The sequence below is a fragment of the Giraffa tippelskirchi genome, chromosome X (genome assembly GCF_054371585.1).
Source record: "Giraffa tippelskirchi isolate mGirTip1 chromosome X, T2T-mGirTip1v1.2.pri, whole genome shotgun sequence".
Classification (NCBI taxonomy): Eukaryota; Metazoa; Chordata; class Mammalia; order Artiodactyla; family Giraffidae; genus Giraffa; species Giraffa tippelskirchi.
In genome coordinates this window covers 112,371,074-112,515,252 of record NC_137289.1, presented here as the reverse complement: position 1 = coordinate 112,515,252, position 144,179 = coordinate 112,371,074, and the positions used below count along the sequence as shown (strand labels likewise).

Genomic DNA, 144,179 nt, shown 5'->3' with positions numbered 1-144,179 from the left:
CAAAAGAAGGGCCCAAAATTATTTTGGAAAGGATTTGATATTCTGTTTTAAAAGCATCAGAATAGTCCCTGTGGGAAAAGCAGAATTTAAAAGACTTACTTTAGTGATGATACACTTTAGTTTGTTTTTTTTATTTCAAAATAGAGGTAAGCACATTTTTGTGCTGAACCCTCCCAAAGGATTGATGCAACACTATTCCCAAGTTCCAACATAAGCAAATATGTGGAAGATGGCGCCGTTTACTGAGATGAGGAACTCAGAGGATGGAGCCGGAGGGGTTGAAGTTAAGTAAGCAGAGAGTTTTCCCAGGTGGCTCAGCAGTAAAGAATCCGCCTTCCGATGCAGGAGACACAGTTCCATCCCTGGGTTGGGAAGATCCCCTGGAGGAGGAAATGGGAACCCACTCCAGTACTCTTGCCTGGAAAATCCTATGGACAGAGGAGCCTGGTAGGCTGCAGTCCATGGGTTCGCTAAGGGTCGGAGACGACTGAGCGACTTCACTTTCACTTTTCACTTTCATGCGTTGGAGAAGGAAATGGCAACCCACCCCAATGTTCTTGCCTGGAGAATCCCAGGGACGGGGGAGCCTGGTGGGCTGCCGTCTGTGGGGTCGCACAGAGTCGAACACGACTGAAGTGACTTAGCAGCATGCTACTTTATCTTATAAATTTTAAACACATGATAAATAGAATATTTGTATAGAGACATGCAACATGATCATTCATGGGAAGGACGAACATCATTTTAGGAAGAGTTATTTCCTCTGGAACAGGAAGGAAGGGTGAGAGATGAACAGTGAAACTTCGTAAGTTTCAGTCATGGTTTACTTCTTTCAAAAGAACAGAGATCTCAAACAAATATGGTGAAATGTTAACATCTTTTCAATTAGAGTGGTGATGTGTGAGTGACTATTATATTATTTTCTGTACTAATTTCCTGTACTTTAATGTACAAGTGAAATGTTTCGATTCAGGAACAAAATAATTTATTTCTCTTTAACTCAACATGATTGAGGCATAATTTACTTAAAAATGGATACACGCATTTTAAGTGTATACTTTGATGGGTTTTGACAAATGTATACACCATTAATGCCATTTAACTACCACCCTAAAGGTCCGTCTAGTCAAGGCTACGGTCTTTCCAGTAGTCATGTATGGATGTGAGATTCGGACTGTGAAGAAAGCTGAGCACCGAAGAATTGATGCTTTTCAACTGTGTGGTGTTGGAGAAGATTCTTAAGAGTCCCTTGGACTGCAAGGAGATCCAACCAGTCCATCCTAAAGGAGATCAGTCCTGAATATTCACTGGAAGGACTGATGTTGAAGCTGAAACTCCAATACTTTGGCCACCTCATGCGAAGAGCTGACTCATTGGAAAAGACTCTGATGCTGGGAAGGATTGGGGGCAGGAGGAGAAGGGGACGGCAGAGGATGAGATGGCTGGATGGCATCACCGACTCAATGGACATGAGTTTGGGTAAATTCCGGGAGTTTGTGATGGACAGGGAGGCCTGGCGTGCTGCGATTCATGGGGTCGTAAAGAGTCGGACACGACTGAGTGACTGAACTGAACTGAAGCCAGATGTGTGTTTTCCTCCTCCACTTCCACCTTCTAGGAAAAAACCCACCATTCTGATTTTTCATCATGTATTGTCTTTTGTACGATTCTTCTGTGTCTGGTTTCTCTCAGGAAAGTGTCTTTGAGAAGATATCATGTTGTATGTATTGGTAATTTGTTCATTTTTATGGATATACCTTTATTTATCTGTTTACCTATTGATGGACATTTGGGTTGTTTCCAGTTTGGGTCTCTAACAAACCAAGCTGCTATGGATATGCACAGGGTTTTTTTGTGGACAAATGCTCAAACTTCTTTTGGGTAAACATCTAGTGTCCTTTGTCAATTTATGTATTGCAAATATTTTTCCTTAGCCTATGGCTTGCCTTTTTTCAAATTTTAAAGACAAGAAAAGGAAAAAATAAATAAAAAGAACTCCAGCAATGGACAAAAGTAGGAAGCTTGTGCTGAAAAATCCAAATTTTAAACATACAAAAAGATAATTTACTATTAAAAGTGCAAATAAAGCAATAATATTTATTTATTTTGCCTATTAGCCTGGCAAGGATTAAGAAGATTGGCAGGACCTAGTCAGCAGGAGAAATGAGCATATTTATTCACACTTTGTGGAAAATTGAAAAGGTGTGACCTTTTCAAAGGCAATATAAATTAAACATATATTTTTTAAAAGCATATAATTCTTACTCATCATAATCACTTCTGTAGATATGTGGTTCCTGAACTTTTTTTACAGAAAGTTTGTTTTTTTACAGAATTTACAGAAATATACAAATTTGCACCAAAAATATGTACAAGGATGTTTACTATAGCATTGTTTAAGAAAAATTAAGGACACATAAAGTATGTCAATGAGCTAATGAATAAGTAAATTATTAGGCTTCCATACCACAGAATACTATGCAACCATGGAAATCAGTATAATGAGTTTGTGTGTACTTATATGGGAAGATATCTAAGATCACATTTTTAGTGATAAAAACAAGTTGTAAAATAATATGCAGAGTATTACCCTACTATATAAAAGTAAATTAATAGATATAACTACATGGATAGGTTTGATATACACATAGGTAAATATCTGGACCAACCTTTACTATGCTATGCAGTAGTGGTTACCTCTGGGGTGAGGAATTAGAGGGGACTTCTAATTTCTAATTCATTTATATCTATATGGCTTTAATTTTTTAATAATGAACACAATTTGCTTCTTCAATCAAAATCAAAGGTTTGAAATGAAAAATAATAAATAGAAATCTGATAGAAGCTGACAATCATAACAGCTAACATTAAATGATTATTTATGATGTGGTAGGCATATTTCTCAGCACTTTACATATATCAACTTATTGAATCCTCATAAAACTCCTTGGGATATATTTTATTGAGTCCATTTTACAGATGAAGACACTGAGGTACAGAGAGATTAAGCAACTTGCTTATGATCCAACAGCTAGTAAGCAGTGGATTTGAACTCATACTTGTCTGTCTACAATACCCTAACTCTGGGGATTATGCCATTTGTCTACTGAGGAAAAAAATTAAAATATGTTAGGAAGGAAAAGGATATCTTAGAAGATCCTAGTTCATAACAGTCCTGAACAACTGGCTACCCATTGACTACTGTACAAGTTGTGAGCATAAAGTAATAATGACTGTGTCTTTTTATTGGTTTCAATGTATACCAGATACCTCACTGGGGCCTTTTACTTACATTATTCCTTTTGGCTACAAAATATCAAAATATATCTGCAAACTCCTCATATCTTATCACCTTCAATATTACTTCCCTGCTCCAAAATACCATCACCTCTCATCTAGAGTACTGCCATCATTTCTTTTTTTTAAAAAATGGACCAAGTTTTTGTTTGTAGCCCTAGAGTACAACATACATTATCGATTATCTGTTAAAGTCAAATGTCACTGTAATTATGTTTTTTAATTGACGTATAGCTGATCTACAATGTTGTATCAGTTTCAGGTTTTCAGCAAAGTGATTCAGATATATGTGTGTGTGTGTGTGTGTGTGTGTGTGTATATGTGTGTATGTGTGTGTGTGTGTGTGTGTATTCTTTTTCAGATTCTTGTCCCTTATAGTTTATTGCAAAATATTGAGTAGAGTTCCCTGTGCTATATAGTGGATCTTTGCTGGTTATTTATCTCATATATAGTAGTGTGTATATTTTTCTAATTATCCCACCCCACCCTTTTCCTCTTTGGCAACTGTAAGTTTGTTTTCTTGATCTGTGAACCTAGAGATTATCATACTAAGTGAAGTAAGCCAGACACAGAAAGACAAATATCATATAATATTGTTTATATGTGGATTAAATGATAAAATGATACCAATGAACTTGCAGACAAAACAGAAATATACCCTGCACATTACTTCTTCATCAGTGTCCTGCCTCCATCCTAACAGTTTTCACAACCCAGGAGTCAGAATGATCCTTTTAAGGGATATGCCCTCCTCTTTTCAAGACCCTCCAATGGCTTCCCTACTCATTCAAAATAAAAGGCAAAGTCCAGCCAATAGCCTACGTCGTTTGGCTCTCTACCTCACTGAGCTCATCTCCCATCCCAGACTCATAAGCAAGTAATCATTAAATCATTCTACACGTGTTAATGATCTGTAAATGATTCTATTAGCAAGTATTGAACCAGTAATCAAGCCAAGTTTTGACACTGGTTACTGGACTCCCTACATTACACTGTGCTTTGATAAAATGGTTATTTTTTTTTTGCAGGAGTATGAGACATAACTTAGATATCCAAATGAAATTTCTCCTCTGGGCAATCACTTGGTCTAGCATTGCTGAAACTGCTGGGAATGTGCTTTGACTCTTTTGGACGAGACTCTGGAGCTTGAGTTATGTTCTTGTTTACTGGCCATGGAAGTGAAAATCCTAAATCTCTATACTTGTATTAGACTCATAAAAGAGATTTATTTTGAAGAACAATTTGGAACTTAAATGGATGAAAAATATAAACGATTTTCAAGAAAAAAAATATGCTTTGGGGTGACAAAGAGTGACTATAAAGAAATGGACTTGATGATCTCCTGTGACTCGTGGACTAACTCAAGAGACGATTCCAAAAGAAGAATTATGAGGGGTATATGGCAGTAGTTGTATGACTAGGTTATTTCCTAGATGACTACTTTTAAGGCTCATGTGATGCGATGATAATGCCTTAGATTATGACACTCTTGTTTGTGCCAGACATTGGTTTAAGCACTCCACCAAGATGGATTATCCTGAGCATCCCCTCGGTGGGGGAGGGGAGGGTCACACACCTCAGCTGAGAAAATAGGCTTGCGATTGCATGGTTTTGAATTCTGACTTTATCACTTGCTGCCTGAGTCATCTGGGCAAGTTGCTTATTCTTAGCCTCTGATTCTCTATCTGTTAAATCAGGATAATAACTCCTAATGTGCTAGAAACCTGTAGTGTCTGGCTTTCAGCAAGTTTTTTCCATATGTTTTACTTTCCCTCATAATACAAAATTCCCCTTATTTGCTTTATGCTCTGTGTCTTTTAAAATTCACTACTCCATTAATGAAGTTGGAGGCAACTCTGCAGTTTGATTTGGTGTGTCTAGGTGGCGCTAGGTCAATAGCTTTGTCATCCTGCATAATTCCAAACATTGTGCTGCTGACAGCAAGAAAACTGTTGGGCGAGACATGGAGAAGAACCAAGGTGCATTTTAGTTTGCACAGAACACGATAGGAACTGGGAGGGAAGGAGGACTTAATGACTGTCCAGACACTTAAAAAATGAATGGCCCAACTGTTCAGTAATTGTATGTGAACAAAAGTTCCCTTTTACACGTGCTATTTGCCATCACCCTTTGTGATTGGAACCGGGCTCGAAGACTCTAAGAGCATTTTGAACTATTTTTATCTGTGCCTTTACATGGGTAACGTTTTCCTAACAGGGTCCCTTGGCTACATTCAGCCTCATTTATTGCCAGTGACTGAAAATTTCACCTTTGACCCCAACTCTGGGCTTTTGTTTCTTCTCTCCCCTCCTCCTAGATTGCTAAGACTGTAGGGTTTCTTTGGCACAAAGCTAACCAGAAAATAAATATGCGTGAAGGCATGTCTGTCAGGTTTCTGACAAACAGGTGAAACCTTCTCATTAGCATAATTTGAAATGGGTTTATTGACAAAGGAACAAATTTCAAAGGGCTGGAAGGGGGTTGGGGCATTTCTATCAAGGAACAGCCAACCCAAGGCAATCTCATGGGAAACCAGGAGACTCGGACTTCACTCTACTCCCCCTCCCAACTTTCCTGGGTAGGTATTTAACACTAGAGGCTATCAGCTGGTGCAGAGAATCAGTGGGAAGATTGGGGAATGAGGCTCATTAAAAAAAAGGCAGAGATCAAGGAAAGCTACCCAACAGGAGCAGCCTGACTAGGACACCACTGCTGGATGGACACCTGCTCTCACTATGCTTCTAATCTCTTCCTTCATCTTTCAGTTAAATTCTTGAGAGCAAAGTCCTGGATGGGAGCATCCAATTGGCTGAGGTTAGCTCACCTGCTAGTTCACCCTCTTTGCTAAGAGGTGGGGACAGGAAATATTGCCTTCTTTGCTCCCTCAGGGGCTTCCCAGGTGGCTCAGACGGTAAAGCGTCTGCCTGCAATGCAGGAGACCAGGGTTCAGTCCCTGGGTCGGGAAGATCCCCTGGAGAAGGAAATGGCAATCCACTCTAGTATTCTTGCCTGGGAAACTCCATGGACAGACAGTCCATGGGGTTGCAAAGAGTCGGACATGACTGAGCGACTTCACTTTCTTTCACTTTGGCTTCCTTGATGGGAACTGGACGGCTACCTTCTTTTAAGACTCACACACTTGGGAATTTCTACATATTCAGACGGGCTCAAAAACAAGGCAGTTTTCTGTCTCCTCTAAAAAAAGAGACAAATCTCCATTAACAAATGACCTCCTAAATATCCTTTGTAATCTGCAGCAGTAAGACTGTCAGACAAAAGTATTTCCAGTTCTCTGTCTTTTCTCTCTCATTTCCTTCCTTCCCCATTTCCTGTTCTTAGGAAGTTCCCTTTATCTCTCTAGATCTTTCTACAAAAAAGCAGGACTAAGATCCTCAAATCTAATCGGGGGTTCAACTGTCGGGCAGCCAAATATCAGTCCACCCAATAGAATGTCCTAATCAATGATTTCCTGTTAGAACACCTAAACCCGTTGTGCTGTTAATATCTAAACTTTATTGAGCATGTATTTCTCTCAATACAATGTTGAGGACTTTTTTTGTTGTTGCTGCTATTTATATAGAAGGGCTTTCCTGGTGGCTCAGTGATAAAGAATCTGCCTGCCAAGTAGGAGACTCAGGTTCAATCCCTGCATTGGGAAGATCTCCTGGAGAAGGAAATGACAACCCATCCCAGTATTGTTGCCTGGGAAATCCCATGGACAGAGGAGCCTGGTGGGCTACAGTCTATGGGGTCACAAAAGAGTCAGACACGACTTAGCGACTAAACAACATTTATATAGAAAGTGTTTATATTTATGTCCATAAAATGCAGTGTAGCATTTTTTTAAACGGATACAGTAATAAATGAAACAGACATAAGAGACTTTTGCTTTTTTGTGTGTATCACAAGGAACATCAATATTTCCTCTGAGAAGCCCACTCACAATTTTCTTGAGACTTCCTTGTCTCCAGTCTTGAATCGTACTCCTTCCATGCACCTAATCATCTGGCCAAATAAACTAGTGCTTATGAATCAGAATAGACCCATGCCTCAGGGCTTCTCTCCCTCCAGGTCAAATGTCAGGGAGGTATAAGGCTTGAGACCTGGGAGCATTTTCCTTCTTCATTCCTCGGATTCAATATAGCTGTTCAACCTACAGTGAATCTTTCATTATTGTATCCAGACAATCCCAAATCACATTTCTCATCCTTGATCAAGCATCCTTAGGCTCTATTCTCACACACACTTCCCAGAGTTTTTCAACATATACTGGAAACCTGGGAGTTCTTTGGCCTTCTCTGGCTTTGACTTTGTCATTGCCAGCCCCCTCCGAGGGCCATGCTGGAATCTGACAATCTTGGGGGTTGGTGGGGAAGGACGAAGTGAACTGACTTCAGCTTGCAAGGTAACTCCCTTAAGTAATAGAATGTCTTCAATCAAGAAAAGGACAGAGTTTCATCAGACAAGCTAAGGGAGATCTCTTGAGCTGACAAGGGAGATTCAATGAGACTTAAGGGTTCAGCACTCGTAGGATTCTCTAAATCCTCTCATATATTTCCATGTCAATTTTCTAGCATTCAGTCTAAACCAAATAATGCCAAAATGTGCACCTCAGAAATCTGTCAGGGTTGTGAATACCACTGATACTGTGATTCTTTAGCACCCAGGATCAGACCAAAGTCTGAGTTTATCTTTGACCATCTCAGATCAGTGGAGGCAGCTGACTTTCTCCTGCCATTAAGCCATACATTCTAAGAAGCAACCATTTCATTGGCTGTCATTGAACTCTTCATGCCCTTCATACTATTCTTAAATCATATTCTCCATCAGCATTCCAGGTGGCCATAAGCAATGGTGTAAGCATCTGTTTTGCCAATGTATTTCAAAGGGGGAGTTTCAACGTCATTTAATCATTCTAAATTTTTTATCACTTTTCCCCAAGGGTCAGTTGCCTGCAGTTCACTTTGTGGTACTGATTTCTGAATCAGTCAGAGTTCTTGGGGTTAAAAAAAAAAGACAGTGGGAAAACATCGGGAAACTCATAGAACTGACAGCCTGGAGAGGAATGCTTGATTGAGGTAGGCAAAGTAGCGAGGCAAGGTAGCAGACTGGGTTAGGACGGTACTGCTGACTCTGTTATAGTCCACGGCCACCGATGGGTCTAGTCACCATGGCAAGAGAGTGCGAGTCGCTGGACACAGCCAGAAAGGCTGGTAGATTACAGCATTGTCGACTCATCTCCCGGGCTCTTTTTCTTTAGTCCTTCAACATTCAAAGCCTCAGGTGAGAGAACCTGCTGGACCATGTGCCCATGATCTGACTTTGCAGGGGGTGGAGAGAGAGAGAGAATGTTTCAACACCAAGGCTCTACACTAACACTCACACAATGAGAACTGGAAGGGGTTTTGGATGCTGAGTACAGTAAGTCCCCTACATATGAACCTTCAAGTTGTGAACTTTCAAAGATGTGAACGTGCCTTCGCACGTCTAATCACGTAAGTTAGTGTTCATGTGTGGTATACATTGTCATGTGCAAGCATCCTGTATAAGTGGTTGTGCTTTTGTGTACTTTACTGTACAATACTATAGTATCTTTATTTCAAGCCCAGGAAGTCTGGAAGCAAGTATAAAAGCAGCGGTGATGTAGCTGGTACTGCTAAGAAGTGCCAGATGATAACAATGGAAATAAAAGAGAAAATAATTGAGAGCGGAGTGAGGAAATAAGATGGTAGACATTACTCATTTTTTGTGTTTGCTTTTTATGTATTATTTGTGTGAAAAGTATTACTAACCTATAACAGTACAGTATTGTATAGCTGATTGTGTTATTTGGGTACCTAGGCTAACATTGTTGGATTTACAAACAAATTGGATTTATGAATGCGCTCTCAGAAGGAAATTGTTCATATGTAGGGGATTTACTTGGTGAAAATTCCTCCTATTCAACCATGGGAAGAGCTTTCACTAGGAGTCCACAAGCTGTTTTCTATTTCTCATTCCCTCACTTGCTTTCTCTCTTTTTCCCTCTGTTACCAGATTTTGAGAAAATCAGTACCTCTCTGGTCCTCTGGAGGAGAGAGCTGGACTAAGATATCCATGGTCCATCTATGTCTAACACTCTTTTATTTCAGATCTCTGAAGAATCTAGTAAGAAAGGTGCTATGCTTACATTAAAAGTTTAATAAAGGCAGAATCTAACATCTTTCCTTTTATCTAACGAGTAGTTTTAGAGGATCATTTTTGACACTGTTTCTCATTGTATATGAAAGTTATACATATGTCAACAAGTCATAATATGTATAGAATTCCTCTTATAATAGTAGATATGGAAGCATTTTGACCTTACTTGCCTTTTGACATTTCATTTTTATTTCAATAGCTCCCTCAGTACCCGTCTCCCTCCCATCCCCCACCCCATGATCCTACCCGAGTTAAAATGTATATAAAAGTCAAGGTGAACCTTAGGGAAAGCAGTGATAAAGGAAGTTAATATTCCAAGAGGCCTTAGGGTCTTATCAAGGTTGAATCATCACTTCTACTTGAAATCTCTTATCTATCTAATTATTTCACCACTTTGATTAAATGAAGCTAAAATTGGTATTGATGGAAAGAGAAAGCACAATCAAAGAAGCAGATAAGCAAATAATTGAATGCAAATAACTTTTAATTATACTCACTTAATAAAGTTAAGGAATAGTGTCAGGTGCCAACATTACTTTGTCAAATCAAAGGGCAGTGTTGGGATAAAAATAGAATCACAGAAGGATTTGAAAATTGTAATCAATTTCAAAATCATTAAATACATTTATATGAATTTGGTTCCAAAACAACCCTGTATCCTGGGTTGTGAATATGTTCAGAGCTTCTAATGGAAACCCAATTCTTTGCATCATGCCACGTGTATTATTCATTTGTCAAATTCTGCTGATGTCCCTAGTCTTCCCCAAATACAAAGAAACAGGTGGGCTTCCAGGTAAGGCAATTATACTTGGCTAGTTTAAACCACTCTATATAAAATAGATAACCAACAAGAACCTACTGTAAAGCATAGAGAACTACATTCAATATCTTTCAATAACCTATAATGGAAAAGACCCTGAAAATATATATTTTATATACATATATATGAATCACTTTTCTATACACTGGAAACTAAAACATTATAAATCAACTATACTTCAATGAAAAAATTTTTTTTTAAAGCTGTCCTATCCCAGGTGGCTCAGTGGTGAAGAATCTGCTTGCCAATGCAGGAGACAGAGGAGATGCGGGTTCAATCCCTGGGTCGGGAAGATCCCCTGGAGTAGGAAATGGCAACCCACTCCAATATTCCTGCCTGGAGAATCCCATGGACAGAGGAGCCTGGCAGGCTACAGTCCATGGTGTCGCAAAGAGCTGTACACGACTGAGCGACCAAGCACACACACGCACATAGGAATCATAATAGGAAAACTAGCAAATAGCTTTTCTGTAAGTTGACTAAACAGTGTCTTCTAAACTCAATAATGCATTTACTCTGTCCTTTACCTAATCCAAGTTTACCTGGATGATTTCTTCTCTCTGTCCAGCTCCCTGCTGCTCTGAAGCAGGGTGCAAAAGAAACACCAGGTAGTGATATAAACTAACAAATACTTGCTGAAGAGATGTGGACAGCACATTCATTGCAGACAAAGAGCTTGCAGGTGACCAAAGAGTCACTAATGTCCTTAGAAACCGAAGATGATCGTGATGTGTTATTCTCATATGGATGCTGCAAAATGAATTTGCTCACATCTTCAGAGTCATTACATGTTCAATTGATTAGGGACACTGACACCAACTTTAGAAAATGATGGGGTTGTTTTCATGTCCCTCGGGGCTTGGAACAAACAGGCTATAGTTGTAAGTTTTAACTGGCAAAAAAGAGTAGGGTCCATGGTAGCAAAGAGATTTTATGATCCATTTTTATGATACCACTTTGTTATACTGGAAGGCAATAATGACTCTTGGCATTTAGAGAGTCCTTCATACCTTCAAAGCACTTAGTAATCAGTAATTCCTTTATCTCCCTTCCATCTCAAATGGGATAGGCTGGTTAGCCTGGCAGGGTTTCAGAAGGAAAATACTATCAGACGATAAAAGATTAGAAACCTGAATAGTTAGGCAGTTGAAGTACTGAGGGTGAATAAATCCCTGGTTTTTCCTTCATTTAAGGGAAAAGGGGAAAGACAGAAGACAACACATCACAGGTCCTCACTGAGAAACATTGTTTTTGTTTCCTTCTTATTTCTGATTAGCTTAGAGGATAGCAATGAAAAAAAGGAGGGCACCTCCACACTTCCATTTAGGAAAGCGAAAATCATAAGGCAGCAACTAGCGCAGGCATGGGGGCTCTCACCACATGTACTGATGCTAGTAACTAATAACAGCTAACATTTATTAAAAACTGAGCGAGGTACTGTACTATAGGACTCTATATCCATTACCACACTTCATCTAAACAACAAACCCAAGGGATGGGGCTGCTGGTACCACCAGTTAAAGAAAGGGGAAATTGAGGCTTAGAGAAAAATTTGCTCACAACAAAGAGCTCTCCAACAGAAATGGAATGACTCCCACACCCCTAGATTCACTCACCTCCTATTGCTTCCCAGGTGATTTGTTTATTCCTTAGTAATAACATGGGCTTCCCAGGTGGGGCAGTGGTCAAGAAACTGCCTGCCAATGCAGGAGACATGGGTTCAATTGCTGGGTCGGGAAGATCCCCTGGAGGAGGAAATGGCAACCTGTTCCAGTATTCTTGCCTGGAAAATCCCATAGACAGAGGAACCTGGTGGGTTACAGTCCATGGGGTCACAAAGACTGGGACAAGACTGAGAAACTGAGCACTAGTAGAAACACACTGTAACAATTGAGGATGCCCTGGGAATCCATGAACTCCAGTTCATGAATGCTGGAGGATGAGAGACTTCCCTGGTGGTCCAATAGTTAAGGCTCTTCATTTCCACCATAGGGGGCATGGGTTCAATCCCTGGTCTGGAACTAAGAACTCCCACGTGCTGCTGCTGCTGCTGCTAAGTCGCTTCACTCTTGTCCGACTCTGTGCGATCCCATAGACAGCAGCCCACCAGGCTCCCCTGTCCCTGGGATTCTCCAGGCAAGAATACTGGAGTGGGTTGCCATTTCCTTCTCCAATGCAGGAAAGTGAAAAGTGAAAGTGAAGTCGCTCAGTCGTGTCTTGACTCTTAGCGACCCCATAGACTATAGCCTACCAGGCTCCTCCATCCATGGGATATTCCAGGCAAGAGTACTGGAGTGGGGTGCCATTGCCTTCTCCGCTCCCACTTGCTAGGAGGCAAAAATGTAAAAAAAAAAAAAATGCAGGAAGAATGAAATCGGTATTGGTAAATGCCCAATCCCCACGACCTAGATGCCAAATAGTCAGAAAAATTCCAGGAAAAGGGCTTGTTTCTCTCCTGTTTTGGAGGCAAGATTCCCATAGTTAATCTTCTGGATGCTGGGTAGGTCCCATCTTTAGAAGCCACAGAATTATTATCAGTGGAGCAGCCTTAAGAGAAAAAGGCTGCGACTTCCTGTTGGCTCAAGGTGAGGACAGAGCCCTTCCTTAGCAGAGGTGGCCAAATACAACAATCATAATCAGGTCAAGTGAATTTTCCAAGTACTATCTAGAGGGAGACACCAACCGCAAAGATGATTATAGCTTTCACCAAGAACTAGAAATGGGCATGGAAGTCATTCACTAAGCTGTAATTTTTGAGAACATACAGTATATATGTCCTAAGCTCAGGAGAGAATATCCCTGTGGAAGTTATTTTTGGGACAGTCCTTCTTTTGGTTTTGTTGTTGTTTTCTTTGCTTAGTTTTGGTCACACCTCGCAGCACATGGGATCTCAGTTCCCTGACCAGGGATCGAACCCATGCCCCAGGCAGTGGAAGCACAGAGTCCTAACCACTGGATCGCCAGGGAAATCCAAGACAGTGCTTCTAAGCCAAGTCCTGGGCAGCAGTAAAGTGATCCCCATAGCCTCACAGGGGCCCCACATCACTCAAACTCTAGAAGGAATTGGATGATTGTTGAGACAGTGGTGAACTTTGAACCTCTGTGATTTCCCTGTTTGTTTAATGCCTGATAGCCTCTGGTCTGCTAATAAATCTCCTTTATGCACAGCTTGACCTCTAGGCTTCCAAGGGGAGGAATTGGAATCAGCCTATGGGGGAAGAGAAGGCTGTAGGATTCCGGGTGGGAGCTTGAGTAAACAAAAGTGCACTCCTGAAAGATAACCTCACCTTTTGCATCTCATCTGCCATTGACGTAAAGGTTGGATCAGATTTATTTACCCTTTTTCTACCTCCTGAATTTCCTGTGAATTTCCCAATCTTGTTTTCTAATGCTGAAATTTACCAGATCACAAAATAAAAAGCCCCAGGCTTGAAAACTTGAGATTTTTATCCCTATCTAAGCTCTGAAAAATCCTAGGCTCTGCTTAAAATCAACAACTGCCAGAGTAAATGATTAACAGAAGAATGGCTTCAGTGGAAATATGGTTTATAAGACAACAGAGAAGAGAGATTACACTTGAATTTGATGATCAGCATTTCACACTCTGGTTGAGAATTTTGGTCCTATTTTGGTCTTCATGTAGGACCCCGTCTACCTTCTTCATATGCCTCGGTTGAAAGGGTATGGTGGGAAAGGGAGTGGAGAGGGGATCAGAGATCATCTTCACTGATTTCACAATCTCCCTTAGGGCCTGCACGTTTGAACAAATACTTAGCAGTGAGGTAGCAAGAAAACACCCCCGAATCAATATTTTGACCAAGTCCCATTACCACTGTTAATTAAAAAGTAATTTTCAGATTATCAGGTGCTCTGTGGTTAACATATTTATGAGTGGAAAGGAATATAATTGTAGCCAGTGGATGGGTGGTTTATTTCATAATTCTGATTTATTTTCTTTTGCTAATTCCTATGCAGATCCAAACCTCATAATGTTATAGCCAAGCGTTTTGGGAAACAAACTCACTCAGAAGGACAATGCAGGTAATGGAGGGCAGTTTGTTATACCGGCGGGCCCAAGGCAGAGTCTCCTCTTAGCCAAGGACCCCAACCAGCATTTGTGAAAATCTTTTATACCCCATGTGTACGTGTCCGAACTCACCACCCCAAATTCCTTGAGACTTACATAAACAAAGGAAGGGTAAATACAATCACAATAATCTCATCATTTAGGTGTTATGTGTTCAAACAGTTAAACAATTGGCCAATAATCAATAAGCCCGAGGTTACACTCCGATAGGTACAGAAAAATTTACGGCCTGTTCAGAGACAGGGGTGATTAGTGTATGTTTTCTCTTAGGCGATGAGTAACCTGGATACGATCTTCAAGGTTCCCCTGTCCGGAGGGGGTCTTATTCTTCTATTGTCGTTTCCACAGGCACAAAGCACAGAGTTCAGAGTCCATTAGAGAGGTGGCTGAGCGTGACCAGCACGAACAGGCCTAAGATGGAGTCCAGGCCCTATGAATTTCTTCTTCGATAAGGATACATTTTTACAATAGGGCACAGGTTTATCGTTTATGATATAGTGGCTCAGACAGTAAAGCGCCTGCTGCAATGCGGGAGACCCAGGTTCGATCCCTGGATCGGGAAGATCACCTGGAGAAGGAAATGGCAACCCATTCTAGTATGCTTGCCTGGAAAATCCCATGGATGGAGGAGCCTGGTAAACTACGGTCCATGAAGTCGCAAAGAGTCGGACATGACTGAGTGACTTCACTTCACTTACAGTTTATGAAGCACTCCAGGGATGTTAATGCAAAAGGATTTTTTGGATTCTTCAGCAAATTGGATATGACCAAGGACGTAGAGAGCTCTTCATAAAAAGGAAGCTGTACATCCTTATGCCCCAACTGCCCCCCCAAACCTAAACCCCTTACCTTAGACAAGACATCTCAAAATGGATCATAGTCTAAATGTAATTTATAAGGCTATAAAATTTTCAGAAGACATAGAAAATCTTTGTGACATTGGATTAGCAAAGAGTTTGTAAATATAGTAGCAACAGTGTAATCCACACAAAGAACTTGATCAAAATTGAAAACTTCTGCTTTGCAAGAGAATGAAGAGACAAGCTACAGTCTGAGAGAAAATATTTGCAAGTCACATATCCAATAAAGGTCTTGTACCCAGAATATATAAAGAACTCTCAAAACTAAAAAAAAAAAAGAAAACAAACAACTCAGTTAAAGAATAAAGTAGGTCAAACAGGCACATGAAAAGATGCTCGTTTCACTAATTATTAGAGAAATGCAAATCCAAACTACCTCACAGTGGTCTGAGTGGCCATTATTAAAAAAAATACAAATAATAAATGCTGGAGAGGGTAAGGAGAAAAGAGAATCCTTCTACACTGTTGGTCGGAGTATAAATTGGTGTAGCCACTACAGAAAACAGTATGGCCGTTTCTCAAAAAACTAAAGATAGAGTTGTCATATGATCTAGCAATCCTACTCCTAGACATGAATAGGACAAAACTATAATTCAAAATGATACATGCATCCTGACATTCACAGCAGCACTATTTTACAATAGCCAAGACGCAGAAACAACCTAAATGTCCATCGACAGATGAATGGATAAAGAAGATGTGGTACATACATACAATGGAATACTACTCAACCATTAAAAGAATGAAATAATGCCATTTGCAGCAACATGGATGGACCTAGGGATTATCATACTAAGCAAAAGTAAGTCACAAAGAGAAATACAAATACTATATGATATCAATTATATGTGGACTCTAAAATATGACACAAATCAACATATCTTTGAAACAGAAACAGACTCACAGATATAGAGAGCAGACTTGTGGTTGCCAAGGGGGTGGGGGAGGGATGGATTGAAAGTTTGGGATTAGCAGATGTAAGTTCTTATATATAGAATGGATAAAAAACAAGATCCTATAACATAGCACAGGGAACTATATTCAACATCCTGTGATAAAGCCATAATGGAAAAGAATATGAGAATATGAAAAAGAATATGTATATGTACAATATGTATATGAATCACTTACTGAACAGCAGAAATTAATACAACATTGTAAATTAACTATACTTCAATAAAATTTTATAAATAAACAAATAAAGTAGCTGAACTTGTTAACAGATACTTCACCAAAGCTTCCTAGATAGCTCGGTTGGTGAAGAATCGACCTGCAATGAAGGAGACCCTGGTTCAATTCCTGGGTCAGGAAGATCCACTGGAGAAGGGATAGGCTATCCACTCCAGTATTCTTGGGCTTCCCTTGTGGCTCAGCTGGTAAAGAATCTGCCTGCAATGTGAGAGACTTGGGTTCAATCCCTGGGTTGGGAAGATATCCTGGAGAAGGAATGGGCTACCCACTCCAGTATTCTGGCCTGGAGAATTCCATGGACTGTATAGTCTATGGGGTCACAAACAGTCAGACGTGACCGAGCAAATTTCAGTTCATTCACCAAAGGAGATACATGGATAGCATATGGAAAGATGCTCAGCATCATTAGCCTTTAGGGAAATACAAACTAAAACCACAATTAGAAACCACTACATACCCATCTGGGTGGCAACTAGGAAACATACTGATAGTGCCAAGTGCTGAAAAGAGCACAGAGCAACTGGAACTCTCATGCTTTACTGGGGGAGCCACAAAATGGCACAGCAACTCTGGAAAATATTTTGGCAGTTTCTTCAAAAGTGGAACACGTACTTCCCATATAACCTAGCCATTCTGCTCCTAACTATTTACCCTAGAAATAAAATTTCTGTTCACACAAAACCCCATACAGAAATGTTTGTAGCAGCTCTGTGTATAAGTTCCAAAATAAGGAAACAACCCAAATGTCCCTTAATGGGGAATGGATAAACTGTGATATACCCACACAATGGAATACTAGTCAACAACCAAAGGAAGAAACTAATGATAAACACAGCAATACAGATGAATCTCAAAGGCATTTTGCTGAATGAAAGAAACCAGTCTCAAAAGATTACATAATGTATAATTCCATTCACAGTACACTCTGGAAATGGCAGAAGTATAAGGAGAGAGAAAGCTCAATATGCCAGGAATTAGGGATGAGAGGAGGGTGTGACTACAAAAGGATTTAAAGGAAGGTTTTTGAGGGGAACTTTTTTGTATCTTGATTATGGTGGTGGCTACATCAGTCTATACATATTGTTACAACTCATAGTGCCACACACACACACACAAGTTATTTACTGTGCTAATCCTAAAAGTTTAAAAATTACAAAGCCTATCAAATACATTCATTTAACCAGAAGAATAGAGAGAGAAAAAAATATTGTTTTCATTGAGATAAGGAAACTAACTTATGATGTTCAAGATCATTCAACCAATAAATGATAAGTTCTGAAGCAGAACCTGGACTTATGAAATACATGATCCTTTTCCTTTTTTCACACGAGTATTAAATTTCAAAAACCTAGCCAAATTTTGTATTAGTTAGCATGCATTTGGTTGTGTGTGTGTATGTGTGTGTGCGCGCTAAGTTGCTTCAGTCATGTCTGACTCTCTGCAACCCTATGGACTGTGCAGCCTGCCAGGCTCCCCTGTCCATGGGGATTCTCCAGGCAAGAATACTGGAGCGGGTTACCATGCCCTCCTCCAGGGGATCTTCCTGACCCATGTCCCCTATGTCTTCTGCATTGGCAGGCAGATTCTTTACCACCAGCACCACCTGGTTGTTGGTAACAAAAATGCCAGTTTGGAGTGACTTAAACAAAAAGATCATTTACTATTTTATTTATAATTTTATCATTTATTTTTATTAATTTTTTTGGCTGTGCTAGGTGCAGACTTTCTCTAGCTGCTGCAAGCAGGGGCTGAGCTTCCTTGTGGTGCTTGGGCTTCTCATTGCAATGGTTTCTTCTGACACAGAGAATGGGCCCTAGAGCACACTGGCTTCAGTAGACTTGGCTCCTGGGCTCTAGAGCACAGGCTCAGTAGTTGTGGCACACTGGCTTAGTTGTCACTCAGCTTGTGGGATGCTCCCGGACCAGGGATCGAACTTGCATCTCCTGCATTGGTGGGAGGATTCTTTACCACTAAGCCACCAAAAAAGCCCCTATTATTTTCCTGAGTTGACAAAAATTTCATTCAGGTTTTCTGTAACATCTTATGGAAAAACCCAAGTAAACTTTTTGGCCAACACAATATTCATACGGTGAAGAATCTGCCTGCAATGCGGGAGACCGGGGTTCGATCCTTGAGTCAGGAAGATTCCCTGGAGGACGGCATGGCAACTCACTCTCGTATTCTTGCCTGAGAAACCCCATGGACAGAGGAACCTGGTGGGCTACCGTGCATGGGATCGCAAAGGGTCAGACACGACTGAGCGACTAAGCACAGACGGCACAGCAATGCATAACAAGATGTCCAGTGGTAGGGAGAGTTGTGAGATTGGTTGATTTTACAACTCAATGATGTCATAAATGATCAAGATTCCTTCCTTCTTTCACTCTGCCAAACCACAGTTTCATTCAAAGGCTGCTTCTCCTCATGGTCACAAGATGCCTACTGGTCTCAGACAGAAATATGCTTCTTTATTCATATCCGGTGGAAAACAGACTACCGGCAACAGTCCAACAGAGCTTGTAACTGAGGTGTGTACTGCATGCAAATGCTGTGGTTTCTTAGGATCTTAAAGACTCTAGACAACCCGCCAGAAAAAGTATTTATGTAAATAGTAACCCTTTGAAATAAACAGAGCCTCTCACTGCAATTAACAGCCATATGTCTTATTTGTACGGAGCTCAGATTTGCAATAGATCTTTGGCAAAATAGCTATGTCAACTCTCTTAGACACTGTACCCCGTGTTTGGTTGAAGTTGAAGGTGAAAGTTGCTCAGTCATGTCAGACTCTTTGCAACCCCATGGACTGTAGCCTGCCAAGCTCCTCTGTCCACGGAATTCTCCAGGCCAGAATACTGGAGTGAGTAGCCATTCCCTTCTCCAGGGGATCTTCCTGACCCAGGGATCGAACCTAGGTCTCCTGCGTCGCAGGGGAATTCTTTACCCTCTACCATCTGAGCCACCAGGGAAGCCCATGTTTGGTTAGCATGTTAAAATTTCCCAAGCAGTGTCATAGCCCATTTTGATAAAACCTCTAGTTGAGCAGATGAGGACTCTGAGGGTCTCAGAGGAGTCAAGCGACTTGACCAAATTCACCATTAGTTAGTGACTCACCAGGAAATCACATGTGACCTTCAAATGTCCTTCCCATAATTTTTTCCTTTTTGTAACACTGATTCGCTCTTAAGTGCTTAGATTTCACTAGGGAAGCATAGTAGTGATTTCAAAGGAATATTGCAAGTTCATATATGGTACTTCAGTTCAGTTCAGTTCAGTTCAGTCGCTCAGTTGTGTCCAACTCTTTGCGAGCCCATGAACTGCAGTACGCGAGGCCTCCCTGTCCATCAGAAACTCCCGAAGTCTAGCCAAACCCATGTCCATCGAGTCGGTGATGCCATCCAGCCATCTTATCCTCTGTCGTCACCTTCTCCTCCTGTCCCCAATCCTTCCCAGCATTAGGGTCTTTTCCAATGAGTCAACTCTTCGCATGAGGTGGCCAAAGTATTGGAGTTTCAGCTTCAACAGGAGTCCTTCCAATGAACACCCAGGACTGATCTCCTTTAGGATGGACTGGTTGGATCTTCTTGCAGTCCAAGGGACTCTCAAGGGTCTTCTCCAACACCACAGTTCAAAAGCATCAATTCTTCGGCACTCAGCTTTCTTCACCGTCCAACTCTCACATCCATACATGACCACTGGAAAAAAACCATAGCCTTGACTAGACAGACATTTTTTGGCAAAGTAATGTCTTTGCTTTTAAATATGCTATCTAGGTTGGTCATAACCTTCCTTCCAAGGAGTAAGCATCTTTTAATTTCATGGCTGCAATCACCATCAGCAGTGATTTTGGAGCCCAAAAAAATAAAGTCTGAAACTGTTTCCACTGTTTCTCCATCTATATCCCATGAAATGATAGGACCAGATGCCATGATCTTAGTTTTCTGAATGTTGAGCTTTAGGCCAACTTTTTCACTCTCCTCTTTCACTTTCATCAAGATGCTCTTTAGTTCTTCTTTGCTTTCTGCCATCAGGGTGGTGTCATCTGCATATCTGAGGTTATTGATATTTCTCCCGGCAATCTTGATTCCAGCTTGTGTTTCTTCCAGCCCAGCGTTTCTCAGGATGTTCTCTGCATATAAGTTAAATAAGTAGGGTGACAATATACAGCCTTGACGTATTCCTTTTCCTATTTGGGACCAGTCTGTTGTTCCATGTCCAGTTCTAGCTGTTGCTTCCTGACTTGCATACAAGTTTCTCAAGGGACAGGTCAGATGGTCTGGTATTCCCATCTCTTTCAGAATTTTCCACAGTTTATTGTGATCCACACAGTGAGAGGCTTTGGCATAGTCAATAAAGCAAAAATAGATGTTTTTCTGGAACTCTCTTGCTTTTTCGATGATCCAGCGGATGTTGGCAATTTGATCTCTGGTTCCTTTGCCTTTTCTAAAAGCAGCATGAACATCTGGAAATTCACAGTGCACGTATTGCTGAAGCCTGGCTTGAAGAATTTTGAGCATTACTTTACTAGCGTGTGAGATGAGGGCAATTGTGCAGTAGTTTGAGCATTCTTTGCATTGCTTTTCTTTGGGATTGGAATGAAAACGGATCTTTCCCAGTCCTGTGGCCACTGCTGAGTTTTCCAGATTTGCTGGCATATTGAGTGCAGCACTTTCACAGCATCATCTTTCAGGATTTGAAATAGCTCAACTGGAATTCCATCACCTCCACTAGCTTTGTTTGTAGTAATGCTTTCTAAGGCCCACTTGACTTCACATTCAGGATGTCTGGCTCTAGGTGAGTGCTCACACCATCGTGATTATCTGGGTTGTGAAGATCTTTTTTGTACAGTTCTTCTGTGTATTCTTGCCACCTCTTCTTAATATCTTCTGCTTCTGTTAGGTCCATACCATTTCTGTCCTTTATTGAGCCCATCTTTGCATGAAATGTTCCCTTGGTATCTCTAATTTTCTTGAAGAGATCTCTAGTCTTTCCCATTCTGTTGTTTTCCTCTATTTCTTTGCACTGATCACTGAGGAAGGCTTTCTTATCGCTCCTTGCTATTCTTTGGAACTCTGCATTCAGATGGGTATATATTTCCTTTTCTCCTTTGCTTTTCACTTCTCTTCTTTTTGCAGCTATTTGTAAGGCCTCCTCAGACAGCCATTTTGCTTTTTTGCATTTCTTTTCCACGGGGATGGTCTTGATCCCTGTCTCCTGTACAATGTCACGAACCTCTGTCCATAGTTCATCAGGCACTCTGTCTATCAGATCTAGTCCCTTAAATCTATTTCTCACTTCCACTGTATAATCATTAGGGATTTGATTTAGGTCATATCTGAATGGTCTAGTGGTTTTCCCTCCTTTCTTCAATTTAGTCTGAATTTGGCAATAAGGATTTCATAATCTGAGCCACAGTCTGCTCCCAGTCTTGTTTTTGCTGACTGTATAGAGCTTCTCCATCTTTGGCTGAAAAGAATATAACCAATCTGATTTCGGTGTTGACCATCTGGTGATGTCCATGTGTAGAGTCTTCTCTTGTGTTGTTGGAAGAGGGTGTTTGCTATGACCAGTGCATTCTCTTGGCAAAACTCTATTAGCCTTTGCTCTGCTTCATTCTACACTCCCAGGCCAAATTTGCCTGTTATGCCAGGTGTTTCTTGACTTCCTACTTTTGCATTCCAGTCCCCTATAATTAAAAGGACATCTTTTTTGTGTATTAGTTCTAAAAGGTCTTGTAGGTCTTCATAGAACCGTTCAAGTTTAGCTTCTTTAGCGTTACTGGTCGGGGCATAGACTTGGATTACCATGATATTGAATGGTTTGCCTTGGAAATGAACAGAGTTCATTCTGTTGTTTTTGAGATTGCATCCATGTAATGCATTTCGGACTCTTTTGTTGACCATGATGGCTACTCCATTTCTTCTAAGGGATTCCTGTCCGCGGTAGTAGATATAATGGTCATCCGAGTAAAATTCATCCATTCCAGTCCATCTTAGTTCGCTGATTCCTAGAATGTCAACATTTACTCTTGCCATCTCCTGTTTGTCCACTTCCAATTTGCCTTGATTCATGGACCTAACATTCCAGGTTCCTATGCAATATTGCTCTTTACAACATCAGACTATGCTTCTATCACCAGTCACATCCACAGCTGGATATTGTTCTTGCTTTGGCTCCATCCCATCATTCTTTCTGGAGTTATTTCTCCACTGATCTCCAGTAGCATATTGACCATCTACCGACCTGGGGAGTTCATCTTTCAGTGTCCTATCTTTTTGCCTTTTCATACTGTTCATGGGATTCTCAAGGCAAGAATACTGAAGTGGTTTGCCATGCCCTTCTCCAGTGGACCACATTCTGTCAGACCTCTCCACCATGACCTGTCTGTCTTGGGTGGCCCCACATGGCATGGCTTAATTTCACTGAGATAGACAAGACTCTGGTCCATGTGATCAGATTGGCTAGTTTTTTGTGATTATAGTTTCAATGTGTCTGCCCTCTGATGCCCTTTTGCAACACCTACCGTCTTACTTGGGTTTCTCTTACCTTGGATGTACAGTATCTCTTCATGGCTGCTCCAGCAAAGTGCAGCCACTGCTACCTACCTTGGACAATGGGCTGCGACGGACCGTGCAGAAGCACAGCCGAGAGGAGCTACCCCACGGCCGAGGCCGGGGGCGGCGGCCGAGAGGAGCTACCCCGGGCCAGAGCATATGACACTTACAAGCTCTAAATGTCAGGAAATGATTTTTATATCCGTAATGGTGACATTTAGTTATTTGGAATTTTAGACCAAGTGTGACAGAATACACTTGAAATCCTGGAGTCTATTTAACTTCTCCATCTCTCTTCCCTTACCATCCACCCAACTGTCCTGATAGGTGGATTCTAAACCCTAAATCTCTCTTGCATCCATCTCTAGTTTTCTATTTCCACAGCCCTACTATGTTCTCAGGCCTTTGTTATTCTATTTATTTACCTTTACTTGGAGGATAATTGCTTTTCAATGTTGTGTTGGTTTCTGCTGTACAACAAGGCAAATCAGTCATAACTATACACACACACACACACACACACACACACGTGTGTGTGTGTGTGTGTGTATCCTGTCTGTCTTGAGCCTCCCTCCAACCCCCTCAATCCCATCTCTCTAGGTCATCACAGGACATCAGGGGCTGGGCTCCCTGTGTTATACAGCAGCTTCCCACTAGCTATCTATTTATACATAGTAGTGTATATATGCCAATGCTACTTTCTCAATTAGTCCCACACAATAACCTCTCTTTGTCCCCATTTTCTCCCCACTGTACTTCTTACACAGTGCTGCTGGATTAAAGCTTTCAAAACACAATGCAGACAATGGCATATGTCCCCCTGTTTGCCCCAGCTCTAAAACTTTAATAATCTTCCTCTGACTATAGATTAAATTCTTAATTCCATAATCTGGATTTCAAGGCCCTCAAAAATCTGGTTCCATTATTCCTTTCCAGTCTTGAGAGAATCCTCCTTTCTGGGTGGGAGTTGTCAGCTCACAATGACTTGCAAGAGCCAGTCTTACACCTCTCTTCCCAACTCTGTGTTCAGTGATGTCACTTTGTAGCTTGAAGCTGTCCGTGGTGGGAACATTTATACCACACAAATTGGTCAATGCCACAAGTCAGAACTTTTCTTCTTTTTTGAAGAGCTGGTTATTAAATATTTACCAGCATACCACCAGGTACAGGGTAACCAGGACCAGACCTGAGAGTGTTTGAAATGGTATAGGATACAAAGATGTTGACACTGAAAGCCCAAATCAGAGATAGGAGGGCCCCGGGGAAACGACGAAGAAGCAGAGCACTGAAAAACTGTTAAGAAGGTAGCCCTGGGCAAAGACTGGGTTCCCATAGAAGCACATATTGAGAAAAGGATTTGGGTTCAAGTGGTTTATTTGGGAGACGATCCCAGGAAGCACTGGTAGGGGATGGAGGGAAGTAAGATAGTGAACGGAAGGCAGTTAATAGAGGGTAAATCGACAGGCAGGTGACTCCTGTGGGTGATCAGGGCTTAGTCCCACTGGGGACCTATGGAAGAGCATGTAAAACATGCCTCATGGCTGCCCACACAGGACTGAGGAGTATGAGGACTTTATCCTCAGCCAGACAGCTGTGGGCCTATGCATTAAGAAGTGACAGGGGACTTCCCTGGTGGTCCAGTGGTTAAGACTCTGTGCTTCCCCTGAAGGAGGCCCGGGTTCAATCCTTGGCCTAGAATCTAAGATACCTGCATGCTGAACATTAAAACCAGAATTTAAAAAAAAAAGAGGGGGCGGGTATGCTTCCCCAACAACAAAAGTCATCACCCCCTCAGCATGATCTCTGTCCTAGGAGACTCTTACAAATGATTTCTTTTAACCTTATTTCTATGCCAGTATTATTATTGTATGCCAGTGTTATCCTAACCAGTTGCTGTTTTATGCATTTTACGTAATAAATTTCATCTGAAGTAATGCTTAATCCCAAACAATGATACTATGGATGAAAATTTCAAGTAGAAGAAGAAAACTTTTGGGGGCAGGAAGGATTTTGTACCTGAAATCACACCATTATTATTATGGTGTCATTAATAATATGTATCAATAAATGTAATCACAATAATAATCATTTATGGGAAAAAAGACAATAGAAAAATAGTGTATTCCAATTACAGACTTATTCTCTATTTCCTTCATTTTGAATGAAATATTATGTCAGGAAATTTAAAAAAGAATTGGCAGGTATGTAGGGGAAGACCGAATACCAAGGGGATGCAAAGAGGACATGGATGCTCATGGTTTTGTGTTTTTCATAGTGGGCCTGGCGGTGGCCGGGCTTCATTTAAATGGTCAAGGATACAGTGGATCCACTCCCCTAATTCTTGTTACCCCACACACCCTATTTGTTCCTTTGGGTCTATCTTTTGTCGCCCCCCTCCAGTTTTGACAATTGCCTAATTCATTCCAATTCATCAAGGATCAGTGCTTCTTCCTCCAGGAACCCCACCTAATCCCCAACCACCAGTAATGGAAGATGGATGAGGGACCCTCCAAGCTGGAGGTCCCAAAGGGCCTGAAGCAAGGGCACAAGGGATAAGCCCTACCCTCTTGGTGAGGATGCATGAGGTCAGGGGACAGAGACAGAAGCTGTGCTCTGGAGTCATTCCAAATGGTGAACTCCCTGTGGGAAGGGACTCATCGTTCCTGGTTATCACTGTATCCCTCAGAGCCCGCCCAGCACAGAGCCCTGGCCTACTGGTGGTGGTGGCAAAGGAGAGGGAGTGAATGAAGGGCTGGGTGAACCAAGGAACTAGGTCAGGAGCCAAAGCCGGCAGTTGAAGTGGAATTAGAGGAGTCATGGGGGTGGTCCATAACAGCGCCTGGACGAATTCTGAGGACTGACGGCAAACTCTGTATGCTGTCTTTCTACCTGTGACCCAAATGTTCATTGAGATAGCTTGTCTTTTGGGATTCAGTGAAATGACCTTTACGCTCATTGCACTTGTGGTACAGCACCTCTCTTCCGGTCTCTCTGGGGGTTAAGTGGAGGGTAAGCGTTTCTTAGTCCTTTCGGGGAGACTGAACTCCTACCTGCACAGAAAGATGAGGGTTTGTGAGTCACTTTGGCATCTCAGCAGTGCTGCCCACGTTCTCTGCCATGTGGCATGGCAGACTACGTGGTTTCTCCCCGAGCTTTGTTCAGATGAATTGTTTGTGTGGGTAGCATCCTTGACTGAAGAGGTGGGCTTTACATTAGCACGCACTTGAGTGTGGTTTGTCCACGTCTCTTCGTGTCTCCCTGCAAGCATCCAGTTTCCTTCCCTGTATTAGGTAGATCAAATTTGTTTGCTAAAAGCTCTCCAACAAGAGGCCAGTTTTGTCGCTTCAACAACGCTTTTAAAGTGATCTTTTCAAACGGAGCTGCCATCTCGTCTCCCACGTGGCGCATTCACTATCTGCTTTCTCACCACCACCACCTCCACCCCCTCCCCGCCCCGCCTCTGCAAACAGTCTGCCTGGAATAGTCTTTCCAGAACAGAAGATGTGGCAGAGCTTTGGAGATTTCGGTCTTTTCCTCTCTATCCCACCTCATTCTCTGTGAGTAGAAGGGAATCGTGTCAATAAATTTACCTGCTATTAATTATGACATCACATCACAACCCTCCCTACCCTTGAAGTGGCCATAGTTGGTTTTAAAATGACACTATTTTTATTTGCATTCCACAAACATCAAGCATTTACCTTTCCCTCTTACTCTGCATCCCACCCTCCCCCGCTCAGATTTCTCCCTTCTCTGTGATGAGGTTGCACTTTACCTGGACGTCTCCAAGAAGGCATCCCCTATAGGCATCTATTATGGGTATTTATTTACAGATTTATGACTTTTACCAAATTCTAAAGTCTGCAAAGACGAGATCATCTTCCTTCCCTGAAATTCCAGTCTCGCCCAGTATCCACCACAGAACAGATTTTGAAAACATCCGATCTACAACTATGGATGAATGAATGTGAACCTCTGGATGGCCCCTTAGTGGTCCAGAGAGGCTGCAAGGGGAGGAACATTTGGTACCCCATCTCCTCACTTATGCAGATGATGGGTTTCTGCAGGAATTACTAGGCAGCTCCTTACTTATTATGCAAGGCACAATGGGAGCTGCAGGCTTGAGATCTTTTTACTCCATCTCCAGCCCCCCTCCAGCTTTTTTGCCACCCCTCCCAAAAAAAATACCTTCCAGGGCACGTCTTTCTGTTTGTTTCTGTGGATAGGCTGAGGCTTAGAGGGAGGAAAGTGCTATCACTGGAAATACTCAGGGATGTCATGTCTACATCTGGGGTTTTGCATTGCCAATTCACATTTTCTGAATAAGTTATTTCTATGTACCTTTGCAGCAGCCAGCCCTGCAGTCTCTTGCATATATTATATGCTCAATGAGTACTTGTTAATTGATTTGGTACAAGTATGTGACAGCATAAATATATTATGAAAAATGAGAAGTCTGAGCACCAAAAGTGTTAAGACTCCCCCTCACCCAAAAAATACACAATAGTGGAGCTTGGCTTAAAGTTCAAATGCTCCTGGACCCTGCCCTGCAATATCTCTAGCCAGGGGAACTTGATAAGGTAGTTGAAGGGCAATATTACCTTTGCTCTCTCACTGTGATCAAAAGCACTCTTAGCTTTCAGGTGGACCCCACTGGCTACCTTGGTGCAGCATTTTCAACAGCACAGAATCACCCTTTACACGATCAAAAGAAGATGCTGTTTAATCTAAGGACCCTGTTGAACAATGCAGCTCTTAGAAATGGTCACAATTTCGTGGTTCGAAATTTTCGGTAAGTGATGGCCAGAGATTCGAGTCTGATTTAGGAGCCGTGGTGATAAATGAAGTTCTATTCTGCAGAGGAGTGCCACCTCCTAAAGCCGCTTTCCACTATATTGTTTCTGTTATAGTGCCAGGTTCTATCCTTATTGGAGACAGCTGTCTCCAATTCCAGCTGAGCTTTCTTTTCTCAATCCCCTGTAATCAAATTTCATGGGGTGCTAGGGGCTGGGGTTGGGATGGGAGGACTGTGGCAGGTATAACAGACTAAATGTTGTTGACAACTTCCATGTGTGTACATTCTAAAGGAGCAAGTGGCTGAAGGAAATGAGAGAAACTAATTTCCATGGGGCCTTCCGCTTGTATTTAGGTTTGCCTGAAAACAATATATCATTCTAGAGCATGGGGATTGATTCATTCTTTAAAAAAAACAGACCCCAAAAGAATGACTAGATAAATACTTTCAAGCTGCTGGAAAGGAGCCTTGTATGTGATGATGATAATGATATTTTTAAAAGAAAATCTAAATTTGAAATTGATTTCTGAATTTTTTGTTAGCATGTGAAAGGAGGCTGTCTCCAATGAATTCATTACAAAGCTTCATCCTGGGACTTCCCTGGAGGTCCAGTGGCTAAGACTCTGCGCTTGAAATGCAGGGGGTCCAGGTTCAATCCCTGGCCAGGGAACTAAGATCCTGCATACCTCAACTAAGACATGGTGCAGCCAAATAAATAAAAATAAATGTTTAAGGAAAAAAAGCTACATCATGCTCAGAATTAGTCAATTGGCCATGCACACAGTCAAAGGCAGTGTGGAGCCTGTCCCCCGGGAAAGGAGACAGGGGTGATGGGTTAATCAGAGAAGGAATGGTATCAAATTTGGACATTGTTCCCAGAAGACTTTTGGAGTAGTTGCCTGTTAACAATCAGAATTTTCCCAGTGCCTCTTGACAACCTAAACCAACCTCAAAATGACCTCAATGACTTCCTAAAGTTAGAAGCTTCTAGTCTGAAATTTTCTCCCACTGTTAGGAAATGGCCCTGGGCCTCCCTTCTCTGGGCCACCTGACAGCTCTGGACTCTCTGGACTCTATGTTTAGCACCACTCAGAAGCCAGAACGACATAGTAAATGATACTGTAAATTACACCCATAGAATTAGATGCAGTTGGGACCTCAGAGCTATGGAATAATGCCTTCTCTTATTTTAGAGATAAGGCAAATGAGGTCCAGAGAGATAATGAGGTATACTAGTTAGTGTCAGAGCTAGACAATAGAAGCCAGAGGAAAGCTCAGGTTTAGAGTCTAAAGAACTGGGTTCAAGGCCTGTCACAACCACTCATTGGCTATATGACCTTGAGCAAGCTACTAAACTTTTCTTTGATGTTGCTTCACTTACAAAATGAGAGAAAGTGTAATACATGTTCTGCCTACATCACAGGGTGGTTCAATTATTTATTTAATACATAGTTATTGAGTGCCTACTTTGTGCCATGCCCTAAGGAAGGTGTTGGAGATACAGTGATAAATAAGATAAAAAGTTATTTCATTCCAGACACACGAATTCACAGTCTAGCAGTAATCTGTAAGATAATTTGTATGGAAACTGTAAAGTGACAGGCAAGTGTTCATTATTTTATCATTCCATCCCACTGAGTTACATCTATTAAGAGTGTGATGAAATTTTATTCCATACTTTTTTTTAACAAAGACTCATCACTGAACTAGAAATATCAACTGAATGAATAACCAAAGCTTGGAGAGTAAATTTATACTTTTCTTTGAAAATCACAGTGATGATTGTTTTTTTTTTACCACTGAAAGTGAAAGTGTTAGTCACTCAGTCGTGTTTGACTCTTTGTGACCTCATGGACTGTAGCCCGCCAGGCTCCTCTGTCCATGGAATTCTCCAGGCAAGATACTGGAGTGGGTTGCCATGCCCTTCTCCAGGAGATCTTCCTGACCCAGGGATAGAACCCGTGTCTGTTATGTCTCTTGCATTGGCAGTTGGCTTCTTTACCATCTGAGCCACCAAGGAAGCCCCCCTTTTAACATTATTACAGGTTAAATTTTTGCTAGTAAAGCCTCTTCCAAGTATTTAGGCAGGAAATTTCCTGGTGGTTCAGTGGTTAAGACTCCACACTTCCATTGCAGGGGGCACAGGTTTGATCCCTGGTTCGGGAACTAAGATCCCACATGCCACACAGCGCAGCCAAAACCAAAAGTAAGAAACAAATATTTAGACACTTTTGGGTATTTATTAACATTCTATTGTCTATATCCAGTAGCCAGACTATGACTCTGAAAATCCTGGCTAGCTGTCTCTCACAGTGAGTGGGGGCTGAGGCAAAAGTAGGACTGCTGCTGCTGCTGCATCGCTTCAGTCATGTCTGACTCTGTGCAACCCCATAGATGGCAGCCCACCAGGCTCTGCCATCCCTGGGATTCTCCAGGCAAGAACACTGGAGTGGGTTTCCATTTCCTTCTCCAATGTATGAAAGTGAAAAATGAAAGTGAAGTTGCTCAGTGATGTCCAACTCTTAGCGACACCATGGACTGTAGCCTACCAGACTCCTCCATCCATGGGATTTTCCAGGCAAGAGTACTGGAGTGGGTTGCCATTGCCTTCTCCAAAAAGTAAGACTAAATCAGCTCAAATCCATACTGGCTATTTGAAAATACGAAAGCCTTGAATCACCCATGTTATTAGAAACTATAGAGAATGAGTCTCTGTTGAAAAATGACTTAACATGGAAATGCTGTAATTTTCCTGTGGTGTGAGTATTTTTCTTTCTTACTCTTTTAATGAGCCACATTACCAGTTAGATGAATTCAGACTTGCTGATCTCTGGTAATACCTAGTGGAGCTTCCCAGGTGGCACTAATGGTGAAGAACCCGCTTGCCAATGCAGAAGACATAAGAGACACAGGTTCGATCCCTGGGTCAGGAAGATCCCCTGGAGGTGGGCATGGCAACCCATTCCAGTGTTCTTGCCTGGAGAATTCCATGGACAGAGGAACCTGATGGTCTACAGTCCATAGGGTCGCAAAGAGTTGGACAGAACTGAAACGACTTAGCAAGCACTCAATAATACCTACAGTCTTTGATGACCCATTAACAACAGAGAATATCTTCCTGTCATCTCCACCTATATGGTATTTTTACTTTGATTTTCAGCCTTCTTCAGAGATTCGGGTTCTTTTTCAACCCCTCCACCCACCCCCTACCCATCTCTCTTGGAATGGTGGAGGGTCCCTGCTATGAAATATACCACATGAGTTTAGCACTAGAGAGTAGTAGGAAATGCGTGGTTAGGGTTTGGCAATGCTACAAAGTAGGGGCTTCACAGTTTTGAAGTGAGCAGCCATATGGCCATGGACATGATAAAATAACCACTTGAGTGAGGCTGAATCCATCTACAGTTCCCAGATCAGTCATTTTTAGTCAATTTTCTTTTCTTTATTTCCTTTTTTTTTTACAAAATTAATAGGATCAGACACCAAGACTGCCGAAAACACCCAAATCCATAGGCTTTTCATCTCACAAACAAGGCTCGAGAGCCTGGCTGTGTTTGGATAATAGCCAGTATTCTATGATTTGTTGCCTATTATGGGAAACAGAGCTTTTAAAGAAACCACTAAAAAAATATCTTTCTTTATCAGAGAAGACCCATTTGTAAGTGCAGTTCAATTTCATCTCACAAATAGAAATTTCTTCAGAGAATATTGAGCTAAGCCACCCAATTCTGTGGAGGTTATGGATTGGAGCCAGAGGTGACTGGTTTTCAGGTATTTCATTCCAGACCTCTCTAAGGGCTTACAGAACTCATTAAGTTCCCTTCATCCCACACACATGCCCATCTGCACACACGTGGACACACAGACTCAGACACAGCCATTACAGGCCATCCATGCTCTCATGTCGTGGAGAGAAAACAGTCCTCTTTGATTATTCACATTTTCCTTCATAACTGAAAATAAATGCCTTTTAAAAACATATGTCTTGACTTCAGAAAACTCTGCAAGGCAAGAGACCAAGAAAGGATGGGGTCGTGATGTTTCCCTTGGCCAAGAGTAGAATTGGGGTTTTATTTCTAGTTTGTTATTTTTAGTAATTTGGTGATTTAACCAAGATAAAAGAAGGAGAGGTGGCCACAGATTTTCAACAGTTTCTGGTTTCCAGCCCTTTAGTAGTAAGTCTACATGAAGCTAATCCTTATCCCAGTCTTCAATTTTCAGATGAGGGCTAATTTTGAAGTTTTAGAATACTGACAATCTAAGTTAGCTTTGATATCCTTTATTCACCCAGTTATCAGTAGTAATTTATACTGCATACAAGCATGTGGCAACAGTGAGAAAGGCTGCAAGTATATTTTATTAATAAATTATCATTATGTTTAATAATAGAGAAATTTGGAAACAATTTGTGCTTTGATTTTCCAGATCAATTAGATCATATTCAAGGGTTTTGTGAAAAAAGAATCACTCTCCCTGGCATGCATTGCAATATGCAATGCATATTTTTTTTCTGAGATGGAAACAATGGGATGAAATGAAAGTTCAGCCACTGAGAATTCAGATGGCTCCAGTGTGGCCTGTGGGAAATCTTGTATATATGAACTTCATGAGTGTTGTGGAAGACAAAGACATGAAGGATCACTGATTTGCAGTTCATTTTCTTACTTTTTCAAATGAGGATTTAAAGCCAAAAATGGAAAATGATCATCCCAAGGTCATAGTCAAACTAGGACTCGAATTTGAGTATTTAAAACCACTGCTCTTTTCATTCCATTGCTTGATGACTTTGATCCTTCCAAACTCATCAAACTGGACAATCTACCCTTATTCAATATCCCCCCTCTTTTTTTAAAGTTAAGCCAAAATATCTCAGTAAAGAAGGAAAAAAAACAAGAAATTTTGCCTTTGTATCAGTCTGTAATGTTAAAGAAACCAAAAAATCTCTGCCATATCATCCATTGGCCCTCTGTTATGCCTCCAGAAGCTAAAGTCTTTATCTCAAATTCTCCATGGGGATCAAAATATCATTTAACACTGAGTTTTTTCCTACTCTGGCAAAGTCTGTTTCTGACTGACCACATTTTACTCAAATTCAGCACTTTCTCTTCCAACAAAATACAGTTATACAAGGGAACACATCCAGGTCTTCCCCCATACTCCAAACAATTTACTAGAGTTGGAAAATCCTCTCTAGCAATGAAAGGTTTCATTCTGCCAATAGAAAATTCTCTTCCATTTTTTAGCTAGGAAGATATTTGGGTAAAGCTAACACAAGGGTCTACTATTACCTTGGCCTAACTTCTTAGCATTCAGTGATCTAGGGTTGAAAAACCTCTGTAATTATTTTTGAAGGGATAAAAGTAATGTAATGAATGAGTCTTGCCTGTTTTCAAAAGCTCTGGCTTTAACCCGATTGCCATGACAGTTTTGAGGGAAAAATCTATACATGCTTCTCATTGTTTTCTCCAATACTATATCCTCCCTGTTATGTGTTGGCTGAAGAATGATAATGTGGTTTAGGTCTGGTTTACCGAGGAGACACACTCGAGTACAAAGAGACCAAGCATTTTATGGGAACACTGAAATAGTGACTCTGGCCTTGGTTTGGGTACTCATGAACCAGACTGGGCTGCTTCCAACTGAAGCACAGGGTCTCTATGAGAACTTAAAAGCCATTTAGGTCAGCAGTTTTATCTGGCTAACTAGAATGTGGGTTTATCACCAGAAAGCAAGAAATGCTTAACACGAACAAGAAAAAAAAGGAGGGTGCCTGTAATGGAGGCATTTTAACATGGTACAGGTGTGGAGGTTTTCAATTTTCCTCTAATTTTTAAGTAGCTTAGGAAAGAGGCATGGCAACTCCATTTTGGAGCCAAGGGGAGGTCTATGAAGAGACAGTAAACAGGATAGGAATTTAAACTGGAACCATTGTGTTTGCTTTCCTTCCAGTGATAAACTGTCCTGGTTAGCTCTTGATATCTATGAAAAACAGTTCTTTTTCCCAAGCCAACATTTCCTGCCCCACCTCCTGGATAGAACTGAGAAAATATGGTGGCTGCTCTAATGGTTTTTCAATGGTGTAAGCATTATGACCCCCTTAAGCAGGTGAGATATAACTTTTTTTTTTAATAAATTTATTTATTTTAGTTGGGGGCTAATTACTTTACAATATTATAATAGTTTTTGCCATACATTGACATGAATCAGCCATGGGTTTACATGTGTTCCCCTTCCTGGACCCCCCACCCACCTCCCTCCCCATCCCATCCCTCTGGGTCATCCCACTGCCCCGGCCCTGAGCCAGCAATCCCACTGCTGGGCATACACATCGAGGAAACCAGAATTGAAAGAGACGCGTGTACCCCGATGTTCATCGCAGCACTGTTTACAACAGCCAGGACATGGAAGCAACCTAGATGTCCATCAGCAGACGAATGGATAATGAAGCTGTGGTACATATACACAATGGAATATTACTCAGCCATTAAAAAAATACATTTGAATCGGTTCTACTGAGATGGATGAAACTGGAGCCCATTATACAGAGTGAAGTAAGCCAGAAAGAAAAACACCAATACAGTATACTAATGCATATATATGGAATTTGAAAGATGGTAACGATAACCCTATATGCGAGACAGAATAAGAGACACAGATGCATAGAACAATCTTATGGACTCTGAGGGAGAAGGTGAGGGTGGGACGTTCTGGGAGAATAGCATTGAAACATGTATATTATCATATGTGAAACAGAACACCATTCCATGTTCAATGCATGAGATATAACTTTTAAGAAATTTTCCAGTTAATCCCTCAAACCCTGTCAGGCTGGTATGACAGATGGACAGGATCTACTACTGCTCCAATCTTTTTGTCCCCAAGAACCCTGGGAACTTATTCTGTCCAAAAGGGGTTCATGGAGAGAGGTAACCAAAATACTGGTATAGTTCATTATTAATATATTTTGGATTTGACCCTCATGGTGCTATGGACAAAAACTCATCCACCAGGTACTCTGACCAGTTTTCTAGTTTTTGCACTTGTCTCAGGCTACTATCTGTAGGATTCAAGGTTATAATGTGCTTTTTTTGGTTTCATGTGTGTATGTTCAACTATTCTTCCCAGTAGTGCAAATACTGTAGAACCTTAGGGAATTTCAACTTTAGCAACATACCAGGCCACAATTAATTCTCCTCCATGACTCTTAGGCCTTGTGTTTAGCCTGGACCACAGCCCACACTTGCTCTTGCCTTAACATTAATTCTTTCTGGGGTGGGGCACTTTTGGTATCCTTTTTGGTCATCAGACTTCAGTCATGGCCTTAAAAATCCATCATGGCGAATCTCTCTAAATTCATGCCCAGAAATCTGCTGAATTTCTTATACAAATTGATTTACTTCTACCTCATTCAATCATTCATTTACTTAAGAAATATTTATTGAATGCCTACTATATTCCAGGCATTGCAAGCAGCACTGGGATATATTAATGAATAAAACAGGCAGGACCTCTGACATCGTGGATCATGTAATTTAACGGGAAGATTAAAAGTCAGCAGTGAACAGGGATTTCCCTGGTGGCCCAATGGTTGAGAATCCGCCTTCCAATGCAGCGAACTTGGGTTCAGTCCCTGGTTGGGGAACTAAGATTCCATATGCTGCAGGGCAACTAAGCCCAGGCACCACAACTACTGAGCCCGAATGCCACAGCTAGAGAGAAGCCTGCATGCCACAACAGATCCCATGTGCTGTGACTAAAACTTTATGCAGGCAAAAATAAATAAATAAATAAATATTTTTAAAAAAGTCCTTAAAAAAAAAAGTAAGCAGTGGACAGACACAAATATATTGGGTTGGCCAGAAAGTTCCTTCTGGTTTTCTAACCTAAACAAACTTTCTGGCCAACCCGCTGTATTAAAAGTTGTGATAGGTGTTTTGAGGAAAATGAAGGCAAAGCAGAGATTACTTGCTACAATCAGGCAAGGAATCTCATAGGAGGTGGTATTTAAGCCCCCAGCCTAAGGATGAGAAAGAGAGCTTGATAGCTGTGGGGAGAGTGTTGTGGACAGAAGGAGTAGCATGTGAAAGGAAGCCTATGATGGGAATGTATCTGGAGTACAAACAGTCGTTCCTTTGTATGGTCCCCACACTCAGGAATTTTAATTACCACAGTTTAGTAAATAACACCAGTCGCCCAAGTACACAGTTCAAATTTCAGTTGCCATGGGACATTAATTGGGTTTAGTTGCCTAAAGTAAAAATTTCATTGCTGGCCTTTCAGTTCACAAATCACTGTGTACATAACAGATGCACTTCATGATTGGTGACCAATCACATCACTTCTTTCAAAGTCTGTTGCTGATTGCTCACTGTGCAGCTGTTACCCAGTTCACCTACAGACATTAAAGAGTATAGTTGTTCTGTCTTCTCTTCTTCCAGTGATAAGCCCATGTGACATTTTAATAAAAAATGGATAATTAAAAGACAGAGTTTTCTGAAAGAGGTGAAAATGCAGCAGACAAAGAAAAAATGATAACATTGACAAGTTAAATGTGAATGCAAATGTATTTATAGAAGAAATAGCTGACTGTGGGGTTGTTGACCCTGCTACTATTTGAGAGGTTCTAGCTATTTAGCTAGAGAAACTTAGTGAAGACAAACTTATTGACATAAACGATTCCAGTGGTGTGACCAAAAGTATGAAGATATTACAGAGGAAGTGATACCAGTAAAACATTTCACACCACTAAAGGAATTGTCAGGATTTCCCTGGTGGTTAGGTGGTTAAGACTGTGCTCCCAATGCAGGGGGTCCAGGTTCAATTCTTGGTCAAGGAACTAGATCCCATGTGCTGCAACTAGAAGATTCCACATGCCATAACTAAGACACAGAACAGCCAAATAATAAATATTTAAAGAATTAAAGGAATTCTCAGAGGGATTTCACAATATTAAGAGTTCAGAGGATAAAATGTTGGAAGTTGATTCAAACTTAGAAGTACAACAATTGACCAAAGCACAACAAACGTGATAAGAAGACAGCATACACTGTTCAAACTATCTGATAATTTTTATAAAGAAATAAAACACTGTAATTCTTGATGTTTCTGATGTTTTAAATGACAATGTACTAAATATATATCAGGTTTACTCTTTTTTTTCATCTCCTTAAGCCTTTATAACTGACTAGAAAAGAGTATGTAATGTTTTGCCAAAAAAACTTAAGTCACAGAACAATTGTGATTTCCCCCATTGATTATTAAGGTTGTTTTACACGGCTTCAGATTTAATAGTTATTGACAGTCCCTCACTGCTGTGCAAAGCCAGAACTGTTTTTTTTAATAGCTTATCTGCTAAGATTTATTGGTTTATTGGAGGTGTGATTCCACATTAACAAGAAGGAGGGCAACATTATCAGCTGCCGCCCTGTGGAGACTAGAGGTACAAAGAGGTATTCTTCTGATCTCTTGTGGTCTTAGGAAAAGAATTTGAAATAAGGCTTCTGTCACTATATAAATTTGAAAATCAAAGGTCTGGACAAGAAGGGAATATTCGAGCAGGATGTTGATGTCTTCTATTTTTTAAACTCAAATCTGTCAATGGAGAAGTAAAAAGAGCCTCTCACAACACAATCCCAAAAGCAGAATATCAGCTCTAACTCTAACCCTACCTCCAATTTAGAAATTTCTTGAAGTTTGTAAGGACAAATTTGAGAAAGCTTCAGAGACCTTTTACCTTTTCCAATCTATTTTCTGTTTGGGCAATAAAGACCTGGAAGTTGAAGCTCTTTTGAAGCAGCTAAAGGTGTTCCTGGCCCTCCTCCTTCACCATTATTTTGCTATTTCCTTTCATGGAAAGGAGGGAGAAAAATTAGTTCAGTTCAGTCACTCAGTCGTGTCCGACTCTTTGCGATCCCATGAACCGCAGCACGCCAGGCCTCCCAATCCATCACCAACTCCCAGAATCCACCCAGACCCATATCCATTGAGTCGGTGATGCCATCCAACTATCTCATCCTCCGTCGTCCCCTTCTCCTCCTGCCCTCAATCTTTCCCAGCATCAGGGTCTTTTCAAATCAGTCAGCTCTTCGAATCAGGTGGCCAAAGTACTGGAGTTTCAGTTTCAACATCAGTCCTTCCAATGAACACCCAGGACTGATCTCCTTTAGGATGGACTAGTTGGATCTCCTTGCAGTCCAAGGGACTCTCAAGAGTCTTCTCCAACGCCACAGTTCAAATGCATCAATTCTTCAGCACTCAGCTTTCTTTATAGTCCAGCTCTCACATCCATACAAGACTAATGGAGAAACCATAGCCTTGACTAGATGGACCTTTGTTGACAAAGTAATGTCTCTGCTTTTTAATATGCTATCTAGATTGGTCATAACTTTCCCTCCAAGGAGTAAGCGTCTTTTAATTTCATGGCTGCAATCACCATCTGCAGTGATTTTGGAGTGCAGAAAAATAAAGTCACCCTCTATTTCCACTGTTTCCCCATCTATTTGCCATGAAGTGATGGGACCAGATGCCATGATCTTAGTTTTCTGAATGTTGAGCTTTAAGCCAAGTTTTTCACTCTCCTCTTTCACTTTCATCAAGAGGCCCTTTAGTTCCTCTTCACTTTCTGCCATAAGGGTGGTGTCATCTGCATATCTGAGGTTATTGATATTTCTCCTGGCAATCTTGATTCCAGCTTGTGCTTCCTCCAGCCCAGCGTTTCTCATGATGTACTCTGCATATAAGTTAAATAAGCAGGGTGACAATATACAGCCTTGACACACTCCTTTTCCTATTTGGAACCAGTCTATTGTTCCATGTCCAGTTCTAACTGTTGCTTCCTGACCTGCATACAGGTTTCTCAAGAGGCAGGTCAGGTGGTCTGGTATTCCCATCTCCTTCAGAATTTTCCACAGTTTATTGTGATCCACACATTCAAAGGCTTTGGCATAGTCAGTAAAGCAGAAATAGATGTTTCTCTGAAACACTCTTGCTATTTCAATGATCCAGCAGATGTTGGCAATTTGATCTCTGGTTCCTCTGCCTTTTGTAAAACCAGCATGAACATCTGGAAGTTCACGGTGCACGTATTGCTGAAGCCTGGCTTGGAGAATTTTGAGCATTACTTTACTAGTGTGTGAGTTGAGTTTAATTGTGTGGTAGTTTGAGCATTCTTTGGCATTGCCTTTCTTTGGGACTGGAATGAAAATTGACCTTTTCCAGTCCTGTGGCCACTGCTGAGTTTTCCAAATTTGCTGACATATTGAGTGCAACACTTTTACAGCATCATCTTTTAGGATTTGAAATAGCTCAATCAGTGCTCTGCAAAATTTCCATTTCCTTTTCATTTCCAATTATTTTTCTCTGAGATTCAACCACACCACCACAATTCTAAAATCTGTGATATGCATTCAATGAAGCATATAGTCCTGTGAGTATTTAGAGCCGAATAAATGCCACTTTCACTTTTCACTTTCATGCATTAGAGAAGGAAACGGCAACCCACTCCAGTGTGCTTGCCTGGAGAATCTCATGGACGGTGGAGCCTGGTGGGCTGCCGTGATGGGGTCGTACAGAGTCGGACATGACTGAAGCGACTTAGCAGCAGCAGCAAATGCCACAAGGGCTTCTCAGGTGGCTCAGACAGTAAAGAATCCACCTGCAATGTTGGAGACCTGTATTCAGTCCCTGGGTTGGGAAGATCCCCTGGAGGAGGGCATGGCAACCCATTCTAGTATTCTTGCCTGGAGAATCCCCCTCGACAAAGGAGCCTGGTGGGCTACACTCTATGGAGTCACAAAGAGTTGGACATGACTGAGCAACTAAGCACACAAATATAACAAAACCCTATAGGGGCTGAAAGTGAGAGAGGATACTGAATCCCTTAAGTGTTGGAGTTTGGCAACTCAGCTTTTGTGGGCTCCAATATAGCCAGGATTCAGAGCTTGAACTCTAGGGAATTAAGAAAGGCCTGAAAATTAGCTCATGGTTTGTTTTTCCTGGTTTGGATGGATGCAAATTCAACAACTATAGTGATATTTCCCAAATGTCTTGAATCTAGGGAGTGCGGCTTTCCAGGAAAGTTTTTTTCTTCCCCTTTTAAGATAATATCAGGTGACATCTTAACTCATGGAATATTAATGTGTTATTGTAAGACATAGAGTCAAGAAAGTTTATCTTCTGTGATTTTATGTTGTTTGGACCTTATTCCAGAAGAAATAATATTATCAAAGCTGCCCTAAATGTTGTTGACTTAAAAAAAATGCACAACATGAGAGTTGCGAGTTAAGTTTTATTGGGGGCAAAATAAGGTGGGAACTGCAGCGTGGGAGAGAACACCTCAGATAGCTCTAAGATACTGCCCAAAGAGACAGTGGGGAAGGCCTGTATGTATGACATTTTGGTGAAGGGGAAGTACATGCAATCAAGCACATATTTTTCCAGAAGGTTTCTACTAGTCTTGGGAAGCTTTTGCTAGTCATGAAGAACAGTCATCACTGTGGAGGATTTTAGTGCTTTTCTAAATATGGGGAGATACAGGAATTGGGCTCATAAAATTAGCTCCTGAATATATCTAACTATCTAAAGATCTGTCCTGCCAGCTTTTCCTCTGAGCACAGAGTGCCTCATTCCTGCTCTCCACCCTGAACTCCTTTCATGGAGTGTTGAAGGTCAGCAGCTACAGTAGCTCATGATTTAGTCCTTGTAGAGGTAGATGGTAAGTGCCCATGGCAAGTGCCTATTTGTAGTTGACAGTGTGAATTGGGAAAGATTAAGCTGCCATGCCTCCATCCCAAGCCAGACATGTTAAACCTGTTTAGAGATCCCTAGAAGGATCCAACTGACAGAGAAAAATGCATGAATATCAGACAAAGGATTTACTTCTCAACAATATCAGTACTTGTATATTCCAAGCACTAATTAGTACTAGATAGTATCACTAGTTAATATTATCAGAGCCAAACATAAAACCAACATACACACATAAAATTAAATTTCCTGAGTAATTGCCATGTCTCTAAAGTTATCAAATTGTTTTCTGCTACTACCCAGATCTTGGACACAATTTTGTAAGCTTTTTACTAGGGTTCCAGTAAAAGGAAGAAAATGAATATCTATTCTAGGAACTTCTTTAGCTATTTTTTTGGTATACTTACAAATTTATTTTTAAAATATCTGAATCTTATTCTACACTTCAGAATTTTTACTTCTTTCTCTTTATGTTTTGTTATGTGCATAATCTATTAGGATAGTAATACATATAAGTAAGTAAACATACACTGTAGATCCATCTTCAAAAGTTTTTAATGTTTTGCATCTGTAATAAAAAAATGGAGACAATTGATTTAAAGAAATTTCCATCTGAAGAGTGTTTGAATCATATATTTTTAAAAGTTGAAGACAACAGTAGGTCTTAGGAATGTTGAGCAAAATTTTAATGCACATATAAGCTGAAAAATTTAATCTTTATTAGAGTTGAATATATCATAAGATCTTGTATTGAATCTACCAATTAATCATTAGCCAGCTAACCCACAAACCCTCCATTTTTATGGAAGCCCCTTTCCTTACAAATTAGAATCTCTGAAGAGCTTTTCTTTTCTTTTAAATCAGTTTATCTATTTTTTAACTTTACAATATTATACTTGTTTTGCCATACATTGACATGAATCCACCATGGGTGTACATGTTTTCCCCTTAGAGAAACCCCCTCCCACCTCCCTCCCCATCCCATCCCTCCGGGTCATCCCAGTGAACCAGCCCTGAGCACCCTATATCATGCATTGAACCTGGACTGGTGATTCGTTTCACATATGATAATTTACATGCTTCAATGCCATTCTCCCATATCATCCTGCCCTCGTCCTCTCCCAGAGAGTCCATAATACTGTTCTATTTGTCTGTGTCTCTTTTGATGTCTCACATACAGGGTTATCTTTACTGATTAACTAAATACCATATATATGAGTTAGTATACTGTATTGGTGTTTTTCTTTCTGGCTTACTTAACGCTGTATAATAGGCTCCAGTTTCATCTACCTCATTAGAACTGATTCAAATGTATTCTTTTTAATGGCTGCGTAATATTCCTTTGTATATATGTACCACAGCTTCCTTATCCATTCGTCTGCTGATGGGCATCTAGGATGCTTCCATGTCCTGGCTATTATAAACAGTGCTGCGATGAACATTGGGGTCACGTGTCTCTTTCAATTCTGGTTTCCTCAGTGTGTATGCCCAGCAGTGGGATTACTGGGTCATATGGCAGTTCTATTTCCAGTTTTTTGAGGAATCTCCACACTGTTCTCCATAGTGGCTGTACTAGTTTGCATTCCCACCAACAGTGTAAGAGAGTTCCCTTTTCTCCACACCCTCTCCAGCATTTATTGCTTGTAGACTTTTCGATAGCAGCCATTCTGACTGGCGTGAAATGGTACCTCATTGCGGTTTTGATTTGCATTTCTCTGATAATGAGTGATGTTGAGCATCTTTTCATGTGTTTGTTTGCCATCTGTATGTTGTCTTTGGAGAAGTGTCTGTTTAGTTCTTTGGCCCACTTTTTGAATGGGTCGTTTATTTTTCTGGAATTGAACTGCAGGAGATGCTTGTGTATTTTTGAGATTAATTGTTTGTCCGTTGCTTCTTTTGCTATTATTTTCTCCCATTCTGAAGGCTGTCTTTTCACCTTGCTTATAGTTCCCTCTGTTGTGCAAAAGCTTTTAATTTTAATTAGGTCCCATTTGTTTATTTTTGCTTTTATTTCCAATAGTCTGGGAGGTGGGTCATAGAGGATCCTGCTGTGGTTTATGTCGGAGAGTGTTTTTCCTATGTTTTCCTCTAGGAGTTTTATAGTTTCTGGTCTTACGTTTAGATCTTTAATCCATTTTGAGTTTATTTTTGTGTATGGTGTTAGAAAGTGTTCTAGTTTCATTCTTTTACAAGTGGTTGACCAGTTTTCCCAGCACCACTTGTTAAAGAGATTCAGCACCACTTGTTAAAGAGATTGTCTTTTCTCCATTGTATATTTTTGCCTCTTTGTCACAGATAAGGTGCCCATAGGCGCACGGATTTATCTCTGGGTTTTCTATTTTGATCCATTGATCTATATTTCTGTCCTTGTGCCAGTACCATACTGTCTTGATGACTGTGGCTTTGTAGTAGAGCCTGAAGTCAGGCAGGTTGATTCCTCCAGTTCCATTCTTCTTTCCCAAGATTGCTTTGGCTATTCGAGGTTTTTTGTATTTCCATACAAATTGTGAAATTATTTGTTCTAGTTCTCTGAAGAATACCATTGGTAGCTTGATAGGGATTGCATTGAATCTGTAGATTGCTTTGGGTAGTATACTCATTTTCACTATATTGATTCTTCTGATCCATGAACATGGTATATTTCTCCATCTATTTGTGTCCTCTTTGATTTCTTTCACCAGTGTTTTTATAGTTTTCTATATATAGGTCTTTTGTTCCTTTAGGTAGATATATTCCTAAGCATTTTATTCTTTTCGTTGTGATGCTGAATGGAATTGTTTCCTTAATTTCTCTTTCTGTTTTCCCGCTGTTAGTGTATAGGACGGAGAAGGCAATGGCACCCCACCAGTACTCTTGCCTGGAAAATCCCATGGATGGAGGAGCCTGGTAGGCTGCAGTCCATGGGGTTGCTAAGAGTTGGACACGACTGAGCGACTTCACTCCCACTTTTCACTTTCACGCATTGGAGAAGGAAATGGCAACCCACTCCAGTGTTCTTGCCTGGAGAATCCCAGGGATGGCGGAGCCTGGCGGGCTTACGTCTATGGGGTCACACAAATTCAGACACGACTGAGGTGACTTAGCAGTAGCAGCAGCAGTGTATAGGAATGCAAGGGATTTCTGTGTGTTAATTTTATATCCTGCAACTTTACTATATTCATTGATTAGCTCTAGTAAATTTCTGGTGGAGTCTTTAGGGTTTTCTATGTAGAGGATCATGTCATCTGCAAACAGTGAGAGTTTTACTACTTCTTTTCCAATCTGGATTCCTTTTATTTCTTTTTCTGCTCTGATTGCTGTGGCCAAAACTTCCAAAACTATGTTGAATAGTAGTGGTGACAGTGGGCACCCTTGTCTTGTTCCTGACTTTAGGGGAAATGCTTTCAGTTTTTCACCATTTAGGATAATGTTTGCTGTGGGTTTGTCATATATAGCTTTTATTATGTTGAGGTATGTTCCTTCTATTCCTGCTTTTTGGAGGGTTTTTATCATAAATGGATGTTGAATTTTGTCAAAGGCTTTCTCTGCATCTATTGAGATAATCATATGGTTTTTATTTTTCAATTTGCTTATGTGGTGTATTACATTGATTGATTTGCAGATATTGAAGAATCCTTGCATTCCTGGTATAAAGCCCACTTGGTCATGATGTATGATATTTTTAATATGTTGTTGGATTCTGTTTGCTAGAATTTTATTAAGGATTTTTGCATCTATATTCATCAGTGATATTGGCCTGTAGTTTTCTTTTTTTGTAGCATCTTTATCAGGTTTTGGTATTAGGGTGATGGTGGCCTCATAGAATGAGTTTGGAAGTTTACCTTCCTCTGCAATTTTCTGGAAGAGTTCAAGTAGGATAGGTGTTAGCTCTTCTCTAAATTTTTGGTAGAATTCAGCTGTGAAGCCGTCTGGTCCTGGGCTTTGGTTTGCTAGACGATTTCTGATTACAGTTTCAATTTCTGTGCTTGCGATCAGTCTGTTGAGATTTTCTATTTCTTCCTGGTTCAGTTTTGGGAAGTCGTACTTTTCTAAAAATGTATCCATTTCTTCCAAGTTGTCCATTTTATTTGCATATAGTTGCTGATAAGAGTCTCTTATGGTCCTTTGTATTTCTGTGTTCTCTGCTGTGATCTCTCCATTTTCATTTCTAATTTTGTTGATTTGATTCTTCTCCCTTTGTTTCTTGATGAGCCTGGCTAATGGCTTGTCAATTTTATTTATCTTCTCAAAGAACCAGCTTTTGGCTTTGTTGATTTTTGCTATGGTCTCTTTTGTTTCTTTTGCATTTATTTCTGCCCTAGTTTTTAAGATTTCTTTCCTTATACTAACCCTGGGGTTCTTCATTTCTTCCTTTTCTAGTTGCTTTATGTTATTATTAGGTTATTTATTTGACTTTTTTCTTGTTTCTTCAGGTGAGCCTGTATTGCTATGAATCTTCCCGTTAGCACTGCTTTTACTGTGTCCCATAGGCTTTGGATTGTTGTGTTTTCATTTTCATGCATATTTCTATGCATATTTTGATTTCTTTTTTGATTTCTTCTGTGATTTGTTGGTTATTCAGCAGTGTGTTGTTCAGCCTCCATATGTTGGAGTTTTTAATAGTTTTTCTCCTGTAATTGACATCTAATCTTACTGCATTGTGGTCAGAAAGATGCTTGGAATGATTTCAATTATTTTGAATTTATCAAGACTAGATTTATGTCCGGGGATGTGATCTATTCTGGAGAAGGTTCCGTGTGCGCTTGAGAAAAAGGTGAAATTCATTGTTTTGAGGTGAAATGACCTATAGATATCAATTAGGTCTAACTGGTCTGTTGTATCATTTAAAGTTTGTGTTTCATTGTTAATCTTCTGTTTAGTTGATCTGTCCATAGGTGTGAGTGGGGTATTAACGTCTGCCACTATTATTGTGTTATTGTTAACTTCCCCCTTTCATGCTTGTTAGCATTTGCCTTACATATTGCGGTGCTCCTATGTTGAGTGCATATATATTTATAATTGTTATATCTTCTTCTTGGATTGATCCTTTGATCATTATGTAGTGTCCATCTTTGTCTCTTTTCACCGTCTTTGTTTTAAAGTCTATTTTATCTGATATGAGTATTGCTACTCCTGCTTTCTTTTGGTCTCTATTTGCATGAAATATCTTTTTCCAGCCCTTCACTTTCAGTCTGTATGTGTCCCTTGTTTCGAGGTGGGTCTCTTGTAGACAACATACATAGGGGTCTTGTTTTTGTATCCATTCAGCCAGTCTTTGTCTTTTGGTTGGGGCATTCAACCCATTTACATTTAAGGTTATTATTGATAAGTATGATCCCGTTGCCATTTACTTTATTGTTTTGGGTTCGAGATTATACACCCTTTCTGTGTTTCCTGTCTAGAGAAGATCCTTTAGCATTTGTTGGAGAGCTGGTTTGGTGGTGCTGAATTCTCTGAGCTGTTGCTTGTCTGTAAAGCTTTTGATTTCTCCTTCGTATTTGAATGAGATTCTTGCAGGATACAGTAATCTGGGCTGTAGATTATTTTCTTTCATCACTTTAAGTATGTCCTGCCATTCCCTTCTGGCCTGAAGAGTTTCTATTGAAAGATCAGCTGTTATCCTTATGGGAATCCCCTTGTGTGTTATTTGGTGTTTTGCCCTTGCTGCTTTTAATATTTGTTCTTTGTGTTTGATCTTTGTTAATTTGATTATTATGTGTCTTGGGGTGTTTCGTCTTGGGTTTATCCTGTTTGGGACTCTCTGGGTTTCTTGGACTTGAGTGATTATTTCCTTTCCCACTTAGGGAAGTTTCCAACTATTATTTCCTCGAGTTTTTTCATGTGGTCTTTCTTTTTATCTTCTTCTTCTGGGACTCCTATGATTCATATGTTGGTGCATTTAACATTGTCCCAGAGGTCTCTGAGGTTGTCCTCATTTCTTTGAATTCTTTTTTCTTTTTTCCTCTCTGTTTCATTTATTTCTATCATTCTATCTTCTACCTCACTTATCCCATTTTCTGCCTCCATTATTCTACTGTTGGTTCCCTCCAGAGTGTTTTTGATCTCATTTATTGCATTATTCATTATATATTGACCTTTTTTACTTCTTTTAAGTCCTTTTTAAACCTTTTTTGCATCTTCTCGATCCTTGTCTCTGGGTTATTTATCTGTAACTCCAATTTGGTTTCCAGATTTTGGATCATTTTCACTATTATTATTCGGAATTCTTTATCAGGTAGATTCCCTATCTCTTCCTCTTTTGTTTGATTTGGAGGGCATTTATCCTGTTCCTTTACCTGCTGGGTATTTCTCTGCCTTTTCATCTTGTTTATATTGCTGCGTTTGGGGTGGCCTTTCTGTTTTCTGGCAGTTTGTGCTTCCTCTTTATTGTGGAGTTTCCTCGTTGTGGGTGGGGTTAGACGGGTGGCTTGTCAAGGTTTCCTGGTTGGGGAACCTTGTGTCAGTGTTCTGGTGGGTGGAGCTTGATTTCTTCTCTCTGGAGTGCAATGAAGTGTCCAGTAATGAGTTTTGAGATGTCAATAGGTTTGGTGTGACTTTGGGCAGCCTGTATATTGAAGCTCAGGGCTATGTTCTTGTGTTGCTGGAGAATTTGCATGGTATATCTTACTCTGGAACTTGTTGGCCCTTGGGTGGTGCTTGGTTTTGGTGTGGGTATGGAGGCATTTGATGAGCTCCTATCGTTTAATGCTTCCTGGATTTAGGAGTTCTCTGGTGTTCTCAAGATTTGGACTTAAGTCTCCTGTCTCTGGTTTTCAGTCTTATTTTTACAGTAGCCTCAAGCCTTCTCCATCTATACAGCACCGATGATAGAACATCTAGGTTAATGATGAAAAGTTTCTCCACAGTGAGGGATACCCAGACAGGTTCATAGAGTTACATGGAAAAGAGAAGAGGGAGGAGGGAGATAGAGGTGGCTAGGAGGAGAAGAGGGGAATCAAAAGGGGAGAGAGCAAGCTAGCCAGTAATCACTTCCCTATTTGGTTTCCACCGTCTGGATCTCTCAGAGATGTTCACGGAGTTATACAGGGAAGAGAAGAGGGAGGAAGGAGATAGAGGTGGCCAGGAGGAGAAAAGTGGGATTCAAAAGGGGAGAGACAGATCCAGCCAGTAATCAGTTCTCTAAGTGTTCTGCAAAGCCCGGAACAAAGAGATTCACAGAGTTGAGTTGAGAAGAAAAGGGGGAGTGGGGAGATGGAGGCGACATGGTGGAGAAAAAGGAGAGTTAAAAGGGGGCAAGAGCAATCAAGCCAGTGATCTCGCTCCCAAGTTAAAACGGATGCTAAAGATTGGGTTCTTGAAGATACAAAGTTCATAACAAATACTAAAAAGCAAAGATTAAAAATCTAGAGTAGAATTTAGGTTCTCGAAAATACCATATTAAAAAAAGAGGGAAAAAAAGAGAAAAAAAAAGTAAAATCCCACCAGATTCACAAAAATTATAACATATATATATATATATATATATATGAAGTTTGCTTTAAAAATAAGGTCTTAAAAATAAAAACATACAACTAAAAATAGGGTCTTTTCTTTTTTGCAAGGTAATAGTAGGTTATAAAAATGAAAATTGAAGGAGTAATAGGGGACTTAAAAATTAAAATAAGATAAGAAAATAAAACAAAATTTAAAAATTTTTTAAAGAAATAATAAAAAAAGTTTTAAAAATTTAAAAAATGATAATAGTAAAAATATATCTAGGACTTTCTCTGGAGCTGTTACGGACAGTGTGGGGTCAGTTCATTTTCAGATAGTTCCTTGGTCCAGCTTGTACTTCTCAAGGTCTCTAGGCCCCTTCCTATGTAGTCAGTGCTAACTACAGGGTTTTAATCTGTTGCATCTGTCACTTCCAAAGTGGTTCCCTCTGTTTCTTTTAGCTTCTTCTGTTTGCTTGTCTCTTCAGTGTCTAATTTCCACCCTGACACAAGGGGGGCGGTGGTGGTCACTTTTTTTTAGTCTCACTTGTTCAGTCGTGCTATGGGGAGGGAGGAACACTGCAAACAAATCTCACTGGTGTGTGCTTACAATGTTTCAGCCACACTGGGTTTGCCCTGCTCACGGTGTGTGTGTTTTCCCAGTCTACATGGCTCAGGCTCTAGGTTGCACTGCTGGGAACTGTCTGAAGCAGCCCCTGGGGTTGCCTGTGCTTCCCAGGTCTAAGCCGGTCAGGTTTTGGTTCCCGGGTACTTCACAAAGGCGCAGACTTGGTTGAGCCTGGGTTTTGTGCCCTTCCCAGGTCCGAGCAGCTCCGGTGACCAGGTTTTTGGCTAGCGTGGTCGGGGTCTGCAGCTTTTTCCCTTCCGCCGTCCCAGCCGCTCGGTTTTCTGGGTGTACAACGGGCACAGCTTCCCAGGTGTGCCGTGCTCTCCCCTGGGGAGTTGATCTCTGACTGCGACCCTCTCGGTGGGTGTCGACCCTCCAGAGTCCCAAGAAGACCTGGTTAGCAGCAAGGTCTGTTTGCAGTTTGGTATAGGATGCCTCTCTGGGGCCGCGATTCCACCCTTCCGGTTCTGGCTGCCTCACCTGCCTGTCTCCTGTGGGGGATGGGCCGGTCCACAGCAGGCTTGCTCTGCTCAGTCCTTTGTTCTGTGAGTCAGCCTGGCAGTGTCTTAGGTTAAGGCTTTTCAAGGGAAAGCTATCCCAGGGTCTAGGTTCCTGTCTCAATCTAGTTCCCTCAGATTGCCCTCAGGGCATTCAGGCTCAGTCCTTGCCCAAAGCAATGCAGCCCGCGCCCCGCCCAGCCCCTGCTTGCTAGTTGGGGATGTGCTGCGCGCCCTCTGGAAGTTGCTGTTAGGTACTTAAACCACGGGTTTTAATTATTTATTTATTTTTCCTCCCAGTTATTTTGCCCTCTGCGATTCCAAGGCTCACCACAGACCCGCTGGAGAGAGTGTTTCCTGATGTTTGGAAACTTCTCTTTTTAAGACTCCCTTCCCGGGACGGATCTCCGTCCCTACCTCTTTTGTCTCTCTTTTTATCTTTTATATTTTGTCCTACCTCCTTTCGAAGACTATGGGCTGCCTTTCTGTGTGCCTGATGTCCTCTGCCAGCATTCAGAAGTTGTTTTTTGGAATTTGCTCGGTGTCTAAATGTTCTTTCAGTGAATTTGTGGGAGAGAAAGTCGTCTCCCTGTCCTATTCCTCCACCATCTTAGGACCACCTCCTCTGAAGAGCTCTATCTCATAAAAGGTCTACTGAAAAAAATCCATTCACCTTCTGAACATTAAACAAACTCTGCTAGAAAGTTGGATACTTAGTAAAATATATATTTGTCTGAGTTATTTGACATCATGCAGTGAAAACAACAAATTGAGAGAATTTGTTATTTTCTTACTTATTATCTTGTTATCAATGCAAAAAGACATAAATTCCACCAGATAATTTACTCTTCATCTGAAGTAGCACAAGCTTTTTTTTTTCTTAGGCTGGAGTTCAAGCATGATTATTTTCTGACTGTCATTTTACTCCAAGTAAAATGAATGCTTAATATACGTGGTAAATCACAATTTGACCTTGGTTATTCATAATTTCTAATGGTATACAATACTAATTATTATTAAATAGGGAGAACACTGAGAATAAATGCTATCCATTTTATATACTGATTATCCCAAATAACAATTACTGTCATCATAATGTAATAGAATGTTAAAATGGGACTTGATCTCAGTTTCTGCCCATGCCCAATAGGTTCTGACTCTTTCCTCGATCTGAAGTGGGATGCTAGACCACTAAAACAGGGCTTGCAAAGGAGGTACACAAGAATTAGTTTTGCAACCCACTGGTGATTGCCTCCAGCTTTTAAAATGGGTTGTAGAAACAAGGAGGTGAGTTGCAGATTGGAAGAAGATTTTTGCTACGTACCATTGTATAAAAAAACTAACATTGTGGCATCTGATCCCATCACTACATGGCAAATAGAAAGGGAAAAAGTAGAACCTGTGACAGATTTTATTTTCTTAGGCTCCAAAATCATTGTGGACGGCGACTGCAGCTGTGAAATTAAAAGATTCTTGCTCCTTGGAAGGAAAGCTATGATAAACCTAGATAGCATATTAAAAAGCAGAGACATCACTTTGCCGACAAGGGTCCATACCGTCAAAGCCATGGTTTTTCCAGTAGTCATGTATGGATGTGAGAATTGGACCGTAAAGAAGGCTGAGAGCCGAACAATTGATGCTTTCAAACTGTGGTGCTGGAGAAGACTTTTGAGAGTCCCTTGGATAGCCAGGAGATCAAACCAGTTAATCCTAAAGGAAATCAGTCCTGGGTGTTCACTGGAAGGACTGATGTTAAAGCTGAAGCTACAATACTTTGGCTACCTGATTGGAACAGTCGACTCACTGGAAAAGACCCTGATGCTGGGAACAATAGAAGGCAGAAGGAGAACAGGGCAGCAGAGAATGAGATGGTTAGATAACATCACCAACTCAATGGACATGAATCTGAGCAAACTCCGGGAGATGGTGAAGAACAAAGGAGCCTGGAGTGCTGCAGTCCATGGAGTTGTAAAGAGTCAGACACAACTTAGCAACTGAACAACAACCATTGCATATGATGTGCGTCACATGGATGAGAATTATTCCCTCACCTCAAGATTAGGGCAAGTGGCTATGATGGCACTAATATCTTCAATAGGAGAGTTTGAGACACAGTACAGTCATGGCAGGCCTATAAGTGGAAAATATAGAGAGGGACTGGCTGGCTAGCTGTTTTGATGGCAGAACAAGAGTCTATGCTGGGATGGACTCAACTCTAGTCAGAGCAAAGAACATGCAGGGCTTCCCATGAACCAATATGGATGAAGGAAGAGACCTATCATGGTGCTGTGTCACGTTATGACCAAAAGACTTCCTGAAGCACCCAGGTTGGGGAGATCTCAGCAAAAAGAGTTTGGATATGTTTTCCTTGAATGGCAAAGACAATATTAATGTCCGCCAACAAGAACTGCTATGAGAAATTGCCAGTGACGAGAGACTTCTTCCATGGACCCTCAAAAGCACCCCAGAAAAGAATCAGCCTCAAACACCTATACCAATGCTAGATTGCTAGAACAGAACCAGACTTTGCCTGACCCTTAACTCCTCACCTTCCCTTGACTTTACTTGGAGGAACTGAAGGCAAGGAAACAGAGGAAACAGTTCATGGTTCCCCTTCCCCTGTGGAGGAAGCCAGCTTAAATTAGGCATGAGCTGGAAGGAAAAGGGTGTTAACCTGAAGCAAATTTCTTAAAGTCAAAAAAATTATCATTATTATTATACATTCTTTAACCGAGACTCTTTGAGGGAGTAAAGTAAGCAGAGAACTTTTTTCTTTTCCTGCAAGTTACTAGAAAAGCCACAGGGTCCACTGTAGCTGACCAGGGACAACAAAGAACAATTCTTCAAGGATAGATTTGAAAGTCAGTAGAGGAAAAAGAATGAAATTGTTTTCTCTTGTATGTACATACAAATTCTATTTGTACCATCTAATGATTTCAATTACAGGGCTTCCCTGGTGGCTCAGTGGTAAAGAATCCACCTGCCAATGCAGGAGACATGGGTTCCATCCCTGGGTTGGGATGGTCCCCTGGAGAAGGAAATTGGAACCCACTCCAGTATTTTTGCCTGGGAAATCTCATGGACAGAGGAGCCTGGCGGGCTACAGTCCATGGGGTTGCAAAGAGTCAGACTCAACTTAGCGACTAAACAACAATGATTTCAATAGTACTAGCTAAAATTTATCAAATAGTTATTATATGCCAGACACTATCTGATTTCCGTGTATCAAATAATTTCATCCTCACAACAACTCTATAAGCTTATGATACTCATTTTCTAGGTGAGAAATTTAGGTGCAGAGAGTTTGGGTAACTTGACTAACTATAAAGGAACAAAGCCACTTATGATTATTTTCAGCAGAGAATTCAACCTCTTTCTTCAAGTTTTTATTTTCTCTCAACATTTAAAAAACTGGATATCTAAAATGTCAATCACAGCCATATCAATTTGAAAGCATTAGTACCTTGCAGAGACACATGAGTTTACACATGATTTGCTATATTTTGTTTCAAAAATTAAACAATGAATTACTATAGGACATGGGTTTTGTTTTCTTAAATATACATTTTTCTTTTTCGTAGATGCGGGCAACCACTGCAGGATAAAGTACAGCTGAAGGGCCGTGACCTCCTCACTCTAAAGAACTTTACAGGAGAAGAAATTAAGTATATGCTATGGCTATCAGCAGATCTGAAATTCAGGATAAAACAGAAAGGAGAGGTATGTGGTATTTCCATATTACTTTCCACTGTTACCAATCAGTCTTTTTTTTTTTTTTTTTCTTTTGGCTGCATGGCATGGCATGGCATGAGGGATCTTAGTTTCCTGACCAGGGATCAAACCCGTGCCCCCTGCAATGGAAGCATGGATTCTTAACCACTGGACAACCAGGGAAGTTCCAATCAGCCTTTTGAAAGACAGCCTTTACAAAGAAAGAGGAAAAAGAAAATACATTGAAATTCCTAAACAGTAGCTAAGTAATGAAATCACACAGGCAAGGTAATTGATTATCACTGAGTGCACAGGCATACAAAAAGCATAAAAATCAGTTATTCAATGACAAGTCATTGCATTTCTTTCATGTGAAATGTTGAAAGTCATTATTAACTGAATCAGAACCTAAGGAATCATTTCTCTGGAATGATTTTATTTTTACCCTTACCTTCTTTTCTGTTTTCTAGCAGATTTAAAATAAGGTTGATACATTTTTTTCCTAGCAACGAATTTCAGTGGTGGATAAAGATCAGATATTTCATCATTAGGATAATTTCAAAAAATTCAGGATGATGTGACAGTGTTAAAAATTTAGATTAGCAAAGAACCAATTAAAAGGTAACCAAGTAGGAGAAGAAATGGGATATGGTGCTTAGCTGGAAGCATTATTCTGCATTTTGAGCAATTTATGTTTGAGACACAATTAATGCAGCAGCTTCATTTAGACTGCTTAACTGTGAAAGTGTTTTCATATTCCAAGCTTGTTCAAAAGCATTTGAAAGAGCTGGTTTCAGGTTGAGAAAGTTGTACACAACCTTGATTCTCTTATCTAGCTCACAAACTCTCCAAGTTCCTAAGAATGAACCAAAAACAGGTGTGACTCCAAATGCTATTGGTTCCTATAGAAGACCTTGAAATAAGGAGAAAAGCCCCCCACCTCGAGACCCCAGGCTTTTGTTCTACACACCTTGTGGTGATGAAGGTTAGTTGGCAGGAATCTATTTGTTCCAGAATTCATCCTATCAGAAAGTCCATCTATAGCAGAGGAAGGAGAAAAAGCCCCACCCCACACCCAAACTCAGATTGTTTCCACGTAACTTCTAGAAACAAAGACTTTGCAGTCTCCCAAGGATGCACGATGAAAGTGTATTTGAAACTCTAGGGTGTCATCTTTAGGAGTCTGAATGCTCCATGTTGTGACAGAGAAGTATGTTCCTAGCTGAGAAGACACTTCCCGAACAAGCATCTTCAAAGTCATTGAACATTGGTAGAAGTTTCTTTTACTGAGTCTAAGCTTGCTCTGCTTGCCTCATGATAGGCCAATAAATCTGAGAGACAAGGGTTGAGGAAAGGAACACAACTTTATTTGGAAAGCTGGCTGACCAAGAAGACTGCAGACTAATATTTCAAAATAACCATCTTATCAGAGTCTGGATGCCAGGCTCTTTTATAGAACAGAGATGGGGGAGGTGAGGAAGTAAAGTAAAAAGGACATTAATCTTGCAAATATGTCCTGGAGTGGCCAGACTTAGGGATAGGATACGTTAATTTCATCCTTCCTGTAGCCATCCACAGGTGGACAGGGTCCTGAACAAAGGCATTTTGGTTTAACATTCAGGAAGATGAGCAGGTTTCACCAAGGCAGGCCATTATATATGGACAGTATCTTTTTAGTGAACAAAAGCAACTGGAAGCAAACGTTAAAGTAAAAGAAACAGATCCAACATGGAGCCAGTTCTTCCCTGTAACATTTCCACAGATTTAAGTAAGAAGATGGTTCCAGTATGAAATATTAATACATTTTGGAACAAGTGTTCAGGTTGAACCCAGAGCAACTAATATTACTTTCTCATTACATGTCAATAAGCTGTGGGATTCCTCTTTCCTTCCCCTATTTGTATACAACAGGAAAGAAACTCTTTAAATTCACTTTGTAAATAACATATGAATGCTTATTTAGGAGCAGTGTTAATTATTCTATAGTTTCTGATAATGTAAAGAATAAATTTTAAAACATAATCCTTGCTATTAGATATAAAATGTATATTTCATTTTAATTAATTTAATTGTATTATTATCCTTGACTTTCAGTATTTGCCTTTACTACAAGGGAAGTCCTTAGGCATGATTTTTGAAAAAAGAAGTACTCGAACAAGATTGTCCACAGAAACAGGTGAGTTCACAAGGCAAACTTGGACTTGTGTTGAAGAGGGGGCCAACGGGTGAGGACCTGGGAGGAGGAGCCCAGTGGTGGGATTTATCTGTCTCTTTGGCAACAACAAAGGGAAAACAATGTCACCAAGAGTAGCAACGGAAGCCTCTGAATGTTCTTTCTGATTCTCACAGCAGCTGCAAGCAGGAAGATGAGCCTCATCTGTAGGAATTCCATGAGGACTTGAGTAGACGTCTTAAATAATTCTTCTTGTTCAGTACAGAATATTAGTGGTCATAAATTCTCAGGCCTTCAATTCAACGTGAGCAAGAAATGTGCATTTTTCTAATGTGTAAAGAGCTTTTCCTTGTTTATATCAGTTCTGCTGGATGATGGAAACAATCTCTGCAATCCAAATCCTGTCATTTCATTGTTTACTTTGTCAGTTTAGGGTCTCTTCACACTTTCCCCACAGTCATGGTTAAGTCCTAGAGAGAATCTCAATGTCAAGGCATCTAGGGCTATAGGGATCTGGTCTTTGATCATCAGGACATCATCATCAAATGTCTATGTTGGAATCTGCTGGGACTTCTGTATCCCTACTGGACCTTGACTGGATCCCGTTCACTGCGGAGTTTGCTTTACTCTGATCACAAGATCTGAGATAGCTCTTGGTTTGGCTCACTTGTTGACCCAAGTTTGTGTGCCTGACTTCCAATGAGGCCAAACAAACTGAAATGTTGGAGTTTGGAGCAGAGAAAGGTTCGCTGCAAAGCCATGCAAGGAGACAAGGTGGCTCAAGCCTTAAAAAGACTTGAGATTCCTGAAGATTTTCGATAAATCATTTGTAAAAGCCAGGTGAAGGGGTGAGGGTGGGGGTTGCAGGTACCTTATCAGTTTGTGCACAATCGGCTGATGGTGAGTTAGAAGGGTCGTGTCACAGGGGTTAACATTATCAGTCCTTAGAGTCCAGGAGGCCTGGGGCTAGGTGATCAGAGTCATCAAGTAGTTAACATCTTCCATTTGGCGGGGATTTTTCACATTAGATAAACAACTCTGGGAATTTATTACACCAAATACTATTATCTAGGTGTCTCAGAGAGGAGCTGAAACAGAGGATATGGGGGCAGGCCTGTCCCTGAGAAGATCCCATAGGGTCTTGCTTGGTTATACCCTCAAGTTCTTGGCAGCTCTCCACACCACGGTGGGCACAGAGATACTGCAAGACTCTCTCTATTGTTCCTTCCTCTTTCTGGGTGCCAGGGAGTTCTAGAATATTTGCTCCTTCCTTGAAATTTGTCTTAAAAGAGACAGATGTTCTCAGCTCTGGTGGCCCCCAAACTCATCTGAAATTTCCACCATGCTTCCCACCCTTCAGTATTTGGCCTGGGGGACAGACAGCAGAGTACAGTGTCAAAGGTCAACCAATGTCTGTTTCTGTTGCTTCTTTGCTCTTGCTCTTCATCTTCTTCCCCTTCAGTTCCCAGGTGATAAAGCAGGAGGAAAAACTGGCTTTAACTACCCATGCATTCTTTCAAGTCTGTTGTTTGTACTTGAAATCCTAGCTGTTGACACTCAAAATATCTTTTTTCTCAAACTATGATTGCTGTAATGAGTTTCAAAAAACGTATTTTGAAATTTATCACCTCTTTTTCCTCTTTGCATTTCTACTCCATCAGACCTCCCTTGAATCAATAACATGACTGCCCAAAAGGGCAAATGGATAGGATCGAGGAAAATGTACCACAGACAAAAACATATTGGTTGATTCTTTGTGTATCTTATCCTGCTTACAAGCATCAGAGCTTTCTAGGGCTCAGAAGCAAACAACTACTTCATGCAGTTCTTGCATTGTAAGGACCAGTAATGAGGTACCTCAAATACATAACAAAATAGAGTTCAGAAGGATCAAGTGACTTGCTAAGTTCATGCAATTAATACAAATAGCACCAGGGTTCAGATCTCAAGTTTACTATTCTTATTAATGCACTCCCCTTGCCCCTTGAGAGAAGGAAGGAGGAAGAAACATATAAGGTGTCACCTAATCTTTAAAGTCCTAAGAAGAAAACCGACGAGAACATTTTGTTCTTTAAAGCTGGGTTCTTTAAAAGATCACATTGACATCTGATGTCCAGCAATGGAAAAACGAATATTGCATAAACCAGTCAGTAGTTCTGAAATTCTGCTCCTTTTCAACACTGGTTATCATTTTCAAAAATCATTAGTACTTAAGAGAGGTATTCTTTTCTGAAGCCATCAAAGAACTGATTAAATACATACGATTTTCTCAATGTTAAGTTTTTCTCAAATTATTTTTTTCTTAGTTGTTGATGTTGTCTGCCATGTTTCTCTGTTCAAATGTTATTTTTAATTTCACATATTCCTGAATAAGTGATCAGTTTTACTATGCACATGTCATGTGGTAGTTAAGCTACTAATAAAACCAAGAGTAAAGATTTAATAAGCTTTTGGGCACAGACCCTATACTAAGTGCTCTACATTAATTACATGGCTCATCTCATTTAATCCTCAGGACAACTCCATGAGGGTGAGACCACTGAGGAAAATAGGCTGAAATAGGTTCAGCAAAAGGCCCACAGACATATAGCTAATAACTGGCAGACCCAGGATTAGAAGCTATTATTAAACATATTTTTAAACGTCTAATTTAATTTGAGCACGTGTTAGTCATGTTTTATTCCAGTAAAACTGTTTCTACAGGTGGTATTAAGCATTTTGTTAAATGATGATTTTCTATAAAGAAGTGCTCTTTATAGAAATCTGCACAAAATTACAAACAACAAATACATGAGAAAAGGAACATATGACCATAAAAGTTATGGTTCAGAGTATTCATCATGATCCTCAATAAATACCCATGGGTTTCATTGAGATGGCATCCTGCCAAACTCAACAGTAGGAGAATCAGTCAGAGTAAGCAGCTAATTTCAATGCATATAGAAATGGTAAACCTCAACCCAAAACATGGCAGTACATTTCTATTGTGTACATGTGCATCTTAATAGTTGTCTGTTGGCACAATTTTTCATCAAAACCTATTACCCTGGTGTTTAGAATGAAAAAACGATGTAATTAAAACTGTCTATTTCTACCCCAGATTTGTGTCACCCTCTGGGATGGGGTGATCCTCACTGGACAGTCCTTGAGGATTCCATCCCAAACCTGAGTTGCAGCGATACAGCAGTATTAGCTTGTTAGTTGGTCAGTCGTATCCGACTCTTTGCGACATCATGGACTGTAGCCCGCCAGGCTCCTCTGTCCATGGGATTTCTCAGACAAGAATACTGGAGTGGGTTGCCATGCCCTCCTCCAGGGGATCTTCCTGACCCAGGGATTGAACCTGGGTCTCCTGCATTGTGGGCAGATTGTTTACTGTCTGAGCCACTGCGGTTTCCCTAGTATTATCTTGGGAGACAAAATAAAATTCTCCACCCAAATCAAGCCATATTTATTACTCATGTAATATTTTATTAAAATGTAAGACACATACAGAAAAGTGCACAAATCATTAATTACACAGTTCAATGAATTGTTACACATCCTTGCAACTAATACCCAGATAGAGAAATGATGTGAATAGCACCCGGAAGTCCTCCCTTGTATCTCCTTCCATTTGCTACTCTCTGCCCCACCCCCCAAGGAGAATCATTATCCTGGCTTCTAACCTCACAGATTAGTTTTGCTGTTTTCAAACTTTATAGAAATGGAGTCATTCAGTACCTGCTCTTTTGTGTCTGGCTTCTTTTGCTCAGCATTATGTTTGGGAGCTGTATCAATGTCGCTGCATGTAGCTGTAGCTCATTCATTCCTCTCACTTTTTGTGTATGCCTGCCTGGCAAACCAGACAATTCTCCTGTATGACTACTGATGATTATACTCCTTCATTGTAAATTAATTGAGCAGATAGACGGATACATTTATTAATCTCGGTAAGCGCAGTATTGGATGGAAAAATGCACAGGGCATCCTAAGAGATGGTTCATTTCATTATTTAACACTGGTATTTGACTTTCAAGGTAAAATAGAAGCTAGTGCTTTCCAAGCTCTTTCTAATTTGTCATTTTGCAAAGGTGGCAGTATAGAAACCATAATACTATGCCATGGGTATGAAAGTAAAGCACAGAGAGGGTAACAGTTGCCTTATCTCTACCAGCAAGAACTCTTGGAGCCCTCACATTTCCTACATGAATTTTATTTATACCCCTTCTTCCAAAGCTTGCAGGGATCCCTGAAGAAAAGAAAGAGCAAAATAAGATGTACTTTTATTTTCTCAGACAGAAATTTAGATATTAACAGATGAAATCCTTTGTTCAAAATATCTGATATGTATGCACAAATGAAAGAGATAAAAACAAACTCCCTCTGGATGAAGAGTGAAGAGAGAATAGAGATCTGTCCCTCTGCCCTCCTCTCCTCAGCAATGGCAGCTCCTGGTGGCTTCTCAGAATATCTGACATCTTCCATAAGCGTGCTGCATACAAAGTCATGCTCAGTTGTGTCCCACTCTTTGTGACCCCATGTACTGTAACCTGCCAGGCTCCTCTGTCTGTGGGATTTCCCAGGCAGGAATACTGGACTGAGTTGCCATTTCCTCCTCCAGGGGATCTTCCTGACCTAGGGATTGAACCTGCGTCTCCTGTGTCTCCTGCGTTGTCAGGCATGTTGTTTACCACTAGCACCACTGAAGCACTTAATGCCATCCAGGTCAGATAAACTGGCAAATGCTTGACCTGTGCTTTTGGACTAGGGTCTGAGGCTTCTTTCTGATGGGTGACCAAAATATGCAGAGATAATTCCTTTTTGGAGGCAATGGCTTTCCGTTTTATCTTCTTCAAGAACTGCTGAAGGCTTTGTCAACTGAAAAAAAATCCACAAACTGAAAGTTGAGAATTATGTTTTATTCAGTGGACTTGCTGAGGACTGAAGCCCGGGAGGCAGTCTCTCAGTTAGCTCTGAGGGACTGCTCAGAAGAGGTCAGGGAGGAGCCAGGATACATAGGAATTCTGAACTTAAAACCAGGTAGTTGGAACATCAAAAGATTACCATTAATGAAAGAAACCAGACATCTCAAGTTAATGAATTTAGTGCTTTTCTATGTATTGGAAGATACAAGAGTCTGGGCTCATGGAAATCATTCCTTTGATATGCATCTTAGCTATCCAGTGCCAGTATCCTGTTTTTAGGCTTTCCAGGTAGCTCATTGGGTAAAGAATCCACCTGCAATGCAGGAGACACAAGAGGCACAGGTTTGATCCCGGGGTTGGGAAGATCCCCTGGAGGAGGGCATGGCAACCCACTCCAGTATTCTTGCCTGGAGAATCCCATGGACCGAGAAGCCTGGCAGGCTACAGTCCATGGGGTCACAAAGAGTCGGATGGGACTGAGGTGACTGAGCACTCATCCTGTTCTTCCCCATCCCGAGTCCCCTCAGCGTGCACTGTTGGGGTGGCTGCAGTGGCTGAGGGCTTGGGAGTCGGCAGCCCTTTGGTCTTCATCCCAAGTTTCCTCAGGGCTCACACTTGGGGCAGTGGTAGTGGCTGATGGCTTGACAGCCACAGCATCCTTTGTTTGCTGATATGGCAGGCTACATTTTTCCATCAGAGCTTCCACTGCTATTTTTTAACACTTTCCATAACCTGTCTTCCTACCCCTATCTCCTAAGTCCAGAGTTGATGTGAATCTTCCTTATAGCACAAAGAAAAAAATGAAAATACAACAAACTAAACCTGGATTGTTACAGCAAAATGACTTCTAGTCCAAGTAAGAGTATGACTTCAAGTAGACCTGCCAAGAAGTTTTAAACTGTTTGAAACCTTCCTCCACAGCCCCCAACCCTCAGTGGCATTTCCCTATGCCAGGCACACAGTAGGGGCATAATAAATACTTTCTTGATGAGTAGGCAGTATTCATATTTGTTTAGGTGATTTCCCTTGTTTAGAAACAGATTAAGTGCTCAAGAGTGATTAATAATTATAATCATCACAAAATCTTATTAGCTCACTTAACAGGTAATAGAAAAATCCATTAACAAAATTAGGAGATGTTTGCAAGTAAGAAGAATGGGTCTTCTCCCCAGAGTCATAATCCTTCCTACGTTTTTTCAACAAGTTTGTGTTGAATACTCACTATGTGAAAGAAAAAAGTGAAAATGTTAGCTGCTCAGTAGTGTCCGACTCTTTGCCACCCGCCAGGCTCCTCTGTCCATGGGATTCTCCTGGAGAGAACACTGGAGTGGGTTGCCATTTCCTTTTCCAGGGGATCTTCTCAAACTAGGGATCGAACCCAGGTCTCTCTCATTGCAGGTTCTTTATCTGAGCCACTAGGGAAGCCACTTACTATGTACCCGTATTTATTCTAGGTTCTTGAGACTGATATTGTTAATGCAAGTTTGTGTGCCCAATGCACAATGAGACCAAACAAACTGAAAGGTCAGAGTTTGGAACAGGGAAAGGTTTATTGCAGAACCATGCAAGGAGAAGGGTGGATGATGCCCTAAAAGCCCCGAGATCCCAGAATGGTTTCAGCAAAGCATTTTTAAAAGCCAGGTGCGGAAGTGGGGGTCACAAGGTCTGTGATCAGCTTGTGCAGGGTTCTCTGACTGGCTGATGGTGAGGGAGCAGGGAGATGTCACAAGCTTTATCAATCTTTAGGCTCCAGGAGCCCTGGTGCTTTGTACTCAAGGTCTTCAAGTACTTAACATCTTCCCTTTGTTGGAGAGAGGGTGGCTTTTTACATCTGCAAAACAACTCAGGAAATGTGCATCAAATACTATTACCTAGGTACTTCAGAGAGGAGCTAAAGCAGGGGATACAGGGGAAGGCTTGTCCCTGAAGGCCCCATAAGGGTTCTGCTTGGTTTTAACATATCAGTGAATAAAAGATAGGAAAATTCCTGCCTTAATGGAGCTGAGATTCTAGTTGGTACACAGACAATAAACAATAGACATAATAAATTGTAAGTGAATGATGTATCATGGTGGATGGTGATCAGTGCAGTCAACAAAGACAAGACTGCCTGCAAGTGAGGGAAAGATATGTATCCTATTACTTGGACTTTGCCTTTTACTCTGAGTAAACGGGAATCTTTGGAGGGTTTTGAACAGAGGAGGAACATGGTCTAACTTGCATTTTATTTATTTATTAAATTAAAAAGAAAATTTATTTTCTTGGCCGTGCCACACAGCATGTGAGGCCTTAGTTCAGCATATGAGCTCTTACTTCCCCAAACAGGGATCAGACCCACGCTTCTCACGTTGGAAGTGAGAAGTCTTAACCACTGGACCACAAGGGGTGCTCCTAACTTGCATTTTAAATGGATCTCTCTGCTCTGTTGAGAATAAACCAGGGAACTAGGGGTGGGGAATTCCATGGACTATACAGTCCATGGGGTCGCAAACAGTCAGACATGACTGACAGACTTTCACTTTCACTTTTCAGGGGTGGAGATAAGATAGAAGCAGTGAAAACTGTCAAGAGGTAGGCATAGACAGTACATAGAGGCTGGGGCCATGGTGATGGCAGATTTGGGCCAGATAAGAGGGCTAGATTCGGGAAATGTTTTGAAGGGAGAGTCAACAAGATTCCTGATGTATCAGGTAAAAGAGAGGTGTGAAGGATGACTTCAAGGTTTCCATCTGAGCAACTGTCAGAAGGATGGAGTAGGATAGAGCCAATCAGGCAGGATGGAGACGAAGATCAGGAGTTAAGTTTTAGAACTGTTGAGTTTGGGATGTCTATTAGACACACAGCAAAGATGAGGAAGAGGCTGCTGGGTATCAGTTTGGAGTATGGGAGTGAGATGTGACAGAGATATCTAGAAGTCAGTCAGTCAGTTCAGTCACTCAAGTCATGTCCAACACTTTGTGACCCCATGGACTGCAGCATGACAGGCTTCCCTGTCTATCGCCAACTCCTGGAGATTGCTCAAACTCATGTCCATTGAGTCAATGATGCCATCCAGCCATCTCATCCTCTGTTGTCCCCTTTTTCTCCTGCCTTCAATCTTTCCCAGCATCTGGGTCTTTCCCAATGAGTCAATTCTTCACATCAGATGGCCAAAGTATTGGTGCTTCAGCTTCAGCATCAGTCCTTCCAAAGAATATTCAGGACTGATTTCCTTTAGGTTTGACTGGTTTGATCTCCTTGCAGTCCAAGGGACTAGCAAGAGTCTTCTCCAACACCACACTTCGAAAGCATCAATTCTTCAGTGCTCAGCTTTCTTTATGGTCCACCTCTCACATCTATACACGACTGCTGGAAAAACCTTAGCTTTGACTAGATGAACCTTTGTCGGTAAAGTAATGTCTCTGCTTTTTAATATGCTGTCTAGGTTGGTCATAGCTTTTCTTCCAAGGAGCATGCATCTTTTAATTTCATGGCTGCAGTCACCATCTGCAGTGAATTTGGAGCCCCCCAAAATAAAGTCTGTCACTGTTTCCATTGTTTCCCCATCTATTTGCCATGAAGTGATGGGACCAGATGCCATGATCTTCGTTTTTTGAATGTTGAGGTTTTTTTTTTTTTTTTTTGATTGGCTGGATTTATTTTTTTATTAATTTATTTATTTATCTGTTTTTTACTTTCCAATATTGTATTAGTTTTGCCATACATTGACATGAATCTGCCATGGGTGTACATGTGAACGTTGAGCTTTAAGCCAACTTTTTCACTCTCCTCTTCCACTTTCATAAAGAGGCTCTTTGGTTCCCCTTCGCTTTCTGCCATAAGGGTGGTATCATCTGCATATCTGAGATTATTGATATTTCTCCCAGAAATCTTGATTCCAGCTTGTGCTTCATCCAGCCCGGCATTTTGCATGATGTACTCTGCATATAATTTAAATAAGCAAGGTGACAATATACAGCCTTGACGTACTCCTTTCCCAATTTGGAACCAGTCCATTGTTCCATGTCTGGTTCTAACTGTTTCTTTTTGATCTGCATACAGATTTCTCAGGAGGCAGGTAGGGTGGTCTGATATTCCCATCTCTTGAAGAATTTTCCAGTTTGTTGTGATCCACACAATCAAAGGCTTTGGCGTAGTCAATAAAGCAGAAGTAGATGTTTTTCTGGAACTGTCTTGCTTTTTCTATGATCCAACAGATGTTGGCAATTTGATCTCTGGTTCCTCTGCCTTTTCTAAATCCAGCTTGAACATCTGGAATTTTTCACTTCATGTACTGTTGAAGCCTAGCTTGGAGAATTTTGAGCATTACTTTGCTAGTGAGTGAGATGAGTTCAATTGTGTAGTAGTTTGAACATTCTTTCTAAAATTAAAAAAAAAAAATTCACTGTGGCATGCAAAAAAGAAAAAGAAAAAAAACATGTGTTAAGCCTTCACTGGGTTGTTTCATGAGACTTTGGGTTGAGTTTCCGTTCATAGGTCTAAAACTCCTTATCACCCAATTCACCATGCAATTAATGATTTCTCTCTTTCTCACAGGAAACAGGTAGGATTAGAAAATTGTGACTGTTGCATATTTCCCAAAAGACAAATTAAGTAAAAAAGTAATGTTTCCAAGGAGGGAAAAAGTAATGTTTGAAACTCCCTCAGACAAGTCTCTATCTTGTAATTATACCTTTACATTGCATATCTAAGAAAGCCTGCCTATTGAACCTGTCTCAAATGAGAGAGTAAAGTTCTGATTGGATGTTATCATTTCCCATAATTTTGCCCCAGGGTGTGTGATAAAAGGGCTCTCCTTGTTCCCACAGAGTTTAGCTATGGCTTGGGGCAGACCCCTGTCATCCTCCCAGACCAATGGGATGTGCTGTGAGGTTGGGTAAGGAGCCAGCTTTATCTGCTTAGATGTCTGCAGTAATCTCACATTCCATGGAGGGTTGAAAAGTGGTGAGGGTAATATGTAAGTGGTGCTTAGCTCTGTCTTGGTTGGAAGATAAATAAAACAGTTGAATGACCTTTGATCTCACTAACTGTTGAAATTTTATTTATTTTTGGCTGGGCTGGGTCTTCATTGCTCCATAAAGGCTCTTCTCTAGTGGCAGAAAGTGGGGGATACTCTCCAGCTGTGATGTGCAGGCTTCTCAGGGTGGTAGCTTCTCTTGTTGCAGAGCATGGGCTCTAGGTACATGTGCTTCAGTAGTTGTGGCTCATGGGCTCTAAAATGCAGGCTCAGTAGTTCGGGCACATGGGCTTAGTTGCCTCACAACATGTGGGACCTTCCCAGACTAAGGATTGAAATCATGTCCCCTGCATTGGCAGATGGATTCTGAACAACTAGACCACCAGAGAAGTTTGATCTTGCTGATTTTTAGAGAACTGAAACTGCCATTTCAATGCTCACTTTATTTCAATTTTTTAAAAAGGTATAATTTATATATAGGAAAATGCACAGATCTTAAGTGTGTGCCGGAGAAGGCAATGGCAACCCACTCCAGTCCTCTTGCCTGGAAAATCCCATGGATGGAGGAGCCTGGTAGGCTGCAGTCCATGGGGTCGCTAGGAGTCGGATATGACTGAGTGACTTCACTTTCATGCATTGGAGAAGGAAATGGCAACCTACTCCAGTGTTCTTGCCTGGAGAATCCCAGGGATGGGGGAGCCTGGTGGGTGGCCGTCTCTGGGGTCGCACAGACTCAGACACGACTGAAGCGACTTAGCAGCAGCAGCAGCAGTAAGTGTGTGCAATTCAGTAAGTACTGAAGAATACATATACCCATGTATTGGTATGTAACCTTACAATCTCTGTCAAGGTATAAAGTACTTCTGTTACCCCAGGAAGTTCACCAATGCTCCTTCCCAGCCTATCACCCTCTCCAGAAGCAACAAGTGTTTTAATTTCAGCCACTCTGTGTTTGTTTTGCCCATTCTAGAACTTCATATGAATGGAATTATACATTATGTACTCTTTTGTGTCTAGCTTCTTTCATTCAGCATATTGTTTGTGAGATTCATCCATGTTGTGTGTATAGTTCATTTCTTTTAATTACTGAGCAGTATTCCATTGCCATCCATGACATCCCATACTATAGTTGATGTTCCCATTTTCCTGGACATTATCATATATTTTAAGAATAAAAATGAGGTATTGCCTCCAGAAAGGAACAATGGCCCATAATCACACAATTCTGAAAAGATGGTGGAGAGATGGTCACACATCTGAAGGAGAGTTAAGTGCTAGTACAGAAAATCTCATATACTTCTCTCAGTTCCTCATTTTGCTTTCCCTGGGAATTTCCTATTAGAGAGGCTGGTGAGATTGAAAGATTTTGACTTTTCAATTGAGATGGTGCTGATTCCTCATGATTTTGTTTGCTACTTTAAATCTTTTTTTTTTTTTCAAAAAGCCTTTTTCTCTCTCTTTTACTGCAGGCTTTGCACTTCTGGGAGGACACCCTTGTTTTCTTACCACGGACGATATTCATCTGGGTGTGAATGAAAGTCTCACGGATACAGCCCGGTTTGTAAATCTTTTCTTGGAAGCTTATTTCAGAATTTATAGATACATCTTAAAAAGAAAATATGCTTCTCTTTAAATAGTGGTTTTCCCTCTCAGCATCCTTTGGACTGTTCTCTCTTTTCGCTCTTTAGCTTTTTACCTGATGTCCTGAATTAATTTCTGTCATCTTCTGGCCACTTTCCATGGGTTATTTTTTTTTTTTCTTAGCAATTTGAAGAGGCCTCTGATTATAGAATTTCAAACTCCAGGAAATTCAGTCATCAAGCATGACTCATGTTTTTCAGTTGAAGAAATGGAAGGCCAAGGAAATTGACATGTTCAATGACCCATAACCTGCTAGCATCAGCACAGGAAGTAATATTAACAGCTAACATTTATTGAACATTTATTATGTATAAGGCATTGTTCTGACTCATTTAATCCTTATAAAAACCCAAACAGATTGGCATAAAGAAGTGAAACAACTTTATTAGAGACATACTAGCTACTATAACACAAAAATCTCAAAATGTCAGTAGCTTATCATAGCGCAAATGTTCCTGATCGATAAGATGGAAGGAGCAATTATTTATGTGGCCATTTAGGGACTTGGGATGAAAATGGCTCTGCTGTCTTCAACATGTGGCCTCCAAGGTTATCCTGGGTGTCAACATCCATCCAGGAGCTAGGGAAGAGTGCCTGGGGACAGGATGCTCACTTCAAAGCCACCTTAGCAGGAAAGCAGCACAATCACTTCCACTCACATTCTATCAGCAAGTACTAAGTAGCTCAGCCCTACCTGGATGAAAGTAGAGGTGAAAAAAGGCTCTGAATCACTATACTATAATTAGAGACTGAAACATAGGCCCCCTGACTCCCCATGCAGTGCTCTCACCATTGTATCATGCCTGATAGAGAAATACAGAGCAAATGCCTTTGTTTAAATATCTCTCCCTTGATATCAAAGACTAATGATTATTTTCTGAAAATGATATGTCATAAAGCAACTCCCTGCAGACACTGCCTGCTTTTTATGGCCGCTACCCTAGTACGTACTAAAGAATCTACCTCATTTGAATTGCTGAAGAGATTTGAAATAACTCATCTTTAAAACTTTTAGTTATGTTATTTCAGATGGGACAGTGTTAGTATTAAGCCGTGTTGTGTTCATCTTCTGGATGCAAGGAACAAGAAGAATAAATAAACATAAAAGAGTTTTTCTTCCAAATATGCTGTCACTGGTTGGAATTCTATTTGCCTAATAATTCTGTTTCCACCAGAGTGAAATATGCTTTATTCCAGAACAAATATTACAAGCTGGTTAGGGGATGAAGCCAGGGACACAACCAGGAAAGAAGTTTCAGTAGGGATCCTCTATATAGGACAAAGTGAATGATAGTGAGTGTCAAGTGTGAACTAGTGGTTGGAAGAAGGTACAGTTGGAGAAACAGATGAGCATTCAATAGAGAGTGAAGGAGTGCAGAAGTGCAGATTGGCAGCCAGAAAGAGGTCAGGGCCCAGAAATCATGGGAGTGGACGGGACCTCCAAAGCAAGAGACAAATAGCCAAGCATGGGTTGAAAGCTGAGGACGAATGTAAACATGTTCTTTTCTGTGCTTGCTCTCCACACAACAATTGCCACTGGAAGTCCTTTGTTACAGGAGATCCTGGGAAAAACAATCTGCTCACAAGTTCCGCTAGTGGTAAAGAACCCATCTGCAAGTGCAGGAGACATAAGAGACGTGGGTTTGATCCCTGAGTTGGGAAGACCCCCTGAAGGAGGGCATGGCAACCCACTCCAGTATTCTTGCCTGGAGAATCCCCATGGACAGAGGAGCCTGGTGGGCTACAGTTCATGGGGTTGTAAAGAGACACGACTGAGCAACTAAGCATGCATGTCTCATTGTGGGAGAATTGCAGAAGGCTAAACCTCAAGGACAGGTGCACTCAGGGAGGGACAGGAGTAAACTGTTAAGAGACAAGGAAAATTAGGGTAGTGCAATATCATAAGAGGCTGGCATGGGTGATGGAGATGTCAGAAATGGGGGGGGTAGAATAGATACTGTGGAAATCTGACTTTCTTTTGTGCACCCCATCACTGCTTCATCTGCCCAAATACCTGACAAACAAGATATGGCTGAGATTCAGAAATTCAATAAATCTAAATTGAAGAAGACAAGAGAAATCCACCACCTTGCACAGAAGTAATTGAACAGGAGAAGCAAGGAAGAGAATCTTAATGGCATTGACCCTGCCAGTATGCACAGTACGACCCATCGCAATTGTCTCCTTACTTTTTGTAGCAGTTAAACTCTGTAAGATGCAAACAGATTGGATGATGTTTAAGTGATAGTGCTGGCCCTTTGGAATTGAGGCAAGCGTACACCTGACATTGATTGATGGTGTTGCTTCACTAATCTGCTTGGCTGGCTGCTTTGGGGGTCTGGTGGAACAAAAAAATAGTGACTGCCCACTGGTGAAGAAAACCTGATGGGGAAAATATTGAACATGGCAACAGAAATAAAAATAAAGCAAATTGTGCCAGTGTCCTGAAAACTGTTAAGTGCGATTTCCAAAATGTCACTTATCTAATCAAATGATTTAATTATTCATTTATTCAAAAATATTTACCAAATGCCTGATTTTTCTTCCAGGTGTTGTTTTAGCACTGAGAATAAAATGCTGATCAAATCAAACAAAATACTTTTTCAAGTGGAAATTATATTCTAGAGGGAGAAGGCTTTCACTGAACAAAAAATAAAGCATGAATACAATAGAGGGTTGAAATAAGTGCTATGATGAAGTCAAAGCAGGGGGATCTGTGGGTAGAGTGGGGGCTCCTTTAGATTGGGTGGTCAGGGAAGGCCTCTCTGAGGAGGTGACTGTTAAGGGGAGTGCTCACTGAAAAGATAGAGCGAGGTATTCAAGGCTATAGGGAAAGCATATCAGACAGGAAGAGCTGCTGGTACAAAAGCTTAAGGCAAGAACAAGTTTGATGCACTGGAGAACAGAAGGACCGCCAGTAACACTTTTATATCAGCAAATAAACATATTTTAAACTTGCAAATTTAAAAAACAATGTACCCTTACAAGCTGGTCCTGTCTCAGCCACCAAAAGAAGGAAAAATGAGATTAAGAATTAAAAGACCTAAATACACATTTAAAATAAAATGTATTGCTCTTTTCTTGCATGCATGCTAGGTTGCTTCAGTCGTATCCAACTCTTTGCGACCCTCTGGACTGTAGCTCGCCAGGCTCCTCTGTCCATGGGATGCTCCAGGCAAGAATTCTGGAGTGGCTTGCCATGCCCTCCTCCAGGGGATCTTCTCAACCCAGGTCAAACCTGCATCTCCTGTGGCTCCTGCATTGCAGGCCGATTCTTTATTGCTGAGCCACAGGGGAAGCTCCATTGCTCTTTTCTTACTTGATTACAATAATTAAACCTGTTCACTTGTCAAAATATAGTGGGTGAGGGCGACAGGGCACTTCCCTTGTGGTCTAGTGGTTAAGACTCCAGAGGCATGGGTTCGATCCCTGATTAGGGTACTAAGATCCCTGCATGCCATGTGGTACAGCCAATATATATACAGCTGACTCATTGGAAAAGTCCCTGATGCCTGTATGGCATCACTGATGCAATGGACAAGAACTTTCGGCAAACTTTGGGAGATGGTGAGGGACAGAGAGGCCTGGCGTGCTGCAGTCCGTGGGGTCGCAAAGAGTTGGACATGACTGGGCGACTGAACAACAACAACATAGCCAATATATACAGCATATATTATGTGTGTGTGTGTATATATATATATATATATATATATATACACACACACATATACATATACATACATACATACATATATATCATGGGTGAATTCTCTTTAGCTAAGTCTCAGTTGAGTATTGTATAATCTGAGGGCACCACTGTGGAGTGAAAGGGGGTACTCAGATGGAGCTGTTGACTGATATTGTGGAGGAGCTAGTATGTCAGGGTCCCAAGACCAACCCCAGGTTCAATGATTCATTAGGAGGATTCACATGACTCAGGATATGGTCATGGCTAAGATTCACTACAAAAAAAGGATAGAAAGCAAAGGGAAAAGCCAGATGGGCAAAGGCCAGGGGAGACCAGGCACAAGGTTGCAAGGGTCTTCTCCTGGTGGGGTCACACAGTTCATGCTTAATCCCCCCAGCAATCAGCTGTGGCCACATGTGTGAAATGCTATTTTCCATGGGAGCCCATTAGACACAGAGTGCATAAGACTGTTATTGGGTCACATAGGCACGGTCTGCCTAGCATGAAGCCAACTTCTAGACTCCCGAAAGGATTCTGTTCAGCATAATCCATAGTATTTTTACAAACAGTTTAGGGAGCGAGCCATCCTTATTGTTTCCAGGAATGGTGGAAACCCTCCCACCAAAGTTCAAGTTCCCAGAGGCCAGCCAAGGACCAACCTAGGAAGCAGGCCTTTTAAAGATAGCCATCTCAGGACTGCTGTGTTAACTCTTCCCCGCCCCCCCACAAATGGGCTATCATCTCTCTTCTGAATTTTGCTAAACTAGTAAGGACGTGTATCCTACACCCATGGAAAGACAGCACAAAGATTCAGTGTGGATCCTCAGTTCAGTGTGGATCCCTGTAGGGTCAGTCTCCCATTGGTGAAAACTGACCATTGCTCACTTCCCTCTTTAGAAAAGTCTCTCTTAGCGACTCTTTTCCACCCTTAACATATCAGAAGCCACAAAAGATATACATATGTATTCCATTATATTTGCTTCAAATTTGAAGTTATTTTCAGATTTTGTTAATTCTCAGGTGCTCTACCAGGGTCACGGGTTGGATGTCCTATTTTTCCCTTCACTCTGGGCTTGTCTTTTTAGATATGACACCTTAGCATGACTCAGATCACTTATTCTTTGGAAGTTTAAAAATGGATGAAACTTAGCAACAGCAGTGGGACATTATTACTCCAGTTTCAACCCTTTCTGTTTCTTCCATAATGACAGATGTTCACGCCTAATGCTCTGAGTCCACTATTGAAAGGTTCGTAATACAATAGCTTCAGTCATTTTCACTTTAACACAGTACTTAGTAAAACAGCTTCAGGAAACATGTGTATGAAAGGCACCATATAAAACCAAATAATGTAACATTGTTCTACTATAATTAAGTCCCCTATAGAGGTAATTTACTTATGGTAGTGATTGCTGAAGTGTTTTCTGCCAGTGTAAAACCAGTAGGAAGGAAATTCAGCATAAACCACTGTATTAGTTTCCTAGGGCTGCCATACAAATTACCACAAAATTGGTGGCTTAGAAACAACACAGATCTATTCTCTCACAGTCCTGGAGGCTAGAAGCCCCAAATCCACATGTCAGCAAGGCCATGTTATCCCTGAAGGCTCTAGGGAAGAATCTTTCCTCGCCTCTTCCTAGCTTCTGGAGGCTCTCAGCAAGCATTGGCACTCCTCAGCTTGTAGCTTGTCACTCCAGTCTATGATTCCACCTTGATCTTCTCTGTGTATCTCTGTGTTTCTTCTCCTCTTCTAAGAAAAACATTTGTCACTGGATTTAGGGTCCAGCCTACTCCAGCATGACTTCATCTTAACTAATAACATTTGCAAAGATCCTACTTCCAAACTCCGCCCCATTCTCTGTTTCCTGGTAGATATGAATCCAGGGGACACCATTCAACCCACTGGGCTTGGGGGTGGCTCAGTGGTAAAGAATTCACCTGCCAATGCAGGAGGCACAGGTTTGATCCCTGGGTTGGGAAGATCCTCTGGAGAAGGAAATGGCGACCCACTCCAGTATTCTTGCCTGGGAAAAATCCCATGGACAGAGGAGCCTGGCAGACTACAGTCCATGGAGTTGCAAAGAGTCAGACATGACTTAGCAACTGAACAACAACAACATTCAACCTACTACACAACCACATATCCACATGGCCCTGCAGCAACATGGAAGAGTTTCAAATCATTGTCATTCTAGTAATTCAAATAATGGAAGTTACAAAGGAATTTGTGGATGAGACACAGTCCTTAAGAGTAGGAATGTGAAAAAAAGAGTAGGAGTAAGCTATTGTCATATTGAAAAGAATGTTTTGAAAAGCCGGAGTACTGTTCCTAAGATATTTATAGTAATGATTTTAGGACCAAAAAAGGTAATTTTATTTAGGTTTCTTGGTAAAATGTTTTAAAATGTTGGCACATAATGGGAAATATGTACCTAATTGCATACTAATAAATGTGTATCTAAATAGGAAATATCATGTCTCCATGAATCTTTACAGAGGCCACCAAGCAGCATGGCAGTTTTATGTCTTTGGGCAAATAGTAACAAAAGCCAGTTGTTCACAACATGAAATATGACATAGTTCAGAGGCAGTTTGCCATAGTGTAAGAGTAAGGGTTCTGAAGCAGGGTTGGACTTTAGGTCACAGCTCATACCACATTGGCCCTGTGGTTTGGACCAGTTGCTTCTTAGACAGGTTTCTCAGTTGTAAAATGGATGTACAAATATGTATCCCAATGAGTTATATGAGGGTAAATCACATAGTGCTTTTAAAGGACAGGCACATGGGAGAAATTCATGTATTTTTCATTGAATCAAGTTACAGTCTAATTCAATCTTAGGACAAGCTCTGACTCAATTCTGGCCATCTTCGTGGTCTCCTAGTCAGTTTACACTGACCCAACACTGAAATTCCTATAGCACATTTTGAGGAGGTCATTATGAATGCCATTATGCCCTAACCATTTATCTCCGAGGTCTTCAAAACTAGGAACTAACATATACATCAAAATAGTCTGGCCATCATAGAAGCCTACCTGAATAAATTACATATGGCAATCCCTGGGCTTCCATCTTTGAGGGGAGCCAATCTAGGTGTGCTGAAGGTATTATTTTGTTTCCTTATCATTATTATATTGATATAACTAAAATTATAACCTGGGTAGAAAATATCAGAGCACTGGAATATTCTCCATCCCAGAGGGAGACTCAGTCAGAAAGTTTATTCCTTGGCCAATTTACACTGGGGATAAAGTCTATGCCTCCTCTAGGGCCTTAGCCTGTTACATAAAAAATAAAAACAGGAAATGCCCATTTTTAAATGATTATAGGGTTCTCAACGGTGTCATTATACACAGCCCAAAATTCCTCCCACTGTTGGCCAATCAGTTATTCAACTGGTTGGAGAGAGACATCATTGATAACATACTGGAAATTAGGGGTGAGAAACGGATTATTTCCTGCCTAAACAAGGAAGTCACAGTCATCAGCGACTGCAACCCTCCAATGTGAGTTGGTGAGCCCTAAGGGCACTCAGGAAGGAGAATACCTGTGGTCTAGCAGCCATCAGAATGGCGCCACTACCTAGGTGAGCCCTGAGGAAGGAAGCTCAGGATGTGAGAACAGGATACTGGCCCCAGATAGCTGAGATGAGTATGAACGGAATGATTTCAGTGAGCCCAGAGTCTTGCATCTTTCCACACAAAGAAAAGTTAGGTTAACTTTTGAATTAAGTTAACTGAATTCCTTGTTAGGTTACCTGGTTTTCTTTAATTAACAACAATCTTCAGATGTTCAAACTACCTGCCCTCTGTTAATAAAACATCTATATAACCTGGCTCCTCACCTCCTTGGAGCAGTTCTCTCCAGGTTACTTGAGATTCTGTCTCCCAGCCTCGAAGTCCCAAAAATTCCCACCAAATAAAACATAACTCTCAACTTTCAGGTTGTTAATATTTTTTAAGTCAACACTAGGGCACACAGTAATTCAAGGCAGGATAGGGACATAGGGAAGAATGCATGGCACGACCCTATGAGAATACAACCGCTGTCTGCCTTCAGCTTTTGCAATGCATCCACCATGTTCTGATAGTTTAGGAACTACTCAACTCTTTCTAAGCATATCAGGATTGTTGAGTGATTGCCCATCTCATCCATATACATGTTTGCTCTTAAGATCTGGCCCAGCACACTATTTGGGTTTGGGGTTTTGTTTGTTTGTTTTTAGTATCTGTTTACCCATGCACATGGACTCTGCATCAGGTCTTCCTCCCGCCATAGGAGACTTTGTTTACAGTATTTATTGTTTTGTTTTTTGCTTTATTTTGACTTTCTGGGTGTTTTAGTTAATTCCTAAACAAGTTTTGATTTCATACCAAAGGGAAAAATATTAAAGAATAATAGAAACTTGAGATTTCAAAGATCTTTATGAGCTATTTTATATCAACCATCCTTTTCATGACTCCTCCACATCATTCCTTCAAAATCATTCTTGAGCCTGCATGAAAATACCCAGTATCAGGGCATTCTTTATATACAGAGCTATCTTGTTCCATTTTTATACGGTCTGACTTTTCTGACCAGAATTCATAGAAACTGACTGAGAGTTCTCTTCTACATTGAATTAAAATAGATCTTACTATGATTCTTCTCAATGTTCCTCTTCATAAACTCATACATTTTAATATATTAATACTTGAAGGTTTCAATTCATTGCAGTTAATGCTCTTATTGGTGCTTAAATTGTACCCTATTTGGCCAATGTGATCTGTCTTCAAGTTGGCTACTGGGTCATTTTGACATAACGCTGTTAGTCTTTGATAACTCCCTTGCACATTTCTTCACTAAGGCCAGGAAATAGCCATTACTCTAGGAAGTCCTATTTCATTTTCAATTACTTTCAAAATCATGTTTGGGAGAAATTTCCTTCTTTGAATGGTATGTTTTTTTCTGGTTATTACAGTCATACTCCTTTTGGTAAAAAAAAAAAAAAATACTAAAAGAGATTTTTAAAATAGTTAAAACCACCAATACTGCCATCATCCAAAAATAATCAATGTTAACATTTTATCTCCTCAACTATCTTCCCATTTAAAATCCTATGTCATGCTCCTCCTTTTTCTAAACAACAGGAAAAGAGATAATGGTGGAAAATAGTTGCCATTTTAAAACATTTAGGCAAAATCAAGTTGAATAAATATTTTAGCTTGTTGACTATCCATTTTAAATCCTCATATAGCTAATTAAACATCCAGAGCAAATTGATCAGTGTGAGAAACTTTAAATTTGGGTACTTTGGATTTTGCCAAAGCTGTTTTGCTACCATTGTTGACAGATTCCTAAGACTGCAAAGCTGCAGGAATCCACTGGAAGGCAAACAAAACTGTATGTTCAATGGAAATGAGGAGGGACCAAAACGAAAAGTCATTACAGAGCCAGAGAGTATTTTTAACTCTGTTAATCTTTCATTTGTAACACATAACAGCTCTTACTATATTTAAAGTTGGGATGATAAATTTCTGGAGGGCTATATAGAAAGCCCAGTGAATCCATGGTAAAGAATTCTCCTGCCAAGCAGGAGACCCAGGTTTGATCCCTGAGTCAGGAATGTCCCCTGGAGGAGGAAATTGTAAACCACTCCAGTATTTTTGCCTGGAGAATCCCATGGCCCGAGGAACCTGGCAGGCTACAGTCCATGGGGTCACAAAAGAGTCAAATGTGACTTAGCAACTAAACAACAACATAGCCCAGATTACTGTTAGTGGGCCTGTAAGTCCAGCCCAAATTACAGGTTTGTCATTGTTTCCAGTGAAAAGTTTTTTTTTTTTTATTTTAAGATTTTTAGTAGACTGGAAGAAAAAAAAGAATGGTGATTTCTCTATGATTTATAGTGCCTTTAAACATAAAGCAGAAAGCAACATTATTGACAAAATAATATTGACTATTTAAAGATCTTTAATATCTTTGTTTTCCCACGTGATTCCAATGTGAAAACAGCTTAGGAGTTGCTCCTTCCCCCATATCACTGAATCCATTTCACCTGCAGCTTCTGTGGCTGAAGGATTGAAGTGACATTTTCTATTAAGCTTTGTCATGCTCCGCCTTGCTCATAGATTCTTTAATGTCCAAGAGGCTTTTATTGTCTATAGAAATATTCCCTATTCTTTGTACTTTGTTTACAGTTTAATATCTCAACCTTATGAATTTAGCGTTTCTATAAACATAAAAATGAACATAAAAAGAGTAAACATTAGAAAAAAGAGCAAATATTTTTGTTTGTTTTGTTTAGTCACTCAGTCATGCCTAACTCTTTGCAACCCCATGGACTATAGCCTACCAGGCTCCTCTGTTCATGAGATTCTCCAGGCAAGAATACTGGAGTGGGTTGTCATTTCCTCCTCCAGGGGATCTTCCTGACTCAGAGGTCAAACCAGTGTCTTCACGTCTCCTGAATTGCAGGCAGATTCTTTACTGCTGAGCCACTGGGGAAGTCCAATATAATATTCTTATGAATTTAGCATTTCAATAAACATAAAAGAGCAAACATTAGAAAAAAGAGTAAATATTTATGGACTTAAAAAATATTCACAACCTAAAAGTTGAAAGTTATGTTTTATTGTGTGGGAACTTTTGTGACTTCAAGCCCAAGAGGCAGCATCTCAAGTAATCCCAAGAGAACTGTTCGGAGGAGACAGGTTATATAGAAGTTTTGCAACAAAGGGTAGATAGTCTGAATGTAGAAAACCAGATATCCCAAGTTAAGGAATTTAGTGGTTTTCCATGTATGGGAAGATGTACGGGTCTGGCTCACTGAAATCATTCCTTGGATATGCACCTCAGCTGTCTGGGGCCAGTACCTTGTGTTTTCACATTCTGAGTTTTCTCAGGGCTCACCAGCTCACTATCCGTGGTGGCTTTAATCACTGATGACTGTGACATCCTTTGTTTACTGATATGGCAGGGAATATTCTGTTTCTCATATTCCTCAATAGTTCTCAAAATGTGGTCCCCAAACCAGCAGCATAAGCAGTACATGGCAGCTTGTCAGAAATGCAAATTTTGGGGGGCCCCTAAAGCAAAAACCAGACCTACTGAATCAGAAACACAATTGGCTGTATTCTAATAAGCCCTCCTGGTGATTCTGATGTTGTGTTTAAGTTTCAGAGCAATTGCTTTAAATGGTCACATACTAACTTATACAGACACTAAATCAAATACATTTTAAATGAACAAAACAAGTCTCATCAACCATTTAAACACTGATTGCAACTTAATCAAATGCTTTAAAACATTCAACTTAATCACAAGCCTAGCATTTCAAATTTTCTTGAATGCTCTAAATATTTTAAAAAGGAAAATATACACATAAAACACCACATTGATTAGAGAGCTGATTAATTTTTTAACAATAAAACCAAGCACAATGCTATTAATATCATAGATTTAAAAGTTTTGCAACAAAGGGTAGATAGTTTGTTTACATTCTTGCCCCTACTTTTATTCTCATCCTTACATGATCCTGGAATTCAAATGCGTGTGTGTAATTCTAGCAGACTGGAAAGAAGAAAAATCATCTCAAGAGGTTAGGAATGCAGGTAAAGTGGATTAGTGACCACTTAATTTTGGTTGGGTTCGGGAACTGCTTGCCAAGTTCAAGATGAATTAAATTCAAGCTGCCATCCACTAGCTTGAATATATTTTTATCACCTAGTTTTCACTTTTAACAATGGAATCTAATACTGGTTTCCTATGGCTGCTTTAACAAATTACCATGTATTTAGTGACTTAACACAAATTTATTATCTTACACTTCTGCAAGTCAGAGGTCTAAAAGGAACCCCCAGGGCTGTGATCCTTCAGGAGGCTCCAGGGGAGAATCCAATTTCTTGGTCTTTCCGGCCTCCAGTGGCTGCCTACATCCTTTGGCACATGGTTCCCTTCTTCCATATCAAAGCCAGCAACATAGCTAGCATCTTCTCTTACTTCTGACCTCCTGCTTTGCTTTCTCTCTCTCTCTCCTATTTTTTTTCCCTCACTGTGCAGCTCACAGCGTCTTAGTTCCTCAGCCAGGGATTAAACCCGTGCTCCTTGTAGTAGAAGAACAAAACCCCAACCTCTGGACCACCAGGGATGTCTCCCTCCTGCTGCTCTCTTATAAGGAACCTCTCTCTTAGATTAGACCCAGCCCAGGATAATCTCGGAGAAGGCAATGGCACCCCACTCCAGTACTCTTGCCTGGAAAATCCCATGGACGGAGGAGCCTGGTAGGCTGCAGTCCATGGGGTCGCTAAGAGTCGGACACGACTGAGTGACTTCACTTTCACTTTTCACTTTCATGCATTGGAGAAGGAAATGGCAACCCACTTCAGTGTTCTTGCCTGGAGAATCCCAGGGACGGGGGAGCCTGGTGGGCTGCCGTCTGTGGGGTCGCACAGAGTCGGACACGACTGAAGTGACTTAGCAGCAGCAGCAGTAGCAGCAGGATAATCTCCCCATCTCAAGATCCTTAATTGAATCACACGTGGAAAATTTCCTATGTCAAGTAAGGTAACACTCACAGGTTCTGGATATTAGGACAAGGACATCCTTGGGGGTAGGGGGGCTTATCCTGTCTACCATAGGATCCTTGCTTCTGTTTTTCATATGAATTCTCATTTATTAAATAAGTTAAAAGATGGGGTATAATTCAATTTTTATTTGTTTTCAGTCTCTGGCAGGACATGACTCATTGTAATATTTTTATGATATATTAACCTGGCCTGGTTTCAATATTTTAAAATATATGCCTTTCTGATTGGCATTGTTTTATAATTAGTTGGGTCACCAAAAGTTTTTACTCCCAGAGTGACAGGAAAGTGAGTTTGAAAATTTAGATTTCTTCTTCAGGACAGTAAACTAAATATTTATTTTGGAATAAATGGTTGTATCATCTTTCTAATTGGAAATTGTGTATGACAACAGGTGCTAGTTAGCTGCAGAATTCTTCTTCTACATCACTTCATATAAGACCACAAATGCTGATGGGGCTTTTCCATTCATGTTATAGCTTCTACTATTTCTGGGACAATTTGACTTCTAAGTTGTCTTAATTATTTGCGGTTTACACACACTAAAATGGCAGATATCTATATGAACAGAAATATACTTAACAAAAACTCACAAAATATCTATCTGTATCTATACAGTTACATATAAGCATTTTCCTACTTACTTGAGTAAATACATTTAAATGTAATGGTAATAGTCATCCTTCTTTGACATTACAATTATATTTTTGTACATTTTCTTTATATTCACTCTTTCCTTATGAGTTTCGTGGCCTTTTTATAAGCACAGCTTGTTTTACTTAATGATTTTTGCTATAAATGCTCACAACTTGACAAACGGTTAAGCTGGTCCTTTTTCCTTTTAGCACTGCCCCTGCTATTTTAAAAATATCTTTGGCTTCCTAGCAACAACAGGGTGTTATAGACTATACTGATTTTATCCTGCTGAAGGACATGGAATTAACTAGCCTCTAGTTTGTGGTTCCTTTTTTAGGTATAGCACAATATTAAGACCAAAATTTGGGCACTAGGGATGCTTACAAACGTTGAGGGGAGAAAAGATTATAGCTACTGCCACTGCCATAGCACTGCTCTTGGTAGTGACTGAACTGAAAGGAAAATACAGTAGACCCTTGAACAACACAGGAGTTAATCCACATATAAATTACAGTTCACCCTCTGTATCTGTGGTTCCTCAACATCCATGGATTCAACCAACCATGGACTATATTCTAGTATTTACTGTTGAAAAGATGCACTTACAAATGGACCTCTGCAGTTCAAACCCATGTTGTTCAAGGGTCAGCTGTACTTTTATGTGTATGAGATCTTGTTCTTTCCAGCATAATATATTGTGTTGTTATCCCTTACTTTCCTTAGTCTGAGAGTTCAGCCACTACCAAGACTTTCCTCCTCTACACTGATCCACTGTTCCACCTCCTCACTATCTCTTTTTTCTAGGACAATGGTTCTCAGCCTTGTCTGTAGATTGGACTAACTTGGAGAGCTTCACAAATATGGATGTGAATCCCCCATCACAGCTTTTGGTTTAAACTTCCAAAGGACTGAATATGGCATCAGCATTTGTACAGCTTCATAGGTGATACTAGTGTGCAGCCAAAGTCAAGAACCTCTGTGTTGGGCAACCTCAAAAGCAGACCAGTCACTATTCTATGAGACTATACCATAAAGGTCCCAAGGATACGAAGTCCATGTTATAAACAGGGCAAGTAAATACCTGCTTGCCTGTTGGCTTCTTTGCTTCCAGAACTCTTGGGATTGTTCAAGGCAGGGAACAATAACTGCCCTTTTTCAATATTCTTGAAAATTTCAAGTGTATAGTGCATTGACTTCTCCAATTGCTCTCCCAGTGTCTTCCTTTGTCAGCCTCACCTTTCTTCAATCTTTCCTAACCTTGCTGTAATTACTTCAAAGCTTTCAAAAGCCTTGATTTTCTCAACTATGAGATTAAGATAACATTTACAAAACAGGGCATTGTAGAGTTCATGAACCAAGCTCCCTAAAACTATCTGAGAGGCTACAACAGAAGTCAGATCAGTTTTTCTGACTGGGAGATTCCAGAAGGTCAACTGCAATCTGCTAATCCAGATTTTTTAAAAAATCCGATCTCTACACACTGAGGGAAGTGATGCATATTTAAAGATGTCCTTTGGGGTCAAACACCCCTCTACTGCTCTCTCATAGGATTTTAGGTATCAGAAAATTAACCAATTCTTCTGAAAAAGGAAATTTATAATTGTTTATAATTATAGACTTTATTGGGATATCTACCACCATCTAAATAACTTTCCCAATGGAGAGTTAAAAAACTGTATTCTGTAGTATGAAATGTCAGTATATCTGTACTGTGAAGGAAATTTGTACTGTGATCTTGAAAAAAGAGGAGAAGATCTAAAATTCTTTTAATATAATAGCCTATGTCTTAGGACTGTGGTTCAAAAATTTCGGAAGGTTATCTGAGGTACTTGGGGAACTTGGTAAAAGCACAAAGACCCAGTCTACTCTATTTCAGGAGCTTAGACCTCTGTGGTTTATTATTCACTTAGTTATAATATACACTCAAGTTTGGGAACCATTGCCTTAGGGCATGAGATTGATCAAGCTAGGTGGTTACTCTAAAGATGGAGGCCTTAATGGAAGAGAGTAAATGATTCATTTTGCAGGATTTGAGATGCTTTTTTCTTTCAACTGAACTAGAAAGCATTCTTTGCCAATGAGATTGTGGACAAAGTCCTCTGCCATTGTGGGCTGCCATCTCTTGATCTCTTGATTTCTGCAGAGTGGGGTGAGGCTGGTTAGGTTTCAAAGAAAAGAATGGATGGTACTTTTGAAAATCTGGAAGCTATGGGTATGAGAAATTATGAAAATATGAAAAAAATATGAGTCCAAGGACTTACAGTGGTTAGGACTCTGCACTTCCACTGCAGGGATCATGGGTTCCATCTCTGGTCGGGGAACTAGGATTCCACGTGCCACACATCTCAGCTGAAAAAATAAATCCAAGTCTAGAAAATACTGTTGCAGGAATATGATTTTCAATCTTTGATTGTCTAATCCCTGGGAGAAAGGAATTTTTTTTAGTGGTGCTTGAATTTTATAAGCACCAACAGTTTTCTATGGACTGAGTAAATAATGTCTCAGACATATCAGTTCAGTTCAGTCACTCAGTCATGTCCGACTCTTTGCGACCCCATGGACTGCAGCACACCAGGCCTCCCTGTCCATCACCAACTCCCGGAGCTTACACAAACTCATGCCCATTGAGTTAGTGATGCCATCCAGCTATCTCATCCTCTGTCATCCCCTTCTCCTCCCACCTTCAATCTTTCCCAGCACCAGGGTCTTTTCCAATGAGTCAGTTCTTTGCATCAGGTGGCCAAAGTATTGGAGTTTCAGCTTCAGCATCAGTCCTTCCAGTTAATATTCAGGACTGATTTCCTTTAGGATGGACTGGTTGGATCTCCTTGCAGTCCAAGGACTCTCAAGAGTCTTCTCCAACACCACAGTTCAAAAGCATTAATTCTTTGGTGCTCAGCTTTCTTTATAAGCCAACTGTCACATCCATACTTGACTACTAGAAAAACCAGATCTTTGACTAGATGGACCTTTGTTGGCAAAGTAATGTCTCTGCTTTTTAATTTGCTGTCTAGTTTGGTCATAGCTTTTCTTCCAAGGATCAAGCGTCTTTTAATTTCATGGCTGCAGTCACCATTTGCAGTGATTTTGGACCCCAAGAAAATGAAGTCTGTCACTGTTTCCATTGTTTCCCCATCTATTTGTCATGAAGTGATGGGCCCGGATGCCATAATCTTAGTTTTTTGAATGTTGAATTTTAGGCCAGCTTTTTCACTCTCCTTTTTCACTTTTATCAAGAGGCTCTTTAGTTCTTTGCTTTGTGCCACAAGGGTGGTGTCATCTGTGTATCTGAGGTTATTGATATTTCTCCTAGCAATCTTGATTCCAGCTTGTGCTTCAGCCAGCCCTGCATTTTGTATGATTTACTCTGCATATAAGTTAAATAAACAGGGTGACAATATACAGCCTTGACATACTCCTTTCTCGATTTGGAACGAGTCTGTTGCTCAGACATATAAAAAGGACTAATTTTCCAAATATACGATGATTTAAATACAAATCCATGAAATACTTACTAAATATATACTAGCTTTTGTTTTTATACATTTTCTTTTGACATGGTAATATCATCAACTACTTTTTGATCTTTCACCATGAACAAGGCATCATACTATGCATCTTATATAGGTTATCTCATATAATCCTGACAACAACACAATGAGACAGATACTGTTATTATGGCTTTACAGATGAAGAAACTAAGTTATAGAGAAATTAAATAACATGTCCAATGTCACACAGCTAGTAAGTTAGAGAGTCAAAATTACAAAGACTAACTTATAATAATAACTTATTATAAGACTAACTTATAATAACAACTTATTATAAGACTAACTTATAATAACTAACTTATAAGGATGCCTTATAATAATGACTCTATATTTAATAAAACTACTATCATGAGAGATTTTCCCTTTTTTGCCATTATAAAGAGTTCCTTAAAACTTAAATGACTAGAAGCCTCTGCTGTGGGGTTTCCCTTTAATAAGAAATAAGACATAGTGATGAGAAAGCAAGATTTTAAACAAAAAGCCATCCCTATTATTTTTGCAAGGCTAAAACTTTAGCTGAGGGACCACCATCACTCTGACACATGGAGAGAACCTAAACTCTGGATCCCAGATTCTCATTCCAGGTTTTTATCATCTGCACATTTGAGGCAATGTTTTATAATGGTAAGAACATGGACTTTTGAAATTAAACTGACTTTAGTTTGAAGATGAGTTCTTCCAATGTAATTAGCTGTGTGAGCTGGGGCAAGTTACTAAACTTCTTTGTGTTTCAGGTCCCTCAGCTATAAAATTAGGATAGTTATATCCATCTTCGCTGTCCAACAGAGACATCCCATGTCAGGCAGAATGGCCCAGCTCTGGGGACCCCACTGTGCTTGGCCCTTGGTGGGAACAGGCTGGAGAGGGTGTGGCCTTGACAGAAATACTGTGGCAGATCCCGAATGTGCAGCAGCTGGAGGCTGTCAGCTAATGGTACTCCTTCCAGAAGGTTCTGTCTTGAAAAACAATCTGTGTGTGCACCTCCATGGTTGCCACACTGCTACTTTCCATTTTATAGTGAAACTGCATACTTGAGGGGTGATGTCTCCCCTCTCAAATGCCATGATCCAGTTTATTAATTTTTCTGTATATATCTTGTCTTTGGTCTTGTCCCTTTCAAGTTTACCAACTGCCATATATCAATTATAGTTCATCATTACAATTGATGGGCCCACAATTGGCTTCTTAGCACCACAAAAAATACTAAAATCAGGGGTCACTGACTAAGACATCAGGGGAACAACATCTGGCTTCTGTAATGACTACATATTTATCATTAGCTTTTAAACCTGTCATGTTGATAGGTAGTTGTAACAGTAAAAATTCTCATGTATTAGCATTTCTTATGACTCTTTAAGATCCTAAATTAAGAAGGAATTAATAAGCCTAATCAACTTGGATGATCTTTTCTTGGTTTGCCACAGTGTGCTGTCTAGCATGACAGATGCCGTGCTGGCGCGAGTGTACAAACAATCAGATCTGGACATCCTGGCTAAAGAAGCATCCATTCCAATTGTCAATGGGCTGTCGGATTTGTACCACCCTATCCAGATCCTGGCTGATTACCTCACGCTCCAGGTTGGCTTACTTCTTTGCCTCACACAAGAGCAAAATCAATAAATAATTCCTAAGTAGCTCTAAATGGAAGCATTTAAATTGTGGTATTGGCGTTTTGTTTTCAAATAACATCTTGGCAGAGATGCATAGCATATGTGTACAACCTGATATCCAAAGAAGATAGGGCATTATTGAAAACAGATTAGAAGACACTTCGGTTCTCAAACCTTGGCTTTTTGGGTGCCATATTTATTTAACACAGTGGATGAACAGGGAGCGCTGGAGCACGGAAAATGGAAAAATCTTTATGTCATGCATAATACATCAGGTTCTGTGATTTGGGAGTGAAGACTGATGGAGAGTGCTTTGAATATTCAAAATGGCCAATTACTAAATCACTTTTCGAGAAGAAGGCCATTTGCTATTATTTTAATAAACTGCTTAAGACTGGAGTTAAGAGCATGCAGAATTCATAGAATGGAGGTGCAGATTTAGCCATGTCCCTTCAAATTATGAACCTGAATAACTTTGAAAGATTCATACTGTTGGGCTTGCCACAGCCAATCTACATAGTCTTGCCACTGAGAATCCTAACAACTATGGTTTCTGCATCTATGAACTATTCTGGGAGACAGGGCAAACTGGACAGGTCCACCTTGCTCCTCATTTGAATATGCTACACACATGTAACAACCCACTCCAGTATTCTTGCCTGGAGAACCCCGTGGACAGAGGAGCCTGGTGGGCTGCTGTCCATGGGGTCGCACAGAGTCGGACACGACTGAAGTGACTTAGCATGCATGCATGTATTGGAGAAGGAAATGGCAACCCAGTCCAGTATTCTTGCCTGGAGAATCCCAGGGACAGGGGAGCCTGGTGGGCTGTGGTCTATGGGGTCGCACAGAGTCGGACATGACTGAAGCGACTTAGCAGCAGCAGCAGCATACATGTAAATGTGAGTTTAAACTCAAAATTAAACTCTTTGGTGATGAAGATAAGATGAATGCAAAGAGGATATACTATGTTAGAGACCAAGCAGCTGCTTGTAGGTGTGGGTTTACATATATGCCAGATAATTTAATGCTTCTCACTGGGGTTTCATCATTACTAGTTTATATATTCATGAGGGACAGTGAAATGTTCTATTCATCATATTGTCCCCTGCAGGACCTGGTGCAATGCCTTCATAACAGATATGCTCAAAGTAGGAGTTGAATGAATAAATAGCAGCTTGTTAAGAGCAAGGAATTTAAATCAGATGGACCTGGATTTACATCCTAGCTTAGCCACTTAACTAATTTGTGATCTCCAAATTAGTTAGCCTTTCTCTTTTAAAAATCTTAAAATCTTTACATCTCTTTACATTTGTAAATATACAAATGTATACAATATATGAAACTTAGAGACACTTCAAGAAAAGTAAAACAAACACCCATGTGCCCATTATGCAGTTTTGGCAAATCTTACTTTAGAACTTTTTGTTTTTAAGTAAAATATTACAGGGACTTCCCCGGTGGTCTGGTGGTTAAGACTCTGGGGTTTCACTGCAGGGGGTGCAGGTTCAATCCCTGGTCAGGGAACTAAGATCCTGCAATCCCGTGCAGCGTGGCCAAAAAATATTACAGGTAGATTTGAAGTCCCCTGTGTAACTATCTTTGATGGCATTTCCTCCAACTCCTCAAAGACATTTTATCCTGGTGTTTGTATTTATGATTTCCAAGCATGTGTTCATACTTTAACTGTCCATGTCAATATCCATAAGAAATCAAGTATATTAATGGTTTTTCAGCTATATAAACAGGAACATTCTCAATACCCATGCTATATTGTTCTAGGTGCATTGTATTTCCCCTTTCTTATTCCAACAAGTATAAGCTTCATAAAGGCAGAGATTTGTTTCTCCTTTGTTCATTGTTATATCTCCAGGGCCAAGGACAGTGTCTGGACATGGATGGTTCTCAATTTGTTGAGTGAAAGAACAAATGCAACAAAGATTCAGATTTGTGATGTATGAAAATATGAGTCTTCACATGTTCATATGATGTCTTGGCTTAAAGATATTGGGATATTTTTTGGTGATTAGGACTTCTTTTTGGTGATTGTACCTTCATGTTATCAAATTGCTCTGTATAATGCAAAAAAAAAAAAAAAAACGTAGTTTCTTCATTCCAACAAAGCATTTAAAGTCGAGATGTGGACTGTTTCTTTTATAGTAACTCTAATAATTGTTTCACAGAAGTGGACTTCCTCCTGGGTGTAATTTCCTCCGTCCCTTGCCTTTCAGGAACACTACGATTCTCTGAAAGGCCTTACCCTCAGCTGGATTGGGGATGGGAATAACATCCTGCACTCCATCATGATGAGTGCAGCAAAATTCGGGATGCATCTTCAGGTGGCTACCCCAAAGGTAGGGAAACTTTCTGCCTTGAAACTAACCCCTCTTTGAAATCATTCCCAGATACAATTACCTAGTGAAAACCAAACCTCTCTTCCATTCAAGGAGAGCACAGATGAGGCCACAAAATTTAGGTTATGTTGCTATCCCTACTATTATAGCTATCCGGCCTCTTGAGTGTCCAATTTCCCATCTCTACAAAAAGAGATAATCTTGGCTGATGCCTTTCATCTTGTGAGTTTCTGTGTTAAAAGCATGTCTGAATTATCCCTTTGAATGCCCTGAAACCAGCCATTATGATGACTGGCTTTCTTGTGTATTGCTACCACAAAGGCTGAAGAAAATAATGAAATCCAGACAGCCTAGAAATCTCAAGGCATGGGGAAGATGCTGTCATTGTTCGAATATTACAGTTTGGTGAAAAAAAAAGTTCAATCTAATGTGAAGGACACAGTGATGGCGTCTGCATCAGCTTAGCGTTTCAAAACTCAAACCCAAGGGTCCTTCAGGCTTTTAAATCTGAATCCTGGCTGTGAAGCTGACCTACCCTACTTCCTATTCTGCTGTTAATCTGTCACAGGATGTATGGGAATGTGCCTTCTTTCATAGGTCCAAAGTAACCCTTTTGATATACAAGAAACTAGTAATAATTGTTATCTGTGAGAAGTGAAGCTGGGTGGTTCAAGGTTAGAGGTAGGAGGGAGACTTTATTTCTGCAATATATCCTTTTATATGGTTTAAATTTCTTAACATGTAAATGTTCTACGTACATAATTACCTAAGTCCATAAATAAATACACTAAAATAAAAAAGTGCAGATCCTCCTAGGAGAAGCCCTATGTTACAATACTCCTGGCTTCGAGGATAGGATTAATAGATGCAAACTAGTATATATAGGATGGCTACACAATAAGGTCCTACTGTACAGCACAGGGAAATATATTCGCTACCCTGTGATAAACCGGAATGGAAAAGAATATGTATATTATATGTTTACATATATGTATGTATGTTCTTTTTATATATAATGGAGTATCCTTGCTGTGCAGCAGAAATTAACATATTGTAAATCAACTAATCTTCAAAAAATTTTAAAAAAAGATACTCCTAGCCTCAAACAGAATGAGTAGGCCTTTTAGAGGGTAAAAACTAATCCTACAAGTGACTCATACACAAACCAGTTCTGAGCGATCCCCATAGAACCTTTTACGTAACTCATGTCTACTAAATTCTTTTCTTAGTTACATTTCTTATTAGTTATGATTTCTGATCAGGAGTCTTTTGGAAGGAAAACGCCCCTAAATAGAAGCCATTGGAGAAACGAAGGACAGAATTGACCTTTGCATTAAGGGACGATGATTTATAATATTATGCACCTGTGTGTTTCTGGCTGAGCATGTGTTTGCTGTTATCTCAGTGGCCACTGCCATAGTTCACTCTGATAACCTAAGACATTCAGAGGTGAGTGTGTGAGGCCTAAAACTCCCTCTCTGCTTCTGCTTCTTGAGTTTAAGATTGACTAAGGGATTTCTAGGGACATGGGACTATCAGTGCTAAAACCAGGAAGGCCACCGGCAAACTAGAGTGATCTGGTCACCCAAATGCCATGTCAGGCACAGTGCTTCAGGCTGATCCAACAGGCGAGCTCTGGAGTAGAGGTTATGCCCCAGTGTTGTCCCAACCTGAGACAGGGAGGATGGGCTTTTATCCTTGGAACCAGTCATTGGAAAAGGGCAGCATGGAGAGCTGGGTGGTGAATCCTCTCCCACTTTTTTTCTTTGTTTTTTTTTTTTTTTACCAGTTTCAGATTTTATCTTTGAATTCTTTTTTTTTTATAATTGGAAGATAATTGCTTTACAATATGGGCTGGATTCTGCCATACAACAATGTGAATCAGCCACAAGTACACATATGTTTCCCTCCCTCCTGAACCTTACCCCCCACCCCATCCCACCCCTAGGTTGTCACAGAGCACCAGGATGAGCTCCCTGTGCCCATACAGCAGCTTTCCACTTTGGCAGGAAGAGCAGCTGGGGAGTCAGAGGGCCATTTCCTAAAGAAGAGCTGAGTGTTCGGTATTAAAAGCACACTGATGGGGACTTCCCTGGTGGTCCAGTGGTTAAGAATCTGCCTGCCAATACAGGGGACACAGGTTCAATCCCTGGTCGGGGAAGATCCACATGCCACTGAGCAACTAAGCCCACGAGCTGCAACTACTGAAGCCCATGCTCTAGAAGCCCGCACACCGCAACTAGAGAGTAGCCCCCACTCATGGCAACTAGAGAAAGCCCTGGTGCCGCAATGAAGACCCAGCACAGCTAAAACTAAAAATAAATAAATAAATAAGTATATTTAAAAAGCACACTGAAAAGGGGAGAGGGGGCAAAAGATGTAGATCGGGGTCTTCTGAGGGCCTCTGGTTAGAGCACCAGCATTGTCTGCTGCATCCTGCCAAAACCAAATGCAACAAACAAGGCAAAAGAAAATACTTTCCCCTTGTATTCTTGCTAAACCAGTTCGAGTCAATGTACCCTGCTGCCTTAGTCTCCCGGGACTGCCATAACAAATTCCCACAAACTGGGTGGCTTAAAACAACAGAAATGTATTCTCTCACAGCTCTGGAGGCTAGAATTCCAAAATCCAAGTGTTGGCAAGACCACACCACCCCCCGCCCCACCACCACACATACACATACACACAGTGCCTCTAAGGGAGGATCCTTCCTTGTCTCTTTCCCACTTCCGGTGACTTCAGGCATTCCTTGCCTTGTGGCTGCATCACTCCAGCCTCTGCCTCCATCTTTCCTTTATGCCCATTTTCTCTGTACACATGTTCCTCTTCTTATGAGGATAACTTAGACAACCTTAATCCAGTACCAGTTCAGTTTAGTTGCTCAGTCATGTCCGACTCTTTGCAACCCCATGGACTGCAGCACACCAGGCTTCCCTGTCCATCACCAACTCCCAGAGCTTACACAAACTCATGTCCATCAAGTCGGTGATGCCATCCAATCATCTCATCCTTGGTCGTCCCCTTCTCCTCCCGCCTTCAATCTTTCCCAGCATCAGGGTCTTTTCCACTGAGTCAGTCCTTCGCATCAGGTGGCCAAAGTGTTGGAGTTTCAGCTTCAGAATCAGTCCTTCCAATGAATATTCAGAACTGATTTTCTTTAGGATGGACTGATTGGATCTCTTTGCAGTTCAAGGGACTCTCAAGAGGTCTTCTCTAACACCACAGTTAAAAAGCATCAATTCTTTGGTGCTCAGCTTTCTTTTTGGTCCAACTCTCACATCCATACATGATTACTGGAAAAACCATAGCTTTGACTAGATGGACCTTTGTTGGTAAAGTGATGTCTCTGCTTTTTAATATGCTGTCTAGGTTGGTCATAGCTTTTCTTCCAAGGAATAAGTGTCTTTTAATTTCATGGCTGCCGTCACCATCTGCAGTGATTTTGGAGCCCAGTATGACCTCCTTTTAACTAGGTACATCTGCAAAGACCCTACTTCTAAAAAAAGGTCACATTCTAGGACTTTCTTGGTGGTCCAGTGGTTAAGAATCCACCTAGCAGTATAAGGTATGTGGGTCCGATCCCTGGTCAGGGAACTAAGATCCCACATGCCTCAGAGCAAATAAGCCTCTACTAGTGAGCCCACATGCTCTGGAGCTCGCACACCACAACTATAGAGATTGTGGCCTGCAATAAAAGATCTCACATACTGAAACTAAGATCCTGAGCATGCAACTAAGACCTGACACAGCCGAATAAATAAATATATTTTTAAAAGGTCACATTCTGAGGTTCCGGTGGGGAATAAATGTTTGGAAGACATTCTTCTACCTAATACATTTGCCATGGAAGAAATGCCAGGTAGGCAGCCTAGGGTGCCACCCTATTATGTATAGTAAACTTTGGGGACTCAGAGAGCTAACTCTTATAAGAGATAATTCTCTCTCATTCAGCAAAAACTGAGATAAAAGGTCAGATCTGACATGTGAATAAGGTAGTTCTTCATTTTATGGGAAAACTTAGCACACTCTTGCTGCAAATCTAGTCTGAGGAAGGGCTCTATATTAATGCAAACAATTTTACAGATAAAATATATATTCACAATGATTGTTCCCTGCTATAAGGTGTTTTTGGAAAGGTTTTATTCTGTTGGAGAAATACATGATTTAAACATTCTATTGCCTGTCCAAGATGTTTTATTAACATCAAAGGGAAAAAATTCCAATGTTACAGAGTAATTTCAGTATTGTTCTTATGCAGAAACTCATTTAAATGATAACAAGTACTAAAACCTGGTTAAATCTGGGTGGGAGTAAGAGTTTTTAAAAGTCTTCTGGAAAGTCTGAAGTGTAGAAGGTGCTCTATCAATTTATAAGTAGACCCATTTCCTTTAAAGATAAAGCTAGCAGGTTTATTATAAATTTAAGAAGCATTGAAAAATTTCCAAGGCCATAATTAATCTATTGTCCCATCCTTTAACCACGAATAACTTACATGTTTGAGAAAACATAATTTTGTCCTGGATTATAAAGTTGTTCCATAAACTATTGATGGTAATGATTTTAACATTGTTCTAAGTGAGTATTTAGACTGAACTGGGTCTGTTAATCACCTTCATCTGGTTTTAAGATTTATGTCAAAGCCAAAGAGTGATTTAGTACTGAAAGCTTAGCTGTGAGTAAAGAATTCCTCTTTGTATTCTCAGTCATGGCCCAATGCATGCAATGTTGGGTGATTTTGTAATTTCCAAACCACTCTGTTGGTTCTCTAAGTACTTATTGATTCCTTCTCTAAGAATGATTATACTTGGGAGTATAAAACATGCTTTCCAGAGGGAAGGCTGAATTTTCAGGGCAGGAGGTACCTGGGGTAAGAGCCAAGCCTCTTCATTTATGTTTACCAGTATGAATGGTCACAACATGAGTTACTAAATTAGCAAGCCTTTATTAATTACCTTCCCCAAATATCGATAAACAAAGCTCTGGAATTTATGGCTATTGAGGGTGATAAAGCTGTGAAAAGATATGCAGGAATCATCACCATCTGATAGCTTCTATCCTCAAGAATTTTTTTTATTGAGAGAAGGAACTATGATAGATAAACATGTGTAAATAAACACAATTTCCAATGAATAAACCTGAACATCCCTGTTGTGGGCTGAGTTTCCTGAGAAGCAGACTCTGAGACAGAGTTCAGCCTGCAGGTTGTTGATGATGGCGTGCCCTTGAGAAGGGAGGGGAAGGAAACAGGAGAAGTCAAACTGTGATGCAGACCCGAGAGCAGCCTCGGCTGACCTGAGAGAGAATTCTGGATCTGAGATGGCCATTTAGGGTTGTCGCAGGTTGGGAGGAGGGAGTCAGGTTTTCATGTCCCCTGTTAATCAGTCCCTGAATGCAGGTGGCCTTGGAAGGGTATGCGACCTTGGGTGCGTCAGCTCTCTGCAGCTGCGCCAGTGCCCAACTAGGGCTGACAGCTGAAAGCCACCTTCTGGCGCATGCGCAGCAGCTGGAGCACAAGTCCATTATTCATGAAGGGGATCTGGGAGGCATACCACACCCATTGCTGTGCCCTACAGAGAGTTTAGAAAAATAAGACATAAATCAATTCTAAGAATTTAGGAAAATGAGAAGGATGGGGAAGCTGAGAATAATGATGGTGTTTTGACTGACGAGCCTTCCACTTGGAGGGTCTGGAGGTGGGGCTGGCCCAGGGTTTTGACAAAGGAGGAGCTGACATGTCCCAATAAAGATGCCCAGGAGGGGACAGAGGGGGACGTGTTCAAGGGTGAAAGGCTGTGACGGCAGCAAAAGGCAAGACGTGTACAAGTATGACAATGAGATTGGCTTTCCTGCAGCAAGATGTTGAGAAAAATTACAAGAGACAGAAGCAAGAGATGTCGGCAGGGAGCCTTGATACCTTAATCAGCTTCGACTTATGGAACAAGTGGTAAACATTGAAGTCTTCAGAGATGATTCTTGCTGATGAATATAGCACAGATTGGAGGTTGAGGATGGAGGCAGAGGGGCTACCTGTGGGGTCTAGAAGAGTTGGGGGGACTTCAGCAGTTCCCACAGCATCCTCTCACCTAAAGTTGAGACCACAGTGAGCAAGCAAGGAACCTAGGATGCAAAATTCATGCTTGCACGACTGTCAGTGAGTGCCTCACACAAGTCCTGGCCCTGCCCTCACCAAACAAACCCAAAGACATATATTTCAGTAAAAACAGTATATTTGCTATGCAAAGGTCTCAAAGCCAGCTCCCTGCCTGCAGAACACTGGCTGGTGAGACTAAGATGTATGTGTGGGCTCTTAGTATTTAGCTGAGACACTGAGGGAAGGTTTCTCTGAGGAGGAAACATTTGAGCTGAGAGCACTGAGACCTGAAAGCATTATCCACATGGAGTGGGTGGGAAAAAGCATTTCAGACCAAAGGAAAACAAAAGCATTAAAAAAAAATAAACAACAACAACAAAAAAAACAGCTTGTAGAAAGACTCTGAGACAAAAATGCAGTAAGTTGTAGACTTATGTATATAAGCCTCTTAAACTATTAGGGGAACAAGAAAAGGTGCTACCAAGAGCTGGAAAGCACCACACCCCATTTATCTTTAGGACTAAAGAGGTCAAAAATAATCAAAGCAAAATGGGGCAACTGATTACCTTTTTAAATTCCCAAAAGCACTTGTAAGCTTTGAAATTCTAGATGTCAACATCATATTCTGTTGAACATGGGGAGTAGGCATGTTCAGTAGGTTGGGCTACGACTTAAAGCAGAAACAGGAAAGAGAGCAGGAATATTGTTGAAAGTGATGCATATATAAGAAGGCATATATAATTTTAAAAAAAAACACCAAATAACAGTTAATTCTTTCCCCTGCAGGGTTATGAGCCAGATCCCAGTATAACCAAGTTGGCAGAGCAGTATGCCAAGGAGGTACGCTCCTTATATGTAAAGGTGTCATTGTCTTTCCCTGTCTCGTGAAGTTCTTTAACCAGCTTGCTTGTGTATGCCAGAACGGTACCAAGCTGTCGCTGACAAATGATCCATTGGAAGCAGCTTGTGGAGGCAATGTATTAATTACAGACACTTGGATAAGCATGGGACAAGAAGAGGAGAAGAAAAAGCGGCTCCAGGCTTTCCAAGGTTACCAGGTTACAATGAAGGTACAAATTGATGCCTCTCTGAAAGTTCATTAATCCCATTCATAAAGGCCAGAATCAGCTAATCACTCATTCACTTTTGGGAGAGCAGACCGTCCTTTCCTTCCCTATCAAGGACATGCTGACTGTATTCCCCAGTGATTTCTCTCCTCCTGAAGATGAGCTCTGCCCTTTGGAAAGACATTTTTGTCCAGGATGAAGGAATTGAAACCCAGGCAGAAGAGAGGAACAAGCCTCTCCCTCTTGCAACAGCAGAGGCATCAGAATGCTTGACGATCTGTTTAGGTATACTAGGTGATTTCTGTTGCGAGCAGTTTCTTTTGATTTCTGCTCTAAGAAAAGCCCCATAGTTCTGTACTTCAGCCTAGCCCTTGCCTCTATTTTCCAAGGACTCTTAAGTCCAGTTTAGTTTTGCTAACTGCCTCCAGGGCACTCCCAGGGGAATTCCATCTATTCTGATGCCTTTCATTAAGCTCTGAAGCATGGCTTGTCAACCTTGAGCATGACTGAGAATTGACTAGAGTTGTTAATACACAGCTGGCAGGACCCAACTTCTCCAGGGATTCTAATCAGTAGGTCAGGGGTTGCTGCTGCTGCTGCTGCTAAGTCGCTTCAGTCGTGTCCGACTCTGTGCGACCCCATAGACGGCAGCCCACCAGGCTCTCCCGTCCCTGGGATTCTCTAGGCAAGAACACTGGAGTGGGTTGCCATTTTCTTCTCCAATGCATGAAAGTGGAAAGTAAAAGTGAAAGTGAAGTCGCTCAGTCGTCTCCGACTCCTAGTGACCCCATGGACTGCAGCCTACCAGGCTACTCCATCCATGGGATTTTCCAGGCAAGAGTACTGCAGTGGGGTGCCATTGCCTTCTCTGAGGTCAGGGGTGGGACCCAAGAATTTGCATTTCTGCCAAGTTCCCAGGTGGTGCAATGCTGCTGCCCCAGGGTCAAGCTTTGAGAACCACTGTTCTGCAGGAATATCCTAAAAGTCAGGTGTACATTGGGATTCTGTCTGCAGAACAACTCCTTTGTTTGGTGGATAAAGGGATTAAGCAATTGCAATAGATGTTTTATTGATAAAATATTTAGAATATAAATACAAACCCCTTATTTATACATGACAATAGAATGAAATTAGAAAAATAAAGTGAAAATGTATTTGCCCTAGCCCCTTAACAGTGGCTATTCCCAGAGGTAGCCAATGTTTAACAATTTGATGTGTTTCTTTGCAGACCTTTTCTGTGTATTTACATATTCCTATACACACCCACACCCTTACACCTCTAATGATTTATCATAAATGGTAGATTAGACATATTATTCTGACTTACTTTTTCCACTTAACAAATCTTAGATTTTCGTCCATTCATTTAGATATTTTTTCCTTCTTTTTAATGACTGCATAGAATTTCAAAGTATGAGTGGGCCTTATTTTATCTGTTTCTTGTCAAAAAATTAGGCTATTTCCAATTATCCCAATTACAAACAATGCTGCAATGAAGATCCTTATATATAAATTTCTTTGTGCAGGTATTATAGAGAATAGAATTCTTCTAGGGAGAAGAATTTCTGGGTGAAGTAGTATATACTTTTTAAAATATGAGAAATGCTGCTAAACTGCCCATCCAAAAATAATTGACAATTTATAACTTCCTTCCACACTCTCCATTTTTTATTTGCTATTTACATCTGTAATTTTTAAAAATCTGTATCTTTTGCATTTCTCTGATTACTAATGAAGTTAAACAGCTTTGAATGTTTATTGGCCATTTCCATATGTTTTTCTATAAACTGTTATCATATTCTTTCATATTATATCATATCATATTCTTTGCCCATTTTCTATTGTGTTTTTTTTAACAAAACAAAAAAAGTTTAGCACAAAGGCAGTAATTTTGAGAGAAGAATTTATGAGGGAATGTAGTTTTGAATCTGTAAGTGAACAACGAAAATGGATGGGAAAATGTAATTTTTAGGAATTAACTGTTAGAGAAAATTAAAATTGTTAGAACATTTACATGAAGAATGAATCACCTAGTGCATAGTGCCCATAATCCTGTTTAATGCAATCCTATCTCAGAGCTCTTTTTCAACATTGTTTTAACCAATAATTAAATTTGCTTCAAGTGCTAAAAACCATAGTTTGGAGACAGGCTAAAAAAATATAATACAATTACGTAGAGGCAACCTTTAATATACTGGGTTGGCCAAAAATTTCATTTTGGTTTTTCTGTACCATCTTATGGAAAACCCCAAATGAACTTTTTGGTGAACCCAATATGTTGGGATATAATTGGTGATTTTTGCTCTCATCTGCATCTTACCCTAGTAGAATTCTTTACTGAAATGTCCACTATCTCACTAGACAGAGTACTAGAAACTGAATTAGTGGTTTTATTTAGAGTGGTGATCTTCCAAATTAAAAAAAAATGACTAGAAAGTTTCATAAGCTGAAAGTATCATATACATTTCTGCTGAGTGCCTTGAGCTGAAATCCTCAGTCTGTCCCTTTATCTCTCCCTTTGCATGGACCTTTGAGCTTCCCTGGTGGCTCAGACTGTAAAAAGTCTGCCTGCAGTGCAGGAGACCTGGGTTCAATCCCTGGATCAGAAAGATCCCCTGGAGAAGGAAATGGCAATCCACTCCAGTATCCTTGCCTGGGAAATCCCATGGACAGAGGAGCCTGGCAGGCTACAGTCCATGGAGTCACAAAGAATTGGACACAACTGAGTGACTTCACTTGACTCCAGGTCAGAGACGCTGACTCTGAAGAAGACAAATGTGATAGCTACATATAAGAGTCAAAACACAGTCTTATCTCCATCTCTTCTCTAGACTGCTAAAGTTGCTGCCCCTGACTGGACATTTTTACACTGCTTACCCAGAAAGCCAGAAGAAGTGGACGATGAAGTGTTTTATTCTCCACGATCTCTTGTATTCCCAGAGGCCGAAAACAGAAAGTGGACAATCATGGTAAGCAAGAAATGGGGATTGGAGGATGGGGAGTTCTCTTTGTGGCCCCAACTTGGTCATTCACGCCTTTTGGTAAACAATAAGCAGCTGGTATTACCCACATATATTACTTGCTCATATGGTATCTATTTTTTTTTTCAGAAAGTTCACGATAGATCATTAGTGCTTAAAGCATGTATAGTGTATTTTTAATGGAGTAAGACTGACCCCCATGTAAATATATCTATTTTAGTAAGAATTCTTTCTGTTGTTGATCAGCCTGAACACTAGCCACCATTGCCTGTCAATCATGATAGGTTGTATAATTCTTATACAATAATTTTATAATCCCCTTGTTAATGTTTACAGAAGCCCCTAATTCAGTGCCTGACACAAAATGGGCATTCAAAGAAATCTTAGTGCCTGGCACAAATGGGCATTCAAAGAAATCTTATTTCCTTCCTCCTCTCTTTCTTCCCTTCTATCATTGCCTAGGTAGTTGTTTGGTTCTCTACTGGCTTTAGACAGTAAAGAAACATTTGTTCTTAGGTATAGAACATTACCAAAATTGCAGCAAGACTAATCTTAAAAATTATTAGTCCCTTTAACAAAATGCCACTAGTTTCATCTTCACCACCACTATTCTTGGAAACATTAACCTCATATCTCTGCTTTACAATATCTCAAATACCATATTTTTCTCTGAAAAATGGAACACTCCAGTGCATAATTCAGTACCACATTTTTAGTTTTTGGTGATTTAACTGATCTCCATTACTATATCAGCTAGGGTCTTACTGGAAAACACAATAACAAAAAGTCTACTTCAGGTAGAGAAATGAAAAGAAATTTGTTAAAAGACATTAGGCACTTCCCAGAACGATTCATTCTTGTATATCACATATTCAGAAACACAGGCAGGAAAACTGCCCAACAACACTGTGCTTCTTTTGTAACCAAAACACCACTGACACAGCCTCCCATAGCCTGGTACCTAATGTCCTGGAAACAAAATGCCAGATAATCCCTTATAGCTTCCATGGAGGAGAAAATGGCAACTGGCTCCAGTATTCTTGCCTAGGAAATCCCATAGACAGAGGAGCCTGGCGGGGAGCCTGGCGGGCCTCGGTACAGGGGATCACAAAGATTCAGACACGACTGAGCACGCACATACACAAAACATTTAGTATGTTATCTAATACACTGTAAATATTGTTATTATAATTATCATCACCACTATCATCTTCATTGTTGATCTAATGCAGTGACCAGCAGAGATTTGAGCTCCAGTATGGCTTCCCTGCTGGCTCAAGTGGTAAAGAATCTGCCTGCAATAAGGGAGACCTGGGTTCAATCCCTGGGTTGGGAAGATCCCCTGGAGAAGGGAATGGTTACCCACTCTAGTATTCTTGCCTGGATAATTCCATGGCCAGAGGAGCCTGTCAGGCTATAGTCCATGGGGTTGCAAAGAGTTGGACACAACTGAATGACTTTCACACACACACATGACTCCCTTTGCAATGAAAAGTGGTATATCAGGCCCAAGTTTGTCATATCTAATAAGAGGAATGACTTTTTTTTTTTTTTTACTGTACCTTTTAGCTTGCAGCCTCAGGACACTAACTTTGGCCAAAATGGCAATTATCATGTCATTTAGACCAGTGCCTCTAAAGCTTTTGGTCCATTTGAATCCATTTGATCCATTTGACTCACCTAGGGACTTGTTAAGTACAAATTTGGATTTGGTCTGAGATGTGGCCCAAGATTCAGCGTTTTTAATAAGCAACCAAGTAATGAAGATGCTGCTGTCCTGCAGGCCACATTTTGAATAGCAAAGATCCAGATGGCCAGAAAATAAAATGTGAGCTCTCCAACCATATACCTCAGGAAGAAACATAGCAACGAATTTTCCTCAAGCTCTACTCTTTATCAGAAGATGACTGCAATGACAAAGATAGATCATACATTGACATGAATCCACCATGGGTGTACATGTTTTCCCCTTCCAGAACCCTCCTCCCACCTCCCTCCCCATCCCATCCCTCTGGGTCATCCCGGTGCACCAGCCCCAAGCGCCCCGTATCATGCATCGAACCTGGACTGGTGATTCATTTCACATATGATAATTTACATGCTTCAATGCCAATGTATGGCAAAAAAATACAATATTGTAAAGTTAAAAAATAGATAAATAAACTAATTAAAAAAAAACAACAAAGATAGATCAACCCAAATCTGTTAAAACAGATTCTTTTGTAGAAATTCAGGGGCCGGATGGGGAACTAAATTTTCTAAAATATAATTATGAAGATACTCTGTACTTCTGAATTTTTAAAGAGCTTATTATGCACTTGTGTGTATATATATATTATACACACACACACACACACATATATATATACACACATATTCACAGTGAAATCTTATGCCCACCCATTTTCCACTATCTAAGTCCTACCACCCTCTCTCCATCTCCCACCTTCCTGAGGTATCCACTTCCCTTAATGGGTAAATATATTAAAAAAAAAACAAAAACAAAAACGAGATGCACAGCCATACTAAAATGAAAGTAAAGAACCTAAAATAGAAAGAATGCTTGACTGGGAGTGAGAAGACTTGAATTCTGTAACTGTCGTTGATATTAGTCAGCCATATCATTTTGGATAAGCGTGACCTCTCTGGGTCTCAGTTTCCTTCCACATAAACTAAGTAGGTTGAGCTATCTAGATGGCAAATGACTTTTAATCTTAGGTCCTCAATGTCATCAGCAGGCTACATGGAGTCCTATGTTCAGAAGCTTCTAAGCCTGCCTGTGGCCTCAGAAGGAAAGAGGGACATAACTGACTAGTGATACCCGACATGGATTCTGGAAGGGGGTTGATGACACACATGCTGTCCTCTTTATGTCTCCAAACCAGATGACGTGGACGTCCCACTGAGTTAAGTTCATTTCAGCAACCATATACTGAGCATCTACTGTGTGCCAGGTTCTCTGCCAGGCACTGCAGATTAAAAAAAAAAAAAAAAAGAATAGTGTTCAGTCTCTGCACAGTCTGTACAATTCATAGAAGCATGGCATTTTCAAGTGGGATGAGACCTTACAGATTATCTAGTCTAAATTCCTATTTTATAGGCAAAGAAATTATTCTTAGATGGCTTATTTAGAATGACATTTACACTCAGCACTGCTCTGCTAGATTCTTCTGGAATGTTCTAAAGATACAATACCTATTTTCCTCTAGAATCTCCCTATCCAACACAGTAGCCACTAGGGGCATGTGGCTATTTAAATTTAGACTTCAGCTAACTAACTGGAGAAGGAAATGGCACCCCCACGCCAGTATTCTTGTCTGGAGACTTCCATGGACAGAGGAGCCTGGCGGGCTACAGTCCATGGGGTTGCAAAGAGTCAAACACAACTGAGCAACCGAACAACAAAAATGAACTAAAAGATAATAAAATATAAGATTCAATTCCTCAGACATACTAACCACATTTTAAGTGTTCAATAGTCACATAGGGCTGGTGGCTACACTACCTGTATTTGACAGCATAGACAGGGAATATTTCCATCATGACAGAAAGTCCTACTGGGCAGCACTAATGTCTGAAGGGTGATTTCCACACATACAGTTTCATTTACAGTCAGGATAGAAGAAGGAAGGAGAGACACAATCCAGCCTCAAGTTCTGAGGTGCCCATAATGACTAATGTAATAACCAAATAGGTGAAGGGCTTGTTCTAAAAGCATATAACGTTTTTCAAGCAAACGTGTACTCATTCAGCACTCACTCACACTAGCTTTTTAAGGCCTTCATACTGGGAGATTTCCAGCAGTGCTTTTCAGAACACTCTGGTAATCACATCATTCTCTCCATAGTGCACAGATCTTTGGATCTCTTTGTTTAAAGAAAAAAAAGAAAATAAAACAATACATACACACACACACACACACACGTATACACACATTTTCTCCTCACCATAAAGCTTGCTTTTATATTTTTCAATAATTACTAAGGCTATAGGACTCATGAAATGTGAGGTGGGTTTCTTCCTCTGCCTACACATTTACTGTAGAGCTCAAGAAACCTAAAGGGAGTGAGTGAAGCCGCTCAGTCATGTCCGACTCTTTGCGACCCCATGGACTGTAGCCCACCAGGCTCCTCTGTCCATGGGATTCTCCAGGCAAGAATACTGGAGTGGGTTGCCATTTCCTTCTCCAGGGGATCTTCCCAACCCAGGGATCGAACCCAGGTCTCCCGTATTGCGGGCAGATGCTTTAACCTCTGAGCCACCAGGGAAGCTACACAAAGAAACCTAAAGGGACCCTGCAAAAAATCTGCCACTTCAAAGTACTACTATCAGGATGACCTTTAGATATACAACACCATTGTGAATGTAGTTCACAGTATTTTACCATCTCTTCTCTCCAAGTGAGGGGTGCCAGATAAAATACAGGATACCCAGCTACATTGGAGTTTCAAATGTGGTGTGGTGTTTAGACAACTTATTAAGACAATAAATAATTGTTTAGTATAGACATGTCCTAAGGGCTTTCACCATAGCTCAGTCAGTAAAGAATCTGCCTGCAATGCAGGAGACCTAGGTTCGATACCTGGGTCGGGAAGGTCCCCTGGAGAAGGAAATGGCAACCCACTCCAGTATTCTTGCCTGGAGAACCCCATGGACAGAGGAGCCTGGCAGGCTACAGTCCATGGGGTCGCAAGAGTCGGACACAACTTAGCGACTAAACACCACCACCAATAGACATGTCCTATGTAATATTTGGAACATACTTATAGTTTAAGAAAAATTGTTGTTGACCTGAAATGCCTACTTATGTATGTATGTATATATGTATGTCTGTATCTAACTAAATCTGGCAGCAGCTCTACTCATAATTAACTTTCTAAGATTTAATATTTGAAAATAAATTTGACATATGCTATGACCATTAAAAACAAAACCAAACCTAAGAGGTAACCCCAGGAACCCATAAAAAAGCTTAAAATATTTTACTGGAAGATGTTCTTATCCTAGTGTTTGACCTTTCTGTCTTCTTCTTGTCATTCAGATCTCAACTTAAATGTCACTCTTTAACAAGATTTCCCCTGTCCACCCTCTCTAAGTGGTTCCCCAACCTCCTTTATCCTGTTTTTTTTTTTTTTTGTAATTTTCCAATGACATTTATCACTCCTTGATATTTTCTTTTTTATTTGTTACCGGTCCTCTCCCTATAATGATATGTGCTCAATACATTTTTGTAGCCTGAAGGCAATACAGAATACTGTTTGGTTCTCGAACATGGGATTTGGAAATCAAGTTAAAATTCTGGCTCTCTGTGTGGTCTTGGGAAAGTATCATAACTCCTCTAAGTCTAGTTTATTCATATGAAAATGGTGGTCAAGGAATAGGACAGGCAGGTACAGATCCACGCCTCACTGCCACCCCTCAGGAAATACCTGTGCTTCAGTCTCCTCATCTGTATTTCGTATCTCTTCCTACCTCACACAATAGAAAAGGATATTGCATAGTCTGGTCAAAAAGCAACAGCACTCAGACATGAAAAGGAATGAATCTGAGTCATTTGTAGTGATGTGGATAAACCCAGAGCCTGTTATACAAAGTGAAGTGAGTTAGAAAGAGAAAAACAAGTATCATATATTAATGCATCTATATGGAATCTAGAAACATGGTACTGATGAACCTATTTGCATGACAGGAATAGAGATGCAGACGTAGAGAATGGACTTGTGGACACAGGGAAAAGGGGGTGGATGAACTGAGAAAGTAGTACTGACATATATACACTCAGTTCAGTCACTCAGTTGTGTCCGACTCTTTGCAACCCCATGAATCGCAGCATGCCAGGCCTCCCTGTCCATCACCAACTCCCGGAGTTTACCCAAACCCATGTCCATCGAGTCGGTGATGCCATCCAACCATCTCATCCTCTGCCATCCCCTTCTCCTCCTGCCCCCAATCCTTCCCAGCATTAGGGTCTTTTCCAATGAGTCAACTCTTCGCGTGAGGTGGTCAAAGTATTGGAGTTTCAGCTTCAACATCAGTCCTTCCAATGAACACCCAGGACTGATCTCCTTTAGGATGGACTGGTTGGATCTTCTTGCAGTCCAAGGGACTCTCAAGAGTCTTCTCCAACACTACAATTCAAAAGCATCAATTCTTCAGCGCTCAGCTTTCTTTATAGTCCAACTCTCACATCCGTACATGATCACTGGAAAAACTATAGCCTTGACTAGATGGACCTTTGTTGGCAAAGTACTGTCTCTACTTTTAAATATGATATCTAGGTTGGTCACAACCTTCCTTCCAAGGAGTAAGCGTCTTTTAATTTCATGGCTGCAATCACCATCAGCAGTGATTTCTGAGCCCCCAAAAATAAAGTCTGCCACTGTTTCCACTGTTTCCCCATCGTGTGTAAAATTCATGGCTAGTGGGAAGCTGCTCTACAGCACAGGGAGCTCAGCTTAGTGCTTTGTGATGACCTAGAAGGGTGGGATTGGCGAGTGGTGTGGGAGGGAGGCTCAAGAGGGAGGGGATATATGCATACTTAGAGCTGATTCGCTTTGTTGTACAGCAGAAACCAATACAACATTGTAAAGCAATTATATTTCAATAAAAATAAAACAAAAGGAAGAATGCAAAAAAAAAAAAAAGAAGAAGAAGCAAGAGCAAGTACCTGAAAGGCAGTAAAACTACCTCATAAGAGTGGAGTCAGAGAAACTTGGGTCCAAACCCAGTTCTGCATTGTTTCCAGGCTTGAGTTTCTCATCTATAAGTGATAATAGCAGAGATTCCTTTAGAAGGTTGTTGTGTTACACAAGGTAATTTACAAACACTTCTCTCTACCTTACTGCAGTACCTGGCGCAGTGATAATATCAGCAATGGTGATGACGACAAATGTTGATAGTAAGACACTTAGTCTGGTACATAGTAAGCACTCAGTCAGCATTTGTCATCATCACTGTTTCTGATATTATTACTATCGTTGTTATTTTGGAAGTTGGGAAGAGTAAAAGTGAAAATTCCTGTTTGCCGCTGATGGCCTGATGGGAAGCTGTACTCTAGCTTATAAATATTCTTTCAGGAGAACACAGATTCAGAAAGACATTATTCATTAACCTAAATAATCTACATCTGATTTATTCTAAACTTTTCTAGGTTACAAGTATCCAAACCACAGTGTAAACACAAGGATGGGAGGAATTCTATTTCTCTACAACCAGCCAATAGTAGGCTTCACTTATGACTAGAAAAGCCAATCATGGCTACCACCTTGGTACCTCCCTTTGGCTCTCACCCCCACTGGTCCTGGAATGAGGCCTAAAAAAGCATGGTGTTTGTGTATATATTTGGGTCAGCATGATCCCTCATGAGCTCCCTTAATAAAAATAAGTATTAGTTTGGAAGCGACCCCTTATCATTTCCTTAGGAAAACACATGTCTGCCATAAGCCTTCAAAGCTGTAACGCGGATCCTCTTCCATAGGTCCCTAAGCAGGATCTTGGTAATGTTTACCCATTTCTTTCTTTCTCTTTCTCTGTGTGTCATTCCAGGCTGTCATGGTGTCCCTGCTGACAGATTATTTGCCTCAGCTCCAGAAGCCAAAGTTTTGATGCACTGATGCTTCTCAAGAGAGAAACCATGTTCTTTGGGAACAGAATAAGTCAGTTTATGAGGGAAGGAGAAGAGAACAAATCACAGAAATAAATAAATTCTAACACATGGTATAGGTGAATGGTATGATATTGCTTTACCACTGTGAAACCTTCCTGAAGCTCCTAATTTCAGTGCTGATGCACTGTAACATGTGGCTTAACTTGGTTTAAACTTTCTAATTCACAATTTCTGAGTTACATTTGGGTTAGATATTAATAATCATATACATTTGCTTCAACTAAACATAAAATACTGCGTTCATAACACATAATGCCTATGCCATTAAAAGTAATCTATGCTTATTTTCCTACTAAATTATCACCCATGCTAATTTATAAGTAAACATTTACCAGGAAGTCAGCTGCTGGCAGACCTGTGGGCTGTGCTCATATCCCCTAGGACCAACAAGGAAGCCAAATGATCCATCGTGCTGATGTAACACAATTTGCAGGCAAATGGGGTAGACAGACATTCACTTATGGAGGCAAAATGATGAAATTCTTAGAAAAACAGCTATAATTGTGTCCAAACTCGGGAGTTTTTTCTAGTCATTTGTGGAAGGAGGGCCCTTCGAGAGCACACATCTCTCTTCTGTAATGAATACTTAATGCTACAAGCCTAAAGAAGCCTCTGTGAACAAGTGGTAAAGCCACGGATACCTAAGTAGAAATATAATGGCCATTAATGACATTTTCATAGGTTCAAATTCTCCAGCAGGACCAATTTAATTTTTTTCATGTTTGTACTTGTCATGCAGCTCATCATACCATGCACTGGATATTTCCATAAATCTACCACTTGCCACATTTTAGTCTATATTTTCCTCTAATTTTTCTTCAAGCTAAGAACAATTTGCACCACTGATTATATAATTAAAGCTAGATGTCTCTTGTGGGTGAACGAAACGTGTAGTATTGAATTATTATGATATAATTTTAAATCTTTAGTTCAAATGTTAAGTAAGTGAAACCTTTCAAAAGTAATGTATTTTATAGAGGACAAGAAGAGTAATTAACTTGACATTCCATTTCTACTACTGGAAGAATGTTTCCAGCCTAGTTGACTGATATTCTTCAGCAGATAGCTATGACTTAAATGAGTGAGTACGAGATGATTTACAGATTAGATCTGCAATGAAGATGCAATAAAACATATTTATTAGGGAGAAGGGGGAAAGCTCATAATATTACAGGGAAAAAAATTCAATTTTTCTAGTAAATAACAAAGGTGACTTTCACGATGATGGCGATTTATTGGGAGCACTTAAGAAAGAAAGAGTGGAGTTTTGTAAACTGTCTTCTTTCAGCAGAGAGTATAAGGACAATTTAATCAAGAGGTGCTATGTGGGTTGTAGGGGCTTTCCCTCAAACTGCCTCCATGCAAAGGATATGATCCTGAGTAATCTTCCACTTTCTAAATGGTCCCCTATGGCAGGGGTCCCTCAACCTTGGAGATCTAATGCTTGGTGATCTGAGGTGGAGCTGATGTGATAATAATAGAAATAAAGTGCATAATAAACGTAATGCACTTGAAGCATCCTGCAACCACCCCCCACCCCCAGTCTGTGGAAAAACTGTCTTCCACAAAACCCATCCCTGGTGCCCAAAAGGTTGGGGACTGATGCTCTACGATAATGAACTCTCATGTCTTTATTGGCTATTCTTGGAACCAAAGAGAAGGTACAATCTTCTTCCTTCAAAGGGAAAGAACTTGTGTCATTCCCTTGTGAAAATATAGTCACTACCTCAAAATGTCCCCAAGCTTTCTTTTTTTTTTTTTATGAATACACCATTTAACACTGTTCTCAACCCAAATCTGTAAGCCTATAGGAATTTATTTGCTTTCTTAACTTTTCCTCTTAAGAAGACATTATTTATATTGTCAGGAATAAAGAAAACCAGGGAAGGAAGACTTAGTATTATTTTTTTTTCCAAAGCTATTTTATCTCCTGTTTCATTTTACCCTTTCCTCCTTCATTCCCTTTCCTGTGTAACTACTGCAATGACAGAGATTAACAAAAACTCCAGCAATGACCTTTGGGTCACTGGTGCAGCAGATCCTATCAACTTGATTAATATAACTAGTTAAAGAGCGCCTTTCTTCCAGACTTTCTCCACTGTAACACTGGAAGTAAAAATATCATATGATTATACTGCAATGGGGGCTTCCTGGGTGGTACTAGTGGTAAAGAACCCCCAGGCCAATGCAGGAGATTTAAGAGATGCTGGTTCAATCCCTGAGTCAGGAAGATCCCCTGGAGGAGCCACGGCAACCCACTCCTGTATTCTTGCAGTAATAAGTTTCTAGGAACTTTGGAAAAATAATTCTACATCAGATATTTTGAATGAATATTATACTAACAATTTGACTATCATAATGTCCCCAAGCAGAAAGATCCGCCTGGATTAACATGGTAATGCCACTTTAGACCTCCTATGTAAACCCATGGCTGATTCATGTCAATGTATGGCAAAAACCACTACAATATTGTAAAGTAATTAGCCCCCAACTAAGATAAATAAATTTATTAAAAAAAAATAAGTGACTCTAGAACTTCAGTTAAAATGGTGAGAGCCTCTTGATCAATGCTAAAGACCTAAGGCAAACCTTGTCACATAATAAAAAGGTATAAAGAATACATACAGACAGGGTGTCCAGACACAGTCTTTTTTGGGGGCCTTTTTGTCTTGGACATTATCATCAATAAAGATGAGCTGCAGCATGTCTTGAGACATGGCATCACTCAGCAATTTTGTAGGCTTGATGACAAACATGAAAGGTCATATCAAAGAATGGAAAACCAGTCTGGTTACAATGATTGGACACCTACAACCAGGAGCACCATATACTGACATCCAAGATGTACTCTGCGCCAAGGTCTCAGGTAAAGGTGTGTCTAAAGAATCTGCCTGAAATGCAAGAGACCTGGGTTTGATCCCTGGGTTGGGAAGATCCCCTGGAAGAGGGAATGGCAACCCACTCCAGTATTCTTGCCTGGAAAATCCCATGAAGAGAGGAGCCTGGCAGGCTACAGTTCATGGGGTCGCAGAGTCAGACACGACTGAGCAACTAACACTTTTACTTTTTCAAAGGTGTGAGTAAGGGCTAAAACCTGGTCTACACTTCAGATACCAAGGCTTGTGCCTCCTTTGAGCCTTACAGCCAGGAGGAAGGAATGGCTTTTTTAAAGTTGTCTACCCACAGGGGACACTTTTCAGTGTTTTATAAGCCTGAATAGGTGCTTTAAGTCACAAAATAGGCATGCAAAAGTCACACAAAAGTATCTGGCAGGGTTAACCCTACTTTCAATTATTTACATCATGAATTTTTTTTCAGTATCACCTCGTACTTGTTAAAGTGAGACACATAGGGACACTTCGGTGATGCTTTTGGTGTTTTGCCTCAGTTTCTGCCACAGTTTCAAGATTCCAGAATGGAAATGATAGCATCTGTCCATTTTTGCGTGGCAAATACATGACACATCATGGAGGCAGGAATCTGCAATCAACTCTGAAGTTCTTTAATTTTTTAAAAAAGTTCATCCCTAATAATTGTCCAGAAAATTTAGTATCAATTATTGAGAAAAGAATCTTGGTAAGAGCAAATGGAAGTGCATTCCTTTATATGAACTAAATCTTTTCACAGGCTGAAGAATGCCTGACTTGTATCAATGATACTAGACTTAGTTTCTAACTGATGTTCTTCTGGAGCTCATTCCCAGAGGCAAGGCGAGCACAACAGCTGCCTTCTGGAACAAAATCATTAGGTAAATAAATTTTTAAACTGGAATGAGGCTTAGAAATAATCCAGATCATCCCTTCATTTTACAAAAGAAGGAAACAGGAAACAGCAACAAAATGTTCCTAGGAGAGAAAGATATTCTACAGGGAGGGATTATGCATGTGTTCAACACCCCTCCACAAACTATCTGGGATCCTTCAAAGGCTGAATGGGGAATAGGGAATTGGCTGTTCTGGGACTGTGACTCTGTGAGGCCAGCAGATGAGAGGAGAGCTCACACCTAAGCCGAGATCGATACAGACATTCAGGGATTTGTGAGCCAAGATCCAAAAAGCATTCATGGGGTTGATTCATGGAGTCAAGCTGTTGGTGTCCCATCCAGATGTCTATTACCTGGGCTCACCCATCCGCCAGCTGCCATCAGGGCTAGATACTGATGGCTCACAGCTGCTCATTTTTCTGAAACACTATCCTCAACCAACCAGGAACCACTTAGCCCAGGAGGTTAGACTCTTGCCGTCATCCCACTACTAGCAGTTCACAGCCAATGAGTAACTGACAGAGAGGCTCTCTTCCCTCCAGGCAAGACGAACCCAGTGGTGAAATTCATGTCCCAGAGCTTCCCATGGGATTAGGCTGAAGCCAGTATCTGTTGGAGACCACATCCTTGGTCATTGTTATTTTGCTGTTTCGTTGCTCAGTCATATCAAACTCTTTTTCTCAACCCCATGGACTGTAACCTGCCAGGCTCCTCTGTCCATGGGATTTCCCAGGCAAGAATACTGGAGTGGGTTGCCATTTGCTTCTCCAGAGGATCTTCCCGACCTAGGGATGGAACTCACGTCTCCTGCTTTGGCAGGAGGTTTCTTTACCACTAAGCCACCCGGGAAGCCCAAGTTGTTGCTTAACCTACTTCCCTTGTTTCTCTTCTCCTAAGAGTGCTCCTTCAATAAATCATTTGCACAAGAGTCCCCATCTCAGGCTCTGCTCCTCAGGAATCTGATCTAAGAAGATCCATGAATAAGATTTTTCAGAGGTCTGCACTGTTCTGCTGATCCTTCAGGCATCAAGGGAGGAGTAGGAAGATAAGTGGCCATTAGGCAAATGGTGAAGAGCTCAAACTTCAGCAAGCAAAAATGTTTCTGGTTACCAGGATCAGTCTTCCTTAAGAAGGAAGCAGACCATTACAAACAACAAATATTTTCCTGTCACATGTTCAAATTCATAATGAGGGATTTATTAGCTGCATGGAATAGACTATTTTTCTTTCCCCAGAGAGAAGTACCTCTGAGTTAACTGACACAATATTGCAGGCTTATTTATGTGATAGTTTAACACCTTTAGAACTTGGTGCCTCTGGCACCTCATCTGTCCTTGGTCCTGCCTTCCTCACTTCCCCCCAAAGCTACGTATTCAGCAGGTCTGGACCAGGGCCTGAGAATCTGCAGTTTTAACATGTCCCCAGGGATTTCAATGCTGCCAGTCCAGGGACCACACTTTGAGAACCATTGGTATGAGGTACTGCTAAAGAATTATTGGAGGTGTCTTTATATTCACATCCATAAAGCACCACCATAAAGCATTTGACATAACCCAGATCCTCTAACTATTAATCTGTCTTTGGAGCCACTGAGGCCTGGATTTTATCCCTTCTCTGCTGCATAACAGCCATCTAATCCCACTTTCCTTATCTGTAAAATGAGAATTATAATGCCCATCTCATAGTGTTGCTAAAATATTTAAATGAAGTAACACATATAAGAGTATTTGGCTTAAAGCCAGTGCTAGATAAATACCAGCCTCCTTTTATTTGATTGATTGTTTCTAATATGTTTAGTTTTTCTTTTACCTTTATAACGAAATTATATCCCACCATCAGAAACATTGAGTTGAACAGCTGGTGTCCAAAAAAGGGCAAAGAATGAGTTTGTCCTCTGAAGTTGGCAGAACCCAGCAGTTGATGCTTCAGTAGAGTTATATCTTTCTAGAAGCTGGTTTGTGAATACATATGCTACCCAGGTGAGTGGCCTGGCTCTTTGCCAAACTGAATCGTGGAAGCCAATTAAGTCCCCAAATCTAATCAAACTGACAACTCTTTTGCTTAGGGAAGCATGACAGGAATGTACATTTATGTGAAATAAATCCGAGGCATTTGGCTTGGGGTCTAGCTGATAAAAGGGGAAAGGGATTAAGGAGCACTCATCAGGGTTTATTTATCTTTGTTTGAGGCTAGAAGTGCTCAGAGGAAGAAATTTTCAAACTGTTCCTAAGGCAGCAGTTCTTAAATGTTTTGTTCTCAGGACCTCTTTATGCTCTCATAAATTAGAAAGATCTCAAAGATATTCCTTTATGTGGTATATATCACATTAGAAAGTAAAGCTGAGAAATTTCAGAAATATTTATATATTTATTAATTTACAGTTAACAATACTAGACCTATAATAGTTTATGAAAATAACCATGTTTTCTGAAACAAAGTTCATGAATAGAGTGGATGACTGATTTGTTTTTCACATATCTTTGTGCCTGCCTTAATAGAAGACATCTGTATTCTCATATCTGTTTCTGCTTTCCATCCGTGGTATTATGTTGGTTTGAAGTAAAGGGAGATGATCCAACCTCACAGATATAAGCAGTTAAAACAGGAAGTAGCTTTTCAAATAATCATCAATATTCTTGGATGTTACACTGAAATTCTGCAAGTGATAGCTCCTTAGAGATAAGTTGCAATGTGGGATCTGGCCACATGAGTGAACTTTTCTACACTGTTAGGTGAAACTTTACTTTGAATAAATCTTTTGCACATGTGTGATTCCACATCAGTCATTTGGAAAATATTAGGTCACTGATTCATGCAGATCTTCCAAATAATGTTGTATTACATTATGGAAAAAAAAAATTGCATTTGTTCACACAACCACTGCTTTGTTCTGAATGTTTGTGTGCCCCTAAAATTCATATGTTAAAATCCTAGCCCCTAAAGATTATGGTATTAGTATGTGGGGCCTTTGGGAAATATTTAGGTCATGAGGATGGGGCCCTCATGAATGAGATAAATGCCCTTGTAAAAGGGACTACCCAGAGTTCCCTAGCTTCTCCTGCCAGGCGAGGACACAGTTAGAAGGCACTATGAACCAGGTATAGGGTCCTCAACAGAGCATAATCATACTGGGTACATTGATCTTGGACTTCCCAACGTCCAGAACCATGGGAAGTAAATGTCTACAGCAGCCTGAACAGGCTAAAACAATGACCTATCTCATTAGAAAAGTATTTAAGTATTGCAAAGGGGATAAAAATTTTATACAATTCTGATTTTCTCTTGAAGGCTCAAGTTTTATCTTTGGCAACAAATACCATCAGTTACTTTGCTTGACAGGTTCACCTCATTCATTTTCAAGATGTCTGCCAAATGACCATAGTTTGTGAGTTTTTTTTTTTTTTAATTAGAACTTGTGTACCATACAAAAGGCAGATAGTTTGACGCACAACTCAAAGAACTGCACATGTTATTTTCTTCAAGACAATCATCACATTTTGTTATGCAACAGAAAGGCTTAGTACTTACTTCTCATGTCATAACACAGCATATTAAAAAGAGACATGTATTAAAAATTTAATATTAATAATTTTTACTGCTTCATCAAGGGCCTTAATAAGTGAACCTTTCAAAAAAAATTCTTGGATGTGATAACAAAGAATAAAATGACTTTTGGTCCTGTTGTCTTCATTTGTGCTAAGGTGTCAGCAGTCTTGCCTACCCTTCCTTTTGTACCATCTGCTGATGCTGCTGGTCCAGGGACCACCCACTGTGAAGCAAGGTCATGTACTGCCTTCAGAGAACCATGGGAGGCCAAGTGGAAAGAGCTCTAGAACATCCAATTCTGATTAAACCAGAACAGCTGACTCAATTCTAATTTGATCTAATTTAATATTTATCAGCATTCCTCAAAGGGCTTCCCTGATAGCTCAGTTGGTAAAGAATCTGCCTGCAATGCAGGAAGCCCCAGTTTGATTCCTGGTTCAGGAAGATCCACTGGAGGAGGGATAGGCTACCCATTCCAGTATTTTGGGGCTTCCCTTGTGGCTCAGCTGGTAAAGAATTTGCCTGCAGTGCGGGAGACCTGGGTTCGACCCCTGGGTTGGGAAGATCCCCCGGAGAAGGGAAAGGCTACCCTACCCACTCCAGTATTCTGGCCTGGAGAATTCCATGGACTGTATAGTCCATGGGGTCACAAAGAGTTGGACGCGCCTTTCACTTTCACTTTAGCATTCCCCAAAAGGATTCTTGTGAAAAATAAAGTTCGTGACTCACTTCTATAAAGTGAGTCTTGGGTTCATTATGAATAAAAATTCATTTTTTTCATCCTATTGAGAGTGTTAATAGCCTTGGTAGGAAGCTCCCCAAGCAGCAGGAGGAAATAAAACTCCAAGTTTCAAACATTTTTTTCTTTTCTCATCTAATCCTGTGTTGTCATGGCAACACCTGGTTCCACCAGAACTTAACTTGATCTCAAACCCTGAGCTAACCAATGTATTTTTCTCATGGAAATGTCTTCCTTAAGCTATGTTAATGAACTATGTATTTGCTTGCTTGGAAATCTGCCTTTCTTCAAGATTCATGTCAATTGTTTTATGGCCAGGATGACTCACCTTGTGCCAATGCTTTCTCAAAATGCATGTTGTGGGTGAGGGACCTGGTGCCACTCCCTCAGTTTTGAGGCCCTTCCTTTCTCTAATTAGCAGCTTGCTAATAGGTTTTTAAGGAAAGGAAAGGGAAGTCGCTCAGTCGTGTCCGACTCTTTGCAACCCCGTGGGACTGTAGCCTACCAGGCTCCTCCGTCCATGGGATTCTCCAGGCAAGAATACTGGAGTGGTTTGCCATTTCCTTCTCCAGGGGATCTTCCCGACCCAGGGATCGAACCCAGGTCTCCCGCATTGGAGGCAGATGCTTTAACCTCTGAGCCACCAGGGAAGTCTAATAGGTTTTTAACTCTTTGCTAAAAACTAGCAAGGGGGCACTCTTTCTGTCCCCTTCTGATGTCTATGTCAGAAGCTTTCTCTATCTTTTTTATACTTTAATAAAACTTTATTACACAAAAAGCTCTGAGCGATGAAGCCTCATCACTGGCCCTGGATCAAACTCCTCTCCTACGGAGGCCACAAATCCTGGCATCTTTCAAGGCTCATAGCAAGCTTGTTGTTCAAGCTTGTAACTTGTCACTATGCATACTGAGCCTATTGTTTAGAGTCCCAGCTTTGTGCCCAGCACTTGTTATATGTTGGGAATATAGCAATTGACAAGAAAGACATGATCCCTGCCCTCATGGTGTTTATAGTCTAGTAGGGCAGACAGACAACCACATGGAAATAGATACTGTGATAGGAGCTGGGAGAGAAACAACAGAATGCTCTAATACAGAATAAAGGAAAAAGCACACATTTGAATCAGTAATTCTCAAACTTCAGTGAGTATCAGAATCACTTGGAGAGCTAATAAAGATTATAGAGACCTTGGCTTTTTGAAATACGGAGGGCCTTGGTTTATTGAAATAGGGATGGCCTGGGCTTCTGTAGTTTTACCAAATTTTGAGTAGTGCTGCTTTAAATACAGTACTCAGAGAAAGCCTCTCAGAGAAGGTGACCTTAAAATGGAATCCTTAGTGCTGAGAATAATGGCAGGGCCCAGGCTTTTAACTGAATTTGGATCCAATCTGCCTGAGGTGATGCCAGATCTACAGCTATAGGTTGAGCCATAGGGCTGGTAAGTTCATTTACTGCTTAAGTGAGCCCCTTCCATTTATTATTACAAAATTATTTTATCACCAAAGTAAATAACTACAAGTTCCTATAACAAACATGTTTTATAAGCAGAAGTGACTACACTAGACATTTTGTATTTACAAGTCATATCATAGAACATCTCATCTCATTAACAAGGAACATAGCACACACATATCTTTATATTTAAAAACTTATGTTCTTACTGGCTATTTTTCCAACAGTGCCTTTTTACATGGTCACCAGAATTTAAATGTCCTCTGAGTTCCCTCAATTATCTTCCTGAGAGTTGTACCAACCATTGTGACATTTTGAATTAATTCTCAAAGTACTTATGCTAATAAGATTAGCTCCCCTCAAGACTTTTCATTAAATATAATTGTAAAAATTACATTTCTTTAACTAAGGTCAGTAAAAGAAATTAAGGTATTTAATTTCTGATCCTCACATAATTAAGTGAAGCAGTTCAGCTAGAAGGAATAGTGTACAGGTTGGTCCTGAGGTGAAAAGGGGCTTGACTTCTTGAAGGAACTGGAAGAAAGTGAGTAGAGCTAGAGTTTAGTGAGCAAGGGAGAGAGGAGCAAGCCCAGAAAATTCAACAGGGATTAGTTTACATAGGCCTTTGAGGTCAAAGCAAGAATTTTGGTTTTTATTCTAAGTGCAATGGGAAGCCATTGATAGGATGTATCCATTAGGAGTGTTTTATGAAGACAGCTATGAGTTGATTGTATTGTAAAATAGTGTCATTGTACATGAATATGGGCTTCCCAAGTGGCTCAGCGGTAAAGAATCTGCCCGCCAATGCAAGAGACACAGGAGATGTGGGTTTGATCCCTGGGTTGGGAAGATCCCCTGGAGAAGGAAATGGCAATCCACACCAGTATTCTTGCCTGGGGAATCTCATAGACAGAGGAGCCTGGTGGGTTACAGTTCATAGGGTCACTAAAAAGAGTCAGACACGACTGAGCAACTAAATAACAACAACAACAACATTAATGTATGCTATCTAGTTTATCCATCAATCTCCTAAAAATTTGTTGGTATGAGTTAGCCCTCAAAGTCAACACAACTGCTGACAAACCTGGAAAATGGCATTTGCACAGCTTTAAAGCTGAGAACCAAATAGCTGACTAAATTTGAGCCATTTAAGAATCTACAAATCTACAATTTTTTTAATAAGAGGAAAACCCTGGAAGACAAATGTTGACAAAACTAGCTCCCAAATCCTAAGCTCCATTGTATTGGCTTATGCTTCAGTCCATCTTTTCATTGCTCTTTTGTTAATTCTTACCCTCCTCTGTTTCTCTGTATTCACCTTCATTGTAGTCTTCCATTGTATTGTATCCCTTCAATCTCCCTCTATTCTTCCTGGAGCAACTGCAACTTGGGATCACATCTTAAGTACACTATACCCTAAGGGATAAGAATACGGGCTATTCAAATGCCCCTCTCCTCTTATTAGTTGGATGAACTTGGCTATATCCTATAATACATCTAAGCCTCAGATTCTTAATCTGGAAACAGAGGATAATAATAGTGCCTATTTATAGAAACAAATGTGCAAGTCCAGGAAAAACAATGCATGGACTGCTGTATAGAAAATGCTCAAAATGTTACCAACATGTATTTCATTCCCTAATTAAATTTTCCACTTCTATTGTCATCTCACATTTTGAGTTCTTTCAGTTTAAGGAACATAAAATTTATTTTCAAATCTACCATGCCACTTTCATCCTGTTGTTACTCTGTAAGTAATTTGCTGTCTCCTTAATACAACTGAGACATGTCGCAGGAGTTCAGAGTAGGGAGAAAATACCTGATAAGGTCAGTGGATGGATATGACTTCATCATTGAAGACCTGGCAACATTCGCTTAGACAAAGGAGAAGGAGAAGGGAATTCAGGTTGGCAGGTCTGTGAGCAAATCTGTGAGAGGGAATTCTTATATGATGATCAGTCAGTTCAGTTCAGTTCAGTCGCTCAGTCGTGTCTGACTCTTTGTGATCCCATGAATCGCAGCACGCCAGGCCTCCCTGTCCATCACCAACTCCCAGAGACCACCCAAACCCATGTCCATAGAGTCACTGATGTCATCCAACCATCTAAATCTCTGTCGTCCCCTTCTCCTCCTGCCGCCAATCCTTCCCAGCATTAGGGTTTTTTCCAATGAGTCAACTCTTCGCTTGAGGTGGCCAAAGTATTGGAGTTTAAGCTTCAACATCAGTCCTTCCAATGAACACCTAGGACTGATCTCCTTTAGGATGGACTGGTTGGATCTTCTTGCGGTCCAAGGGACTCTAAAGAGTCTTCTCCAACACCACAGTTCAAAAGCATCAATTCTTCAGTGCTCAGCTTTCTTCACCGTCCAACTCTCACATCCATACATGACCACTGGAAAAACCATAGCCTTGACTAGATGGACCTTTGTTGGCAAAGAAATGTCTCTGCTTTTAAATATGCTACCTAGGTTGGTCATAACCTTCCTTCCAAGGAGTAAGTGTCTTTTAATTTCATGGCTGCAATCACCATCAGCAGTGATTTCTGAGCCCAAAGAATAAAGTCTGATATTGTTTCCACTGTTTCCCCATCTATTTGCCATGAAGTGATGGGACCAGATGCCATGATCTTAGTTTTCTGAAGATTGAGCTTTAAGCCAACTTTTTCACTCTCCTCTTTCACTTTCATCAAGAGGCTCTTTAGTTCTTCTTCACTTTCTGCCATAAGGGTGGTGTCATCTGCATATCTGAGGTTATTGATATTTCTCCCGGCAATCGTGATTCCAGCTTGTGCTTCCTCCAGCCCAGCGTTTCTCATGATGTACTCTGCATATAAGTTAAATAAGCAGGGTGACAACATACATCCTTGACGTACTCCTTTTCCTATTTGGAACCAGTCTGTTGTTCCATGTCCAGTTCTAACTGTTGCTTCCTGACCTGCATACAGGTTTCTCAAGAGACAGGTCAGATGGTCTGGTATTCCCATCTCTTTCAGAATTTTCCACAGTTTATTGTGATCCCCACAGTCAAAGGCTTTGGCATAGTCAATAAGGCAGAAATAGATGTTTTTCTGGAACTCTCTTGCTTTTCCGATGATCCAGCGGATGTTGGCAATTTGATCTCTGGTTCCTCTGCCTTTTCTAAAACCAGCTTGAACATCTGGAAGTTCACATTTCACGTATTGCTGAAGCCTGGCTTGGAGAATTTTGAGCATTACTTTACTAGCTTGTGAGATGAGGGCAATTGTGCAGTAGTTTGAGCATTCTTTGGCATTGCCTTTTTTTGGGATTGGAATGAAAACTGACCTTTTCCAGTCCTGTGGCCACTGCTGAATTTCCAGATTTGCTGGCATATCGAGTGCAACACTTTCACAGCATCATCTTTCAGGATTTGAAATAGCTCAACTGGAATTCCATCACCTCCACTAGCTTTGTTTGTAGTGATGCTTTCTAAGGCCCACTTGACTTCACATTCCAGGATGTCTGGCTCTAGGTGAGTGATCACACGATCGTGATTATCTGGGTTGTGAAGATCTTTTTTGTACAGTTCTTCTGTGTATTCTTGCCACCTCTTCTTAATATCTTCTGCTTCTGTTAGGTCCGTTCCATTTCTGTCCTTTATCGAGTCCATCTTTGCATGAAATGTTCCCTTAGTATCTCTAATTTTCTTTTAGAGATCTCTAGTCTTTCCCTAGTCTTTTACTCTATTTCTTTGCATTGATGGCTGAGGAAGGCTTTCTTATCTCTCCTTGCTATTCTTTGGAACTCTGCATTCAGATGGGAATATCTTCCCTTTTCTCCTTTGCTTTTTGCTTATCGTCTTTTCGCAGCTATTTGTAAAGCCTCCTCAGACAGCCATTTTGCTTTCTTGCATTTCTTTTCCATGGGGATGGTCCTGGTCCCTGTTTCCTGTACAATGTCACGAACTTCTGTCCACAGTTTATCAGGCACTCTGTCTATCAGATCTAGTCCCTTAAATCTATTTCTCACTTCCACTGTATAATCATAAGGGATTTGATTTAGGTCATACCTGAATGGTCTAGTGGTTTTCCCTCCTTTCTTCAATTTAGTCTGAATTTGGCAATAAGGAGTTCATGATCTGAGCCACAGTCTGCTCCCAGTCTTGTTTTCTCTGACTGTATAGAGCTTCTCCATCTTTGGCTGCAAAGAATAAAATCAATCTGATTTCGGTGTTGACCATCTGGTGATGCCCATGTATAGAGTCTTCTCTTGTGTTGTTGGAAGAGGGTGTTTGCTATGACCAGTGTGTTCTCGTGGCAAAACTCTATTAGCCTTTGCCCTGCTTCATTCTGTACTCCAAGGCCAAATTTGCCTGTTATGCCAGGTGTTTCCCTATTTCCTACTTTTGCATTCCAGTCCCCTATAATGAAAAGGATATCTTTTTTGTGTATCAGTTCTACAAGGTCTTGTAGGTCTTCATAGAACCGTTCAAGTTCAGCTTCTTCAGTGTTACTGGTCAGGGCATAGACTTGGATTACAGTGATATTGAATGGTTTGCCTTGGAAACGAACAGAGATCATTCTGTCATTTTTGAGATTGCATTCAAGTACTGCATTTCGGACTCTTTTGTTGATCATGATGGCTACTCCATTTCTTCTAAGGGATTCCTGTCCACAATAGTAGATATAATGGTCATCTGAGTAAAATTCACCCATTCCAGTCCATCTTAGTTCGCTGATTCCTAGAATGTCAACGTTCACTCTTGCCATCTCCTGTTTGACCACTTCCAATTTGCTTTGATTCATGGACCTAACATTCCAGGTTCCTATGCAATATTGCTCTTTACAACATCCGACTTTGCTTCTATCACCAGTCACATCCACAGCTGGGTATTGTTTTTGCTTTGGCTCCATCCCATCATTCTTTCTACAGTCATTTCTCCACTGATCTCCAGTAGCATATTGGGCACCTACCGACCTGGGGAGTTCATCTTTCAGCGTCCTTACTTTTTGCCTTTTCATACTGTTCATGGGGTTCTCAAGGTAAGAATACTGAAGTGGTTTGCCATGCCCTTCTCCAGTGGAGCACATTCTGTCAAACCTCTCCACCATGACCCATCCGTCTTGCATGGCCCCACATGGCATGATGATCAGTAAGTTGTTTATATTGTTTGAAATGGAAGATTTGGGTATAGAAGTGTTTGGAAAAGTTTGTTGGTACAAGACTGAGGACTGCCTTCATCAAAAGGCTACTAAGGTGGGTGGTCCTAAGATGGCAGAGGAATAGGACGGGGAGACGACTTTCTATCCCACAAGTTCACCGAAAGAACATTTAGATGCCGAGCAAATTCCACAAAACAACTTCTGAATGCTGGCAGAGGACATCACACACACAGAAAGGCAGCTCATAGTCTTCAAAAGGAGGTAGGACAAAATATAAAAGATAAAAAGAGAGACAAAAGAGGTAGGGACGGAGATCTGTCCCGGGAAGGGAGTCTTAAAAAAGAGAGAAGTTCCCAAACACCAGGAAACACTCTCTCTGGTGGGTCTGTGGCAAGCCTTGGAATCGCAGAGGGCAAAATAACCAGGAGGAAAAATAAATAAATAATTAAACCTGCGATTTACGTACCTAACAGCAATTCCCAGTGGGCGGGCAGCCCAGACACGCACATCCCCAACTAGCAAGCAGGGGCTGGGCAGGGAGAGGCAGGCTGCATTGCTTTGGGTAAGGACTGGGCCTGAATGCCCTGAGGGCAATCTGAGGGAACTAGATTGAGACAGAAACCTAGACCCTGGGATAGCTTTCCCGTGAAAAGCCTTAACCTAGACACTGCCAGGCCCACTCACAGAACAAAAGACTGAGCAGAGCAAGCCTGCTGCGGACCGGCCCATCCCCCACAGGAGATAGGCAGGCGAGGGCAGCCAGAGCTGGAAGGGTGGAATCCTGGCCCCAGAGAGGCATCCTATACCAAACTGCAAACAGACCTTGCTGCTAACCAGGTCTTCTTGGGACTCTGGAGGGTCGACACCCACTGAGAGGGTCGCAGCCAGAGATCAACTCCCCAGGGGAGAGCACGGCACACCTGGGAAGCTGGGTCCATTGTACACCCAGAAAACTGAGTGGCTGGGACGGCGGAAGGGAAAAAGCTGCAGACCCTGACCACGCTAGCCAAAAACCTGGTCACCGGAGCTGCTCGGACCTGGGAAGGGCACAAAACCCAGGCTCAACCAAGTCTGCACCTTTGTGAAGTAGCCGGGAACCAGAACCTGACCGGCTTAGACCTGGGAAGTACAGGCAACCCCAGGGGCCGCTTCACACAGTTCCCGGCAGTGCAACCTAGAGCCTGAGCCGTGTAGACTGGGAAAACACACACGCCATGAGCAGGGCAAACCCAATGTGGCTGAAATATTGTGAGCACACGCCAGTGAGATTTGTTTGCAATGTTCCTCCCTCCCCATAGCACGACTGAACAAGTGAGACTAAAAAAAGTGACCACCACCGCCCCCCTTGTGTCAGGGTGGAAATTAGACACTGAAGAGACAAGCAACCAGAAGAAGCTAAAAGAAACAGAGGGAACCACTTTGGAAGTGACAGATGCAACAGATTAAAACAGTAGTTAGCACCGACTACATAGGAAGGGGCCTAGAGACCTTGAGAAGTATAAGCTGGACCAAGGAACTATCTGAAAATGAACTGACCCCACACTGTCCATAACAGCTCCAGAGAAAGTTCTAGATATATTTTTACTATTATCATTTTTTAAATTTTTAAAACTTTTTTTATAATTTTTTAAATTTTTAAAATTTTTCTTATTTTAATTTTTAAGTCCCCTATTACTCCTTCAATTTTCATTTTTATAACCTACTATTACCTTGCAAAAAAAAGATCCTATTTTTTTTAAGACCTTATTTTTAAAGTAAACTTTATATATATATATATATATATATATATATATATATATATATATATATATATATATTATAATTTTTGTGACTCTGGCGGGTTTTTTCTCTTTTTTTCCCACTTTTTTAAAATATGGTATTTTTGAGAACCTAATCTATACTCTAGATTTTTAATCTTTGCTTTTTAATATTTGTTATCAACTTTGTATCTTCAAGAACCCAATCTTCAGCACCCATTTTTACTTGGGAGCGAGATCACTGGCTTGATTGCTCTTGCCCCCTTTTAACTCTCCCTTTTCTTCACCAGGTCGCCTCCATCTCCCCACTCCCCCTTTTCTTCTCAACCCAACTCTGTGAATCTCTTTGTGTGTTCCAGGCTGTGGAGAACACTTAGAGAACTGAATACTGGCTGGATCTGTTTCTCCCTTTTGACAGCCCCTTTTCTCCTCCTGGACACCTCTGTCTCCTTCCTCCCTCTTCTCTTTTCTGTGTAACTCCGTGAACATCTCTGAGAGATCCAGATGGTGGAAAGCACATAGGGAAGTGATTACCGGCTAGCGTGCTCTCTCCCCTTTTGATTACCCTCTTCTCCTCCTGGCCACCTCTATCTCCCTCCTCCCTCTTGTCTTTTCCATGTAACTCTATGAACCTCTCTGGGTATACCTCACTGTGGAGAAACTTTTCATCATTAACCTAGATGTTCTATCATCGGTGCTGTATAGATGGAGAAGTCTTGAGGCTACTGTAAGAATAAGACTGAAAACCAGAGACAGGAGACTTAAGTCCAAATCTTGAGAACACCAGAGAACTCCTGAATCTAGGAAGCATTAAACGATAGGACCTCATCAAATGCCTCCATACCCACACTGAAACCAAGCACCACCCAAGGGCCAACAAGTTCCAGAGTAAGATGTACCATGCAAATTCTCCAGCAACACAGGAACATAGCTCTAAACTTCAATACACAGGCTGCCCAAAGTCACACCAAACCCATTGATATCTCAAAACTCACTACTGGAGCCTTCATTGCACTCTAGAGAGAAGAAATCAAGCTCCACCCACCAGAACACCGACACAGGCTCCCCCAACCAGGAAACCTTGACAAGCCACCCGTCTAACCCCATCCACATCGAGAAACCTCCACAATAAAGAGGAACGACAAACTGCTAGAAAACAGAAAGGCCACCCCAAACACAGCAATATAAACAAGATGGAAAGGCAGAGAAATACCCAGCAGGTAAAGGAACAGGATAAATGCCCTCCAAATCAAACAAAAGAGGAAGAGATAGGGAATCTACCTGATAAAGAATTCCAAATAATGATAGTGAAAATGATCCAAAATCTGGAAATCAAATTGAAGTTACAGATAAATAACCTGGAGACAAGGATCGAGAAGATGCAAGAAAGGTTTAAAAAGGACTTAGAAGAAATAAAAAAGAGTCAATACATAATGAATAATGCAATAAATGAGATCAAAAACACTCTGGAGGGAACCAGCAGTAGAATAATGGAGGCAGAAGATAGGATAAGTGAGGTAGAAGATAGAATGATAGAAATAAATGAAACAGAGAGGAAAAAAGAAAAAAGAATTCAAAGAAATGAGGACAACCTCAGAGACCTCTGGGACAATGTTAAATGCACCAACATATGAATCATAGGAGTCCCAGAAGAAGAAGACAAAAAGAAAGACCACGTGAAAAAACTCGAGGAAATTATAGTTGAAAATTTCCCTAAAGTGGGAAAGGAAATAATCACCCAAGTCCAAGAAACCCAGAGAGTCCCAAACAGGATAAACCCAAGACGAAACACCCCAGGACACATAATAATCAAATTAACAAAGATCAAACACAAAGAACAAATATTAAAAGCAGCAAGGGCAAAACACCAAATAACACACAAGGGGATTCCCATAAGGATAACAGCTGATCTTTCAATAGAAACTCTTCAGGCCAGAAGGGAATGGCAGGACATACTTAAAGTGATGAAAGAAAATAATCTACAGCCCAGATTACTGTATCCTGCAAGAATCTCATTCAAATACGAAGGAGAAATCAAAAGCTTTACAGACAGGCATCAGCTCAGAGAATTCAGCACCACCAAACCAGCTCTCCAACAAATGCTAAAGGATCTTCTCTAGACAGGAAACACAGAAAGGGTGTATAATCTCGAACCCAAAACAATAAAGTAAATGGCAACGGGATCATACTTATCAATAATAACCTTAAATGTAAATGGGTTGAATGCCCCAACCAAAAGACAAAGACTGGCTGAATGGATACAAAAACAAGACCCCTATATATGTTGTCTACAAGAGACCCACCTCGAAACAAGGGACACATGCAGACTGAAAGTGAAGGGCTGGAAAAAGATATTTCATGCAAATAGAGACCAAAAGAAAGCAGGAGTAGCAATACTCATATCAGGTAAAATAGACTTTAAAACAAAGGCGGTGAAAAGAGACAAAGATGGACACTACATAATGATCAAAGGATCAATCCAAGAAGAAGATATAACAATTATAAATATATATGCACCCAACATAGGAGCACTGCAATATGTAAGGCAAATGCTAACAAGCATGAAAGGGGAAATTAACAATAACACAATAATAGTGGGAGACTTTAATACCCCACTCACACCTATGGACAGATCAACTAAACAGAAAATTAACAAGGAAATACAAACTTTAAATGATGCAATAGACCAGGTAGATTTAATTGATATTTACAGGACACTTCACCCCAAAAGAATGAATTTCACCTTTTTCTCGAGCACACACAGAACCTTCTCCAGAATAGATCACATCCTGGGCCATAAATCTAGTCTTGGTAAATTCAAAATAATTGAAATCATTCCAAGCATGTTTTCTGACCACAATGCAGTAAGATTAGATACCAATTACAGGAGAAAAAACTATTAAAAACTCCAACATATGGAGGCTGAACAACACACTGCTGAATAACCAACAAATCACAGTGGAAATCAAAAGAGAAATCAAAATATGCATAGAAACAAAAGAAAATGAAAGCACAACAACCCAAAACCTATGGGACACCGTAAAAGCAGTGCTAAGGGGAAGATTCAGAGCAATACAGGCTTACCACAAGAAACAAGAAAAAAGCCAAATAAATAACCTAACTCTACACCTAAAGCAACTAGAAAAGGAAGAAATGAAGAACCCCAGGGTTATTAGAAGGAAAGAAATCTTAAAAATTAGGGCAGAAATAAATGCAAAAGAAACAAAAGAGACCAGAGCAAAAATCAACAAAGCCAAAAGCTGGTTCTTTGAGAAGACAGCTAAAATTGACAAGCCATTATCCAGACTCATCAAGAAACAAAGGGAGAAGAATCAAATCAACAAAATTAGAAATGAAAACGGAGAGATCACAACAGACTACACAGAAATACAAAGGATCATAAGAGACTCTTATCAGCAACTATATGCAAATAAAATGGACAACATGGAAGAAATGGATACATTCTTAGAAAAGTACGACTTCCCAACCTGAACCAGGAAGAAATAGAAAATCTCAACAGACACATCACATGCACGGAAATTGAAACTGTAATCAGAAATCTTCCAGCAAGCAAAAGCCCAGGACCACATGGCTTCACAGCTGAGTTCTACCAAAAATTTAGAGAAGAGCTAATATCTATCCTACTCGAACTCTTCCAGAAAATTGCAGAGGAAGGTAAACTTTCAAACTCATTCCATGAGGCCACCATCACCCTAACACCAAAACCTGACAAAGATACCACAAAAAAAGAAAACTACAGGCCAATATCACTGATGAATATAGATGCAAAAATCCTTAACAAAATCCTGGCAAACAGAATCCAACAACATATTAAAAATATCATGCATCATACATCATGACCAAGTGGGCTTTATCCCAGGGATGCAAGGGTTCTTCAATATCCACAAATCAATCAATGTAATACACCACATAAACAAATTGAAAAATAAAAACCATATGATTATCTCAATAGATGCAGAGAAAGCCTTTGACAAAATTCAACATCCATTTATGATAAAAACCCTCCAAAAAGCAGGAATAGAAGGAACATACCTCAACATAATAAAAGCTATATATGACAAACCCACAGCAAACATTATCCTCAATGGTGAAAAAATGAAAGCATTTCCCCTAAAGTCAGGAACAAGACAAGAGTGCCCACTCTCACCACTACTATTCAACACAGTTTTGGAAGTTTTGGCCACAGCATTCAGAGCAGAAAAAGAAATAAAAGGAATCCAGATTGCAAAAGTAGAAGTAAAATTCTCACTGTTTGCAGATGACATGATCCTCTGCATAGAAAACCCTAAAGACTCCACCAGAAAATTACTAGAGCTAATCAGCGAATATAGTAAAGTTGCAGGATATAAAATTAACACACAGAAATCCCTTGCATTCCTATACACTAACAACGAGAAAACAGAAAGGGAAATTAAGGAAACAATTCCGTTCACCATCGCAACAAAAAGAATAAAATACTTAGGAATATATCTACCTAAAGAAACAAAAGACCTACATATAGAAAACTATAAAACACTCAGGAAAGAAATCAAAGAGGACACAAATATATGGAGAAATATACCGTGTTCATGGATTGGAAGAATCAATATAGAGAAAATGAGTATACTACTCAAAGCAATCTACAGATTCAATGCAATCCCTATCAAGCTACCAATGCTATTCTTCAGAGAACTAGAACAAATAATTTCACAATTTCTATGGAAATACAAAAAACCTTGAATAGCCAAAGCAATCTTGAGAAAGAAGAATGGAACTGGAGGAATCAACCTGTCTGACTTCAGGCTCTACTACAAAGCCACAGTCATCAAGACCGTATCGTCCTGGCACAAGGACAGAAATATAGATCAATGGAACAAAATAGAAAGCCCAGAGATAAATTCACGCACCTATGGACACCTCATCTTTGACAAAGGAGGCAAGAATATACAATGGAGAAAAGACAATCTCTTTAACAAGTGGTGCTGGGAAAACTGGTCAACCACTTGTAAAAGAGTGAAACTAGGACACATTCTAACACCATACGCAAAAATAAACTCAAAATGGATTAAAGATCTAAACGTAAGACCAGAAACTATAAAACTCCTAGAGGAAAACACAGGTAAAACACTCTCCAACATAAACCACAGCAGGATCCTCTATGACCCACCTCCCAGAATATTGGAAATGAAAGCAAAAATAAACAAATGGGACCTAATTAAAATTAAAAGCTTTTGCACAACAAAGGAAACTATAAGCAAGGTGAAAAGACAGCCTTCAGAATGGGAGAAAATAATAGCAAACGAAGCAACGGACAAACAATTAATCTCAAAAATATACAAGCAACTCCTGCAGCTCAATTCCAGAAAAGTAAATGACCCAAACAAAAAGTGGGCCAAATAAATAAACAGACACTTCTCCAAAGACAATATACAGATGGCAAACAAACACATGAAAAGATGCTCAACATCACTCATTATCAGAGAAATGCAAATCAAAACCACAATGAGGTACCATTTCACGCCAGTCAGAATGGCTGCTATCCAAAAGACTACCGGCAATAAATGCTGGAGAGGGTGTGGATAAAAGGGAACCCTCTTACACTGTTGGTGGGAATGCAAACTAGTACAGCCACTATGGAGAACAGTGTGGAGATTCCTCAAAAAACTGGAAATAGAACTGCCATATGACACAGCAATCCTACTGCTGGGCATACACACTGAGGAAACCAGAATTGAAAGAGACACGTGTACCCCAATGTTCATTGCAGCACTGTTTATAATAGTCAGGACATGGAAGCAACCTAGATGCCCATCAGCAGACGAATGGATAAGGAAGCTGTGGTACATATACACAATGGAATATTACTCAGCCATTAAAAAGAATACATTCGAATCAGTTCTAATGAGGTGGATCAAACTGGAGCCTATTATACAGAGTGAAGTAAGCCAGAAAGAAAAACACCAATACAGTATACTAACACATATATATGGTATTTAGTTAATCTGTAAAGATAACCCTGTATGTGAGATATCAAAAGAGACATGGATAAATAGAACAGATTATAGACTCTATGGGAGAGGGCGAGGGTGGGATGATATGGGAGAATGGCATTGAAGCATGTAAATTATCATATGTGAAACGAATCGCCAGTCCAGGTTTGAGGCATGATACAGGGTGCTTGGGGCTGGTGCACCGGGATGACCCAGAAGGATGGGATGGGGAGGGAGGTGGGAGTGGGGTTCTGGAAGAGGAAAACATGTACACCCATGGTGGATTCATGTCAATGTATGGCAAAACAAATACAATATTGTAAAGTTAAAAAATAGATAAATAAACTAATTTAAAAAATTTTTTAAAAGCTACTAAGTGTGGAATTTTTCCTGCAGGCTTTGGGAAGCCAATGAATAGTGTGTCAGGAGAGAGGGACATAATGAAAGCATGTTTCATCAAGATTGGTATGGTGCTACTGTGTAGATTTATTTGGGAAACCAGTCTTGTGGCTATTTTGTTCCCTGAATAAGAGTAGCAGTTGTGGAAAAGGAAGCCTTGATCCAAGAGAATACGGACAGGGCTTGACAACTTGAATCTAAAAGTTGAAGAAAGAGAATAAACACTTTGAAATGATAAGGAAACATACAAAAGCAGGTCATTTTGCCTCTTTGTCTTAATAGTTCTATCTTTAAAGCAATGTTAATAAAATATAACATAAATATAATATAAAATATAATCTCTTAGCTTCACAGGGATGAGAAGAACTTAAGCAAGATACTTGGTGTGAAGCGTAAATTTGATAATAGTTGCCGGAACCCCACGCCATTTACCTAGCACAAAGAAAGCAATTAATAAACGTTTGTTCACTTTTAATTATTTTGAATCAAAATAATTTAGGAATAGAGCCCTACAGACATATCAAAGCCATTTTAGAGGGTAAAAATAATTAAGAGAAAGGATTAAAGGAGATGATGGATCTCTATTTCTTGTCTTCAAATCTTGTTTTACAGATTAATAGATCAAACAGACATATTTCCTGCTCCAGGATCTGGGAGTAGAATAGAACGAAGTATGGAAAATACTTAGTTATAACTATTCATGGCTTCCTTGTCCTTCCTCTTTCATCAGTAAAAGCTCAGTAACAGCAGAACCTTATCAACATGAACATTTCTCTTTCTCTGACTCAAGAAAGTCCAAGTCGTTTGATGATTAAATTATTAATCCTTTAAACGCCACTGAGAAGAAGTTATGCACATTTAAGCAAGAATAGACAGGTGTTCTAAGTAATAAAATGCATGACCCATTCCTTCCTCTGGAGCCAACAACTTCTCTGGTCCCTGAAGTGGCCATTTCCCTCCTTGTACCACTTCAGCTTGGGGCACAGACTCAACTTTCAGTTTTCAGGAATCACTTCCAGTGGCTTTTCCAAAGGCGTCTGAAATTATAGAACTGTTTCTTTCAGTACTTATATAGGTCTGCTTACAAAGAACCAAGAATGCCATAATAAAGTCAACAAAAAATATGTATATATATATATCAACTTTGTGTATCCAGTGAGGTGAAACCATCCCAAGCTCTTGAAGAGGTTCTGAGAGCACTGACATGCCTTTGTCTGACTGATAATGGCTCAGTTAATCTTACTTAAAAGTGGAACGTCTCTACCAGAATGGCCCAAGTTTAAAGGAATTACACTATCTACCATCTGTTAGGCCAGGATAGGATCTCTGCTCTGCTAAGTCGCTTCAGTCGTGTCCGACTCTGTGCGACCCCATAGACGGCAGCCCACCATGCTCCGCCATCCCTGGGACTCTCCAGGCAAGAATACTGGAGTGGGGTGCCATTGCCTTCTCCACAGGATAGGATAGGAAACAGCTAAAACTCTGACACCTTACTGATGGGAGTGAAAAATGGTAGTACAACCACACTATAGAGCTATTGGGTAATATTTAGCAAAGCCGAACACACATATTTCACTGACTCAGCCATTTCACTCCTGGATGTGCACTCAAGAGAAATGAGGACTCATGTCCATCAAAAAACATCTTCAAGAATCCAAGCACACACCACTATAAATAAAATAGATAACCAACAAGGGCATACTGTATGTCACAGGGAATTATATTCAATATGTTATAATAACCTATGATGGAAAAGAATCTGATAAAGAATATATATATATATATATGTATATATAAACTGAATCACTTTGCTGTACATGTAAAACTAACACAACATTATAAATGAACTATACTTCAATTTTAAAAATTTTATAAGAAAACCAAATAAACAAACAAAACAAAGCGAAAGAATCCATAGCAGTTTTTTTCATAATAGCTCCAAATTGGCAACAATGCTAATATCCATCAATAGTAGAATGGGCTAGTAAATGATAATTGTGCAGTGGAATACTACACAACAATGAAAATAAAGTACAGTCACCCACAAAAGCATGGATGGATCTCAGATATAATATACAATGAAAAAAACCAGAAACAAAGGAGTTCATGAAGTTTAAGGACAGGCAAAATTAATCTATGTTTGCAGAAGTCAGAATAGTGGTTACTTTTATGTGTGTGGGGGATGCTGACTGGGAAGGAGCATGAAGGAGCATTCTGGAAGCCCTAGAAAATGTTCTGTATCTTGACCTGATTGGTGGTTACATACATGGGTGTGTAAAAATTCATTGAACTGTTCTTTTAAAATCCATTCAGTGTGAATTATGTAAATTTCACCTCAATCAAAGTGATAAATAATAAATTATTGGTAAACATTAAAAAAGGAAGGGGAACTCAACACACAGGGATCAAATGAGTTGCACAGGATCATTCTTTGCCAGGATTTGTAAATGTATTCCATGACACTCTTTCAACTGCACTGCTTAACAAGAATGAGTACCATATTGAAAACATTTTATTTGATTAAAGAAACTGGGCATCTTGTTTATTAGAACAAAGGTCTGGAACTGGTAGATTCACCAAACTTCTGCTCTGCTAAACTATGAGACAGGAGAGGGTTTCAAGATCGAAAAGCCTCCATGGCTTCCCAATCCTACTGTTAAAACTCTCCCCCAAATGGGACTATTTTGGCTTGGATCCTTATATCCAGTCAAGATATTCAGATTATCAGATTGTAGAGTACTGTACATATTAAGAGGCTATAGGCATTCGTTTTTAATGAAGAGGCTACAATACATCATTAAGGAATCTGTGTCTTTTGAAGATATGCTGCTTATTTTTCAGATAAAAACCCACAGCAGTCTATTCTCATTAAATGACATCAGCAGTCAATTCTGAAAACAGGTGTTCTTAACCACCCATGCAATCCAATGAATGGACCTGAGATGGTCCACGAACCCCATGAAATTTCACACATTTTTACATGTGCGTATTAGTATTCTTTTCTGTGAAGGGAAACAAAGCTTTTGTGGCAGCCATGAAAATAAAACTCTCAGATCCCCTAGTGCAAGGACCATAAGTGACTGATGGTCCCAGCTGCTTCAGTGAAATGTACCCTTGTACAGATGCCAAGGTCACGCTTCCCACAGCCTGGTCGAAGCCAATGATGCAAGACTTTTCTCTTGTTTTGTTATATTCATTACTTTTATTTTTTAGATTCCACATATAAGTGATAACAAAGTATTTGTCTTTCTCTGACTTACTTCACTGAGCATAATATTCTCTAGGTCCATCCATGTTGGAATCAAGACTTTTCTGATAAAAGCTCTGGCTTGGGACATTCTGATAGCCTTGCAGAACTCCTTCAGAACTGCATTGCAGTCTAAGATGCTTCCACCCAACCTTCTGACTTTCTTCCTCCCTTCTCTCTCTCCTTCACACAGAGTTGAATCTGCTTTGAAGTCTCCATCCAGCATCCCTTGGTTCCTTCCTCATTTTCGGTCTTGGGCACTGTCCCTAAGAAATCTCTTGCATGCCTAGTTCTGTTGTGGCATCTACTTCCTGTAGGACCTGGACTATATAAGTGGTACTGGAGTGGTCTCAGAATATAGGCACTAAGATGTGGAGTTGGAACTTGGTCATTCATTTGCCTGCAGGTGAAGATGACACTGTTCTGGTTGGTAGGTGAGACATGCAGAGTCTCAGGATCAAAGTCATAGTAACTTACTTGCCAAAGGTTTCACTGGTGGTGATCCCAGTGGAGGAGTCCAGGGTTCAGGGGTGTGCTGGAATACCCGCTCTAAAGTGAAAAACAGTGCTGAATCTTACATCCCCTACCACAGAGAAGAAGCACAGCATCTGGTCAGCATCTTGGGGTCCTGGAGGCAGGACATTCTACTCCTAGGAATATTACTCTGGTAGAGCAGGCTTCCAGCTCTAAGGAGAGGCCAGAGGGGGAAAGTGTTCTGCAGGAGGTTCAGGTTATGATGCAAGCAACATGGCCATGTGGGCCATACAATCCAGCAGACCTTAGGGTGTTCCAAGTGTCAGTGGTGGAAAATGATACAGTGTGGAATTTATGGCAGGCTCCAGTGGGAGAAAAACAAAGTAAGGCCTTGGAGTCTGGAGCAAGGGTATGCCATTCACAGCAGAAAAATAACATGCCTTTTGAGAAAGAGGTCCTGGTATGTTAGTGGGCCCTGGTAGGGACACAACGTTTGACTAAGGGCACCAACATGCAGCTGGAACCACACATTATGAGTTGGGTTCTTTCTGAACTGTTAAGTCATAAAGTAAGACAGGCCTTGCATCAGTCTATAACAACGTGGAAATGTTACATCCCAGATAGGGTTTGAGCAAGACCACAGGACTCAAGTCAATTGAATGAGCAGGTAGCCTAGATCTGCATGTCATCTACAAGAGTTATACCAGTCCCCCAGCAAGGATTGAACCTTGTAGACCCAGGGGGAGAGTTCTCATACACACAGCTGAAGGAGGAGCCTAAAGCTCTTGCTCAGTATGTGAAGGAAAGCTAAAAATGAATGGTGGCCACATTACATCACTTTCGAGAATGGCCCTAAATGAAAATGGGAGGGATGATTTTCCAATGGGTGGAGCCAAAGTGGTACATCTGGCCATCCAGTTTGTGTAGAAAGAACAGCAGTCTGAGGTAAGAATATTTCCACTTATGGAAGTGGCCAATGGTCTGGAAGGGAAGACTAGAAGATCAGATCCAAGGAGTTCTGGAGGTATGTGGATAGATATATGGGAGTGGTCATAAAATGTGAAGGTCTTTGTATCACACATAAATGTCCACAAGAAATTATCCACCACAGACAAGGCACCTGACAACTAAGTAGACAAAATGACTCAGACGGTTGACATCAGCTAGCCTTTTATCACCACTCACCCCAGAATTGGCATGATGGGCATATTCATGTAGCGGCCATGATTGCCAAGATGGCCACAATAACAGTGACTCCCACTGACTAAAGATGATCTAGCTTATTGGTACCTCCAAACGTCCAACATATTGGTGTTAGAGGCCTAAACCGAGCTCCCATATCTGGCACTATCTCTTGGCCATTTGGTATCAGGTAAACAGCATTGAGTCCCTTCCATCATTTGTCCTCATAGGTATAGATCCTTATTCTAGACTTGGGTTTATCTTTCCCGCCTGTAGAGCCTTAGCAAGTACCACTATCCAGGGGATTATGGAAGGCTTGATCTACAAACACAGAATCCCATGCAACATGGCATCTGACCAGGGAACCCATTTTACAGCAAAGGAGGGGGTAGGAATGGGAGCATGACCATGGGATCCACTAGTTGTATCACACGTGACACTATCTAGAGGCCTCACAGAACACTCCAAGGAATACCTAAATTGCTAGTTTGGGGGCAACACTCTGAAAGAAGGGAGTGCCCTTCAGGATACAGTGTCTGTATTAAAAATCAGAGACCTCTATCTGGCTCTACATCCAAAGAATACATGGATCCAGAGATCAAGGGGTAGAAGCAGAAGTGGCCCCACTTACCACTGGAGGTCTCCATGCTTCCAGTCCCATCAACTCTGGACATGACAGGGCTGGTGGTCATGGTCCTCAAAGAGGGCACACTCTTGCCAGAGGATGCAGGAAAGGGTCCATTTGAACCACAAGCCATGACTACTACCAGGACATTATGGATTCCTTGTGCCCAGGGACCAGAAGGCAAGAAGAGGTATCAATTGTGACAAGAGCAATTGGTGCTGATCAGCAGGAGGTAGCAGGGCTGCTTTGACATAATGGTGGCATGGGGAATGTGTGTGCTACCCAGGTGACGTCCTTGCGTACCTCTTGGTACTCTTTTACCTAATTATGACTGTGTATGGGCAAGTATATCCACCCCAGCCTCATAAGGGTATGATTCCCAAGGGCTCAGACCTCTCAGGAATGAAGGTTTGTATCTGGAAATATATGTCAACACTGGGAATAAGTTTAGGCCCAAGAGTGATTTCTCTTCCCTCTGGCTAGGCAGGTCACCTTTCCAACAGAATCAGCCTTATTATATAAACTACGGGGACTTAGTGGAATGTTGCAAAAGCACTTAGGGTGGAGAAATACTTTGCCTTAAATTAACTTATTAAAGTAATACATTAAAGAGAATAAAATCCTTCTGAATCATCCAAGTCACAATGCTGTCATTCACTGCAAGAACTTGAAGTGTATCATCAACAAACACAAAGGCTTTCTCCATCCTGAAAAACGCAGGGATTAGGAAAGATGATTGCGAGCCATTTCCGAAGAAAATTAAATACATACATTTCAGGTTTTTGACAGTTAGGGTTTTTTTTTGTTTATAAAATGTTCATTCCCCAGCCACCATGGAGCTTTCTCTATGACATTAATCGTGTTCTTCTGTTGGATCTGCTGCTGCTATCTGCCTAATAGATCTGTTACCCATGGGGGAGTGTTTCAGAGGCTGGCGACATCCTCCTCTCTTATTGGTGACAAGACTGATTCAGAGTACTCCTTCCTGACCCATTTATTCATGGGTATGTTACCAAGAATAATCTTAAGCTTTCTACTTCACAGCATAATAAAAAACAAATAAACTCAAGCCAAATTCATACTCTATCCTCTTTCTGTCCCACTCTTGTCCTGGTAATATTTCCTCCCAGGTCTTTGCTCCTCCAAACCGCAAAATAAAAATCTTATTTTCTAAAATTTTAATGTCTGAAATCCTACCACATGTCAGTCCAACTTAAAGTAACTGAAGGTGGAAGAGCAAGAGGGACAGGAGATAGGTATGCCTATGGCTGATTCCTGTTGATGTTTGGCAGAAACCAACACAATTCTGTAAAGCAATTATCCTTCGATTAAAAAATACATAAATTTATAAAGATAAAAAAAAGTAACTGAAGGTATGACTCTCTTAGGGTGATGTACAAGGGGAGGAGCAACTGGAGGTGGGGCCCAGCATATAGGTGGCAGTGAGGCCTTTTGAAAAGCACAGGAAGTCCAAATGATCCTTTCTCAAGAGTGAGGTCTCTGGGGGGCACCCAGGTGTTCACATGAGATATTGTAACTGAGCAGGACCCTATGGGGCCTTCCCAGAAAAGACCCCCTCCATGTCCTCCACCTCCTTTTGTCTGTAGAAAAACTTTAGCCAGAGAATAAATTTAATCAGAGAACTGGAAAAATGCAGAAAGAATGGAAAACAGTCAAGCAAGACAAAAGAATAATAGTTTAGCCATTAAACAAAGTCAAAGACCTTTAGTTTCTCCTTCAGGACTATAAATAATATTCTGAGGCAAGTCCTTTGTGCTGTTTCACAGAGACTGAAACCCCCGCCAGGTGGAAGAAGTTATCTGTATGCTACCCACAGCATATAGACTCCAGACTGGTTGGAATCAGAAGGTTGATGATGTTGACTCCCTGTTACCTCACAACCAATTAGTCAGAAGGATGTTCATGAGCTGATCACGTACTGCATAACCCCCCTCCCTCACCCTGTCTTTAAAAATCCTTCTATGAGAGCCTTCAGGGAGTTTGGGTCTTTTAAGCACTTAGTGGCCCTGTACTCCTTGCTTGGTACCCTGCAATACACACTGCACTTAACTTCATCAAAATCCATTGTCAGTAGATTCGCTTTACTGTGCACAGGCAAGTAGACCCAAGTTTGATTCGGTAACAATATTAAGATGAAGAAGCTGCTGGAACATCTGTAGGTTATTGATATATTCCCCTCTTTCTTATATCTGTAGCTGATCCAGTTGCCAAAAACATCTGAGCATTTTTTAAGCACAAAAAAATTACTGCACGTCCATGGCAAATCTGCAGTTTAATGAATCTGGAGACCCAATTCACCAAGTGACCTTACTGAAATTCATCCATTTGCAAAACTAAAATAATATGACTTATCTGTTCCTCATTCCATAGGTTCTGATGCAGGGGAAAGAGGACCCAATTTTAATTGAATCAGGTTATGCTGGTCAAGATATAGTGTCAAATGTGATTCATGGCAATCTTTCAACATTATTCATGTTGGTTTTGCATTCATCAAAAGAATACTTAGTAGCTCTGACAGACTCTGAAGATGCAGCTTCAAACATCTTTTGAATACCTTGATGGGAAAGGCACAAAATAAAATGCCATTAGTAAATATTACTAGTTCAAACAGGACAATATTATAAAACCATTTCTCACATGGTGTTGTTTTTGAAAAAGTGTATTTCATACAACTAAAGGTATGTCTTAAATAGGTTAATGTCTTCTTGTATTTCAGCACCTCCACGAAGGGAAACATGTAGTCCTCAGCAATAAGCTTTCAAATGGCCTCTTTCAGTCCTCTCCCATACAGTCCCATCACACACCACAGGTGCTGCCTCATTTCTCTCCTTCCAATCAACAGCTCAACATTAGCAACCCATGCTTACATGGAGGTCTTGTCCACATCTAACAACTCATGATCCCATGAAACATTTGTCCACACGCTCTGCTTCACCATTTCCTCTGACTCTCCAGCACAGAAGCCCACAAATCAGCTTGTGATCAGAAGTTCTTCCTTCGTGAGCAGAAAAAGGAAAGAGCAAGAAAACAGTTCTTCTTAAAGTGCACAGGGAGGGTAATGGCCAGAAATTCTCAAGTGTCAAGAATTTTTACTCCATCACACTATGATCTGGCTCTCATCAACCATATTATGTATTTGTAAATCTTAAAGTATTTCCTAAATGGTTTTCACTGTTAGCTTCTAAAAAGCAATAGTTCTTGTTGGAGAAAGAAAGCAAACTATTTGACATGCAAATAACAATAGCCTCTGTCTCTAGGTGATCAGCCTCAGTTATAGCAGTAAATGGATGGATGGTTTTTAAGTCTTCGTTCACCAATAATTGTTCATAATGATGTCTGTGAGAGATTTTGCCTTCTACATTTCACATGAAAGTGAAAGTGAAGTCGCTCAGTCATGTCCAACTCTTTGTAACCCCATGGACTGTAGCCCGCCAGGCTCCTCCATCCATGGGATTTTCCAGGCAAGAATACTGGAGTGGATTGCCATTTCCTTCTCCAGGGGATCTTCCCGACCCAGGGATCGAACCCGGGTCTCCCGCATTGTAAGCAGATGCTTTACTGTGAGCCACCAGGGAAAATTTCACATAGCAACTTTCAAAACAAAAAAAGAAATATATGTATATATATATATGTATGTATGTATGTATGTATATGTATAGTATAGTCAAGTAAGAAAGTGTTAATTGCTCAGTCGTGTTCAACTGTTTGTGACTCCATTGACTGTAGCCTGCCAGGCTGCTCTTTGTGACCCCATTGACTGTAGCCTGCCAGGCTCCTCTGTCCATGGAATTCTCTAGGCAAGAATACTGGAGTGGTTGGCCAATTCCTTCTCCAATAGTATAGTCAAAGTTATGGTTTTTCCAGTAGTCATGTACAGAAATGAGAGTTGGACCAAAAAGGAATGGCTGAGCATTGAAGAACTGATGCTTTTGAACTGTGGTGGTGGAGAAGACCCTTGAGAGTCCCTTGGACTGCAGGGAGATCAAACCAGTCAATCCTAAAGGAAATCAACCCTGAATATTCACTGGGAGGACTGATGTTGAAGCTGAAGCTCCAATACTTTGGTCAGCTAATGTGAAGAGCCAACTCATTGGAAAAGACTCTGATGCTGGGAAAGACTGAAGGCAAAAGGAGAAGAGGGTGGCAGAGGATGAGATGGTTGGATAGCATCACCAACTCAACGGACATGAATTCGAGCAAACTCTGGGAGATAGTGAAGGACAGGGAAGCCTGGTGTGCTGCAGTCCATGGGGTTACAAAGAGTTGGACATGACTTAGTGACTGAACAACGACAACATATATGTATATACACATATGTATATACACATATATAAACAGAGTACTATAAAATACAATGGTCTTAATAATGGTTGATATGCATTAAGTCATTTCTTTGGATATAGAATTTCTATGCCTATATCTACATCTGTATCTATATATCTCAAGCACAATTGGCCATTTCAGAAAGATAGGTCAAGTTTGGGGAAAAAATGTTCATGTGCTATGAACTAGTTTTTGTATTAGAGCACATACTGTATTCTACCTTGTATGATCATTATTTGTTAAGAGGTCTGTCTCCATTCATTCATGTACCTCTTCAATACAACAGCACTATCTTTTTTTTCATTCTCTTGAGTAGTGCTACTCAAAATATGGTTGCTTCCTCATCTGTGAACTTTGTTGCCAGTCTCCAACAAGATAAGTACATAAACTGAGAGCATGCTTTCATAATTTTTCTAAAAGTATAATTAACATTACTGTATTATTCAAGTGCATGTTCATTGTACTCATGCTGTTGAGCAAGGCATCAGTCAGGTCAGATGGGCTGTTGTTGAACTCACTTGGATGAGTTGCATATGTTAGGAGCTGTATATACTTGTCCCGGGCAGGAATAAACCAGAGCAAAAAACTGGTGCTTTACCACAGATAGTTTGAGAAACATTGCTCTAAATCAGGAGTTGGCAAACTGACAGCCCGTGAGTCGAATCCTATTCAACTAACAGCCATCCACCTGTTTTTGTATATAAAGTTTTATTGGACACAACATTCTTTTTCTTATTATCTATGCTACTTTCACCCTACAGAGGCAGAGTGGAGTAGGTGTAGCTGAGACCACCTGGCCTTCAAAATGTAACAAATTTCCTATCTGACCTTTTAAATAAAGGTCTGCTAGTCCTTTCTCTAAAAGCTATGTTTCTTAACTTTGACTGTAAGCAATGTTTTTCACTTTGCAAGCATATATAGATATGTATGTCTCTATCTGAGATGACAGTTTTACAAACAATATTTGGTCATATCACATGTGATGCATTCTGATATTTCTATTCTATTCTGCTTTGTTCAATTTTATTAAAAATAACATTGAACACAACACAATAAATTAATAAATGACCTATTATATGTTTTTACCCAAAGTTTTAAAATTACTACTTGAAATCTGCTAGTACAGTGAATGGCACATAGATGGCATATATAAAATATTTATTGAATAATTTATTGATATTTGCTATATCAGAGTTGTTTTCTTTCCATGCCATAAAGGGTTTACTGATATTCAGCATCATCTCCACCTTCTAAGTTCTCTGTTGTACCACAAGGGTGAAAACCTGATACTATATTTCCTAGATTCCTTCCAGATTCCTGGAACATTGAAGTTACAGTTAGATCTTGCTATGAAAGAAACTAAAGGTAGAATGAAGGAAGAGGCAGTACGCATAAGATTTTGCCACAAACTTCTGGTCACACACTGAAGAATTATTCTGACAGGGCTACTGTCAGCTCAGGTAATTGGTGACAACTTCACTGTGATTCCTGTACTTCAATAAAAGGAATTCGAGGGGAAAATTACAGAAAGGGAGAGTTATAGTCAGTGGTGTGCTGGTAAATGCTTAACAACTGGCTCTTTGATAGGCTTTACCAATTTCCATGGTGTAAATACTATCACAAAATGGCCGAATTCAGTCCATTGATGTGACGTCAATGAATGTGGAGTTGGGAAGAGATGCACACCATCAGCTCTGTAAGCTAGTAGGGGCTGACTGCGACACAATATAGGGTTATGAGTCCCAGTTTTCACCTGTTGTCTAGGCATTCCATCTTTATTAATATTATTATTACTGAGGTACAGCTGATTTACAATGTTGCATTAATTTCTGCTGTACAACAAAGTGTGTGTGTGTGTGTGTATATATATATATATATATATATATATATATATATATATATTCTCTTTCACATTCATTTCCATTATAATTTCTCCCAGGAGAATGAATACAGTTCCCTGTGCTATACAGTAGGACCTTGTTGTTTATCCATTCTATACACACTAGTTTACATCTGCTAATCCCAAACTCCCAATCTATCCCTCCCACAGCCCCCTCTCTCGGCAACCACAAATCTGTTCTCTATAGGCATTCCATCTTCCACTTCCTAAAGTATTTTCTTTTATTTAATACAGTCTATTCTTGCTATTCATAATAGGTATGTTATATAAAGTCTCTGCAAACACTGAAATACCAAATACTGAACCCATGCTCTTAGGGAAAATACAGGGTTAGATTCCTGCAAAATTTTATTCATAAAATTGTCATCAATATCTGTGTTTCTGATTTCATATATATTGTTGGTTCGTTAACATTAAACTAATGGGCTAAAGCATTCTAACTCATGTCTGAATGAAGCTTATCCAATACAGATGTTTTCTCCATGTAGCGCATCATAGCCTTCTTGTGCTAAGGAATGCTAGACAGCACTCCAGTGCTACATGTTGAGGGGAGGCATTTTAAACAGAAAAATCACCAACTAAAGGCACAAAAGTTGGGAAAATGTGGCACTAAATAGACCACAAAAAAGGACATTTGTTTACAGTATGAGAGCTGAAGCAAGAAAGCAGAGCACTGCCGTGTTCAGCCTCAGCTGGGGACACGCACATGGACTAACTCAAGTTTTTCATTACTCTGCATATGTCTGACAGCAAAAGCACCACGAGTATTGATTTTCATGTTACAAATAAATTTAACTGAGTAGGCAACTTCACAAATATGATATCTGTGAACCATGAGGATCAACTGTATATTATGGTCACCCTAGTTACTACATGACAGAAATTGTTAGGTCGTTTCATGGATAGAAAGAATAGGAGCTCTGGAAGAATTACTGAGAGAGGAAAGAAGATTTGGAGTTTTGACAAGGTCCTGTTGAAGCAAATTAATGTGCAAAACCAACTTAGAGGAATTGCAAAGGGCCAGAGAGACTGGATTTGTTGCAGATTTTATTTTTCTCTAGAGTCCCTGAAGCCCAGGATTCTAACCAAATCTTGAATCTAACTATGAATATTTTAGTCTGACAGCTGGCAAATGGGATAAACAATTAGGGTCACTGCAGCCTCCATCCTGTGGACTCTGTTGGAATTTATTGCAACACCAGCCTGATTCTTATTGGTTTTCAACATTAGGGAGAAATTGAGAAATTCTGAATGCTGAGAGCATCCTTATGAAGTCTGGTCTTTCACTCAGGTCTATTAAAGAATTGGGCTTCCCTGGTGGCTCAACAGTAAAGAATCCACCTGCCAATGTAGGAGATGCGGGTTTGATCCTTGGGTTGGAAAGATCTCCAGGAGAAGAAAATGGCAACCCACTCTAGTATTCTTGCCTGGAGAATCCCATGGACAGAGGAGCCTGGTGGGCTACAGTCCATAGGGTCCCAAAAGAGTCAGACATGACTTAGCGACTAAATAACAACAACTAAAGAATCAGGCTGGTGCTGAAAGGATTTATCACTTGTGTGTCAGATATTCTCTGTGTGTGTCAGATATTCTCTATTTATCTTCCCAGTTCTGTCTCCACTCTTCTCTGTTCTGCTCTCTGCTCCAGGAGCTGACTTTCATAGACTCCACAACAGATTTCTTTGTCCTCTGGCTTCTGGTTATCCCATGGTAGATACCCATATATTATAGGGCAGGAAGAGAGCAAAGTTGAGGTATATATCTCCCTGCTTGCTCTCCTGCTTGGTTGTCACAGGTTGGCAGTGGTTACATTTCCCTAACAGAGTCCACAGATCCCATTGGGTGACCTTCTCTTGAAGCTACAGTTCTCTTTTAAGGTTATGGTAACTGCTCCTTCTCTTTACCTCTTCAGGCCTAGAGTCAATGGCCCCTGCTCATGAGAATCCTCGGATACTTCATCATTTCATGTTGGTTTTCCTTAACTACGTCCACACTTTGCCAAATAGTCCTTTAATTAAATTGTCCTAAATTATCTTATTTGGCTTATATGACAACAAGGTCCTATTGTTTCCTTTTGTGATTTGACTGATGACATGGGGTTCAGGTGTTGCCAGACTCATCCTTCCATTATAAAGTTTCCTATTGACATTTGTCTAATGATTTTGAAAGCTAATGATGATTTCTACTAGAAATGCTGTCCATCAACTATGTAGTTACCTCAAAATATAGCTTGTACAAGACACATATATTGGATTCTTTCTCTTTATTAATAAATTTTAGAATAATGAATTGATGTCCTGGTAACTGTCAAAGAAACTCACTTTTTTCCCAAATATTGTAAAATCGTAGAAATGTATATATTTGGTGTGCTTCATTTTTCCTCTTGATACTCATATCGCCCCATCTTTCACTAGCATGAACCTTTCTGTCATGACTCCAACAGACTCTGATACTTCCTTAATTTCTAGAACAACATAATGTCTCAGATTCCTTGTATATATTCCCTACTCCAGACCTGGAGCTAAACAATACTCTATCGAGCTCTGATTCCTTTTTGTAGCAAATGCTACTTAGAGACCATAACTGGGATGTTAGGGTCCTCATTCTTACTGGGTTTTCATTGACTCTACAGTTTTTTAGTGAACAGTATTAGGAAATAAGGATATTTTTAGAAAGTGCAAAAGAAATCATGCATTTATTCTATAGTCCCAAGGCAAATTTAAGTTTATAGGTCTAACTTATTTAACTTTATATTTGTATCCCCTTTTCTCTTACAGTGAAACATTTTATTCTTAATTATATTAAGATAATTAGTAACTTGATTTATCCTACTTCACATACTATAGTCTCAAAAATAACAATATTATTATTGAGAATAAGACTATTAAGTTAGTCATTGAGTTTCAATAGCTCTGTAATGAGGGTTTCTGGTTCCCCACAGCCTCACCAATGGAGTATACTGTCAAACCTTGACAATTTTTGCCCCTGTGATAGGTAAGAAGTAGTGTCTCGGTGTAGTCTTAATTTTCATTTCTCTTATCATGACCAAGGTAGAGCATTTTTATATACTTAAGAGCCATTTGCATGTCTATTTGTATAAACCTCTGTCTTTATGAAACAGGAGAAATTTAGATGTTCCTCGAATTATGTAACATGAGGTCTTAGGTTAGGTTGCACAGGCAGGTTTTGAGATAAAGATTCATGTGAAAGTGAATTACTAGGAGGCATTTCTAGGAAAAAGCAGTAGGCAAATGGAGAAATGGAACAAGAAAGCAAGAAGGTCAAGTCAGGGTGTGATAGCAAGAAAGGTTCCAAGACAGTGCTTTGAGTCAATCTCAAAGAGGAGTTACAGAAACAGTGTAAAATACATCTAAGAACTGTCCCCATTAGGGGGCAAGGGAGCTGGAATATTTATTCTCTTCACTGTCAGCCACTGGTTACAGGTTGCTCTCAGGGGATACAGATTCCCAGGCACTTGCAGCTTTCCATGTCTCCAGGCAAATCAGGCTCTAACTGCCTGAGGCTAGTCAGCCAACTGAGAGATGTAGGTGCTGGCTGTTGTGAATGAAAACCCACAGAGAGCTAAGAAGCATGGAAATGGTCAAGGGATTGAGTGAGGGGATTATGGGAAGAGCACTGGCAGCATCTGCTTCAATGAGCGACAACCATCTCACACGCGTGGGAGGGGATGAGTACTGTCCAAAGGGACATTTACCAGGCATGATTTCAAAATCAACACCAGTGTCTATGATAAATGAGAGTGCGTCACCGGCATTTTATTTACTTGATTTGACTTCAGAAATATTTCTAATCACACATGGTGAAAGAAAATTATGGTGTATTTGCTGTACCCAGTTTTCCCTAGTCACGCTGTGTTGAGTCAGACGGCTCCTCTGAGGCTGACTCAGAACTTCCACAGATGCCTAAGCGAATCCCTCTGTGTGAAATCAACACCTAGACCTGTGTTGGAATGAAAGCAGGATCCCCCTGACACTAGCATGAGGAATAAACAGAGTGTTGTTTTCCCAGCTAATGAGAGCGAACAGCTCTATCCCAGGTGGCTTTCCTTAGAGGTTTTGCAACTATAAGATAGTCACATGCAGGTCAGAGGTGCAGTTCAACAATCCTGAATGAGAAATTAGGAAAGGAATAGAACAAAAGGCCTTGCTTAAGACTGTGCTGTGCTGTGCTGCGCTTAGTCGTTCAGCCACGTCCGACTCTCTGTGACCCCAAGGACTATAGCCCACCAAGCTCCTCTGTCCTTGGGATTCTCCAGACAAGAATACTGGAGTGGGTTGCCATGCCCTCCTCCAGGGGATCTTCCCAATCCAAGGACCGAATCCAGGTCTCCTGCATTGCAGGCATATTCTTTACTGTCTTAGCCACCAGGATATGTGTATTAACCCTGTGGCCAAGCAGGACAGACAAAGCAAAAAGATTTTACCTTTTAGGCCTTTCACTCTGGACTCCATGTCTTGAGGACCTAAAGGCTATAAGATCTTAGCATCTCAGAGAACAGAGAGCTGTTCCACACTTTATTTATTTTCTTAATGCTTAAAATTAGCGAGTGGAAACAGGCTGTAAAAGAAGAGCTAACATTAGTAGATATCTGAATCTGTTTGCCAATGCAGGATATTCAGGTGCGATTCCTAGGTTGGGAAGATCCCCTGGAGAAGGGAATGGCAACCCACTCCAATATTCTTGCCTGGAGAATTCCGTGGACAGAGGAGTTTGGTGGGCTGTAGTCCAGGGGGTTGCAATAGAGTCAGACACAACCTAGCGACTAAACAACAACCCAGAGTATAATTTTCTCACCTTCATATTTTTTTTCTCTTCAATTCTAAAGTTGAAGGTTAGTGAAGTTTAGAGTGGCCAATTCATGTTGATTTGCTTGGGACTTGCTTGGCTTTAACACCAAAAGTCCTAAATCCAGGATAATTCTGCAGTCCAGGGAAAATTGGAATACTTGGCCACCATAGCAA

At 40.5% G+C, this 144,179-nt stretch overlaps 1 protein-coding gene, 1 non-coding gene and 1 pseudogene across 2 annotated transcripts; all 3 read left to right on the top strand.

The window, feature by feature from the left end:
* Positions 1 to 27,701: 27,701 nt before the first annotated feature.
* OTC (ornithine transcarbamylase) lies at positions 27,702 to 104,709 on the top strand. The gene is made up of 10 exons (XM_081565128.1): positions 27,702 to 27,778; positions 52,644 to 52,782; positions 54,868 to 54,949; positions 66,280 to 66,367; positions 84,314 to 84,467; positions 86,731 to 86,853; positions 93,731 to 93,784; positions 93,865 to 94,014; positions 96,843 to 96,980; positions 104,538 to 104,709. Exons 1-10 carry the CDS (start codon positions 27,702 to 27,704, stop codon positions 104,595 to 104,597), a joined length of 1,065 nt encoding a protein of 354 aa, XP_081421254.1. The 3' UTR covers positions 104,598 to 104,709.
* Positions 28,379 to 28,451, top strand: TRNAS-UGA (transfer RNA serine (anticodon UGA)). The gene has a single exon. It is a non-coding gene; the product is annotated as a tRNA-Ser (tRNA).
* On the top strand, positions 68,429 to 68,586 carry LOC145536492 (thymosin beta-4-like; annotated as a pseudogene).
* Positions 104,710 to 144,179: the final 39,470 nt, after the last annotated feature.

Coding starts and splice junctions, on each gene's coding strand:
- OTC (XM_081565128.1), top strand. CDS start 27,702: ATGCTGTTTAATCTAAGGACCCTGTTGAACAATGCAGCTCTTAGAAAT. Junction 54,950..66,279: donor AAGATTGTCCACAGAAACAG/GTGAGTTCACAA, acceptor CTTTTACTGCAG/GCTTTGCACTTCTGGGAGGA. Junction 86,854..93,730: donor TTCAGGTGGCTACCCCAAAG/GTAGGGAAACTT, acceptor TTTCCCCTGCAG/GGTTATGAGCCAGATCCCAG.